Source organism: Mus musculus, chromosome 12, assembly GCF_000001635.26.
Source record: "Mus musculus strain C57BL/6J chromosome 12, GRCm38.p6 C57BL/6J".
NCBI classification, from domain to species: Eukaryota; Metazoa; Chordata; class Mammalia; order Rodentia; family Muridae; genus Mus; species Mus musculus.
This window is the reverse complement of record NC_000078.6, coordinates 116,193,451-116,337,629: the sequence shown is the minus strand read 5'-3', so window position 1 is coordinate 116,337,629 and position 144,179 is coordinate 116,193,451. Positions and strand designations below refer to the sequence as shown.

General features: G+C 41.6%; 2 protein-coding genes and 1 long non-coding RNA gene across 19 annotated transcripts in view; 1 reads left to right on the top strand and 2 right to left on the bottom strand.

The window, feature by feature from the left end:
- Esyt2 (extended synaptotagmin-like protein 2) overlaps nt 1–58,347 on the bottom strand; it is a 111,653-nt gene extending 53,306 nt beyond the window's left edge. For 12 of the 14 annotated variants that reach the window (XR_003950062.1, XR_003950063.1, XR_001780466.2 and 9 more), the window contains exons 1-7: nt 55,958–58,347; nt 19,759–19,800; nt 18,692–18,826; nt 16,427–16,503; nt 13,718–13,790; nt 13,420–13,509; nt 3,374–3,429 (exon numbers count right to left, since the gene is read on the bottom strand). Coding sequence is in view for 9 of the 14 variants with exons in the window: in XM_030246808.1 (XP_030102668.1) it covers nt 3,374–3,429; nt 13,420–13,509; nt 13,718–13,790; nt 16,427–16,503; nt 18,692–18,826; nt 19,759–19,800; nt 55,958–56,287 (803 nt within the window). In the remaining 5 variants the exon portion in view is untranslated. Of the gene's footprint in view, nt 1–3,373; nt 3,430–13,419; nt 13,510–13,717; nt 13,791–16,426; nt 16,504–18,268; nt 18,827–19,758; nt 19,801–55,957 lie in introns of those variants that run through there. The other 2 variants (NM_028731.5, XM_017315131.1) reach the window with 2 other exon arrangements.
- A 16,236-nt stretch (nt 58,348–74,583) lies between these two features.
- On the top strand, nt 74,584–131,369 carry Wdr60 (WD repeat domain 60). 4 transcript variants are annotated; one of them, XR_381520.4, is made up of 23 exons: nt 74,584–74,779; nt 74,942–75,043; nt 80,156–80,209; nt 81,379–81,799; nt 83,134–83,225; nt 89,327–89,635; nt 90,853–90,930; nt 91,409–91,625; nt 95,849–95,951; nt 104,184–104,313; nt 104,924–105,035; nt 105,853–105,941; nt 107,920–108,049; nt 111,493–111,654; nt 112,581–112,743; nt 118,736–118,849; nt 118,952–119,013; nt 119,475–119,526; nt 121,089–121,149; nt 123,849–123,948; nt 124,125–124,256; nt 125,682–125,905; nt 129,847–131,369. XR_381520.4 is itself a non-coding variant. In XM_006515780.4 (23 exons), the coding sequence occupies exons 1-23, from the start codon at nt 74,765–74,767 to the stop codon at nt 130,013–130,015; spliced, it is 3,102 nt and encodes a 1,033-aa protein (XP_006515843.1). In that variant the 5' UTR covers nt 74,587–74,764; the 3' UTR covers nt 130,016–131,369. The 4 variants fall into 4 exon arrangements, 3 of the variants coding, with proteins under 3 accessions (XP_006515843.1, NP_666151.3, XP_011242399.1); XM_006515780.4 differs by having other exon boundaries at nt 74,587–74,779; nt 111,493–111,665; NM_146039.3 differs by lacking the exon at nt 74,942–75,043 and having other exon boundaries at nt 74,605–74,779; nt 111,493–111,665; nt 129,847–130,580.
- Nucleotides 131,370–140,185: 8,816 nt separating this feature from the next.
- Gm46330 lies at nt 140,186–140,851 on the bottom strand. Its single transcript, XR_001780538.2, has 2 exons — nt 140,785–140,851; nt 140,186–140,516 (listed from the first exon to the last, which is right to left on the bottom strand). It is a non-coding gene; the product is annotated as a predicted gene, 46330 (long non-coding RNA).
- Nucleotides 140,852–144,179: the final 3,328 nt, after the last annotated feature.

The window sequence follows — 144,179 nt, the reverse complement described above, 5'->3', positions numbered from 1 at the left end:
TCCATATTTTAAAGGGATATTCCTATATATTTTAAAATAGATAGCTTACTTTTAACAATGGATGCATCTCTCTGTATGTGTTATATATTTAAGTATTTATGTTTGTGTGTATATAAATGCATGCATGCACACATGTGCACACATACACACACATAAAGATATGTGGGGAACAGAGGTCAATTTTTGATGTTGGTCTTCGGATGTCTTCCATCTTGTTTTCTAAAGTAAGGCCACTCACTGAGACCTAGAGCTTGAAGCTGTAGGCTAAGCTGGCTACTAAACCCCAGGGATTCACCTGCATCACAACCCTGTGCTAGGAAACAAAGTCCATGTGATTATGCCTGGTGACAGAAATCAAACTGAAGTCGTCAGGCACAGCAAGCACTTTATCAACTCAACTATCCCCAGGCCCTTTAAGTACGTGTTTTAATGATATAGTTCTCTATATAATATACTATAATATATACTTCATACTACACACATAAGATTTATACATTACTAATTAGAAGATATTACTTAAAGAATCTGCTTACAACAAATGGATAGAACTAAAAAACATTACCCTGAGTGAGATAACCCAGATTCAGAAAGATAAATATGGTAATGTACTAACTTAGAAGTATTAGTCACAATGTACAGGAAAGCCATGCTACAAACCACAGACCCAAAGAAGCTATGTAACAAGGAGGGCCCAAGGGGGAATGCTTGAATTTGACTGGAAGGGGAAATAGATTAGACATGGGGGGATATGGATTGAAAGAGAGAACTGGATGGGGGAGGGATGGAGATGGGAATAGGAGAGATGAGATGGGGAAAGGACAGAGGGAGAGAGTAATGGGAGAGAAAACTGGATGGGAGAGGGGAATCTCTGGGAGGAGCTAGAAACCTAGGACGATGGAAATTCCCAGGAATCTATGAGGATGACCCTAGCTAGGACTCCTAATGGGGATAAGGAGTCTAAACCAGCCATCTCCTGTAACCTGACATGACTTCCAATGGTGGACTAGGACATCAACCCAGCCAGAAAAACTTAACACCGTAATTTGTCTTGCCTATAAGGTGTGCACAGGTAAAAGATGGAGCAGATTTTGAAGTACTGACCAACCAATGACTAGCCATGAGAGGGAGCCCAGTCCTGACCCAATTAATGATATCCTATTGTGACAGGAGCCTAGCACATATGTCATCAGAGAAGCTTCTTCACCTAGAAACTTATGTAGAGACCCACACTCAAACATTAAGTGCAGCTTGTGGAATCCTGTGGAAAAGGGGGTAAAGGCTTATTAAAGGAGCTAGAGGGGTCAAGAACACAACAAGAAACCTACGGAATCAACTAACCTGGGCCCACAAAGTCTGAACTGCCAAGCAGAAAGCATGCCTGGGACAGCCTGGGCCCTTTGCATACACGTAACATGTGGACTCCTAAAGTGGGAGCAGGGGCTGTTTTGGACTACACTGCCTGCCCCTAAGAGGCCTTGTCTAGCCTCAATAGAAAAAGATGCACCTAATCTTACTTTATATGCAAAGCTGGTTGATATCCATGGGAGGCCTTCCCTTTTCTGAGGAGGAGGAAAGCAGGGGTGTATGGGGGAAGGTGAGGTGAAAGGGAAAGACTAGGAGGAGAGAGGGGAGAGGAAACTGCAAACAAGGTGTATGTTCCTGTAAATAAATAATTTAACCAATAATAAAATAGAAAAAGACTGGGCTTACATTATAAATCACTGAGTAAGATGAAACCAGCTAAGTGTGCAAATAGCATGTGCATATTCTCCTGAGTGTGTTCACAGTGATTGTGGTAAGGTCCTTAGTAAATAAAATGGTTTCTGATTGGCTGAACTCTTGTGAGGGTACAAGACACATCTTCTAAGCCACACTGACACGTACAGAACTCATGTCATTTACAATTACAGACAAGACAATCAATTAGCCTGCTTATTTCAGTCCACCTATAATGCTAAATAAAGACCAGTAAAAGCAGCTTCTATAGCAACCTTTGCATGTACCTGTTGCTCACCTCTGGCTAACAAAATCCAGCAAGCACTGCCACTTGCAGTGTAAGTTCTCCCTTTTTGGGGATCATTCACTGGAAGGGAGAGGGTTCAAGTAATAAATATTTCTTGGTTTCTCTGTAGAGCATATATAAAACTAAAACCTGACTTGAAAAAAAAAATCACAGGAACTTATCAAAGGCAGGTAGATACATAAAGTGACCCTGGAGTTTCTGTAAAACTAGCGGGAAAGACTGTGCCATTTGCAGAACAGCTGCAGCACACAGCAAGAATCCATCTGAAGACAAGCGTAAGAAGACCTGTAAGACTGCATGAACAGCCCATCTCATTTGGCATCAACATCTGCCTGAGCCCGACACCCCACAAAGAAGGTTCTATGAGCTGCAAAGCCAGTGCAGGTTAAGCTCTCTTGGAGAACCCGTGAGAATGCCATTCTCATCTATGTTCAAGTGAGAACAGTGGTTGGCTCAGAGCAGGTGTGAAATACCCATTTCTCTGCTGAGTGACAGCACTGAATTTTAAAGATGCTATTTCTACACAGAATATTAAAAATATTATTTAAAAATGAAAAAGTATCATTTGGGAATCTCAGTGGGTGGCTCAGAGATTACCTGTGTCAATTTAAGTCAGTATTTTGTTTCTAAACAAGATTCTAATGAACTAGAAATTCATCAACAAATCTTTTGAAGTTGTACTTTTCTGTTCACAGATTTTTTTTAAAGATAATAAAACTTCTCTCTCAACCTGATAAATCATAATATATTCTATTTGTGACTATGCCTGAGATTATTAAAGCTGCTGTCTTTTACTGATCATAGAGCAAAATCTTGTTTTAGCAGTCATTTCAGAGACATAAACAAGCACACAGAAATAGGAAGCAGTCTGAAATCAAAGATTTGGAATTAATTTGTAAGCTACTTAAGGGTAAAAATCTATAGGTCATAAAACATCCACTAGAAGCAAATGTACCTAGTAAGCTAATAAGCCATGCATGTTAGCCTTCAAACAGAATAATGTAAACATCAAAAGGTTTTGAAGACTCTAACTTCAGATTTTCCCGCTAAGTAGTAATGGAGAGACTGTACTCTGTGTTGGTCTACCATATCAGACATACGACAGTGACTCAGCTAACTCTTTCACAGGACAATATGCTGTTGGTGGCTCAAGTGCCTGTTAAGAGGAAACTTCCTTGTTTTGTATTCACTAAATGGTTACAGAATAGAGAAGAGCTTCCATTTCTGTGGTTAGAAACTTCATATCCAGGTTCCATGTTTACCTACTCTCTCAAGAATGAAGGTGACAGACAAAAGGCAGAAGCGGCTAGGAGAGACCGCAGCAGCAACTACACGCAGGTCAACACTTACTTCAGTCCAGGGATGTCCAGAAGGTTAGTCAGCCCTGTCCAGTTAATCTCTAAAAGCTGTTTTAAAAAGGAAAAAAAGTATTAAATATCAAAACAGTTTCCATACAACATAGCCAATCCAAACAGGCTTGTGTACGTGAAATAAGTATGATAAGAACTGCGACACCTTTCCCCAACGTGTATTCTATCAAAGACAGATGCTGTCACTGCATATGAAGACTGGCCCACTTCTTATTTTATGATAAGGCCATAGTTTTCTCTACTAAAAACATACTTCAATTTCTCCTTTATCACAGTTAACAATTCAGTGATTATCCTTTGTTTTATTATTTGTTTATATACTCTCAACTGGCCTGGAACTCATGAAAACCAGGCTGCCCTCAGACGCAGAGACTGCCTGTCTCTGACTCCCAAGTGCTGGGATTAAAGATGTATGTCATCATGTCCAGCATGAATATACATGTTTATATATACACATACAGCCTAACTTTCAAAAATGGGGGTATGAGTCAGCAAGATAACCCAGCAGGTAAAAGTGCTTGACACACTCACCTGATGATCTAGATTCAATCCCCAAGATCCATAGTACAAAAAGAAAACTCCACATGAATACCATCAAAAGCAAAAATTTTCAAGTGGAGCATGATGCTAAAGATTATATGTTCATTTTCAGTATCAGTACCTAGTGATCCCCCAAATCACTACTTAAAGTTCTGTTACTAACAAAAGTATTGGATAGAAACATTTCTTCTCCATGTTGTTACCAGAAAGAAATATTAAAACTCACCCTAGTTGGTAGTTGAACAACGGTACTTTACTTTGAATTTTTTACTTGCATATTCCTATGAATAGAACATGTTCTGTCTATTCATTGGATATTTATAGTCATCTCAGTAATTCTTACATAATTCTATTAAGTAGACATAGCAGTTAAAACTACTGGTTGTAAATACTGATTTTTCTCTACTAAAATGGATACTGTGCACATTAAAATACTCAGTGTTTATTACTTATCGAGGACATGTTAAGTGAAATTGTACAGTCTCAGTCTCCAAAGCACCCACCTCTCCAACTGAGATCTTATGGTTCCAAAAGAAGAAACCAATTTTAGAACACATCAAGCCGGGCGTGGTGGCACACGCTTTTAATCCCAGCACCTGGGAGGCAGAGGCAGGCAAATTTCTGAGTTCAAGGCCAGCCTGGTCTACAGAGTGAGTTCTAGGACAGCCAGGGCTACACAGAAAAACCCTGCCTCGAAAAACCAAATAAACAAACAAACACATCAATCAAACAAATCACAAATCACTAGTTTCATGATCAGGACTATAGAGCGGGGAAAGCCATGAATTCCAAAGCATCTGGCTCTGCATCAGTCACTCAAGTAACTGATAAGCACCGTGACTAACAGGCTCCGTTCTCTTTTCCCTTCTATCATTAGGTCAAATAATCCCTTTAGCACTTAAGACGGAGCAGGATTTCCTTATCTCAGCAAACTATTCTGATCTTACTAGAAAACCTAGATTGTGGAGCCTGGTGGCACATACTTTTGTCACAGCACTTGAAAACAAAGGCAGGTGGATCTCTGATTCGAGGTCAGCCTGGTCTTTAGAGTGAGTTCCAGAACAGTCAAGGCTACACAGAGAAACTAGGTCTCAAACAAAACAAAACAAAACAAAACAAAACAAACAAGCCAAAAAACCCAGACAAACAAACAAAACCCCAAAACACCTGGACACCCACAGGGCAAAAGATTTAAAAGGACATTATGTAGTTTCATTATGAAGGCAAGAGCTTATGGCTGAAAATATCACTTATTTACATCCTTGAACATGGAGAGTTCAAACTGGTGCCCAACTAGAAAAAGGTCCTGTAACGAGCCACAAGAGAAGACTAATCATCAGCCTCATCCAGCTACAAACCCTGACAGCTACAACAGCAACCAGCCTGCAAGATCTAGTGGTGCAATGTTGACAAAAAGCATCATGAAAGGAACCAACCACTTTTTGGTTGGATTTAGATCCACTCCCTGAAATATATAACCCACACCTGATACTGTTAAGGTAGCCGAGAACCTGAAACCTAGGGGAAAGCCTACCACTGCTATTTTGCCAAATGATCATAGCAATAAAATGACTCCTAATGACACACTGCTATAACCATGGGTAAGTGCATCACTCAACCTTCCTCAAAGACGCTTCCTACAGAAGCTGTTAATTAACACAGAACCCACAACTAGACAACATGCAGACAGTGAAGCGTTCAGTCTCAAACTGGATGTCTTTATCCAACCCCCTCCTCCCTCACAACTTAGGCACTAAGAGTAAGCTGAAAAGGTGTAAGAGCAGAGGTGTAGATGACTCCAAGAAAACAGCATCTTCCAGACACAAAAATGTTGATGCTCATATGAGCTCACAGAAACTACAACATGAAGAAGATCGGCAAAAGGTCAAGTCAGACAAAAATCTCAGTACAGTAAAAATGAAGTGAGCACAAAGTCCAGCCCTAATTAATGAAGAAGCTATTTGCAATTGATTCCTGCTGGGAGAGGGAAAATAAGTTTTCTTCAAAAAAATGACCCAAAACAGGCCTCATGTTTAAGATCAACACAAAAATGGACTTCATGGGGGGTTGTTTTGTGTTTGCTTTTGTTGCTGTTGTCATTGTTTGGCATTTTTGTCTTTTTAATTTTGTTTCATTGGTTTTCTTTCTTTTTCTTAAGAGACAGAGAAAACAAAGTTGAGTAGGAAGGTGTGGAGAGTCTGGAAAGACTTGGGGTAGGAGAAAGTATAAAACCAAAATATATGAAAAAAATTAAAATTTAATAAAAGATTAAAATATACCCGATAAAATAAAATTAAAGGGCATTCATGACACAATTTTATGATTTAGTTATAAAAGCCCTTTCTGTTGGTCACAAATCTACTTTAGGAAACAAAAACATACCAGTAATGTACTATAAAACGTGTGCTTTTAATTCAAGTTAAAATCTAAATGCTTTATATGTGTTCTTACCGGAGGCACCTATTTATGGTAGTACTGTACAGAGAGATATGGGTCAAAGAAGCCATACAGACTCTAAGAGAGGATTAGTTTATTGAGGGGACACATATAGAAGCTTCTAAATAAGACTAGGTGAGACCAGTATAATTAAGAGAACAATTTCTTAGAAAAATGAAACACTTTAGTTCCAAGTTTCCCAGGCATAGTTTATATGTCACTATCCTGTTTATGACAGTCTTTGGAGGAGAAGCATTAAATTTAATCATATGCATTTATTTTTTTAAGATTTATTCTTTAAAAATGTCATGCATATATATGCCCAATGTATCTTAAGCATATCCATCCCCAACTCCATCTCAGTATAGTCTTAGCAGTATTAAGTAGAAGAGTTCTAAACATTTTGAAAATTAACAATCCTTTTAATAGTATTTGTTTATGTTATCATTATTTAAGAATGTAATGATGCATACTTGAGATTTGCATTATAATGAGATTTTATTAGGGACCTAAGTAGCTATGAGACATTTTTGGATCTATTAAATACTTGGCTGAGACAAAGACAGACGTTCGAAAAGCCAGGATAAAACTAATTTTAGCTGGTGTTTTGGGACCTGTTAAAACAGGGACTAACTTTAGCTAAAAAGAACTTCAACTGCCACCAGAATTATGCTACAGACAAAATGGAAATGAAAACTTACAAAATAAAGACACAAAATACAGTAACAATAAATGTCACAAGCCACTTCCTGCCAATAAGGAAGATTCTGGCTATGGGTGTGTTTCAAGAACTAGGGCTAGGTGAGGATGGGAAAGTAAGAATGTAAGCATGTTTGTGCACAAGGATGAATATGGAGAAATAAATGTATGAGTTTATGCATAAAAAACAAATTAAGAGCAGCAGAGAGGAATGTTAGAAAGGAAAAGTGTGTATAAGAAAGAATGAGCTTGGGAGAAAAGTGAATGTGAAAAATGAGTAGGCAGAGAGAAGATCTAGCATGAAAACACAGCATGCCAGAGTGTGCATATATGAGCATTAATAGTGATTTTTAACTTGACAGATCTACAATTACCTAGGAGGCAAACATCTGGGAATGCCTCTGAAGGATTATCTCAATTATGTTAATAGAGGTGGGAAGACCTGCCCTAGATGTGATGGCATCATTCCATAAGCCAGAGTTCTAAACTGAATTAAAAAAAAAAAGCTATTTAAATACAACTATCTGTCTCTTGCTGTTTCCTGGTTGTGGAGGCAATGTAACCAGCCCCTTCACACTCCTGCTGCTAAGACTTCTCCATTCTGATGGAATGAACTTTCAAACTGGGAGCTGAAATCAACCTTTCCCCATAAATTGCTTTTGTCAGGGTTATGAACATAGTCAGAGGAAAAGTGACTAATGGAGAGTGTGAGGAAAAGAAAGGTTACACACTTGGGTGAGGGGAGTGTGTAAATGAGCACAACAAGGGTCTGTCTGTAGCTATGAGGATAAGCGTAAAGGAAAGTCAATGTTAGAAAACGAGTAGGTTTCTGAGCCGGGCAGTGGTGGCTCACACCTTTAGTCCCAGCACTTGGGAGGCAGGGGCAGAAAGTTTCTGAGTTTGAGGCCAGCCTGGTCTACAGAGTGAGTTCCAGGACAGCCAGGGCTATACAGAGAGACCCTGTCTCCAAAACAAAACAAAACAAAACAAAAAAGAAAGTGAGTAGGTTTCTTAATTACTTTTAGTTGCTGTGAGGAGAGACCCTGACCAAGGCAACTATTAAAAGAAACATTTAATGGGGAATCACAGTTCTAGAGGATCGGAGTCCACCGTCATCATGGTAACAATAGGGATACAGGCATGGAGCTGAGAGCTTACATCCCAACTGCAGAGAGAGCTAAATGGGAATGGTGTGAGTGTTTGAAACCTCAAAGCCCAGCATCAATGGACATACTTCCTAATCCTTATCATTGGTACAACCAAACAGTTCTACCAATTGGGGGAACCACTCAAATCCATGAGCCTATGAGGGTCATTCTCATTCAAACCAGCACACCCCATGAGAAAGATCAGCTGCCAAAGTGCAGGTGTTTGTGAACACAAGTATGTGAGAGCAAGATATAGAACAGTGCAAGTGAGCACGTGAGAGAGTGTATATGTGAGAAGGGGTGAGCTCATGAGGACACAAGGAAAGAAGAACAAGAGGAATGCAATCATAGCAGCTCTTTGAGAAGCATCCTTTGAAAGGCAAATCTCTGGTCCTTCCTGATCTCCCTAAAAACTCATGTCAGGACAATGAAAGCCAGGGCCTCTGGATGACTAAAGATCTCTAATCAATAAGCTAAGGCATATGTGAAATGTGTGTTCCCAAACACAGCAAGCTCATCTCTGAGCTGTGGCAGAATGAAGCACAATGCAGAATACTGTCCATGCTTATGAAAGAATGTCATGTTTTACCTGGAACAACAAAGTATGTGCACAAATTTCATGAAAACCACAGAGATGAGCCATTGAGATGCCAAGTCTGAGGACCTGGAACCTATGGTAGGAGAGAACTGAGCCCTATAACTTGCCGTCTGACTTTGACATGTGTACCACTGTGTGCACGCGCGCGCGCGCGCACACACACACACACACACACACACACACACACACACACACGTGTACACACACACACTAAATTAATGTTAAAAAAGAAACCAAGAGGTGTTCTTCTCTACTACTGTAAGACGGGACTGTCTGAGGGATGTAGTAAAGCTGATAGTGTTACAACAGCAACTGACCCTAATCAATTGGCAGTTCTCAGGCATGTCATTTGGGAAGTTCGTTACACAGGCAAGCTGATGGCTGGCTCCACAAGTCTTCAGTGGGGTTTTACTCCATGTTTTTATTAAGTAGCTTTAGGCTGACAGTAAAGCTAAAGAATATCTTCCTTATGTTTTAAAGCCTCATGACTTAGGCAAGAAAAAGAAAGAAAAACCTGCAAAGAGCACTACTCTGATGGCACAGGAAAGCTGAGTCGTTAGGGCCCAACCAAGTGACATGGTTTCTCTGAGGCAACTCTGAAGGAGACAGAAGCAGTCTGAATGAAGATTGAGCCCCACAGGAGCTGGTGAGACAATTCATGCTAGACTCCAAAGAAATGCTGAAGACCAAGAGTGAGTGAACCAGAGATCCACAGAACAGGGGCATGGAAACCAACGTAGGCCCTGTATCTATACATCGGCATTTCGTACACATCAGGCCAGAAAGAACACTTCCTGTAGGGCTGTGGCCAGGAAGGAGAGCAGCTGACAGTGTAGATGGGCACAAGGAAAGCCTTGCAGTAAGTTCCTTTGGGGACTGTGGCAGGGTACATTTCTAGGCTTAGTCTATCCTACAGAAGAACTACAGCATACACTCAGCATTGGTAAGGAAAGCAGCCAGGGAAAGTTCTACCTTGAAACTCAGGATGCTACAAGGCTATGGAAGGTGTGCAAAACTGTCCAAATAATGAATGACACCAAACTATAGGTTTCACAGGATCAGAGCAAACTCAGCATAAGAAATAACCTTGGACTACTTAAGGTGTGGTTTGAATCTATAGGTCTGTCTGCAGACTTGTCTGCAAGAATGGTAGAATGAGCCTCTGTACTACAACTCTCTCAATCCCAGACTTGGTCTATCCAGACGGGGGAGGGGGAGAGAGAGGGGAACACACAGATCACAGATATGGTCTGGAAAACTAAGGCTCTTCTTGGAGGGAGAGAAGGAAGCAAAAGCTATGGTCACTCAATCTGTCACACTACACTGCCTTTCCACTGGCTCCAAAAGTCAGTTAGCCATTACAGTGCACTGTCTTCCTCTAGTTGCAAAAAAATTCAAACTCCTGGTTCTAACTGGTTCTGAGAGTCAACTGTACAATAAACATAATTTCTACATTTAAGAAATTCCTCTCCTTCACTGCCTTTACTTAAAATACGTTAAGTTCTGGGATTCTAGCCCAGTAAGGTTCAAATTCTTATTATAACTCTAAAAGGAAGATAGTTCTACTTGACAAAGAAATCCCCTTCACTTGGCTGAAATCCGTCTCCAAAGAAAACCACATGGAGCAAGCCTCAGTTGCTCTGTGGAGGACTTCTGGAAAAGACCTGCTTTTATAACTTGTTCTTTTGGGGTTAACTGAAGACTCTGAAAACACCTTGTGAACAAAAGTTCCTGAAGAGGGGCTGGAGAGATGGCTCACCGGTTAAGAGCATTAACTGCTCTTTCAGAGGTCATGAGTTCAATTCCCAGCAACTACATGGTGGCTCACAACCATCTGTAATGGGGTCTGATGCCCTCTTCTGGTGTGTCTGAAGACAGCTACAGTGTACTTGTCATATATATAAAAAATAAATAAATAAAAATCTTTTAAAAAGAAAAAAAAAGTAAAGGTTTGCTATGTGCTTTTAAGAGCACAGACATTCAATTGTGAGTTACGGTATAGTGTCACTCTCTGTCACAGACAGGAGACTGGGACTTAGAGAAATGGCACAGAAAGACAAGGAGAAACCAGGCAGTGCAAAGCTGTCGCCGAGACCCCACACTGCAGTGCTCCCTGTCTCCAAACCCTACCTCCAATACTCCACTTGGGACTGTTCACTTGGCTTCAAACTTCATCATGTCAAGAATTTTCAAGGGTCACTCCACAAGTATCACATTATCAAAACTAATTAAACAAACTAGAAGGCAGAAAACAAGAAACTGTTTAATACAAGTCTCTGGCACTTGTTTCTGAATCATCTGGGCAGAAAAAACAAAAAACAAAAAAAACCAGTAAAACTAAAAAGCCCTTCTGGTTGTATTTTTCACCAGACTCAGGAAGAATTATTTGGCAGCTAACAGCAATAAGTTCTCATATTTTCCAGCTGAAAGTAACTGAAGAAAATTCCCTTCCCTCTAAAGCATGCTCAGTAGCTTTGTTCACCATATAAGGAAAAGGCTGGCTGAACATTTCAACTTCATCCCTTTCTTCTAGGCATTGCAACAGCAGTTGTGAGCTAATGCTGCAACTTATTTTACAAGTGCCTTCATCTGAGGAAGAACAAAACTATGAAAGAGCACAGTTAAGTCCTGAGGAAGACTTGAGGTCTTGATTTCGTTTTTGTAAGGGATAGGATTTTTATGTTAAGAATATTTCCAAAGACAAATAAAGTTTTTAGCAACTTATTAAAGAACATTTTAAATATGCACTAATGGAGTCAGTTTTTACATAAACTGCTTTCTGGAAAAAAAAAACTGGTAGGAGGAAAAAAAAGATGTATTTTAAATCTTTTATAGATTTATTTCTCAAAATTTTAATAAAGTAAAAGTTAATGTATTCCTTGAAAACATTTGGAAGTGTAATGTACACTATCTACTTGAACACATGAAAGTAGGAAAGAGAAGACGATACTGCTGAAGGCAGCTGTGCAATCTTCTGCACAAAGCACTGCCCACGCTGCACTTGGTCTGGCCTAGGCATACTGTCTTTTTAAAACCAAGTAACAATTTTCAGTGGGTCTTCTGAGCCAAATGACACATTTAAATTACACATGATGTTAGTAGCGCCTCCCCAGGAAACCTGCCAAGTTTCATAAGCAGTATCCCGCCAAAGAAGCAGCTCATCTACACCCCCTGGACTCTGGGAAGAGATGTGCCCTTCACTTTAGTACTTATGGCCTCTGCTGTACAACTTCCAAAACTACAGTGGGTACTTGTCCTGGAAGACAGAATCTTTCCAGAAATAAGTGACACAAAGTGGCTTAAGATAGAATTCTGGAGAAAAGGAAAAAAAGAAAACTGGAGGACACAGTTACTATTTTGCTTCCAAGGGCAGTGAGTCCCTGTGGTTGGAACTTGGGATGCACAGTTAGGCAGTGGAGAAATGTGGCCAGAATGAGAGCGCTTAGGTTTTGAGTGCAGCAGAGAGCTTGTCTACCTAGCATGCACAAAGCCCTGACTTCAAGTCTCAGCATTAAAAAAAAAAAAAAGGAAGAAAAAAGCAGGCACTGAAGGTAGCACTAATCATTGGCTGCAGGACTCAGGAAAGGGTAAGAAATAGCTTTACTTTCCTGTTTTCATTCTAATAATAATGCTTAACAAGCACAAGGCATTTACAACAATAATGAAAAGAAATACAATCTAAAAATATGAATTGACATCATGCTTAGCCAAGTATTAAAAGGTCAATAAAAATTACATTTAAAAGCACAACACGGCTGGTGAGATGGCTCAGTGGGTAAGAGCACCCGACTGCTCTTCCGAAGGTCCAAAGTTCAAATCCCAGCAACCACATGGTGGCTCACAACCATCCGCAACAAGATCTGACTCCCTCTTCTGGAGTGTCTGAAGACAGCTACAGTGTACTTACATATAATAAATAAATAAATCTTTAAAAAAAAAAAAAGCACAACACATAGAGCTGTACATGTAGCTCATCAAATACTGCCCCCAACCCTATCAAAGAAGGTATATGTATCTCAGGAGGCGAGTCAGAGGGAGACTTATAGACATGGCATTACCTTAAAGTGTTTAGGGATATAAAATCTGTACCAGACTAATCTGGTTCTATGCCAAAGCTCCAATACTTAATTGTTGTGTGGCTTACATGAATAGACCTCTTAATGTCAGCTCCAGGTCAGTACAAGGAAGCAATATTTAGCTTTAGAAGTATGAGGATTAAATAAGCAAATGGTATAAAATCATACTTAGCAACAGGCCAAATGTATCCTCAACTTACTTAGCTAAAAATGATTTTCCTAACTTCCACAAACATTTTTTTACTCAGGAAAGACCATTGTTTATCAAGAGATAAAACCCTCACTTGAGGCATACAGAAGTTAAAGACTCTGAGATAAATATACCTTCTTTGATGGTGTTGGGGGCAGTATTTGATGAGCTACATGTACAGCTCTATGTGTTGTGCTTTTAAATGTAATTTTTATTGACCATGCATCAGATAGGGAAGAGTGAAGGGCAGAATTTTGATCCTCCATTCTATCCTTCTGCATATCCATGTTACTGCCAAGAGAGGAAAGATAGACATGACATCATGAAATGTCTACTTACTGGTTTCCTAAGGAAGAAGATGGACAAAGCTCCAACTAAAGGCATGTCTCCAATCAGGGGCTCCAGTATCACCCGCATTGTCCCATGGATCTGAACTCAGACAGGAAACCACAAGTCAGAAAACATAGCTCTTCAAAGTCACTTGGTGACTTTTAAGCACATAGCTTTACACTTTATTCAACTACAACCACAAATAGAAAATTACTTCAAATACCTTCCTAGCTAATAAAAACTCCACAGCTTTTCTTTCTGAATACAGTCTAGAAAACTCTAAAATGAAAATTTGAAAAAAACTTACCTGAATACTTTTCACACCAGCTCTACAAAAATATCTTTTGATCTCCAAATCAATCTCACAATTTCCTACAAAACTAGCACAGAAAAATTCTGCATTACATAAAGTGAGTGGAATTAATCATCCTCTTAGCTATCTATTAAGATTAGGCATTGCAAAGTACATAATCAGACAAAATGATGGTAAAATAGACATACTCATACTGTAGGCAAAGCCGATTGAAAATGTAGCCAAAACAAACAAACAAAAATAAAATGGATGAGGAGAGAGCTCAGTTGGTAGACCAGCACAGAAGAGGCTCTGGGTTTAACACACAGTCTTCCACAAGTCAGGCATGAAGGATACCCTGGATTCTTAGCACTCAAAGGAATAACCAGGAGAATGGCATCATCCTTATCTACAGAGAGCTCAGATCCTAGCTCAAAAAACAAAAATTTTGAAAGCATGTAAACATGTACTTTCCAAGAAAAATATGAATAACAATGTGTTATTTATTTCTGAAGCATTCCTTAGATGGAAGGTGTTTTTATGTGTATAAAAAAACCTTTGTTTAAAACACAACAAAGGTTATTCTGGCAACAGTAGATCTCACCACCTTTTTCCTTAGTTACAAAAATCCTCACTAGGGATATGTTCTATTACCTGGGCTTCGTGTGGAAGAGGAAGTGCCTAGCCTCACAGAGAATTGAAGTGCCAGGGTTGGGGGAGATACCCAGAGGGGGCTTCCCACCCGTCCAGAGAAGGGGAGGAGGAGGGGTGACCGGGAGAAAGGCAGTAGTCAGGATATAAAGTAAATAAGTAAAATAAATAAATTAAATTAAAAGAAAAACTGTCATAATTTTTTAATTCCTTATAAACATAAAGACTAACACATGTTTTCTTTCTTTCCTAATTCTTACCTTCGTCTCTATCTTGCTGCCAGTGTAGTTGAGGTCTTTGACTAAAGCACACAACAGAGCAGAGTACTTGTGCTAGTTAAGCTGCTAACTTAACTGAGATCCATTAAAGAAGTTACTCAAATAGTGTACTCAATGCTACCACAACGAATGAACACAAGGTGTCTATCCCTACGGAGCTGGCAGGCCACCTCATGACAGGCCTTACACAGGTGACCACCGTGGAGCTCCTATCCAGGCCTGCTGACAAACCTTCCAGAGCACGGGTAACAGAAGATACACAAGTGGACCTGCTCTTTTATTCTGCTGACGACAATGATGTCAATGATTTACACAGCTATCAAATACCTTAAAAATGAAGACTTTCCCATAGTAAAGACACTCAACATTTCTTTCTAAAATAAGAGTAACTGGTAAAAAGTCTATACAATTATTAATATTAGTGTATTTTTGAAATTTACAAATGATAAAAAAATTATTCTTAGTCTAGCCTCAGAAAAGAGGATTGAACTTCTAGTAGCCATCTGCCTTGTTTACTCTGAAAGACTTTCACTGATGTCTAGGGCTCACTACTTTGGACTAGGCTGGCTGACCATATCATCGGAGATCCTCTCGTCTCTGCTTTCTCCATCCTGGGACTACTAATGCACCACCATGCTCATTTCCTTAGTGGGGGTGGGGACTGAACAAAGCAACCATTTTACCAATCACCTATCAATTTATTGTGTTACAAGTGAGATTGTCTTTACTTCCTTTCAGGTCTTTCCATTGTTGATGTACGGAAATGCAACTGATGTAACTGCGTTTTGCTACTTTGCTGAATTCATTTTAGTTTTAAGAGGTTTGTTTTAAAACACAGGTTCTTACTCTGTAGCCCTGGCTGGTTTGGAACTCAAATGTCGTCCAGTCACCTCTAAAGTGCTGGGATTAATGCCATCACACCTGGCTTTAAAACTTTCTGTAATTTTTTTTTTCCTGTAAGGTCTAATTATTTGTAAACACTGCTTTTCAATTAAGATTCCTAGGTTGAACTTATTTTTTTAAAAAACCATGTAAGAATACTGAACTTTGTTAAATGCACCTTCTGTATTAACAGAGAAATCCACAAAGGTGCCCTACTACTACAGCACTTTCTTCTTAAAATAAAATAGTGTATTTTACAGATTGGTTTTCATATCTGAGTCACATTTGTATTCTGAGAATAAATTCTACCTGATGATGGCATATAATCTATGCTACTTGATTCAACTTGCTAATATTTTGTTGAAGAGTTTTATATTAAGGTTCATAAGAATTATTTATTATAGTTTTCTTATAGAGTATATAATTTCCTTTAATCAATACATTTTTAGAAATTTATCTTATTTTATGTGTATGGGTGTTTGCCTGCACATATGTCTGTGTACCTGGCATGTGTCCATGGAGGCCAGAAAAGGGCACTGGATTCCCTGGGGCTGGGGTTACAGATCTTGTGAGCTGCTATGTGGGTGCCAGGAATCAAACCCAGTTGTCTGGAAGAGTAGTAGCAAGTGCTCTTAGCTGCTGAGACAGCTCTCCAGCCACATTACATCTAATGAATGATGGTATCCAGACTGTTAGCACTGAGACAGCTCTCCAGCCACATCACATCTAATGAATGATGGTATCCAGACTGTGAGCAACTCAAAGGTTGTTAAAATGTAGACCTGGAAGAATTTAGTTAAATTACAATGAAGAAAAGCCAAGACATTTATTTTATCCTTCGTCTTATACATATTGCTAAATGAACACTATGTGTCAGTAGCCATGGCAAAACATAACACAAATAAAAACTTACCTAATCTGAAGGTCCAGAATAATTTGTCTTTTGTCTACATTTTCAGTATAAACCTTAACACCATTGACTCTCAGGGGCTGAAACAGAAATAGCTTAATTTAAAACAGAAGAAGGCTTAGAAGCAAACAACCCTAACAATAAAGCAACAGACATGATAAGGACAAGTTAAGCACTAGATTATAATTCTGGTTTTATAACACAGTTTAAATTGACAATTTATTTAGCTTGTATTCTCAGTTTTCTATCTGTGAGATATAAATAATAGTAGCATCCATGTGAGGTGAGGACTCAGTAACATGGGTAGTGCTGTGTTAGTGGATGTAATGAATACATCTGCTTTTACTATGACGTCCCCTTTGCCTCATCTCTTCCGATTTAATCTGATCCTTTTCTTTTACTCTACCCTTATTAATACTTTCCATTATTTTAAATTTATGTTTTACAAGTTTTCTGTTTAAATTTTCCCAAAAATTGAACTTATTTATCTATTTAATGTGTGTGAGCACACTGTAGCTGTCTTCAGACATCCCAGAAGAGGGCATCAGATCCTATTACAGATGGTTGTGAGCTACCATGTGGTTGCTGGGAATTGAACTCAGGACCTCTGGAAGAACAGTCAGTGCTCTTAACTGCTGAGCCATCTCTCCAGCCAAAAAATTGGACTTCTGAGTACATAAAAAAGATAAGGTATAGTTGAGTGTGGTACTGCAAGCCTATAACCAGAACACTTATGCTGAAACATGGGATTGGCAGTTCAAGGCCAGTCTAGGCTAAAAAGTGAGACTCCTGTCTCAAAAGAATACTTAATATACGGTAAAGATAATTGAATATGCAACCACAAAAGACAGATCATAAAATATTTTTATTTTTAATTAAGACTTATTTTTCTTATGTGCATGCTGGGGCCATAAAAGAATGTCAGATCTTCTGAGTTGGATCTATAGGTGACAGTAAACTGGCTGTTATGAGTTCTAGGAATCAAACCTGGATCCTCTAGAAGGACTCTGAACCACTGAACTATCTCCCTAGTCTACAAGCTGTATTGGAAGACCAGTCTGTGCTTCATAGCAAGACTGTCTCAAGAGGCCAAAACATAGACACAGACACACAGAAAGAGAAGGAGAGGGAGCGAGAGGGGGAAACAGAGAGGGAAAGAGAGAGGGAGACGGAAAGGGAAAGAGACATAAAAGGAGGGAACTAGTTGGAAATAAAAAGTGCGTCAATAGTAAGGGGAAGAGGATAGAGATGGTCATGAAGGAATGAATATGGTACAATACATGCATGAAATATGGTACAAGCATGAAATGGTCAAAACGTTTAAAAAGTAATAGTACATATAAATAAAAAACCTCAATGTTGTCTTAAAATAATTATCATACGCTAGAATTTTTATTTAATCATAAAATTTTCTACAATAAATATGTATCAAGAAATAATTTCTCATCTAACTTTTAGAAAATACTCAAAAACAAAGAATATGGACAAAATCAAAGTCAATAATTTATATAAAAATATTTGTTTAAACATGTATACACACACACACAGAGAGCTTCTCTATACACTGATACACACAGAGATGTATGCATATATATATATATATATATACACACACACACACACACATATATACACACACACATATATATATATATACACACATACATTACATCACATACATACATACATACATACATACATACATACATACATACATACATTTGTTAAGGCTAATAAACTGTATTTAAAATTGTCACTATTTTTAAAAAGTCAAAACAGGGCTGGAAAATGGCTCAATGGTTAAGACCAATGTTGCTCTTCCAGAGGCTTGACTTTGGTTCTTACCGTCCACATTAGGCATTTGTAGAAATGCCTGTAACTCTATCTCCAGGGGCTCTGATTATCATCTTCTGGCCTCCATGAATACCTGCATGCATGTATAGCATATTCTCACACAGACACACATATACATACATAAAAATAAAAATTAATTTTAAAAAGTTAAAAAGAAACAACAAAATATAAAGAATAGCACAATGAGAGTGAGGCAACAAGCCCACATCCCAAAAAGCACAAAAAGTTGTTGGGAAGAAGAATCTAAGAAATCTGTTGACTTTCCAATTGGTCTCCTAAAGATCAATTTCCTTCAGAGCCTTAGAGTGGTTACATGCGTTCTCAGCAATCCTACTGTGTGCATGAGGAAGGGCAGAACTGAGCTGCTGACCCACATCCACTGCATAAGAAAGGGCACTGAAAGACAGAACTGACCTGCTGACCCACATCCACTTTTGTGAAGCTGAAGGTGCTGAGGTGAGCATTTGCTCCACGCACAGCTGGCTCTATGGTTTCTCGAAAGAGCTTCTCGATAAACTGACAAATAAAGGGCCACATGTGCTTTACAGTCTGGAAGGAAAGGATCTCATATTAGGTAAATGCTATGATATACGATACATAATGTAGTTGAGTCACTAAGAAAGATTAAAATCATACAGTCTATTAGAGTCTGGCTTTGAAAACTAAAACAAAAGGAGAAATGGTCTTGTTATTCAAAATCAGTCCTGCAAAATGTGTTTTAAACATTAAGCATTTACTTCAACAATAAACTACTGATTAGCCAATATGCTGCAGATATTAGCTCTTTTATTTTTATTTAGCTATTCTGTTTAAACATGTCTACACATCTAATAATCACTAAAAGACCCATGGTTTCAATTGACTGTAGAAAAACTTAAGCTTCAGATAGGTCTTAGGCTGTGGCTAACTTAAGTGTGGCTCACTGACTCACTTGCTTCTTGACAAATGAGACCCTCAGTTTGATCTCAATACCACAATAAAAATAAACTCAACCCAATAACCACATATTAACTTGTGCTATAGGGTGATTCTTGTCTAGCTAGGGTTATCATATTGCCTTAGAGATGCTCAAAATACAAGTTAAGAGAGATTCAACCTAAAGCTTACTGAAACAAAAACATTCTTTAAAAGCTACTACAGATTGGTAATTTCTTGGGAGTTATTTTTCTCCTCATAATAATGTTTCCAGGATGATTGCTTGGGATTTCTATAAAGCAGATGTGAGCAGCCTCTATTCAAGAAAGAAGACATAAGGCCAGATGGCAATGCCATGCAAGCACACACATGAATCTTCTGAGGTCGATGACACAGCTCTTCTTCTCCTTAAAGGGAAGCCACACACTGCTTGCAACAGTCCTCTGGGGAGTGGAAGCCTGCTCATTGCAATCTGAACTCAATAATACTAACACAAATTTCCAAATATGGGAAGATAGTCTCTGGCCCTCTAATTCCCACAGAATACTTGAATATGCTAATCTTACCTTATTTAGCCATTCTGCTCTTTCAGTGTCTGGAAAATGAACCTGAGAGAGAAAACACACACACATGACTCAATGACTTCTGACAATCATAAACATAATGACCAATAGGCTATATAAAACTTCCTTAGAACACTCTGCTCTAAGGCTTTGGCATAGCCTCAGAGAGGAGAAAGTGAAATGTGCGGTACCTGACTTGCCACACTCTGGAGGGAGAGGGTTGGAGGCCCACAAATACCACCAGAGCCTTCTCTGCCTCACACCACCAAAGTGGGTACTCCTTAGCATTTGAAACATCAGAGTATAGAAAAATGTCTTTTAAAAGAATATCATCGGGCTGGTGATATGGCTCGGTGGGTAAGAGCACCCGACTGTTCTTCCAAAGGTCCGAAGTTCAAATCCCAGCAACCACATGGTAGCTCACAACCATCCATAATGAGATCTGACTCCCTCTTCTGGAGTGTCTGAAGACAGCTACAGTGTACTTACATAAAATATAAATAAATAAATCTTTAAAAAAATCATCATTTCCATCGTTCTGCTAGAAATCCTAAAAATCTAGACTCAGACTTCAAAATCCATCTCTCGTTTTTTGTTTTCCTTTCTTAGCCCTAGCCAGATGACTTCTACGCAAGCAAGGGTCATCTCCACCAGTCTGCCCTCTCCCAAATGCATACTGTGATCATAGCTCTCCACAGGCAAGGCCTACATACTGGAAAAGTGACTGAAAATGCAAAAAGAAACCTACTTTAAAAATAGGTAAAGAATGTTTTCTCTGTTGTTGAAGTTAAAATAAAACATTTTTGCAAAGGAAGCAAGGGCTGTTTTTGGCCACAAGGGTGCTTTTAAAAAGAGTACGCAGGACACACATAGTTTGGATTTGGAGATACAGCAGATCACAAGAGACTTTGCACTGGAGAGTGAGAAGATATGATGAATACAACTTTCCTAAATTATAAAGAATCCAGTCCAGCTGGGCGTGGTGGCACACACCTTTAATCCCAGCACTCGGGAGGCAGAGGCAGGTGGATTTTTGAGTTCAAGGCCAGCCTGGTCTACAAAGTGAGTTCCAGGACAGCCAGGGCTACACACAGAGAAACCCTGTCTCGAAAAATCAAAAAAAAAAAAAAAAAAAAAAAAAGAATCCAGTCCAATAACACTGTCCTCTGACTAAAGAAAGTGGACCAGAACCGGGACACTATACTTATCAAATCTGATTATGAAAACAACAGAAAATGGAGTCTGGCCAATTCCTGGACATAGGGTAGGTCACTATCAAGCCATTAATCACCAACAGCTTATACTGGCTCTCATAAGTCCTGAGTGATTGACTGCTCCCCTGGGGTCTCAGCAAGAGGAAAATAAGCAGGGATAGTAAAATTGGTGATGTTATGGCTTTCCTTTGTGTCTACACACAAGCACAAGTAGGCTTTATTTCCCTTGAATCCCATAATATGAAGAATATCTGCTTGAACCACGAAACATGCTAGAGTGAGTAGAAACTGTTATTTCTAAATTAGATAAGCATAAATGCATTGGGGTGGGGTGGGGTACAAAAGCCTTCCAAAATTGAGACAATGACTTAGAAGTTGGGGAAGACAACATTCAATGAGCTAAAGGGTCAGTCGGCGGACTGTTGTACATGTTTGCTTAACTCTTGATGCTATGCTCTGTCATCAAAGGGGCAAATTTTAACCCAAGTCAACCATTTTCCCTAAGGGACAGGATGAAAGAAAGTTCATGGTTACAATGAGGTGAGCAGACAGTCTTGTTAGATTTATCAAATCAGCTCACAAAATTAATTCATTTGCTATCAGTACACTGTCATTTCTTTGTATTACTTTGAAGTAGTTTAGTAGTCAAATCAGGATTGGGACAGTGAGTGGCAGGCAGAGCATTAAAGCAGGTATTTAGATCCTTCTAATTTATTGTGAGGCTCTCTCCCAGTCTACATTTTCCCTCTAAATCAACCAACCACTGGAGGCAACAGATAGATCAAAAGGCAAGTATTGGGTATCTTCTGTTCACTGTCATGGAAACTTCTGCAGCGCAGATGTACCATACTTTCTGTAATTTCAGAGTGAATACCGCAGTGCCGTTTCTGTAGGGCCTAACTCCTGAATATTCTTGCCCTTTGATGTCTGATTGTTCTCACCTGCTTCCCCAAAAGGCCTCTCCTTGCCTGGCCTCCCAACTACTAAATTTAGCTAACAGAGCACTATTCTAGAAAACAGGAACTTCCTTTTCAAGTCACCTTACTGAAGACTTTGATGCCTGAGTGTTTATCAAATAATTTTAACTTCCTTAGCTTGAGCTTCAAAGGCAGTGCAGTCACATTTTCTCTGGGTCACAGCTCAAAGACCCACCTTTATATATCCTGTTGACTACAGCCAGAGCAGCCATGGCTGTGGACATGGAATGATGCTCTTCCCCACCTTCTTCTCCTGACAGCCCTTCCCTAAGAACCAGCTCACTTTAGCTTTGGTCAGCTTCACACAACACTTTACCACCTAAAGACCAACAGTCCTCCACTGAGGTGCTGCAACTCTCTGTAAGTCAACATTTGTCACAACATGACACACAGTACATTACACTACATCTTATTTGTAAATACCATCAAATGAACTTCCAGATTCCAATAATGTCTTCAAAAAGTTTAAGGAGGACTACGTCCTGTAATACAAGCTACAGTCAGATCTCCAACCAATAAAAAGGGGTTAATAGGGACCATGGAATCTTAAAATATTGTTTGCATAGACATATATGTGTTTATATTTGTGTCTCTGTACATATGTATAAATATGTAAATACATAAATATATGTAAATATATGCATAGAACACAAAAAATATGTACTGAACCAGGAACAAAAAAAAAAAAACCCGAATTTTGATTTTCTTTTCTGTTGTTACAGTTTAACTCTTTGTGACAACCAAAAAATTAATTTGCTAATCATTACTTTAAGATCAAGAAATATTGCAAGCTAGGTGTTGGCATACATCTACAATCCTAGCACTAAAGGAGGCAAGAAGGGATAAGCCTGGGTTACGAAGGAGATACTGTCTCAAATCAACAAGGGAAGAAAAAGAAAACAAAAGAAAATGTGGACACTTGTGAACCCTGACTTTCCCCAGTGTTTTTCCTGCCCACATGCTGAACCATGCTCTACCTTAAGAACTCATATATTCATCATTTAGAGACTTGTGTTAGAGAAGGAAGAGCACTGTTTAGGGATCTGATCTTACCTGGATGGTTCCCTAACATTCCACAACTAGACAGCATGTAGCTCCTAAAGCCCTTTGTAGACAAGGATACTAGTGAAACAGGATAGAAAGCAAAGAAAAAAATTAAAGGGACATGAGAATGAAAAGAGCCCTCACTTCAACCTGAATCATGTTTGAGTAATTAATTCATCTGTTTAGAGTCAAGAATTTACACAGAACCAATGAAACTACTGCTTGCAAGTCTGACTCTACCACAAGAAGCAATCTTATATTCAAAACATAACACAAACCTTTGTAACCTTTGACTTTCAAAATTTTAGAACTCCTTTTTCATCTGTAAACCTACTAAATAATATGCCTTGTAAACCACCTTAAAGCCGCTCTTGAAAGCAAAGAAAATTCTTTAGATAAGAGAAGTAAACGTAGCTTAAACTTAAATTTTAAACTTTATTTAATCTTTAAATTTGTTACAAAGCTATACATTCCAACCTTCTTACTGCTTATACTCTTGGGTGTATGAATTTGATGCCTGCACTCTAATGTGTACTCTCCTCTACTTAATGAACTCAACTTTACTTCAGACTGAATAATGCTGACTGAATCTGTAGTAGCAGGAAGTCAACATCCTGGCAGTGTCTGGGTGGGTAGAGGCTGCTGAAGGTAAGTCGAGGTGCACCACTGGTAAGGAGTTGTAACTAGGGAATCTTTTGTTTCATTTTTATTTTTTGACACAGTGGGTCCCTGGCTGATAGCTGCTCATTGTCAAGACCAACCTGTTCTTGAACTCACAGAGATATGCCTGTCTCTGCCTCCCATTTTACTGAGATAAAATGTACAGATTCTGTCCCCAGAACCTTTTGTTTTAAATTTGACCTTTGACCCCGGGTTTCACACTTAAAACTCCTAAATACTCTTGAATTTCCTGACAGACAGGTACATCCCTTCTTCCAATCAGGTGACTCTTGCTGGACTCATGGTTTCAGGATAGGGTTAGATGAAATAAGGGAAGAACTTCCCCCTTTACTCTACTGGGGGAAGTGGGTAGAGGTTGAGCCAATCACTAATGGAATATGATTTAATCAATTACAACTATTTAATGAAACATCCTTTTAAGCTATTTAACAAAACAAAAGGACAGGGTTGTAAAGATTCCAGGCTGCACAACATGTGGGTTTTCCTGGAGGGGACAGTGAAGTTCTGTGTTCCCTTCCAGACTGTCCCCTATGTTTCTCTTCATCTGATTGGTTATCTATATGCTTTGTAATAGCCCTGACAATAAAGCAGTAAACATATTTCTAAGTTCTATAAGACATCCTAACAAATTAATAGAATCAACATAGGAATTGTAGGAACCCATGACATACATTCACATCAAACACACATGACAAGTTACTACATGCAACTGGCTCCTAAATGGGGAAGAGAATTGTGGGATGTAGTTCTTAGTTTGTAACACCCAACACTAACTTCATGTAGACAATGTCAGAAACAAACTGAAGTATAGGATACCCAGACAGTGCCTGCTGGAGAACTTCTTGGCTATAGGAAACCTCTCTACCCACCTCATTTGGTGACCTGAGGTAAAGTATTCTACTGAATATGAGTGTAAGAAAAGGGTTCAAAAATTAAAATATTTGTTATATCAGACCAAACAGAGGGGAGAGGGAAGAAAGGAGAATAGATTAGAATGAGAATTCTAAGTCTCTGTGGCTGACCTGGAGAAGGAAGGAAGAGAATTTTTAAGTCGGGCGGTGGTGGCGCACGCCGTTAATCCCAGCACTTGGGAGGCAGAGGCAGGTGGATTTCTGAGTTCAAGACCAGCCTGGTCTACAGAGTGAGTTCCAGGACAGCCAGGGCTACACAGAGAAACCCTGTCTCGAAAAACCAAAGAGAGAGAGAGAGAGAGAGAGAGAGAGAGAGAGAGAGAGAGAGAGAGAGAGAGAGAGAGAGAGAGAGAGAGAGAGAGAGAGACATCTCATCTAACATCTACAGTTCTCTCCCCTGTGCTTTCCATGTGCAAAAGATACAAGAAGCCATGTGCATCTCTGTATGTCCTGTGGGCTGTACCAGACAGGAAAATGAACAGAGATCTAGGGCCTGGAGAAAAACAGCAAACACTCAAGTCGACAGAATGCCTATACATATAAAATAAACAAATAAAATTGTTTTTTTTTTAATCCACAAGGTTATAATTTTGTTAGTGGTTTGTGTCATAATAATGTAGACTTTGGTCATTATAAGCATGTAACCTGACACACTAAATACTTCTCAGGCTGCTTCCAAACCAGAACATTCAAAATTCTCTCCTAGGTGCTTAGCTACTTAGGAGAAATTTCCTTAAGGCATATGAAACTGCATTAGCCTCTCTCAGTTTTTTACCTGAGACCATAGGCGACCACAATCACTCTATTATATTCTCACAAAGTGGGGCTAACAGAGTTAAGGTAAAAATTTGACTTTCCTATGTTACTGCAAACTGCAAAGGTCTGACTCAAGGACTAGCTGCTTAAGAAGGCCAACAGGCTGAGCTTGGGAGGAGGTGTAGCTCTGACTCCTGATAGCTGAAGGAGGAACAGGAGGTAACAGAAGTGTCTGCTGTATACCAGTGTGTTCAAAGCCATATGTCTAAAAAGTATTCATCTTTGATAATTCACTATGTCTTTGTTATATGAACGACAGATGCCTATTTCAAGGAAACAATAGAATATAATTTTAAGCTAGGTGACTCCTAGTATAGTTTTACAAGATGTATAAAATATCTGAAAGCCAACTGTAGTCAGGGAGAAGGCTCTCACAATATAGCTCAGACTGACTCAAGCTTGTGATCCAATTGCTTTAGTTTCTAAGTGCTGGGTTTTAAGTTTGTCCCAATACGCTTGGCTGAAAACTAATTCTTATATTTCAGTAACAGATAGTACACTGAATTTCACATGTACATCTGGCATACATAATTCATAGAACTGCTTATTTTTAAGGCATTTTATGTTTCATCACATGTATGGCATGACAGCAAAATCTAAGCCAGGACTGATGATATTCAATAGTAGAATCAACACAGTGACAGCTTATAGCCAAGGGTCTCAACCATTTAATGATGTGCATAATGCTTCACATGTAAACACATGTCAAAGAGTCGCCTTTTTTTTTAAGTTAAAGCATATTTTAACAAAAATTTTAAAATCTTTAGACATCCTTTTGTCACTACTAACAGAAAGTCAAACAGTTATTTGATAATCTTGATTTAAACTGGGATTTTGGCATCGGCTACATCAATATCACATGTTAAAATGAGTTCCAAAAGAGGAAACCTGTCTTCAACACAGAAAATCTGGTTGGTTTTTAAAAATTCAAATCCAATACTGCTAGGCAACTGGACACACGTATGTTTTGACTAGAAGGAATCAGAAGATGGATATGCAATTGTAGCACCACACATTTTCTCTGCAATAAATTCAGCTTTGTCATATATACACACACACATATACACACACACCTGTGTGTGTGTGTGTGTGTGTGTGTGTGTGTGTGTGTGTGTGTGTATGATTATGAAAATGGGATTAAGATCTTTTAGAATTAAGATAAGCAACAAAAAAACATAACAGTGTTCCAATCAGAGGTCGCATCAAGGTTAAGTTCTATAGGAGCTAGAGTATGATAGCTCAGTGGTTAATAGCACTGGCTCATCTTCCAGAGAACTTGGGTTTGATTGCCAGCACCCACATAGAGTAGCTCAGTACTGTAACTCCAGTTCCAGGGAACTGATGGCCTTTCTGACCTCTACAGACATCCACATACATTGTGATGTACAGATTCAGATATACACATATGTGAATAAATAAAATAGATCTTAAAAAAGGGGAGATGGGTGTGGTGGCATATGCTTTTAATCTCAGCACCCAGGACAAAGAGGCAAGTGGATCTCTAGGAGTTCAAGGCCAGCCTGGTCTACACAGTGAGTCCCAGGACAGCCAGGATATAGAGAGATCCTGTCTCAAAAAGCAAAGACTAACAACAACAACAAAAGGAATGCTAAATATTGACCAAACTTCAACTTCAGGAAAAAAATAATAAAAGTTTGTGTATCTCTTGATCAATTTCTTAATTTGATTCAAGTCTATTCATTATGTATGCATAATTGCATGTAGAAATCAGGATTAGATCATAAGAGCATTGCAATAGAATTGAAAAATAGACAGTTGGCTTTTGTTGCTAGTCCCTGACAGCTCCTAAATCCCTTGGAATGTTCTGTGTGGTATTTCATAAACAGAAGCGTCTCCTGTTCTAATTGGGTGATATGGTAATCTAAATGAGAAGAGCCCCCATAGGCTCATATATTTAAACACTAGGTCATCAGAAGTGGTGATGGGACTGTTTGGGGAGGATTAAGAGGTACAGCTTTGCTGGAGGAGGTGTCAACTTTGAGATTTCAAAAATCCACCCCATTTTCAGTTAACTGTCCTATTCCTCCTCCCTCTCCTGAGCTCTCTTGAGCTCATTCTCTCTCTCTCTCTTTCTCTCTCTCTCTCTCTCTCTCTCTCTCTCTCTCTCTCTCTCTCTCTCTCTCATTCTCTCATTCTCTCATTCTCTCATTCTCTCATTCTCTCATTCTCTCTGTGTGTCTCCCTGCCTCATGGCTGTGGATCAGATGTGAGTTCGCAGCCTCTGTTCCAGCTCCATGCCTGCCTGCTGCCATGCTCCTTTGCCATCTCTTTCATGGACTAATCCTCTGAAAGTGTAAGCAAGCACCCAGTTAATTGCTTTCTTTTAAAAGTTGTCTTGATCACAGTGTTTTGATGTGGCAATAGAAAAATAACTAGGACAGCTGACTCTTGGTAGGTTTTCAAATAGCTCCAGAAACATTGGGCACTAGAATGACCAAACAGACCTAGAGAGTTGGGGCTTCCAGCTCCATTCCCAACCTCTGGAACTAGAGGGTTGGGGTCAAAATAATACCCAAAGGCCAGTGATGAAGTCAGTCCCGCCTATATACTAGTACCAGATGGGAAAAGCCATTTCTGGGTCCACAAAGCTTCTGGATGGTAAAACACACAGGGATGCTAAGAAGAGTGGTGTGCTTACTCCATGCCCCATCTCAGTAATGCATCTCTTCTGCCTGGCTATTCCCGCAACATATCCTCTATGAGAAACCAATGAAAGTAAATAAAATATACTTTTCTAAGTTCTATGAGCCATTTTAGAAAATTTTCAGACAGAAAGAGAGATTTGTTTGGGGTTTTTTTGTTTGCTTGTTCGTTTGCTTTGGTTTGTTTTTAAAAAAAGAACACTGAACATAAGAGCTGGCTGGAAAGTAATGTGAGTAGGCTGGGTACCCAATTGGTGAAGAGACACAGGGAGCCTACCTCTACACTTCCCTGCCTCGTGGGCTAGAGGAGTTAATGCTCCTTCCCTCCCCCCTTCATAGGCACCTCTGGCCTTTGGAGAAGGCCCACCCTGGCACTGCCTGAATATTGCAATTTCCCCTTTCCCCTTTCATGGTAGCATTCTCCTCCCTCTGAGGAGAACCCCTCCCCAGGGCAGATCCCCGCCTTGGGAACAGGCAGAAAGCACTATACCAAAGCATCAGCATCTCTGAGACCAACACCCCCTTTGATTGATAATCTGTGTTTCCCCAGTGCAGATGGCTCCTGCCCTTTAAGGAAGCAGAGACCGATATCCTTGAAATAATAGAAAGCCCACTCTTGGACTATGGGAGAAGGGCAATTAAGTCCCCAGACAGCGGTCACCAGGTTGTAAAAATACACTAGCTTCTGATAATGCAATAAGATACTTTTCCCAGGTCAGGAAGGTCCCTCTCCAACTGCATGGTTCAGATAGAACAATGAACAAATATTATCAGAGTTGAAGGATGGCACTCCCATTATCTCCTCCCCAGTCATGTAACCTCAAAATATGAGGATCTCAGCTTAATGCATATGCATGCATATATAGGTCTAGATATGGAAGTTGGTTAATCCCATGGAATGGGGTCTTGAACCTGTGAGGTCTGCCACTAACTCTGAGTAATACCACTGTAGAACTGATTTACAGGAAAGCAGGCCACTGCCTACAGAGAATTAGTTGTTGGGTGAAAAAAAAAATCTATACATCAGAAATGCTGTGCTTTAAGAACTCATAATAAGCCCTAAAGGTTTTTGTTTTAAAATAACTATAGAGGTTACAAAAGCAGTTCCCCAATGACTGTCACTACAAGAAAGGCAGGAAATCCAATACCCGCCCCCTTACCTATTCATCAAGTATAACTACCACCAAAAGCAAGGCACAGAACTTTCCAAATTCCATAAATGGTCCCCCTGGATGCTCCTTTACACATGCGCCACCTTCACTGTCCCCTACCATTGCTGGTAAACATGAATCTGTTCTTTATTTCTACAATATCACCACCTTGAGAACAACGTGTATTCAGAACCACACATTTGGTCCTTCTGAGACTGACCTGTGTAGCACAATGTCCTGAGGTCTGCCCTGTTAGTCAGAAGTCTTCTCCAGCACAGCCATAGTCACTGGAAATGGTGAAAGTCATGAAACCAGCACAGCTGTTTGACGCAATTCTACCACAGCTGAGTGGACTGCTACAATCAGTGTCCTTCATTCTCTACCTTTTGGGTTTTTAGTTTCTGTGTGTTACATTCTTGGGGACTTTCTGCATTATGATTCATTTTATGTCGTTCTTTGCCTGTTGCCCTCTCTCTCCCTGCCAAGTCCATTCCTTCACTGCCATTAGAGCCTACTTCTTTGAGATTCCTGTGTATGCTAAAGACCAACTGGAACACTCAGCCTCACAGATTGAACAACTTCTGAATTCTTGGACTTTCCATTGGTAAATGACATTGTTGTACTACCTATCACAGCCTGTAAGTCACTAATAAATCTTCCTACATCTATATAAAGATTCATTCTGTAAGTTTTATTCTTCTAGAAAATCCTTACTAATACACCTCCTAATCTTCACACCAGTTCCACTAACTGGTGATTAAACACTCAAATGTATGAGGACCATTCTCAGCCAAACCACAACAACATTATTTTTTATTTTGGTAGTGGAAAATAGTAATCTTTTTAAAAATTCTGTGGCAAAATATGTTTAACATAAATGATCATTTAATCCATTTTAACTAAATAACTGACATAAAACATACCTTATTTATTAACTCTCAAACCCTGAGACAAATGGCTGAAGTGTCTATTTAACATATCAAAATGGAACTGGTAGCCAGATTCTCCCTGCATCCCTAAGTCCCTACCTATTACAGGGTATGGCTAGCATACCCAGCCCCTTACCTTAAACTTCTCCAGCCCAGGAGCTGGGCTGCCCTTCCCTATATAATCTAACCATTTTGGTTTCCTGGTCTTTTTGTCTACCCTTTACATTCCTGGCCTCTTGGTCTGGGTCTCCCTCTCCTCACTCCCATCTCTTCACATGGCCTGGCTCAGTCTTGTCATGTTCATTCAGGGTTCTCCCAGATGCCTCTGCCGCTGGCTATGTTCCCCTTTTTACCTACAATAAATTTTAAATTTTCTCCTCCACTATACCTAGAACCAGTCACATCCTTTCAGTTTTTATTTCTTTTTTTCATTCATTCAGTGCCAAAACCTGGGATCAAAACAGGCGTTTTTTCATTCACTACTACTGTGCAACTCCTACCACAATCCAAAAGTCTTTTTCATCTTACCACTGTTTATTAATTTTAATCAGGTACTTTCTAAAACATACTAGAACCAAGTAAATATTGCTAGAGAACAAGAAATACATTATTAGTCTAATTCAGTACAAATCAAACATTTAATTATCTAATTGGTAAGAGATGAGTCTTACTGATGAGTTAGAAAGAGAACCCCACTACTATGAACCCCAAATTATCTTCCACATTGGTTATGTCACAACAAGAGTGTGAAGTGAAACAATAAAGATGAAATGTGCATGTGAACAGCTCAGGTGTCTCTCTCTGTCTCTGTCTCTGTCTCTGTCTCTGTCTCTCTCTCTCTCTCTCCCCCTCTCTCTCTCTCTCTCACACACACACACACACACACACCTAAAAACACTGTTAGGAGTTTTCTAAACAGGAAGAACTTGAGTGCTAACTCCAGAAAAGAGTCTGTTAGCATGGTGAGTGAGTATTCTGCATCTATTCTCCTAGAAGTATGGTTAAAAGGTTGAGAAAACCAAATAAATGAGGCTGAAAATGCTAAGCTAAGGGGGGGGGGGTGTCTCAATGACAAGGGGACAGGAACTTAAGTCTGGGACAGCTGGGCCCAAGAAAGAAAGCTACCTCTCTAATAAGGAACACAATAAATTCTTAAGCTCCCAAAGATAAGATTCTTCTAGTTCCCTAAAGAGCATATTAGAGCTTTTGCAAGGTTTTGTACTGAGAAAGCTCAAAACATATTCTGAGAATTTAATGATGGCTCAGTGACCTCTGGCAGCTGCAAACTGCGGCATGAGACAGAGAAAGCAGAGCTTGCCCTGCAGCAGCTGGTCAGGTCTGTGAGCTCATGTCAGTCCTGTGGGTCTGGAAGACACTGTTTTCTTGGAGTTTTTCATCACCTGGCTTTTATAATCTTTTTGCTTACTCTTTGAAGACCAAACCTACATATAATAGGAATAGAAGAATAAACCCAGTTTAAAGGCATAAAAATTATTTTTTAACAAAATCATAGATTTCTCAAATATATAAGGACAGAGACACCTAAATACAAGAAACATAGAACATCTAATAGAATCAGAAAAGAACCTCCCCACATTATATAATAATCACAGAAAAAAGAAAGAACATTGAAAGCTGCAAGAGAGAACATCCGCATCTCATATAAAAGGCAGGCGCATTCAACGGCCCCCAACTTTTCAATAGAGACGGGAAAAGCCAGAAGAGTCTAGAAATTCTGAGAGATTACAGAAGCAACTCGGAGTGTTACATTCAGCAAAACTGTCATTTGGGATTGAAGAAGAAACACTCTCCATAATTAAAACAAATTTAAGGAATCCATGACCACTAAGTAAGCTCTACAGAAGATGCTAGAAGGAAAACTTCAGTTTGAAAAGAAGATAAAAACACATCCAAGAATGAAAATAAACAGCTCCAGATCAGTTAAGAAAAATGAGACGTAAACATCACTATAACAAAATGACAGAAATTAATATACGTTGTTCAATAAAATCTATTAATATTAATGGTCTAAATCTCCCAATGAAGAAATGCAGAGTAACTGGAGTAAAAAAGGAAGAAAAGAAAAGAATCTTCGACAAGGGAGCTAAAACCATCCAGTGGAAAAAAGACAGCATTTTCAACAAATGGTGCTGGCACAACTGGTGGTTATCATGTAGAAGAATGCGAATTGATCCATTCCTATCTCCTTGTACTAAGGTCAAATCTAAGTGGATCAAGGAGCTCCACATAAAACCAGAGACACTGAAACTTATAGAGGAGAAAGTAGGGAAAAGCCTCGAAGATATGGGCACAGGGGGAAAATTCCTGAATAGAACAGCAACGGCTTGTGCTGAAGATCGAGAATCGACAAATGGGACCTCATGAAACTGCAAAGCTTCTGTAAGGCAAAAGACACCGTCAATAAGACAAAAAGACCACCAACAGATTGGGAAAGGATCTTTACCTACCCTAAATCAGATAGAGGACTAATATCCAATATATATAAAGAACTCAAGAAGGTGGACTCCAGGGTGGGAGGGTATGGGGGACTTTTGGGATAGCATTGGAAATGTAAATGAGGAAAATACCTAATAAAAAATATTTTAAAAAAAGTAAAAAAAAAAAAAAGAGAGAAGGTGGACTCCAGAAAATCAAATAACCCCATTAAAAAATGGGGCTCAGCAGAAGTGGATGATCACAGTCAGCTATTGGATGGGTCACACAGCCCCCAATGGAGGAGCTAGAGAAATTACCCAAGGAGCTAAAGGGAACTGCAACCCTATAGGTGGAACAACAATATGAGCTAACCAGTACCCGGGAGCTCTTGTCTTTAGCTGCATATGGATCAAAAGATGGCCTAGTTGGCCATCACTGCAAAGAGAGGCCCATTGGACTTGCAAACTTTATATGCCCCAGTACAGGGGAACACCAGGGCCAAAAAGGGAGAGTGGGTGGGTAGGGGGTTGGGGGGGTGGGTATGGGGGACCTTTGGGATAGCATTGAAAATGTAAACGAGGTAAATACCTAATTAAAAAAAATGGGGCTCAGAGCTAAACAAAGAATTCTCACCTGAGGAATACTGAATGGCTGAGAAACACCTGAAAAAATGTTCAGCATCCTTAATCATTAGGGAAATGCAAATCAAAACAATCCTGAGATTCCACCTCACACCAGTCAGAATGGCTAAGATCAAGAATTCAGGTGACAGCAGATGCTGGCGAGGATGTAGAGAAAGAGGAACACTCCTCCATTGTTGGTGGGATTGCAGGCTTGTGCAACCACTCTGGAAATCAGTCTGGCGGTTCCTCAGAAAACTGGACATGGTACTACCGGAGGATCCTGCAATACCTCTTCTGGGCATATATTCAGAAGATGTTCCAACTAGTAAGAAAGAAACATGCTCCACTATGTTCATAGCAGCCTTATTTATAATAGCCAGAAGCTGAAAAGAACCCAGATGCCCCTCAACAGAGGAATGGATACAAAAAATGTGGTACATTTACACAATGGAGTACTACTCAGCTATTAAAAAGAATGAATTTATGAAATTCCTAGGCAAATGGTTGGACCTGGAGGGCATTATCCTGAGTGAGGTAACCCAATCACAAAAGAACTCAAATGATATGTACTCACTGATAAGTGGATATTAGCCCAGAAACTTAGAATACCCAAGATATAAGTTACAATTTGCAAAACACATGAAACTCAAGAAGAACGAAGACCAAAGTGTGGACACTTTGCCCCTTCTTAGAATTGGGAACAAAATTCCCATGGAAGAAGTTACAGAGACAAAGTTTGGAGCTGAGACAAAAGGATGGACCATCTAGAGATTGCCATATCCAGGGATCCATCCCATAATCAGCCTCCAAACGCAGACACCATTGCATACACTAGCAAGATTTTGCTGAAAGGACCCTGATATAGCTGTCTCTTGTGAGACTAGGCCGGGGCCTAGCAAACACAGAAGTGGATGCTCACAGTCATCTACAGGGCCCCCAATGGAGGAGCTAGAGAAAATACCCAAGGAGCTGAAGGGATCTGCAACCCTATGGGTGGAACAACATTATGAACTAACCAGTACCCTGGAGCTCTTGACTCTAGCTGCATATGTATCAAAAGATGGCCCATTGGACTTGCAAACTTTATATGCCCCAGTACAGGGGAACGCCAGGGCCAAAAAGTGGGAGTGGGTAGGTAGGGGAGTGGGGGGGGAGGGTATGGGGGACTTTTGGGATAGCATTGGAAATGTAAATGAGGGAAATACCAAAGAGAAGAGAAGAGAAGAGAAGAGAAGAGAAGAGAAGAGAAGAGAAGAGAAGAGAAGAGAAGAGAAGAGAAGAGAAGAGAAGAGAAGAGAAGAGAAGAGAAGAGAAGAGGACTCATCCTTTTGTTGCTTCCAGGAAGTGCCCTTCATAATCAAAGAAACTCATCACCCTTCAGCTAAAAAGTGGGAGATCTATTCCAAGCAAATAGAACAGAGAAACAGGCAGGTATATCTATTCTAATTTCTGACAAAATAGACTTCAAATCAAAAATAGTCAGAATAGATAGGGAAGGATACCACATACTCATCAAAAGAAAAATCCACCAAAAGGATATTGCATTTTTTAACATCTATGTCCCAAACACAAAAGCACACGTTTATTTAAAAAAACAAAAACTACTACAGCTTAAATCATATATTGACCCTCACACACTGATTTTTTTTTAATTATTATATGTAAGTACACTGTAGCTGTCTTCAGACACTCCAGAAAAGGGAGTCAGATCTCGTTACAGATGGTTGTGAGCCACCATGTGGTTGCTGGGATTTGAACTCCGGACCTTTGGAAGAGCAGTCGGGTGCTCTTACCCACTGAGCCATCTCACCAGCCCCAATTTTTTTTTTTCCTCACACACTGATAATGTGAGACTTTAATACCCCACTATACTCCACTCTCATGAATAGCACAGATCATCCAGATTAAAAACAAAACAAAGAAATAATGGAACAGATGTCATAAACCAAATGAACCTAACAGATATTTGTGGAACATTTCTTCTTCACTGCACCTCATGAGATAGTCTCCAAAACTGACTACACACTCACACAGTGAGGCTCAATAGATACAAGAAAATCAAAATAACACCCTTGCATCTTATCTGACCACCACAGATTAAAGTCAGGCATCAACAACAGAAACAAGAGAAACCTTATAAACTTAGGGAAACTGAACAACTTTCTACTAAATGAATAAATGGATCAAGACAGAGATTAAGAAATGAAACACTTTCTAGAATTAGGTGAAATTAATACACAACAAATCCAAAAGTATGGGACTCAATGAAAGCAGTTCTAAGAGGCAAGTTCATAGCACTAACTGCCTACATTTAAAACCAACCAACCAACCAACCTGGGGAGAGCTCAAACTTGCAACTTAGCTGCACACCCGCTCTAGAAAAACAGAAGAAATCACACCCAAAAGGAGTAGATGGCAGGAAATAACCACTAAGTAATGTTTAAAAATAAATAAATAAATAAAACAAGAAAACAAAAAAATACAAACATTAATGAAACTAAGTTGATTTGAGAAAAAAAAATCAATAAAATTGACAAACCCTTATCCAAATTAACTAAAAGGTGGAGAAAGAAGATCCAAATTAACAAAATTAGAGATGAAGAGGGGGACATAACAACAGACACCATGGAAATCAACACCAAAAGCAATCAATCTACACATTTAGTTCAGTCCTTACCAAAATCCCAGGGTGATCCTTCAGAGAAATTGAAAATAATTTTAAATTTCATCTGGAAGCAAAAATAACCCAGGATAGACAACACAACCATGAATAATAAAAGAACTGCTGGAGGTGTTACCATCCTTGATTTTAAGTTAATCCTACAGATGGTGTACAGCAATAAAAATATCATGTTACTGGCTTAATCACTGACACATTGATCAATAGAACAGAATTAAGAACCTGGATATAAGTCCCCTAATTATTTTATAAAGAGGCAAAAACAAAACAAACAAACCCACATTGGAGGAAAGAGTTTATCTTCGACCCACGGTCATAGCTACATGCAGGAGAGTAAAACCAGATTCTCAACCCTCCCTGGCATAGACCTCAGGCACCAATACAAGACCTGATACCCTGAACTAGGTAGAGAAGAAAGCAGGGAATACACTTGAAATTATAGGCACAAGAAAAAACTTTCTGTAGAGTAGGCGTTAACAACTGATAAATAGGACCACATGAAATAAAAAGCTTCTTTGCAACAAAGAACTGTCTCATTCCAGGGAAGAGACAGTTAACGAAATGTGTGAGGATTTGGGGCAGACAACTTTATATTTGACAGAAGGTTAGTTTCTACACAAAAACTAAAAATCTAAACATGAAGGAAAAAACAGTCTAATTAAATGTTGGAGCAAGGAACTAAACAGAGCTTGGGAAAGATGAAAAACAAATAGATGAGAAACATTTTTTCAAACATGCAACTTCTATCTTGGTCAGGGTTTCTATTGTGAAGGAACACCATGACCAAAAGCAACTTGGGGAGGAAAGGGCTTATTTAGCTTTATAACTCCACATTGCTGTAATCACTCAAGGAGGATAACGCAGGAACTCAAACAGGACAGGAACTGGAGGCAGGAGCTGATACAGAGGCCATGGAGGAGTGCTGCTTACTGGCTTGCTCAGCCTGCTTTCTTATAGCACTCAGGACCACCAGCTCAAGGGTGGCAACACTTACAATGGACGGGACTCTCCCCAGTTAATCACTAATTAAGAAAATGTCCTACAGGCCCCCCTACAGCCCTATCTCATAAAGGCAATTTTTCAATTGAGGTTCCCTCTTGTCCAATGGACTCTAGCTTGTGTCAAGTTGACATAAAACTAGCTAGGACATCAGCCATCAGGGAAATGCAAATTAAAACTACTTTAAGATTTCATCTTACCCTGATCAGAATGGCTAAGATTAAATAAGTTTTTTAAAAAGTTAGAAAAGAAAACACTTATTCCTTGCTAGCATTAGTGCAAACTAGTTCAAACATGTAAATCAGCCTGAGAGTTACTCAAAAAGCTAGAAAGAGATCTATCACATGATTCTACTAAACTACTGTAGTAGTTTACTTTTTTGTTGCTGTGATAAAACACCACGACCAGAAGCAGTTTATAAAAGGAAGAAGTTTGCTTAAGATTATGGTTCCAAAGGGGTAAGAGTTCATCACTGAAAAGAGGCATAGTAGCAAGTGGCAGGAAACAAGGAAGGAGCGGGAACCTGAGAGCTTGTATCTTCAATACAACCACAAAGAAGAGAGGGACATTAGGTGAGTGTGGTGGTTTGAACAGGAATGGCCCCCACAGAATCATGTGTTTGAATACATGACTCATAGGGAGTGTGGCACTATTAAGAGGAGGTTAACTTGTTGGAGTAGTAGGTGTGGCTTTATTGGAAGAGGTATAGCACTAAGGGGTGGGCTTTGAGATCTTGGTAACTCAACCCAGTTTTGTGCCTGCTGGCTTTGGATCAAGCCATAGAACTCTCAGCTCCTTCTCCAGCACATCTGCTTGCACACTGCCATGACGATAATGGACTAAACTTCTGAACTATTTGACAGCCCCAATTAAACATTTTCCTTTATAAGAGTTGCTGAGATCATGGTATCTCTTTCACAGCAATAAAACCATAACTAAGACAGTGAAGCTATATAGTTTTAGTTCATCCAGCAAGGCTACATTTCCTGGATTTTCCCATTAGATTCCCACCACCAACTAGGGACCATATGTTCAATGCCTACAGTGATGGGAGACATTTCTCACTCAAGCCAACATAACTATTCTTGAGCAAACATTCAAAGGACTCTATCTTACTACAATGATACTTGTTCATCCAGCTTCATGGCTGCTCCTTAACAATAGCCAAGAAACAGACAATGAATGGATAGTGAAAATGTAGTACATTTACTAGATAGTGTGTTTCTCAACTGTTATGAAAATGATACCACATAACGCAATCACAAAACATGGAGAAAACAAGTTGGTATTCATCCTGAAGCTTTATCCTTTCTAGTTAGCTCTCATCGTGGTGGAAGGTCTTATGCATGCTACTGGAGAAGAAAAGGAATCATCAGTCTTACCCAGCTTTGAGCCCTGTGAGCTATAACAACTAGCTTGGTCAGGCAGGTCCACAGGTTCAATAGTGGCAAGAATGCTGTGGGAGAAACTGTTGTGGTTTGAATGAGAATGGTCTTCATTGATTCATATACTTGAATACTTGGCTCCTAGTTGGTAGAACTATTTGGGAAGGACTGGGGTATGGCCTTATAGGAGGAGGTGTGTCACTGGATGTGGGCTTTGAGATTTCAAAAAACTCATGCTATTTGTATTTAATTTTCTTCCTCTGCCTGCTGACTGTATCTCAAGACATAAGCTCTCAGCTACCTCTCCAGTGCCAGGCCTGCCTGCCTGCCTGCTGTCATGCTCTTTGCCAAAATGGTATGGCCTTCACTACCCCAGAAATCATGAGCCTCATATTAAATAATTACCTTTATAAGTTGCCATAGTCAAAGTATTTTGTCAGGACAATAGCAAAGTAACAAATAGAATTCCGCAGTGAGAGTAGAGTATTCCTCTGACAGACCTGACCATACCGTGTTCGTTCGTTCGTTCTTTCTTTCTTTCTTTCTTTCTTTCTTTCTTTCTTTCTTTCTTTCTTTCTTTCTTTCTTTCTTTCTTTCTTTCTTTCTTTCTTTCTTTCTTCCTTCCTTCCTTCCTTCCTTCCTTCCTTCCTTCCTTCCTTCCTTCCTTCCTTCCTTCCTTCCTTTCTTTTTTAGAAGTATAAAGACTTTAGAACTTTGAACTAGGAGATTGGTTGAATATTCTAAGTGAGGTTTGATGGACTATCCTAATAGGAGCATAGAAATTGTAATTGTTGAAAGCTATGTAGACCATGGAGGCCTCAGCTCAAGAAATTTCAGAGGAACAGCATTAGCACATGGGCTAAAGACCATTCTAGTGGTATTTTATCAAGAACAGTAGCTAGATTTTACTCTTGTCCTAAAAATCTGCCTAAGACTAAATTAAAACATTTTGGATTAATTTCTTTGACAGAAACAATTTCAAGTATTGACTATATCACACAGTTACTAATGATCACTCTTATGCAGACCTACAATGAAAAAAGAGCAAACAGCACAAGAGAAAATAAACATGTACAATTTAAAAGAGCACCAGGAAATTTCATGTTGGAGCCAAAACTTGTGTTGACAGAGATAAGGATAAATGTAATAAAAGGAGTGTGCCCTTGGGTCAGAACCCACCCAGGTAATCCTGCAATCTGTGGGGGGAGAAAAAAAAAAGCCTAAGGAATTATATGTTCCTAAAGAGCAACAACAAATCATAGCTTATGCAAATACAATCCGAGGAAGAGGACAGGTTTCATCCCAAGCAGGCCTCAGAACTTGACAGCATCATCCATGTGGTTCTGGTTTTACTCCATGATTGAAGAAAGCTACTGAGGCTAGGTGTGTACCAGGAGGATGGAGGCCCAGAGAGGACACTGCATCGAGCTGTGAAAGTTAGAAGTCTAGATTGCACTGGAGACTCCAAAATATTGGTGCCAGAGCTGAGGGATATCTACCTGAGAGATGTGGGAAATATTAAAAAATGGCACCATCCAGTACTATACTCAACTACTCCCTGCCCTGGCAGTCTCACCATTTCTAGGCCAGCCCCAGGTGTCAGTCTTCCCAGCTCCAGTTAACCTGCCTCAGAGCCTCGTTTCTTCTCAGCCATCTACCCACTGCAGCTAGTTGACACAAATCCCTTTAACCCAGTAAATCAAAACTCTAGAAGCTTATAATTAATCAATCAGATTTACATATCAATAAATTCTCGGGCTGGCAAGATGGCTCAGTGGTTAAGAGCACCAACTGTTCTTCCAAAGGTCCCAAGTTCAAATCCCAACAACCACATGGTGGCTCACAGCCATCCGTAACAAAATCTGATGCTCTCTTCTGGAGTGTCTGAAGACAGCTACCGTGCACTTACATATAATAAATAAATAAATCTTTAAAAATAAATAAATAAATAAATTCTCAATTCAGAAGATGCCCACACAATAATTTCAGAGCCAGTTAATAATGATACAAGCTGCCCAACTACATTAGACAAATTATCCCAATTATTCTATCCTTTTATGATATTCATAGCTACCTGTGGCTATTTAAAGCCACGTGGAATCTGGATCATCTTCCTCTTCCTTCATCTTCCTGTCCCTGTCTATCTCTTAAACTCTTAGCTCTGCTTCCCTTTTCCCTGTCCAATCACAGGCTTCTTGTTGTATTAATATTTAAGTTGGGGGAAAATTCTGCTACAGGGAGAGCTACATACAAGGAGTAGAACCAGCCCAAAAGAGAGAAGTATGTTCCAGTCAGCAAAGCTAGAAGAATGGAGCTATTTAATCCTTGGACATCAGACATGGAGTTACAGGATTTGGAATTACCTCTGTTGGAATTTGGTCATGCTTTGGTCCAGTATTTCCTCACTATGCCCATGTCACCAGTTTTGCAAGAGCAATATAAATTCTGTACCATTGTATATAATTTATATGTTGGAAGTATGTAATTTGCTTTTTGATTTTACAGGGTGTTATAATTAAGAGATTGCTCTTACCTCCAAAGAGATGATAGGCTCTTAAACAGTCTTGAGACTGAAAGACTACGGGGAGTTGTGAATTTGATTTAAATGTACTTTGTATTATCATATGGCTATAAGCCTACAGGAGCCAGGGGCTGGACTATGGTGGTTTGAATGCTTTGTTATGGCAATAGAAAAGTAACTAAGATGGTAATCAAGCATCTCCCTGTCCCAGACAGGGAGAGGGAAAGGGACAGGGAGAAGAACAGGGAAAGGGACAGGGAGAGAGAGATGCCTGATTTAAAGGCCTAACCCATGAAATGGAACCCATATCCCATACATTAGCAGGCCCAAGAACCTGTGGCTAGATAGTCATAGGCACTATTACTATTCTTCTAAATGGACATGGTATTAAAATGAATCTTATGACTTGTTGCTGTATCCATAGAATTATAAATCTCTCAGCCCACATCTGAAGTGTTTTTGCAGATGTCAATTAATGGGGGAGGGGGAGACAGACAGACAGACAGAGAGACTGACTCCCTTCCCTGTAAGCTCAGGGATCACTTCTGAAGAGGGAGTGGAAAGATTTGTTAGAGGTGGATGACCAAAATGAAAGTGTTTTCCACATAATTGGACAGCTGTACATATGAATTCACAACAGTTGTGGAAGCAAACAGAAAACACTAAAATTCCCAGCATGCAATGGGAGATAAGCATGAAATCCTATGCCTAGCTTAGGAGTTATTAGCAATTTCTAATTGTTGGAACAAGAGAAGTCGGTTTTCTTTAAGGGTGTGATTCCTGTTAGGTTAACTGTGTTCAGGGTAGCAACCCTCCCCCCAAAGAGTATTTGAGGAACACAAATTAATTTGATGAATCTAAAGAAAAAAAGAGGACATGAAGTTGCCTAAGTAGATTTAAAAGAAAGGAGGAGAGTAAAAAGATCAAAGTAAATCATATACAAGTTCTTAAAGAACCAATAAAATATTATTTTTAAATTTTTTAGATTTATTTATTTTTATTTTCTGTGTAAGAAATGTTTCACCTGTATGTATAGGTATGTGCACCATATGTATACCTCGTGCCCAAAGAAGACAAAGAGGCCACTGGATCCCTTGGAACTGGAGTTAGGGATGGCTGTGAACTACCATATGGGTGTTAAGACTCAAATTCTTGTCTTCTGCAAGAGCTGTAAGTGCTCTTATCTAGTGGTTCATCTCTCCAGCCTTAAAAATGTAATTAAAAAAAAAAAAAAGCATAAGCTGCGAGTGGTAGTACCATGCCTTTATAACTAATACTTGGGAAGCAGAGACAGGAAGATCTCTGAGTCTGAAACTAGCCTGATCTATACACTGTGTTCCATGACTAAAGAAATGCTGTCTCAAAAACAAACAACCAAATGGCTAAGGGCTGGTAAGATAGCTAAGTTGGGTAGCACTTGCTACCAAATTCAATTCCCAGAATCCACATGGTAGAACCAACTCCTGCATGATGTTCTTTAATTTCTAAGCATATGCCATGGCACATGTGTGTCTTCACATACACAAGACACATACACACAGAGACACACATATAATATTTTAATATACCACATAAATTAAACTAGACACAAAAAAATCACATTCTGTATAATCCTATTTTTATATGAACTACCCAGAGTAGATTCATGGCAGGCATTTTAAAAGTGATCCTATAACCTCCCATCCTGACCTCCAGTGACCTACTTTCAAATCATCTTTCTTGGCAGAGCCACCATTTCTACACCTGGAGCTGTCATCCACCCCCTTTCTATTTTCCCCTGCCAGCACCATTTCCATGAAACTTTGCCTCTTCTTCATCTTCAGACCATCTGGCTGTTACTGCCAAGCCTGTCTTTAAAAAAAAACAAAAACAAAAACAAAAACAAAAACAAAAACAAAAACAAAAAACACCACTCTAGTCCATATTTGATGTTTACCTAGGGTCTGGCATCTAAAGCTAAACTCTTCTACCATGTATTTCAGGGCCATGCTTTGCTGTTGAGATCTCTCAGTTCTCAGAGCTGCCTTTCTGCCAATTATGTGGACCTTTTTATTATACCTGGTTGGATGTATTCTATATTAAAACATTCAGTTCTTAGGTACTAGGGCTACAATGGAAAATGGAAATGACCTAGTGATAGAGTATTTGCTACCATGTACAAGGATCCTAGATTCAACCCCCAATAGTGTACAAACAAAAATTTGGTAGATAAATTATTTTCTTTTTTTCCCCGAGACAGGGTTTCTCTGTAGCCCTGGCTGTCCTGGAACTCACTCTGTAGACCAGGCAGGCCTCGAACTCAGAAATCCACCTGCCTCTGCCTCCCAAGTGCTGGGATTAAAGGTGTGCACATGCACCACCATGCCTGGCTGGTAGATAAATTCTTAGCAACAACATAAAATAGTCAAACTATGGTTTAAAAAAAAAAAAAAAACTTCAGGGCATCTAGGTCTACTTCAAGAACACATTTGCTTGCCTGTGCCTAGCATTTCACTGAACCTTGCCTTAACTCCAACCTCACAGGGTATAGTGAGGCTCATTTCAATTCTTTCTGTTGAAAACACCAGTTTATCCAAAAGCACAAAATTAAGAAAGGTGGATCTCACTGAGGTGTGACTCACAAGGACCAGATCCAGAGTCTGAGCTCTTGGTTTCTGCTGGCTGCTTCTCACAATTAGCAACACAAACTTACAGAAGGACAAGACAATCCAGCAAGTCTCAGAAATCCTAAAGCAACTATCATTTTATGGTTCTACATAAAACCACTATTTGAGATGAGAACATTCTTGTCAACAAATTTAATATCGCCCACACAGGAAGAACATTCTGGAGTTATGACTCATTGTGGATGGAATGTCTTTTGTAAAAGTCATTTTTTTTTTATAAAAAGAGCTGGGGATAAACCTACCATGTCATTTTTTTAAAAGGCAACTTTATTTCTTGTGTGTCTGAGTATTTTCCCTGCATGCAAGTCTGTGTACCAATTACACGTCTGATGCCTGTGGAGGCCAGAAAAGAGCTCAAATCCCTTGAAATTGGAGTTATAAACAGTTGTGAGCCTAGGAATCAAACCCAGGTCCTCCAAAAGAGCAGCCAGAACTTTTCACCTCTTGGCCATCTCTCGAGCCTCTCTATGGTGTCTGTCTTACCATTCAAAACAGAACATTGCTTTCCACCTAGACTTTTATTATAAAATTATTGTTATTCTAATGTGTTTAAAAATCGTTCATATAGCTTTTAAGCAACTCAAGTATTCTTTTGTAACTTGAAAAAAAAAAAAAAAACAGAAGAAATCACTCAGAATCTAGCTTTATCTTTTCTGACCACATAATACCTAACACTCTTGTTTTTCACATGTCTCTATTAAACAAATAAGCAATATTTCCATAAGACAGGCAATATTCCAAAAAGTCATAGTCATGTTTCTGAAGATTAAAAAGATAATGCCCTCAAAATAACGTCCAATAGAGAAAGGAAAATAAATAAAGTAAAATGTTGTTCTCTAAAAAACAAAACCACACTTGTGTAGCTTGATTAGCTAACTGTAACTTCCTGAATGTGGAGTACTGAACATCAAGGGCCTGAATTACTTACATCTATCGTTAGTCTCCTGAGAAGGTATTTATTACCTAACTCTGTATCTACCCAACAGCCTTCTGATTATAAAGCTGAATCTTTGGAATGTACTAACTTAGAGTACTAGCTTCCATCAATCCAAAAGTTTAAAATGTCATTAGACCGATCAGAAACCTGGAAAAGAACTACTTTACTTGGTTATAAACTGTTTACTAGAGGTCCCCATCAATGTATTTGGTATACACCAAGTTAAGACTGTATTTACTCTGAGGGTATAATAGCTCATGTAATCACTATGTAATGGGAAGGATGAGAATGCCCTAAGTCTCTGTTGGAATTGTAATCAATTTTCAATACATTGGATGAATGTCCTCATGCCAATTTCCGGTCTAGTCCTTTGTGAAATGAATCTCCAAGGTGGAATTTCTGATAGTTCTTCATTAGCAGGTATCAACAAATTTTTAACTTATAAAAGGCTTTTTTGTCTCCATAAGTGACAACTTAGGTTTGGAATTAATGCATAGACACAACAATCAATCAATTTTTCAAACTGGAAGCCCACAAACACCCTTCCCTCCATGTCCCAGATTTTTCTTCATTATCTGTCTGCATATGTTTTGGATAAATTCAGGAGAAATTTTAGGAATCTACAAGGAGCCTCTGTCCTTGCACTTTGAAGCCTTTTAAGAAGTCAGGCATGCCAAGCAGTGGTGGCGCACGCCTTTGAACCCAGACAGATTTCTGAGTTCAAGACCAGCCTAGTCTACAGAGTGAGTTCCAGGGCAGCCAGGATTGTACAGAGAAACCCTACCTTGAAAAAAAAAAAAAAAGTCAGGCGTGGTGGACCACACCTATAATCCTAGGTATTCCAGAGTCTGAAATAAAAGGATCCTCTCAGCCAGGAGCAGGGACTGGGAGAGACAACAAGGTGAAGCCTGTCAAAAGTGGAGGAAAGAAAGCCAGGGAGGGAAACAGCAGAGAAAAGGCAAGACAATGGAAACTACACAACGCTCTCCTAAGAGACATGTGTAGTTTTGAAATAAGCTATGAAAACATTGGGGTTTTTTTGTAGCTCTATATGTATATATATATATATATACATACATATACATATACATATATGTGTGTGTGTATATATATATATATATATATATATATATCTCACATCCAAACATATCAATACTAAGAAATGCTAGCCAAACAGAGTGATTCAATGTCAGCCTGAGCTACACAGTGAATTTAAGGTGAGCAACTTAGCTCAAGAAAAATACTAAAATTTAAAAAGAACTTGGCATGTACCTCAATAGTAGAGCACTTATTTAGTAATATGCAAGGCCCTGGGTTCAATGCCCGGCATTACTAAAAACTGTATAGCTAATCTGTAGATATATATTTCCTACCAAAGAGCCGGGTGTGGTGGCGCACGCCTTTAATCCCAGCACTTGGGAGGCAGAGGCAGGCGGATTTCTGAGTTCCAGGGCAGCCTGGTCTACAAAGCGAGTTCCAGGACAGCCAGAGCTATATAGAGAAACCCTGTCTCGAAAAACCAAAAAAAAAAAAAAGAGAGAGAGAGAGACGTTCCACTTTGCATTGTCACTTTCACATCTTGAACTAGATGCACAGAGGCATCCCAGAAAAGAGTGCCCATAAACCACCCATAAGCACCCACAAGAAAAAGCAATTAACAATCACACAGCACAAAAATCACACAGAACTACCTGCACAGGTGAATAACCACCAATACACCTAAGAAACCCACCTGCCTCTGCCTCATATTTTTAATTCTTATCGAGAAAATCTTTGCTGTCACTGAGCAAGCTTGGTGGGCAACACCTGTAATCCAAACACTTGGTAGACTTAGGTGAACAGTATGCTTTGAGTTCAGAAACAAATTGGGTCACACAGTGAGTTCCAGGCAGCCTGAGCTACAAAGTAAGGCCACCTCAAAAGGAAATGAAAACACTTTTTAAAATTAGATTGACTTAAAGATTATTGCTATTGCCTTAGTGAATGTACAAAATGTCCTAAAAGCATTTAGAAAGAACGAACAAATAAACAAATGAACTAAAGAATGAATGAAAGAAAGAAAATTATACACTTTATCAACTAGGACTTAATAAAAGGGCTACCTACTTTTAAAAAAATCAGTAGTTCAGAGCCCAGAAAAATTAAAGTTTTACACCAGATTTTTCCCAAATAAATGATCTTTAGTATTCTTAAATAGAGAAAAGTACACAGTAACCTCATTTAATTTATAATCTTCTGGCAACTATCATCAGGACATTTGAACATTATGGACTAATTTTTGTTATTAATATTTAAAACTCTATTCAATTTTTATGTGTTTTGTCTGAATATATGTATGTGAATTACTTGCATGCCTGGTGCCTAAGGAGGTCAGAAGGGGGCATAGTATTCTCTGGAACTGGAGTTCGAGTTAACGAGCTACCATGTGGGTGCCTGTGGTCAAACCCGGATTCTTTGGGAGAACAACAAGTGCTCTTAATCTCTGAACCATCTCTCCAGCCCCTGAGCTACATATTTAATATATTTTTCCTGAATAAAAAACTAACTGTTTGCCGGGCATGGTGGCGCCGCACGCCTTTAATCCCAGCACTTGGGAGGCAGAGGCAGGCAAATTTCTGAGTTTGAGGCCAGCCTGGTCTACAAAGTGAGTTCCAGGACAGCCAGGGCTACACAGAGAAACCCTCTCTTGAAAAACAAACAAACAAACAAACTAACTAACTAACTAACTAACTAACTGTTTTAGGGCTAGAGATATAACTCAGTTGGCAGAATGCTTGCCTAGGCTATACAAGGTCCTGGGCCTGAACCTCAGCCACACAAACCAGACATGGTGGTACCCACCTGTAATCCTGGCACTTAGGAGGAGGGGGCAGGAGGATCATCCTCAGCTACACAGTGATTTAATGCTAGCCTGGCATACATGAGACCCACTCTCAAATGAGGAAACAAAATAAAAGAATGGATCCTTAAATATTTTTAACTTTCACAAGACAAGAAAACCTGAAAACAGTAGAGGGGAAATATTAATCAAAGAATATAAAACTTCACTTAGGAGGAATCTACTAATCAGGATATCTACTGTATATCATAACTACATTAATATCAGTTTTATGAATTCTTGAAAAGTACTAAGAAATTTTTCTCACTATAAAGAAGTGACTTGGTGTACTGACTGGTTTTGTGTCAACTTGACACAAGCTGGAGTTATCACAGAGAAAGGAGCCTCCCTTGAGAAAATGCCTCCATGAGATCCGGCTGTAAGGCATTTTCTCAATTAGCGATCAAGGGCGGAGGGCTCCTTGTAGGTGGTACCATCCCTGGACTGGTAGTCTTGGGTTCTATAAGAAAAGCAAACCAAGCAAGCCAGGGAAAGCAAGCCAGTAACATCCCTCCATGGTCTCTGCATCAGCTCCTGCTTCCTGACCTTGAGTTCCAGTCCTGACTTCCTTTGGTGATAAACAGCAATGTGGAAAGTATTAAGCTGAATAAATCCTTTCCTCCCCAACTTGCTTCTTGGTCATGATGTTTGTGCAGGAATAGAAACCCTAACTAAGACACTTGGTAAAGATGAGAAGTAATACATGTATTAAGTAGTTCAATTTGGCAACTGATCAATGTATATGTATTTGATCAATGTACATATATTTAATAATGTATATGTATCAGAAAGAAGCATGTACATCGTAGATATATTCAGTTTTCATCAATTTAAAAGAAAAGAAAAGAAAACGGGCATGATGGTTGTAACTACAGCACTGTTAAGAGTCTGAGGAGGACCATGAGTCTGAAGCCATCCTGGGCTAAATAGTCTGTTTTTTTAAAAAAGAAAACAAACAAACAAACAAACTGGGGCTGGGAGAACAAAACTACCAATGCATAGTATGGCTTTTCAAAGATCTACATTGTTGTCAGGGAGTATTTCCTGAGTTTACAGGAAATACTCATTTTTATATCACTAGAACTTAACACACTTGGAGCACATAACATTTCTCATAAGGTTGGTGTGATGGTTTGAACAATAATGGCTAAGATATTTGAATGCTTGCTCCCCAGGTGGTAAAACTGTTTGGGAAGAATTAGAAGGTGTGGCAATGGGGAGGAAGTGTGTCACTAGGGGTGGGTTTTGAGGTTTAAAAAAAATCTATGCCATTCAGAGTTAGAATGCGCTCATTCGCTCTCTCTCTCTCTCTCTCTCTCTCTCTCTCTCTCTCACTCTCTCTCTCTCTTTCCCCCCTCCCCCTCTCTCTCCCCCTTTCTGCTTCCAATGTGTGGATCAGGCTACAAGCTCCCAGCCACAGCCCCAGTACCATGCCTACCTCTCCACTGCCATGTTCTCCACTATGATGGTCATGTACTCACCCTCTCAAACTATAAGCCCCCAATAAACTCTTTTTTCTGCAACCTGCCTTGGTCGTGGTGTTTTGTTCCAGCAGTCAAAAAGTAATTAAGACAGCTGGGTAAGTATGCTGGCTAGTTTTATGTCAACTTGACACGAGTCAGAGTTAACTGAAAAGAATTCTCAGTTGAGAAAATGATTCCATAAGATTCAGCTATAGGCATTTTCTTAGTGATTGACAGGAGAGAGCCCAGCTCACTGTGGGTAAGGCTATCCCTGAGATGTTGGTCCTGGGTTCTGTAAGAAAGCAGGCTGAGCATGTCAGGATAAACAGGTTAGTAAGCAGCTCCCCACCAAGGCCTCTGCACCAGCTCCTGCCTCCAGTTCCTGCCCTGCTTGAGTGCCCGCCCTCACTGCTTTTGATGATGAACTGTTATACAGAACACGGTGAGTGAAATAAACCCTTCTTCCCCAAGTTGCTTTTGGTTATGGTGTTTTATTACAGCAACAGAAACCCTAACTAAGATAGTTATAAATGAACCAATAAGCAACAGTTTTAAAACCCTATCCATGAACTGTACTAGTTCCTTCAAATACAATCTATTCTAGAAGAAAATTAACAAAAATAAATGTCCCAATTTTTAAAAAATTATGGGACTTAGTGCTGGACAAACACTAGTGTTGACAAATCTCAGTGGTTGAGAGCACTGGATGCTCTAGCACAGGACCTGGGTTTGGTTCCAGCACCCAAACAGCAGTTCACAAACATCTATAACTACAGTTCTTGTGTATCCAACACCCTCTTTTGGCATTCCATGGGCACTGCACACATGAATATACTTAAAAATACACAGGCAGCCGGGCGGTGGTGGCACACGCCTTTAATCCCAGCACTTGGGAGGCAGAGGTAGGCAGATTTCTGAGTTCAAGGCCAGCCTGGTCTACAAAGTGAGTTCCAGGACAGCCAGGGCTATACAGAGAAACCCTGTCTCAAAACAAAACAAAACAAAACAAAAACAAAAACAGGCACAAAAAAAAAACCCACTAACATATAAAAATAAATCCTTTTCCAGTTTCTTTAAAAATGAACTATGTAGATAAAAACCAAATGACAGAAAAACCAGGAGGAAATATCTATAAATAAAATGGTGGGGAATGATCTTGTGCAAAGACAACTACAGAGACATTAGCACTTTCTTAAGAACTATCTGCTCGGACTGGTAAGATGGCTCAGCAGTTAAGAGCACTGACTGTTCTTCCACACAACCTGGGCTTGATTCCCAGCACCTACATAGTGGCTAACAACCTTCTGTAAATACACAATTTCCACCTACACAAAATGTACGAGGCACAGCAACACAAGTACTATTTTCCCTGGATGTTTTCTAGATACTAAAGTGACACAAGAAGGAGTCGGAAATATGCTATGTTTCTTTTTCTCATTTCACAAACTTACATCTGAGCACATTACTGTTTCTCCTGCCTTGCCCAAGCTCAACATGTCTACAGAATCTGGGATATTTTTAATTAGGTACCTGCAGATTGTCAGAAATGTGTGGGAAATCCAAGAAAGGAATACCTTTCCTCTTCTTTCTTTAGAGCCTATGTAAAGTTCAGTGAGAGCATTCCTGTTTCTATTACTAAGAGTCTGGGCAGATCCACTGGGGCACTTCTGCTCCTCATACCTAACGGCCTGGGAGGGTCCAGTGGGGGCACCTGTATTCCTCAATCTTTACCATGTAATTAGGGTCAATGGGAGCACTACTGGTTGCCCTTGCTTGGTGTGTTGTTCTACTTTCTTTTTTTCTTTAAGACTTTGACTATATATTTATTTACTTTTGTTCTTTTCAAAACAGGGTTTCTCTGTGTAGCTCTGGCTGTCCAGGAACTCTTCCTATAAACCAGGCTTCCTTGGAACTCAAAAGACCCACCTGTCTCTGCCTCCCAAAGGCTGAGATTAAAGGCACATCCCACCACTGTCCTACTGTTTCACTTTCTATCACCTGAAGAACTTGTAACAGATCCCTCCGGAGAAGGTGGTTCAGAAGAACAACTTCTAACTATTCTCCATTGCTGTGCTCCTGGACTCTGAGGCTTCTGTCTCACAGAACATTCCATCATTGTCATTGTTCACATCAAATCTGGGAGCACTTTTTCAAATTCAATTAACCATCTTATTTGTTTACATTTCAAATGTTATCCTCCTTCCCAGTCTCCCCACCACAAACGTCCCACTTCATTCCCCTCCTCTTTGCCTCTAACACGGTGCCCCACCCACCCACCCACCCACCCACTCCTGCCTCTCACCCCTCTAGCATCCCACTTCTCTAGGACATTAAGCCTCCACAGGACCAAGTGCCTTCCCTCCCACTGATGCCAGATGAGGCCATCCTCTGCTACATATGCAGCTGAAATCATGGACCAGCCCATGTATACTCTTTGTTTGGTGGTTTGGTTTAGCCTCTGGGAGCTCTGAGGGGTTCGGTAAGTTGATAATGTTGTTCTTCCATGGGTTTGCAATCCCATTCAGCTCCTTAAGCCCTTCCCTAAGTCTTCCATTGGTCCCTGGGCTCAGTCCAATGGTTGGCTGTATCTGCATCTGTCTTAGTTGAGTGCTGGCAGAGCTCACAGAGGACAGCCATACCAGGCTCCTGTCTGTAAGCACATCTTGGCATCAGCAATAGAGTTGGGGTTTTGTGTCTGCAGGAATGGAATGGATTGCACGGTGGGGCAGTCTCTGGATGGCCTTTCCTTCAGCCTCTGCTCCATTTTGTCCCTGCATTTCCTTTTTTGTTTGTTTGTTTGTTTGTTTTTCGAGACAGGGTTTCTCTGTGTAGCTCTGGCTGTCCTGGAACTCACTCTGTAGACCAGGCTGTCCTCGAACTCCCTCTGCCTCCCAAGTGCTGGGATTAAAAGCATGTACCACCACTACCCAGCTGCATTTCTTTTTGATAGGGACAATTCTGGGTTATAAACTTTTAGATGGGTGGGTGGCCCCATCCCTCCACTGGAAGCCATGTCTATCTACTGGAGGTGGTCTCTTTGGGTTCTATCTCCCTGGTATTGGGAATTTCTGCTAATGTCATCCCCAGTGGGTCCTGACACTCATTTTTATACATACTCCCCTTACCAAAAAACCCTCCCTGATCCTTTCTTCAAATTATATGTGTTGGAACCTGGTCAAAAGAATGATGAATGGTAAGCCGGGCAGTGGTGGCACACGCCTTTAATCCCAGCACTTGGGTGGCAGAGGCAGGCAGATTTCTGAGTTCGAGGACAGCCTGGTCCACAGAGTAAGTTCCAGAACAGCCAGGGCTACGCAGAGAAACTCTGTCTCGAAAAACAAAACAAAAAACAAAAAACAAAAAACAAAAAAGATGAATGGTGGACAATGCCTCAGATGCCTTTTGTTCCCTGGATTGTTCTTGAATGTGATTTTGTATCTCCTGTGACAAACATTACATTCAATTTATAAGGTATTTTTATTCTTTCTTATTGAATGCCAGAATATAGCTATAGAATCTAATCTGGTGAAAGGACATACCAAGTGCTAGTCTCAGTGTACCCTGAATCTGGACATGGCCTTCTACCTTGTTTTCATGCTTTCCCAGTTATAACCTATATTACCTATACTACATGCCAGGGAATTGTGTTTAAATTGGTCTGTCCTAAAAAAGTTATGAGAAAGGGCTGCTCTGTTAATATTCCGTACGTGCTTACTGGGGTTTAGTTACTGTTTTTCTGATCATGTTTTTCTGAACTCAACCTTCCTTGGATCATTACTTTCGTTGTTACATGAAAGTAATCCATGCATAAAAGTACACTGAAACTGAAGTAAGATGGTCTGCAGCATCCGGCTGTAGTCTGTCCATTCTTTCAGGCCCTTTATCCCAGGTCCAGCTGACATGATGGGTTGAAAGTTAACAATATGCTACCTGAGGCTATCACCGGTCTACCTACTAGATTGTCAGTTACACCTACCTGGAAAGAATATAAATGTGAAGATAGGATGACTTTTTATATTTCATCAAAAAGGTATGATTAAGTTCCTGTTTGTCATGGAAATTAAAAAGGATGATTTGATAAACTGTTAACAAAATACAAAAGACCACACACAGTGCATTGTAAAATTATAGGCACACAAACCAATCTACACACTAGATTTATAGCTTTACTTCATATCTGTAAAATACTCATATTTGATCTAAGTCCCATCTTTAAAATTAAAATGAGAATAATACAACTAAAGCCTCAACATACAGGCTGATAAGTACTTATATGGGAAATTTAAATTTAGTGTAGTTTAAACAACAACCCGGGAATTTACTGATTATTTTTAGAAACCTCAGGAACTATGTTCTAAGTTACTGGAACACTTACATTTGGCAATGCAATCTAATTGGCACAGCCTGTACTAGCTGGGCATAACCAGGTGTGAATGCAGAGAAGAAACTCAGCAGCACCTCCATCTCATCCTCAGAGTGCTAGGAAGTACTCAGATTAAAATGATTGTTTATACCAAGTGACTCAAGTCTCATACATCATTCTGAAAGTATCAAAAAAGCCAACTGTTTACTCTTTCTTTTCAAGACACTACCATGCATTCTTTTATTTACTTTGTTCTTAAATTATAGATATTATATGTTGGCTAAAGCTACATTCTCCTAAACTTTCACAAAAACAACAACAACAACAACAACAACAAAACACTGGGAAGAAAGTTATCCCTCTAAAGGTGTACACAATAAGAGAACATATCCAAAGAAACTGGATTGTTTTGGTTCTTAGTAATCCACACAATGAGTAAAAAAAATAACAACTTTCACCAAGCTAAGCAACAATGTACACAAGAGGTTGATGTTTCTATGCCATATGCCTACAGCCATAACATCAGTATACACTGGCAGTAGTAAAAACAGAAAAGAATCACACTTTATTCTACCAAGTTCTGAGTTTTCAAATGAAAATAAAAGTGCAGCATTGTCCCTATCCTCATGTCCACCTTAAATTTTCATTTTGCTAAATAAAATGAAAAAACTGTGGGTGAATTTATCTAACGGTGGAAATTGAAAGTTGGTACCATACTAGCTCATATCTTCTCATGTTTCTACTCCACAATGAGTCACAGTCATCAATGTACATTACAGTCTTTGGCATGTACATCACTTTCAAGACAACCTATCAAATCAACATCCAGAAACCCCAGGAACTAGATAAGCATGTTAGCACATATCTGTAGTCCCACCACTGTAGCTGAGGAAACCTTGTCTCCAAACAACCAACCCAAACAAACAAAACTCTGCACGGGGTTGTTAATGTAGTTCAGTGGTAGACCACTTTACTATTGCTATGGAAGCCTTAGGTCTGACCCTAATACTAAAAAACAAAAAACAATTAGAAACAAAAATAAAAACAAGAAAACTGACCAATTATCTTTTTATTCCATTAAAATTTTGGCTCATTATGGCAGCAACTGTATTTTATTTCCTTTGTGAAAACATTTGCACTTTGCAAACAGTGTTTTAAAAGCTAGTTTATATCAGTTGCTCAATAATTAAGTATTTTTGGAAGTCAGCACCACCCTGCTCCTGAAGACTTCAGTCTTACTTATGTTGTTTATTGGTCATTTAACTACTAGTTTTTAACCAGCTTTCTGGCAGCATTTAATTTAGTGTGGCAGAAACACAAGACACCACTACTGCATTCTACAGTATACCACTGTTTCTTGTTTGTTCTCACCTTAGCTACTCTAACTTCCTGTTTTTTTATATTCCTTTACTGCTAGCTAAATGGTATCTCATATCAGTTACTTTCATTTTCCAAAACACTCCTGTCCTATACATTCACTATGTATCTGCAGGTCTTTTAAGTTTCAAAAGTGCTTCACCATTACAGTTCTAACTTCAGTTGTTAACTGTCATCACGAAGCGCTACCTATTATGTTCCTCTTGGTTTAGGGAACTCTTCCTCTTTAATTCTTGTTTTTTGATACTTGTTCCACATAGTCCATGCCATATTTCACAGGTGTTTCCTAGCTGGAAAGGAGGAACATTCTCCAAGTTCTTTCTCCATTTAAATTCCTTCTTTCTACCTTTCAAAACTTACCACTACCTACTTCCACAGACATTTACATCAAGCCTAACATTGTGCAACATTTATCTTAAAATATGCACTATTTCCTTCTATCTGAAACTATGACACTAACTCTTTGCTAAGAAAGACAGTGAAGAGAAAAAGATGATAATGCCTTCTCCAATAGGTTCAAATACTCAATAAGTAAAAAGCAATTTTAGGAAAAAATAATCAATACCATAACTTATCATTACTGTTAACACTTTCAAAATCTCCCTCTATATATGTTAGATCCTGGATATTAAATGATCATATCAAAGTGCCTAGTCTTCCCTCTGGTATTTTAAACAATGAAACAAACATTTCAATTCTTCTAACATAAGCTTTTCAGGAACACTTCAATCGTGTTAGACACAACTAAGAAATGAATGAGTCTTCCTGATTTTTTTAATTAACTTCTCCCCATATTGGCTGTCACTACTTTTTAAATCAGAAAGGAGAATCTGGACGGTTCCAGGCCTGCAGCGCCATGCTTGCAAAAGGTTTACAGAATCGCTCTGGACAACTGAGATCTCATCGCCCACCAAGTGTGCTTCTGGGCGGTAGTCACTGCCAGCATGAGAGGAGGAAGAGGCCCAGCAACTAACAATGACCAGTTCTGCCAAGTTAGGAAGTATTCACTACCTGCGCACTTTGCTAGCGATGGGCGAGGAGGACTGAAAGCCAGGAAGAGGACTGAGAGCGGACACTCTCGGAGCAGATAATGACCAGGACACCTCGCCCAGGATGAGGGTGGGGACAGCAATAAGGACACCTGACTTAGGTGGGGGAGGCGGTGCGCTGACACAAGTGAGACTCGGACGCAGACCGTCGCTCAGAGCCGGGGTGGGCCACAGTGGCCAGAACTCCCGAGGAAAGCAGGTGGGCAGAGTGCTGACAGCAGACAGCAGTTTACAGCAGGAGAGGCAGACAGCAGTAAGGTCGCACACCTGACTCGGTCCGGGATCCTGGTTGTGCGGATCCCGGATCGGACGGAGATTCGGAACAAGCGGTGGCTGACACTTCACTCGGGCTGGGGCTTGAGTTCCCCACCCGTCACTGAGAAGGGGAGAAGGGTGGTGCGGACCTGACTCCGCTCAGGTCTGGGGGGGCAACACTCACCCAGGCGGGCAGGTCGCAGGCGCGCACTCCCAGGCGCACAGCTTGCTCCTCGTCCTCCAACAGCGCCAGCGCGCGGCACAGGCGGCTGGCCTTGAGGCCGCGGCTCCGGCGGCACCAGGCGAGCAGCCCGAGCGCCAGCAGCACCCAACTGAAGCTCAGCCCCAGGTAGCCCAGGGCGTACACCGGCAGCAGCAGCGCGAAGCTGCGCGCCAGCTGCCCCAGCAGCCCCGGCAAGTCCACACTCAGAGCGCTGCCCGGGGCCTCGGGCTCGGAGCGGCCCCCAGCCCGGCCAGGACCGGCCTCCGGCCCCTCGCCCCCCGCGCTACTCATCTCCAGCCGCGCTGAGCACTCCTCCCTGCCGAGGCGGGCGCGGCTCTCCCACGGACCGCAGGTCGCTCTAGCCCGCGCGCCAGCGCCCCACTGAGGGGGACCGCGGGCTCCACCGCTCCACTCCTCAAACGGGCGGGACTTGCCGTCATCACAGTGCGCAGGGCCCTCCCCCACCGAGGCCTCTCCCAGAGAGGGGCTTGCTCGGGCTGAGTGCGTGGTTTGGTGACGCAATCAGCATGCGCCCGACTCTTCCTCACTGGGATCCACTGTTCAGAGACAGCCGACCCTGAAAGAATCTAGGGCGGGGCGACGTGTCAGTCGCCAACCGGATCCCGCTCCCTCGTCCGCGCCCTCAGGAAAGATCCCCCGGCGGCGAATGGTCTGTGCCTGGTGTCATCGCGCGGTCGGACCCGCCTCTGCGCTGGGGTTGCTGTGCTGCTACTCTCCGGTCGTTACACCAAGAAGGGGCTGCAGGCGAAGCCATCACGCCAGGCAGGCCCCGCCCCTAACCTGTGAGGGCGGTTCGGTCTGCGCCCTCGGAGGGTGGGCGCCGCGCCAGGGGGACACACCCGGACTTGGCTCGCAGGGACGGCCGGAGAGGGAGGTGTGGCTTCCGCGGGTGTTGGAAGGGAGCAATGGCCCTGACTAGTGGGAAGGCTAGCGGGCTGAGTCCTTTCCAGCTTAGCGGAGAGCTCGGCGTTCGTCAGCCAACCTCTTGCCTGTCCTAGCTCCCTGGCGGAGAACTTGAACTTGCAGGTTCCTAGGGTGAGAGGATGGCTCCTGGGCCTGCCTCTGTGGAATGAGAACTTTGCGCCTGCTGCAGTAAAATTTACCTTGAGGCCTTACTGTGTGGTGGCGCCTCTGGGTCTAGTACTCCTTCAGGTCTGACTTCCCAAACAAAATGGCCCCAGTGAGCTTAGGAAAGCACAGTTGTCATGAAGATTTAAAAAAAAAAAAAAAAAAAAAAAAGGCAGCCAGGGTCCACCACCCCCTACCCCCGTCAAGGCCAAACTCTTAGGGGACATCTGAGGGGACATATGTGAAGCTTGCAAAAAAGAAAAAGGAAAAAAGGGAAGTAAGGAAAGGGAAGAGAAGAGAAAAAAAGACATCTGCTTTAAAGTTTGCTAAAGAGGAGCTGGAGAGATGGCCCAGCACCTGAGAACCCAATTCCTGAGTCAATTCCCAAAATCCACATCTGGCTGTTCACATGCACCTGTATCTAAAGCTCCATGGGATCTAATACCTCTGGTCTTCACAATCGCCTGTACACACACACACACACACACACACACACACAGAGGCATAATTTTTAAGAAAATTTTCCAGGAGGATAATTCCACGACTATGATTGTGGAATGTTGCAGATTCAGAGCCAAGTTATCCTGGGTCATACTTTGTTCCATTAGTAGCCATTCATTGCCCATCTCTTGTGTCTGATTTTATGCCACAATCCTTGTGATTCAAATATTAACCCACCACTACCTTGCACCAACACAAAGCTACCAGTGTCATCAGTATCTGAAACCTACAGAAAACAAAGTTCCCACTTTTCTGCAACCTGATGTTTTTGATTCACCAATGTATTTGAAAAAATAAATGCCTTGGTTTATGTAGTAAGTTCTGAATGAACAAATAAATGCAAATAAATAAATAAATGCAAAGTCACCTGTGGAAGATTTTCCCGTGAGTATGTGTGAATATGTATTACAGCATTTCAGAGACATGCCATGTTTGAAAGAGAGCAGTAGTCTGCTCGACAAAGGGCAATAAACCAAGCAAAGTGTCATAGAGTGCTATTGCTGTGGGGAGACTCCATGACCATGGCAACTTATAAAAGGAAACATTTAATTGGGGCTGGCCTACAGTTTCAGAGATTGAGTACATTATCATCATGGTAGGAAGCTCGGTGGCATGCAGGCAAATATGGCACTGTAGAAGCAGCTGTGAGATCCACATCCAGATCTGCCCACAGCAGGAAGAGAGAAGCCCTGGGCTCCTAATGGGTTTTTTGAAACCTCAATATCCACCCCCAGTGACACACTTCCTCCAGCAAGGCCAACCTCCCAGTCTTTCAAATAGTGCCCTTCCCTGGTGACCCAGGATTCAAATCTCTGATCCTACAGCGGGCATTCTTATTCAAACCACCTCACAAGAAGGGTATGTCCTTTTTTTCTTTCACTTTATTTTGTGTACTTCCACATGAAATTACATCATATAAACCATAAAAAAGCAAAAGAGCAAATGGCAACCCATTTTTCCCACATCAGAAGTTAACGCTCTGAATGCTGCTAAGTTCTAATAATGTCTAAATAAGGGATCCCAGGATGGAGAGATGTCTCAGTGATTAAGAGTGCTTGCTGACCTTCCAGAGGAACAGAGTTTGGTTCCCAGCAGCCACATTAGACAGCATACAAGAGGAATCCTAAGGAACACCCCTCCTTCTAAACCAGAACCCTGAAACAGGATCAAAGCTAGGAAGTCTAATGACGCTCACCTCTCACACACCCTGGAGCCCAGAGGCTACAAAAATAGACAAGCTGACTTATCTCCTGACTCACAGTTTTGGAAAACTGTCCAAAAAAACAGTTTCTGGGACAGGAGAAGCCATGCTCTTACCCCTCCCTACTCTTGATTGCAAAACCCCTCCCAGACTGAACTGTGCATTCTCTTACACCCTGGCCACTAGGTCTTGAGATCCAAACTCTCAGAGCAATAAAAGTCTGCTCTTGCCATTGAGGCTCCAGTCCATAGTTGTCTTAGGGTTTTACAGCTGTGAACAGACACTATGACCAAGGCAAGCCTTATAAAGAACAACATTCAATTGGTTCAGAGGTTCAATCCAGTATCATCACGGCAGGAATAAGGCAGCATCTAGGCAGGCATGGTGCAGGAGGAGCTGAGAGTTCTACATCTTCCATCTGAAGGATGTTAGCAGAATACTGTCCTCCAGGCAGCTAGAATGAGGGTCTTAAAGCCCACACCCACAGTGACACACCTACTCCACCAAAGCCATACCTCCAAATAGTGCACTCCCTGGACCAAGCATTTTCAAACCATGACACTATACATTAATTTAGGTGATGGAAAGACTAGTTTCTTATGCTTGTGTGGCAGCTGAGGTCTCTGTTTTGTTGCTGGTTGTCACCTTTATGTTCTTCCATGTTGCCACCTCCACAAGTCTTCTACAGTGTTGTGTTTTCCCCCTTATTTTTCAGGTATCTTTCTGACCTTTTAACATGTTAACTTCTTTTAAAGGCAGGCCCATGCAAAGATATTATTTTCTCTCATTCTCCAACCATTCAGTTAACGTGTGTGTGTGTGTGTGTGTGTGTGTGTGTGTGTGTGTGTGTGTGTGTGTGTGTGTGAACTCACAAACTTAAAACCCATGATGAGCCGGGTGTGGTGGCACACACCTTTAATCCCAGCACTCAGGAGGGAGAGGCAGGCTGATTTCTGAGTTCGAGGCCAGCCTGGTCTACAGAGTGAGTTCCAGGACAGCCAGGGCTATACAGAGAAACCCTGTCTTGAAAAACCAAAAAAAAAAAAAAAAAAAGATGATTCTCCTGCTGCAATGTCTAAAGTGCTGCTCATCATATTCACCTACTCTGCCTACACTCATGGGAAGGGAAGCAAAAAGAAGATGGTGAAGAGAGTAGCGCTTCACCTACTAGCCTCTTCATTGGTACAGAAAAAAAGAAGAGTGTCAGCTGGCTTACTGAAACTAAGAAAGTGTTTAATCATGGTTTACTATCAATGAAAAATGACATAAATTTATAAAGAGAGCCACAATTTTGGCATCTCCAATTTTCTTCTTCCCTAACTGTCGTAATTCCAATAATAACATAAAATAACAATAATGTAATGATATTCATATCATTTATTTTGTGTCTTGTTTGTGCCAGGAATTATACTTTATACTTTACATAATGTACTGGGAATGATGGTTACAAGCTTAAAGTGTGGGACCATGGTACTTACAAAGTGAAAACATGTAAAAAGAGTTAGTGAACAGAATGTTCTTCAGAGATAGAGATGCAACAGGCAAATTTTCAGAGAATTGATCTTGAAAAGGGATGGGATTTTTTTTTTTGTAACAGATGAAGGAAGTTACTTGGTTTTATCTAGTGCTCCGGTTTGTGTGGCATTCATATCTGTAGAGCCAAGCAGGCTTCTCATTATCTTGTCAAGCAGTACACGTTACAGTATCAGTTGTCATTCTTTAGACTGGTCATCTGGGATGAGGTGCCATGCCTCATTAGGAACTAGGCTCCAAATGTTTACATGAGATGTCAGGAATCCCTGGGACCCAGTGATGTAAAACAATTGACATCTCATGCTCAAAGTGTGTAGTTTTTTGCTTTTTGTCTCTTCTCCCCTACAAATGAACATAAGTCATTAACAGAGGATGGAAGTATTGTCTTTATTCTGTAGCTACATTAAAGCTGAGTGGGCCCTTATTGACATGGGTGATCTGTTGCAAAATTGATGACCATAACACATGAAAGGGTTAAATGGCATTTTGGAGAGTGGAGAGAGTGGTTATTGTGAGAGCCTGAGAGCCAGATTGTGGCATCTTATGAAGATCAAGAGGTTCTTGGTGGTAGAAGGAGGGGGCTGATGTTGAAGTTATGGTTTCGATTATGGAGACAGTACTATTTGGAACTTAATGATTTCTATAATCTGAAAAATACAACTCATCCTACAATATTAAGTAATTGTATTAGCTGCTTTTCAATTGATGTGACGCATCATTGCCAAGGAAACTTCTAAAATAAATCATCTATTTGGGCTTATGGTTTCAGAAAATTAGATTTCATGATGGCAGAGGAAAGGCATGGCAATACGAACAGCTGAGAGCTTGCCTCTTGATCAACAAGCAGGGGGCAGAGAGAAGAGCCTGACCAGGTTTTCTGAAACCTAAAAGCCTGTCCTCAGTTCTCTCTCTCTCTCTCTCTCTCTCTCTCTCTCTCTCTCTCTCTCTCTCTCTCTCTCTCTCGTTCTCATCCCCATTGACCGTCTGTCTGTCTGTAGATTTTTGAATGTGGTAACAGGCATGTAAGTTACCAGTGTGTAGAGCTTGTTTGGTGAATCCGCATCCTCATTACGTTTTCTGGACAAACATACTCAGATGCAATATGGAACATTCCTTATTCCCTTGACCTCAGCCTGGTATCAATGCGCTCTTCTGGTGTCCCCATTTCCTTCATAGCAAACTTCCAATATTCAGAGTGCCCGAGGAGCACGCCTCTTGAAGCCCACTCCATGGATGTGCTTGTAAATATTGATGGTGTATTCTCAGGTCATCACCTTGTTGATGGCAGAATGACCCTTCTTCTCACTACCCTTCTTTGTGGAAGCCATCCCTATGTACAACTTCCGGGTCACAGGGAGGCGGGGAAGGAAGAGGTGTGGCCGGCATATCTCCTTTAATAAAGGCATATCTAATCCTAACCAAACAGTAGTTTCTATCAACTGGGAAAGCACATGAGCCTATTGAGGGCAGTCTTCATTCAAATCTGTTTATCTAACTTCCTGGCTCCCTTAGTCTTGTGGCCATATCATAGTGTAAACTGTACTTAATCCAAATTCAAAAGTCTCCATAGTCATCCAACCTCAACACTGGTTAAAGTCCACAAATCAATTCTGAGACTCAAAGTATGCAGGCTAGTTTTATGTCAATTCGGTACACAAAGAGTCATTCAAGTAGAGGGAGACTCAATTGTGAGAATGCCTCCATAAGATTGGATTATAGTGCATTTTCTCTCTCTCTCTCTCTCTCTCTCTCTCTCTCTCTCTCTCTCTCTCTCTCTCTCTCTCTCTCTCTCTCTCTCTCTCTCTCTCTCTCTCTCTCTCTCTCTCTCTCTCTCTCTCTCTCTCTCTCTCTCTCTCTCTCTCTCCCTCCCTCCCTCTTTCTTTCTTTCTTTCTTTCTTTCTTTCTTTCTTTCTTTCTTTCTTTCTTTCTTTCTTTCTTTCTTTCTTTCTTTCTTTCTTAAGACATGGTTTCTCTGTATAGCCCTGGCTGTCCTGGAACTCATTCTGTAGACCAGGCTGTCCTTGAACTCAGAAATCCATATGCCTCGGATATGCCTCCCAAGTGCTGGAATTAAAGGCAGCGTCACCACTGCCCAGCTATAGTGCATTTTCTTAATTAGTGTTTGATGGGAGAGGGCCCTTGAGCAGTCATCTGGGTTCTATAAGAAAGCAGGCTGAATAAGCCACAAGGAGTAAGCCAGTAAGCAGCATTCTACCATGCCTTCTGGATCAATTTCTACCTCCAGGTTTCTGCCTTGATTTTCTTTGATGATGAACAGTAATGTGGAAGTGTAAGCCAAATAGACCCTTTGCTCCCCAAATTGACTTTGGTCATGGTGTTTCATCAGTAAAGTAGTAACCCTTTCTAGGGTTGATACCAGGGACTGGAACATTGCAATGACAGGCCTGACCATGTTATTTGCTGAAGGAATATGGAAGACTTTGAGACTTTGGACTAGAAAGGGGGTTGAATACTTAATATGGGGCTCAATGGACTCTCATAATGATTTCATAGAAGACAGTGCTGTGAGTGATTTGAACTATAGGCACTCAGACCAAGAAGTTTCACAAAGGAAAAACATTAATTAATGGCCTAGAGACCATTCTTGTCATATTTTGGCAACGAATGTGTCTCCGTTTTGCCCTTGTCCTAAAAATATGCCTGAAGCTAAACTGAAGAGTTTGGATTAATGATGTTTGCAGATAAGATTTCAAGACAGCTTAGTGTTGACTATATCATGTTGTTATTCGGTAATCACTCTTATACATATCTATAATAATAAATGAGAAAGCCAGACACAGAGAAATGCAAAATGTACTGTTTGAGAAAAGAGGTGCTCCAGGTGGAAGAGGTGAGCCCAGTGTTCAAGGAGATAAAAAGTTTAAAGGAAAACATGATGCTACAAGGAATAAAGAGAGTGGTGACCTCAGGGCACGACACAAACACAAACACACACACACACACACACATACACATACTCCACACACACACACATACACATACTCACACACACACACATACACACACATACACACAATGCCCAGTTAGGCTTCCAACTTGTGAACGAGAACTAAAAGCAGCTTAAGTAGTGAAGGAGCCATCAACAACAGAAAGATGATGCAGATGTAACTAAAAGAGGAGAGCAAGGTCACATCACACAGCAGAATTTGGCAGCTTCTACCACTTGCTTCTGACTTTAAAGTCAAGAATTCAAGTAAGAATACAATATAAGAATCTTCCTGTGAATCCAAGGAAAGCTACTGAGTCTGGGAATGTGTCAGGAGAGGCTCTGTATGGAGGTCTGAAGAGGCCATTGTATGAAGCTGTTAAATGAAGCACAGATCGCCTTGGATACCCTAAGATGTTGGAGTTGGCAGAATTGTGGGATGCCTGCCAAGGAAAGCTGCAAAGAAGGTATGGAACTAGCCCAAGAGAGAAGTGTATTTCAGTCAACAAAGTTGGAAGGAGTTGGAGATCTGAAGAGCTCTTTGACATCTGTCTTAGGGTTTCTATTCCTGCACAAACCTCATGACCAAGAAGCAAGTTGGGGAGGAAAAGATTTATTTAGCTTACACTTCCACATTGCTGTTTATCACCAAAGGAAGTCAGGACTGTAACTCAAGCAGGTCAGGAAACAGGAGCTGATGCAGAGGCCACGGAGGGATGTTTCTTACTGGCTTACTTCTCCTGGCTTGCTCAGCTTCCCTTCTTATGGATCCCGAGACTACCAGCCCAGGGATGGCACCACCCACAATGCGCCCTCTCCCCTTGATCACTAATTGAGAAAATGCCTTACAGCTGGATCTCATGGAGGCATTTTCTCAAGGGAAGCTCCTTTCTCTGTGATAACTCCAGCTTGTGTCAAGTTGACACACAGCACCAGTCAGTGCATCAGACATGGAGATGCAGTTTGGAGTTTGCCCTGCTGAGGTTCAGATGTGGTTTGGTTCCGTATTCCCTCGGTATGTCCCCTTTCCCTCGGTATGTCCCCTTTCCCCTCTCTTCAGAATGGTAATGTATCTTCTATGCCATTGTGAGTATGTGATCTGCGTTTTGGGTTTGATTTTACAGGGGGTTAACAGTTAAGAGATTACCATGAGTTTCAGAGGTTTTGAACTTTGGATATCTAATTATTGTTGAGACTGTGATACACTAAAGGGACATTTGACGGCAGGGACTTTCATGTGGTTCTCACTAGAAAAAAAAAAAAAAAAAGACAGAACTTCAAGAGCCTTCCAGGAATAGGCTATTTGAGTTTCTAGAGGTAGAACAGTCTCTGGTCATGAACCTTTAAGGGTAGGCCTTTTGTTTGACTTCAGTTGGAAACATGAGTAGAACTTGAAGGTATGGTCCTGTCTTAGTTAGGGTTTTACTGCTGTGAACAGACACCATGACCAAGGCATCTCTTATAAGGGCAACATTCAACTGTGGCTGGCTTACAGGTTCAGAGGTTCATTTCATCATCATCAAGGCAAGAATAAGGCAGCATCCAGGCAGTCACGGTGCAGGAGGAGCTGAGAGTTCTACATCTTCACCTGAAGGCTGCTAGCAGAATACTGACTTCCAAGCAGCTAAGCTGAGGATCTTAAAGCCCACACCCACAGTGACACGAGTACTCCAACAAGGCCACACCTCCTAATAGTGCCACTCCCTGGCCCAAGCAAATACAATCAATCACCAGCCCCAATAGCTTCAAATGGTGTTTTATTCCTTGAGTGACTTTTTAAATAGATCCAGTCCCAAGTTTTTGAGGTGACATCAAAATTGTGAGATTACGTTTGGGATTGTGCTTGTCCTGGATGTCAGTAATGGCTTTGATATCCTGTCCCAGTGATATGATATACTGATATAGGTAATGATGCGCTCATTCTAGCAAGAGGATTGCCAAAAGAAAAGATTTCAGAAAGGCTAAGATGAGTGGTAGACTCAGGAGCATTCAGGATCTAAAAATAAAGTTGGGAGAAAAATAGATGTATGTTCTTTATAAGTTAGATCAGCCCCTTTAATTTTTTCAAAAGATTGAAGATGTCAGGTAGCCAGGCGTGGTTGTGCACACCTTTAATCCCAGCACTCAAGAGGCAGAGGCAGGCGGATTTCTGAGTTCGAGGCCATGCTGGTCTACAAAGTGAGTTCCAGGACAGCCAGGGCTATACAAAGAAACCCTGTCTCGAAAAACCAAAAAAAAAAAAAAAAAAAAAAAGTCAGATAGTATTGAAATATTTAATTTTAAGAGCTTTTTTTAATTTTCTAGGTAATATTGGAAAATGAAAGCCTGGGAATAATATGTTCTATAAGACAGTGATTACCTCTGAGGCTCTTTCCATTTTGCTGGTGAATTATCTTAGTCACCCAATGAAAATCATCTACTAAGATTAGCAAATATCTGAGTCCCTTTACATAGGGATATGGAGTGAAATCTATTTGTTAATCTTCCTTAAGTATAGCTGTTCTATGCTGGAAGGATTATGGAAGGGGATTATGGAAGGGAAGTGGGTTTGAGGGACACCTCAGGATTGGCCTGATAATGGGTATGATATGGCTTGGAAATGAATTACAAAGTCTGAAGGATTTCTGTGCTCAGGAAAGGAGACTCTATATAGTTGGGAGGGCTTTGGTGCCCAGATGTGCAGCTTGACAAAAACTAATAAGTATTTCCCATTTAAAGGATCTATGGAACAACAAACAGGTAGTGTCTTAGTTAGGGTTTTACTGCTGTGAACAGACACCATGACCACGGCAAGTCTTATAAAAAACAACATTTAACTAGGGCTGGCTTACAGGTTCAGAGATTCAGTCCATTACCGTCAAGGTGGGAGCATGGCAGCATCCAGGCAGGCATGGCTCAGGCAGAGCTGAGAGTTCTATGTCTTCATCCAAAGGCTGCTAATGGAAGGCTGACTTTCAGGCAATAGGGTGAGGATCTTAAGCCCACACCCACAGTAACACACCTATTCCAACAAGGCCATACCTCCTAATAGTGCCACTCCCTGGCCCAAGAATATACAAACCATCACAGGTAGGTTTCTAGACTTTGGAACTATTCCTCTGGGGCTCTTAGGCCTCATCTGAATGCTATTGAGCTTCCTGGGAGTATATTGTGAACATAAGTAGGGAACTGAGAAGTGAGCCTGGAGTGGAAGCTAAGCTGCCTGTTGGCCTGGCCTTTGAATGATGCCAGAATGGTATTTGGTAGGCTGTGCAATGTGTAACGGCTTACCGGTGTGGAATCCAGGTAGCTTCTAATAGAGTCTCAGAAGTATATTTAGTCAGAATATTATGGCCAGTAAGGAGGTCCTTGTATTTCCATATGGCTACACAGGTTTAAGTTATGTGATAAACATAGACTGAATCTGTGCAGATATTAAGTTTCATTCCTGCCTCCAGCTGGAAAGCCCTATTGAGTGCACTTATTTCTGCTTTGGCTGCTGACATGGAATTATCCAGAAAAGCCCAGATTCTATGACCTCTGTAAAGCTTACTAATGCATACCCTAAAAGGCTATGTCCTGCCTCCATAAGACTACCACCATCTGTGAACTAGCTAGCCTCTGGTTGAGCAAGTGTGGAATCTTGTAGGTCTGGTCGAATACTGCAGGTCAGACTGTCTCCACACAGGAATGCTGTAGAAAGGCCACAGAGCTAGGATCTGGCAGTAAGATAGCAGAATTTGAAGTCTGGCCAGGCTCTATAGTCTATTTTTTTTTGTCATAGTTAATTCAGATACCTCCCTAACCAACAGAACCACAACTCTCTGTTCCTTGAGTCAAGAGTGCCAATCCTGTACCACCAGGTCTAAGATCTTGGATGGATAATACCTAGTTCTGGGAGAGTCCCATATATTTGAGTTCAGACTCTCAGGACTAATCACTGCTACTGGTGTAGACGAAAAGAGTTTAGGAAGATCAGTGAAATTCGGTGCTGGTGCAGAAGTCCAGCACCTTTATTCATTTAAGGGTCTAATTTCAGAGCTCTTCTAATTCTCTTAATGATAGAGCAGGCTAGCTATGAGGCTTAACAGCAAAAATACTGTCAAGTCCAGGAAGTCCCTGAACTGTGGCTAGGGTTTCTACAGTTACATCGATATCCTTGTGGTTACTAGAAAGGGACCTTATGTCCGGGATTAGAATAAGTCTCATGTCCTCAACACACTGATGACAATCAGTGAAGACACCAAGACAGTCCTGTTAGGCTTCTGAGTAACCTCAGTGGAGTGAGGTCTTGTAATTTACAGGCAACAGGAGCTGAGAGTTTAGATAGATAAGAATCAAAGGAAACCATTCTTAAAGTCTAATCCCAGGAGCCAGGAAGACATCTCCACGGTACAGGATCCACCTATGATGGTTAATCTTGGTTGTCAACTTGTTGATTTTGAATCACCATGGAAATAAATGTCTGAACCGGTCTGTGAGGAATTTATCCAGATTAGATCAATGGAGTTTGGAAGGCCCACCCCAGAAGTGGATGGTTGGGATTCTGGACTGGAAAGAAGGCAAGCTGAGTGCAAGCACTCATCTCACTCTGGGAGACACAAGGTGACCAACTGCTTCAAACTTGTGCTGCCATGACTCTTCTGCCCCATGGGCTCCACTGTCACCCTGTGAGTCAACATAACCTTCCGCCCCATGGGCTGCACCGTCACACTGTGAGTCAGCAGTGTGGCTCTTCCTCAAGAGCTTTCGTCAGGTGTTTTTCATAGCAACAGGAAAAATAACTGTTATAACACGTGGCTTCTTTATTGCCAAGATAGGGCTGTTGTGTAGAGAGTCACATTCATGTGGTACACTAGTAGCCAGGAAGTTATTAATGAGAGGCAGGGAAATATTTGTTTCCTGATTTAAATGGATATTACCGCCTTTGAGGAAAGTTGTTAAAGCCCTTAAGGGCAACTGTGACAGGAGTGAGCTTCCAGGAATGTAGATATCCCACACTATAGGAAAGAACTTGGGCTTGTAAACAACCCCGTGGAAGGACACTGAGGCTCCAAACATTCCTAGGTTATTACAGGGCAGGGAACATATTGTCAATATGCTATACGACTCTCTGGAATTTCAAAAAAAAAAAACCCCATAAATGAATCTAAACCTTTAGACAAGATGTCCCTACCTAGAAGGGGAATTAAGCAGTAGGAACAGCAAGGAGTGTGTGGTAGCTCATACTTTTGAATGCTTGCTCTACAGGGAGTGGAAATGTTTGAAAGAATTGAAAGGATTTGTAGTTAGAGGATGTAGGTCACTGGAGGTAGGGTGTGAATTTACAAAAACTCATCCCAGGCTCTGCATTGTTTTCTCTGTGCCTGCAGATCAGGATGTAGTTTTCAGCTCCTTCTCCAGCACCACGGCTGCTTGCCACCATGCTCCCTCCTGACTATGATGAGCATGGACTAAACCTCTGAAACTATAAGCCAGCCTCAATTAAATGCTTGCTTTTATAAGAGTTCCGTAGTCATGGTGTCTCTTCACAGTGAAAGAACAGAATGAGTGAAAATATGTTTTTCTATCACACAGGTTAAGAGAAGTGTAACGGGGCTGGAGAGATGGCTCAGTGGTTAAGAGCACTGGCTGCTCTTCCAGAGGTCCTGAGTTCAATTCCCAGCAACCACATGGTGGCTTACAACCATCTGTAATAGGAACTGATGCCCTCTTCTGGTGTGTCTGAAGACAGCTACAGTGTACTCATATAAATAAAATAAATGAATATTTTAAAAAATGTTTAAAAAAATAAAGAGAGGTGTAACATGGGTTAGTCAGAGCTTGCCATTAGTTCTAGAGAGGAGGCTGAAGCAGAGAACCAGAGACTGTGCTTGGGATGGGGATAGTTGATTCAGGGTTGATAAGGGATATTCTTTTTGTCCCTTTCACGTGGAGGGCAAATGTGAGAGCCTGCATGGTCTCATGGTTCTGTTAGTTCTCAGAGGGACTTCTTTTTGTTGAGCAACTAACTCATGGTCTAGGAGCAGAGCTGGGGCAGATGCCCACTTTCAGGTTTAATTTGACCCAGCTCCTTAGCTATGATTGGCCTTTTTTTCTTTCTTCCTTCCTTCCTTTTCTTTCTTTCTTTTTTGTTTTTGTTTTTGTTCGTTTGTTTTTGAGGCAGGGTTTCTCTGTGTAGCCCTGTCTGTCCTGGAAGTCATTTTGTAGACTAGGCTGGCCTTGAACTCAGAAATCTGCCTGCCTCTGCCTCCCAAGTCCTGGGAATAAAGGCGTGTGCCACCACTGCCCAGTGAGATTGGCTCTTCTTTTGTCTTTTCCTTCCTTCCTTCCTTCCTTCCTTCCTTCCTTCCTTCCTTCCTTCCTTCCTTCCTTCCTTCCTTTCTTTTTCTTCCTTCCTTCCTTTCTTTCTCTTTCTTTTTTAGATTTATTTATTTATTTATTTTATAGTACACTGTTGCTGTCTTCAGACACACTAGAAGAGGGCATCTCAGATTCCATTACATAAGGTTGTGAGCTACCATGTGATTGCTGGGAATTGAACTCAGGACCTGTGGCAAAGCAGCCAATACTCTTAACCGCTGAGCCATCTCTCCAGCCCGAGATTGGCCTTTCTTCATGAGGTAGAGAGACGAATTGTTGTTTTTAGTACGTGCCCACTTTACAGATTGAGCGTGGCCCTAGCAGAGGCATATATAGCCTGATAGCTTTTCAAATTCTTGACTGACCTGTCCTGGTTTACCACAATAATAGCAGGAATCACTCATCCCAAAACTAGGTTAGTTTCCTTAGACTGAACCAGATGGCTGCCACACGAAATCCTAGGAGTTCCTGAGTTAGGAAGAGAATAACTTTGTGTTAAGCTTTCAGCTTTATCTTTTTACTTGTGCAATGCGGCCCTTCTGGCTTTTGAGGTCTCCTCTGGGTTATTAAAGGCTTTCAGGGCCATGTTAAATAAGGGTGAAAAGGATTCTTATGGTCTCTGATATATTTTTCAAGTTTAAGTCTAATGTCTGGAGTGGGTTGGTCTATATGACAGATAGTATGGCTTGGCCTTCCTGACACTCAGAATCTATTCAATTATACTCATTTGTGTTTTTCAAGTAGCCTAGGTTGAAATACAGCAGGATTCGTGGAAGTTCCCTGTGTTATTTCCCACAATTTGTTTTGTTACTAGGTTAATACTGACCTTTTTGAGACTCTCTAATAGGCTAATAACCAGGAAGTTCCAAAGTATCCTTTCATAATGTCCTATGTCAGTGGCATTTATGAGCAGTGAAGCTCTGTATCAAGAGACCTTGGCCTGTTTGTAACTGAATTGTGAGCATGAGTCTCATCAGCTCAGATATATGCTAAAGACTGAGTATGAGATTGAAATGACCTCACAGGTAAAGCAGATCGGGCCAGTTATACTCACAAATGAGTATAATTGTGGTATAAGTACCACAATTTGTCACAAAGGAAAACACTTTTTTTTTAAGTGAGAAAGTAAGGATAACATTTAGACTGATCGATTTCTGAAAGCATATCTAGGAGTGAGTCAGAAGCAATAGAAAGAATGAGACTTTTCATGTGTCGCATCCCCCAGATGCTCTTTGAAGGCAACAGAGGCCCCTGTTGTCAAGGATGAGACCTGCTCTGAACTGGTGTGACTCTTAAGAATTAGAGATCCTCTCAATTTGAGAAGGGGAGCCTGGTTTCAGTTCAGAGCCAAATATACCTTGTTGATCAGGCTGGATTGACCTTGAAGGAAAAATACAAACTGAAACTATGAATTAAGTAATGAGGAACTGGCCACAGGCTGGGGCAATCATACCATGCCAGAGAAAGAAAAATCCTAGATACCCCTCAGACCAGTCTAGCTGGAGGGAGAAACAACATTCCTAAATAGTGTGAACCACTAGGTTTTCTCCTCGCTGCCCCAGAGTGGTAGCAAATGCTAGGACAGGGAAAATGAATGAGAGAGGAGAAGATAGAGTTCTTAAAAGTATTTGTTGATTCATCCTGAGTGAGCTACTGTTTGCAGCCATGCATATTGACAGTGAAAGAGATCCCAGAAAGAAAGTCAGAGTGGCCTTTTACCCTTAGGGACTAACAGTGGTCATTCTATTTATTTATTTATTTATTTATTTATTTATTTATTTATTTATTTATTTTCTACTGCCTTTAGGTTTCAATAAAGAGTGATTTTAGCCAAGATCTTTCCATTGCAATTTTTCTAAGAATCTCACAGCAAATACCATTGACAGGGAAAACACATGCTCTAAATCCCGGTGCAGCTATAGTGGCTCCTGCTTTCTTTCACCTTACTAGATTATACTCCCAATCAAGACATCTTCAGAGCTACCCCATTTATTTCACACACCAAATGAGAAAGGGGACATTTTCCTATACCCTTTTAGTATAATCTGAGAGTCCCTGAAATGATGTATATGGATAATGCCGAGACAGTTATTTGCTCAGTCTCCCTTGAGGAGCCTCTCCCGCACTTGCGTGTGTCTTACTTTCTTCTGAGTGCCTCTCTTCACCTTGACCCTTGTGCTTAAGCCTATATTAAAATCTCTGCTTTACTATGTTGGCTATTCCTGAAACTATTTTCATCACTGAAGCCATGAATTTCAATTTAGCCTGAGTTGGGGATCTCTAAAAGTCTGGAACACCTAGGCTGCTGAGGTGGCAGTGTGGAGCTATGAGACTGATGACAGTGTTTGGCAACAGGTATTTGGGCTCCACAGTCAACCTAACTTACTGCTTGAGAGTTTTTTTTTTTTTTTGTTCAGTTTTGATAGGGATCATGCACAAGTAAAGTGCAGCTACATTGCTGTTAACAGTTCTGGGCTTTGAGTGTTAGAGACTCAGCTTGTAGTGTCAGCACTCTCCAAAGCAGATAAGGGTTAGCACCTCTCTCAACAGCTTCTCAGAGAACTTGGAAGCGCTCTGTTCTCTTACTGTTCTCAAGAGATAGCAGCCCTTTTTGTTACTGACTCTCAATATAATTCTCTCAGCCTGCTCTAGACATTTAAGTAAGAAAAGTAAAACTGTGGGAAAGCAGCTTTATTAAGATTTATGCTGCAGCACAGTACAATATACTACGCTGCTGAGAGTAGCAAGTGTGATGGAGGCTTGTCTGGACTGACCTGAGGAGAGTGAGTGAGAACAGAGCTGCCTGTGCAGACAATAAGGGAAGACATGGGCATACATGCAGTCTCCTTTCTGCTGCTGAAGGAGTCTCTAGCAGAGGGTTGCCCATCTTCCTAGGCATGCTGGGCCTGATGCTTGTTCTGTCTGAGTATCAGAGTGGAACATTCAGAGTGGCTGTAGAGGTAGGGGAGTGATATCAATTCAGGAAAGTTTCAGGGCACCCGAAGCTGCTGTAGCCATCGTAAAGACTCCTGAACTGAACTAGTCACAGGGCATCAGATATAGCCAAGGTCTTGAGTAGTCCTCTGGAATAGCTCTTGAGGCATATCTGGCAGCCTGGCTATGCTCCAGTGTGGCAGCTATCTCCAGTAGCTAAGCCTAGAGAAAGGGTGACTCAGTCCAGCCTTTCCACTAGCCTAAGTAGTTCCAACTATCAAAGGTGGAAAGAAGAAAAGGAAGTGTACACCCTGGGGAAGGGTAGGATACTGATGCTGTTCTGTCTCATTGCCGCTTTGTATAAATACCTAGCTTATGTTAACAATATAGGTAGTCTTTATGGAACACCAATATACAAAGACATCCTGCCAATGCCACATGTGACTTTAAAGCCTAGAGAGATGTGAGAGAAAGGTACTGAGTTTTGTAACAAAGTTGGTTTTCACTGTGAAATAAAAAGGCTTTGTTTGTATCCATAATAATGTGAAATTATAAATTAGTGTATAATCTAATTAGGGACATGGAAATTAAAAATGAAGACTATACACAAAAGAGAACGGAGGATAGCAACAAGTACATAAGTTATAAACTTTGAATTAAATCTGTAGGAAAGTGGTGCTGGACCAACACAGGAATGTTTGGGAAGAGTGAATGGACAGGGTGAAGGATCCATCTCCCAGGCAGGCCATGCATCTGAACAGTGTGTGAATATTTAGGCGACTGCAGTGAGCAGAGAGTGGTGTTCCTTACTCGATCCTTCCCCTTCATTACCTGACTTTATTCTTTCCCCATGAACCTATCCCAACATCCAACTATAGCACCTGTCTCCCATTTGAATGCTTTGTAGCTTCACATTAAGAAGTTTTGTGTCATGACATTCAATACCCTTCACAAATTTGCACACACCTCCCTTTTCATCTCTAGCCATCTCTCCAGTCATGAAATCCAGACCCTTTGTTACAGGTGTGCTCTGCTCATTAAAGAAGCTTCTAATCACATGTGGGCTTTGGGTACTTGGGAGGTGGCTAGTCTTGACATATTCTGTAAGTAAAGAATTTTGAAGACACTACAAGTTTTTAAAAATACGTTAATACTTCAAATATATACTGCACGTTAAAGTGATAACAGTTTATGCCTGTCTCTGGTAAAATATACTATTAAATTTAACCTTTTTCAACTTTTGAAAATGTAGCTCCTGGGGTTGGGGAGATAGCTCCGTAGATAAAGCATTTGTCATGCAAGCACGCAGACCAGGGTCTGGATCACCATCACCCACGTAAAAGTCAGATGGGGCAGCCTGCTTCTAACCTCAGTGCTCATGAGGCAGAAATGGCCATAGGCAAGAACCAGTAAAATTCTGTAAGAACTGGACCAAAATAAACCACAGCCAACACCAAGATTACCTTCCCTCTAAGAAATGTACTGGATTAGTAGAAACAAAGATAATAGACCTTAAGCAAAGATGAAAGACTTAATGTATGTTAGTACCTTTTGTATGACAAGGATTTGGCTTAGTGACCTTTGTGTGGTGTTAAGTGAGTGGAAAGTCAAATTCTAACGTGGGTTACAGTAATATGTAACTTAGAAAAGTGTGCGAATAGTAAACTTCTCATCTGCAGAAAAAGCTCAGAATGCTAACATACGATCTAGATACTTCCTAAGTATCGCTAGGCAGACAGCCTAGTCTTGAACTCACAAAGATCCTTCTGCCTTGTCTCCATTGTAATAGAATTAACTAAAGGTGTGCGCTGCCGCAGTTGGCCACAAATGATTTTCATGAAAAGACAGTCTATAGGGTGTGAGTTGAGGAGGCAAAGCCTTGTTCAAGTATAAAGCTCAATCACCGTTTCCTTCCCATCTCTCGTTGTCAACTGTGAGGGTCAAAGAAGGATCAGACAAAGAAACTCAAGACATAAGAAAAGGCTCCTGCGTGTTTGCAGAAAACACGGGCGCGCAGGCGCGCGTGCTGGGGACGGCCGCGGGGCATGCTGGGCCAGCGCCTTCGGCCCGTTGCTAGGAGGCGGGGACGCCGGCCCTCCTGGGACCCAAGTCGCAGCAGGCCTGGCTGGCTGGTAGAGCTGAGCGACGGCGGGTTTATCTTCCTCCGGTGGCCCGCGCCTGCTGGGCCGAGGACACGCGGCTGTCCCGGCCTCGAGGAGCGATGGAGCCTGGGAAGGTCGGTGCGCCGCGGGGCCCAGCCTGGTCCGGCCCGCGCCCCCATTACCCCCCTCTTTCTTGGCAATGGAGATCGGGTTCCTCCTGGGCCTGCACTTAGGAGAGAGCTGGAGGCGGAGTTTGGGTCGAGGTCTCAGCTCTGCTGTTGCCTCTCACTTCTTAGCTCCAGGTGCGGTTTGTGGAGGAGTTTCTGGACTCATCCAGAGGCGAGGCTGAGTGTCAACTTCAGGAAGGCACAGGACTCCTGAAAAAAAAGTGCCGCAAGGTGAAACATGAGTCTCGTTAAGGTAGAAGGTTGTTGACTTTAACTTTGGTAGGTCGTTTATATCAAAAATCCATCTCTTAGGTTTTCCGGTTTGGTGCAATACAGGTTTTTAAAGTATGTCCTTATGGCCCTATTAACAACTCATGATAAATCCTATGAATTACCTTAGCGTCTATTATAAAGGACCCTTGTCTGCTTTAATTAATTTAGGTCTTCTCTTTCCATCTTTTAGTTTACTGGGTAAAAGTTTGCCCATTTTGTTGATCTTTCTGAAAGAGTCAGCTCTTTAGTTTCATTGATTCTTCGTACTGGTTTGTGTTGTTACAGTTTCTTTGATTTCAGTCCTGAGTTTGATTTTTTTTTTTTTGTGCCATCTACTCTTTTGGGGTTATTATTTCTTCTTGTTTTTCTAGGGCTTTCAGGTGCATCATGAAATTACCAATATAAAACCTCTCTAGTTTTTTGGTGGAGACACTTGGTGCTATGAACTTTCGTCTTACAAACTGTGTTCATTGTGCCCTGTAGGTTTGGCTATGTTGAATTTTTATTCAGTTTTAAAAAGTTTATTTTCCTCTGTGATTTTTGTTTTGACTCAATTTTCATTCAGTAGTAAGTTGTTCAGTGTCCATGAGTTTGTTTGGTATTGTTGATATTCAGCTTTACTCCATGGTGGTCAGATAGGATTCAGGGTGCTATTTCAGTTTTCTTATATGTATTGAGGCTTGCCTTGTGTTCTAATATGTGATCATGAGCTTTGGAAAAGAAAGAATATTCTTTAGAGTTTGGGTGGGATATTTGTGTGTGTGTTTGTCTGTCAATTTGACTTACGATATTTTTTGTTTGTTTTGTTTTTTCATTTGCTTTTTTAAACTCCAGCAACTTCTCTGTTTAGTTTTTTTTTTTTGGATGACCTGTCTGGATGGAAGTCAGGTATTGAAGCCATGCACTACCACTGTGGTTTTTATCTGTAGTAGTGTTTCTTTTATGAACATAGGCACTCTTGTGTCTGGTGCATAAATGTTTAGAACTGCCATTGTTGTGTTTTATAAAAAAGAAAAAGAAGCCAGGGATATGTTTGGTAGGGGTGCGGTGTGGTGTGGGGGAAGAGTGTCCCTCTGCAGGCCCATGCTGAGGCATCCCTTCCCCCTGAGGTAAAGGTATAGTATAGAATAGAGTTTACTTAGGGCATGGTGAGGGGAGTTAGGAAAGAGAGGGAGAGGGGGGAGAGGGGGAGGGGGAGAGGGAGAGAGCAGCCATTAACAGGTGGCAAGAGAGGAAGGAAGGGAATGGGGAGAGAAGGGACAGAGGATAAGCAGTTAAGAGGGCAAGAGGAGAGAAGAGAGTGAGGAGGGGTAAGCCGCCTCTTTTACAGTGAGTCAGGCACACCTGGCTGTTGCCAGGTAACTATGGGGTACAACCTAGAAGAAATGCTAACGCAATATTATTTTTTTCCTTTTGATAGATTTTTTCCCCCTTGAGGAGTATATAATGTCCTTTTCTATCTCTTCTGGTTAGTTTTGGCTTGAACTCTCCTTTGCCACATACTAATATGGCGACACCTGCTTTTTTCGTGGGCCGATTTGCTTGGAATACCTTTTCTAGCCTTTTTAAATCCCTAAGGTAATGTCTGTCATTCATGGTGAGGTTTGTTTCTTGGATGCAGCAGAAAGATGGGCCCTGTTTTCTAATCCAGTCTACTAGTCTATGTCTCTTTATTGGGTAATTGAGACTACTGATGTTGAGAGTTCTTAATGAGCAGTATTTATAATTCCTGTTACTTTGTTTCTGTGGGATGATCTACTCTAATGGGATTGTTTAATCCTTAAATCCTCTGGTGTGTCCTCTGGTGTATGCATAGTCAACCTTCTCCTCAGTATGTAGTTTTCTTTTAGTGCTTTCTGAAGAGCTGCATTAGTGGACAGCCATTTTTTTTTTTTGTATCATGTTTTTTTTTCTGAATGGATTGTGATTGATAGTTTTGCTGGGTAGAGTAGTCTAGGCTGTCATCTGTGGTCTCTCAGACCTTGTAGAATATCTGTCTATGTCCTTCTGGCTTTTAGAATCTCTATTGTAAAGTCAAGATGTTACTCTAGTGGGCCTGCCTTTACATGTGACTTCGTCTTTTTCCCTGGCCTTATTTATATTCTTCCTTTGTTCTATACATTTAGTGTTTTGATTATTATGTGTTGTAGGGAATTTCTTTCTGGTTTGGTATTCTGCATACCTGTTATAACTTGATAGAGCATGTCTTTCTTTAGGTTGGGAAATGTTACTTCCGTGATTTTATTAAAAATATTTACTGTGCCTTCAATGTGGGTCTCCTCTCCTTCTCTACATGGATTATTCAGAGGTTTGATTTATTTCATAGTGTTCTGTTTCCTGGGTGTTCTGCGCTCCAATTTTATTTTAGGTTTAACATGTTCTTTGACTGAGCTATCCATTTCTTCTACCTTGTATACAGACCTGGAATTCTCTTTTGTGTCCTAACCCACTGGGGGGGGGGGGGCTTACCTTGAGGTTTTTGTTTGAGATCCTGAGTCTTTGGATTCCAGATTTATTTCAGTTTGGGTTTTCTCTAGTGATTCAATTTCTTCATGTTTTGAATTGTTTTCGTTATTTATTTGAACTGTCTGGTTGTGTGTGTGCACGAATGTATGTATACGTGTGTTCACAGTCTTCATTAAAGCTTTTATTCACATTCCTCTTTAAGGACCTTGAACATATTTGCAATTCCTCTTTTGAAACCCCTGTCTTGTGCTTCAGCTAAGTTGCTTTTCTCCTTGTCTGTGACAGAGGGTTGCTGGCTTCTGGAGAAGGCGTATTGTCTTGTGGTTCATGTTTATGTTTTTATACTGGGACCTAGGCATCTGGAATTCAGATATTTGAAGTGTTTCTTGGTGTAGATATCTGCTCTAGCTTTTATATTGTGGGTGTTCTGTATGGTTGCAGTTGCACACCCTGGGTCCTAGCCAATATTGGTGGCTGTGGAGTTCCTGGTTGACAGTGGTTCTAGTTCCCAGCCAAACAAAGTAGTCATGGAGTCCTTGGTAGAGAGATATCCTGTGGGTCAGTGGGGAGTCACAGAGGGGTGGAAATGGGGTAGAAGGAAAGGGTGAGAGGGCATCAAGAAGGAACTAGGGGGACCCTTATTCTGTCCCAACAGGCCAAGTGCCTAGTGGATAGAGGTGGACTGGAAGGAGGGCCTCCTGTGGGCAGGCTGGAGCAGAACTAATAAATCTGTACACGATGGAATTGATGACAGGAAGGGAGAAAGGGCTATACATATGGGTCTCTCGGACCTGAGCCCCATCCTAGTGCAGTCGTTGTGGGGTCCCCAGTAGAAAGTGAGTCTGCTGGTTGGTGGGGTCACAAAGGAGAGGGATAGGCTAGCAGAAAAGGCTAAATGGGGCCACAGGGAAGATCACGGGGGATACTGGGTCTGTGGCAGAAGGCTGAAGCCCTAGGGGATGGAGGGCCTTTAAACATGAGTTCTAAGAACATGGGCTTAGTTCCTCACAGTTTTTTGTTTTTGTTTTTTTTGTTTGTTTTTTGTTTTTTAAGACAGGGGTTGTCTTTGTATTTCTGGCTGTCCTGGAACTCTGTACACCACACTGACTTCAATTCAGAGATTCACCTGCCTCACATGTGCCCTCATTTCACCGGCTCCTCACACTTTTGAGGCAAGCCCTTTACTGCTGAGCTGCTTCTCCAGTCCCCATTACTTTTCTTGACAGGTTTATGAGATCAAATAGTGTATTTGACTCAGTATAGCATCTGATGTACGTTAGATGCTAAATGAAATGTGTCTTACTTCCTGGTTTCTATTTTATATGAAAAAAAATCATCTTAAATTTAATTGTTAGAACATCATTGATCTTTTTATTTTGCTCATGTATTCTGTGGACTGGGAATTGGAGAACACATATCCCTCAGGCTGCTTAATTCTGCTCCTCTGACATCCGGAGTTTCAACTAGGCAGATGTGGGTTTGGGTCTTGCACATGGTGACTCATTGGGTGGACTGCCACACATTCTGGCCACTGAGCTGGCCCTGCGGGGCCTCTGCTCTGCTTAGCTGGAACATCTGCATGTGGCCTTTCTCCCACAATGCAATTTTCCTTCTTTACATCTGAGCTCCTGTACTAGGTAACCCAAGGAAGGCCAAGTGGGAGACACATTCTTTGGTAGTCACACAGCATTCTTTTTGGCCTGGGATGGGCTAACCACAGCAGAAGCAGCAGAAACCCCAGACTCAGACCTGTGCTCAGTGTTTGGGAGGACATAGTTTACTATGGCCTATATAAAAAATGCTTTCCGGCAGTTTGTTTGTTTAAATAAAAAAATTATGTGTATGGGTGTTTTGCCTGTATGTGTGTTGTCTGTGTACCGCATACTTGCCTTTTTTCTGAGGAGGCCAGATACTGAAGTGAGAGCCCTTGGAACTGGAGTTATACAGTTGTAAGCTGCTGTGTAGGTGATGGGACTTGGACTTGAGCACAGGTTGGTTGGTTTTAGAAAGAAGCCACTGCTCTTAAAAGCTGAGCTATCTTTCTAGTCCACATCTGACATGTGGTCACAGAATGCTTGCCCTTGCTCTGGTACTTATCTGCCATTGTAACTTTGCTTTTTTTTTAAATTTGGTAATAGTAGCTTTTGAAATAGCCAAATGAATGGGCCCTGTAATAATTATGGATTACTTTAGTGAGTAATTTAAACAAATCTTTATTTGTATCTTTCCTGTTTTCTTTTGAGACAGAGTATCCCTCTGCTTCTAAGGATGCCTTCAAACTCTGTATTCTCCAGCTTTGTCTACCCAAGTGCTGGGGTTACCAGTTTGGGCTCCATTCTTGGCCTGTGTTTGGATCAGCTTTCATTTCAATAGGAAGCAAAACTAGAAAATAAAAAGCATTTTCTAGTTTATTATTTTTGATATAAATAGTATAATGAGAATGCAAAATTTGTTATTTAAAAGATTTCCCCCTAGGACCTCCTTATATTGCCCAAGCTGGCTTGGAATTTAGAGTCTTCCTGCCTAAGCTTTCAAAGTGCTAGGATATGGGTGTGTGCTGCCATGCCTGACTTGATAATTCTATCTTTGTACTTTGCTATTTAGAGAAGAACCAAAGATGATACTTGGAAAGCAGATGACCTCAGAAAGCACCTGAAGGTAATATATTTTAAAGACTTGGCGTGGGAGTCACATGAAAGTCCGTGGGCTTTTGGACAGTGACCAGGTTCACAGCCCTACATAGCTTTGCTTACAAGTTCATTTCAGAGGCAATTTTGACTCAAAGAGGAAGGTAGGTAGTTACTACTTCTGGAAAATTTTAGGGTACAGTCCTGCACGGGAACTGAGGTGTCCTCTGTGTAACCCAGTCTGGTAGTCCCATCAGTTTGAATTTTGTGATTGAGATTTAGTCCTCCTGAAGATTTTATAATAAAGATCTTGATTAACTAATTAGTTCATTATCTTTTTAAAGGATTTATTTATTATTATTCATAACTACACTGTAGCTGTCTTCAGACACGCCAGAAGAGGGTGTCAGATCTCATTATGGGTGGTTGTGAGCCACCATGTGGTTGCTGGGATTTGAACTCAGGACCTTCGGAAGAGCAGTCAGTGCTCTTACCCGCTGAGCTGTCTCGCCAGCCCTAGTTAATTAATTTTACAACAGGGTCTCCCTCTGTAGTCCAGGCTGGCCTTGAGTTGAAGTGTCTGATTCTCCTGTCCCATTCTTCTGAGGGCTGGGGTTATTCTTGACACTCATGCTTGGCTGTATTGTTGTTGACATAGGGTCTCACTGTGTAGCCCTAGCTAGCCTGGAACTTATACAAACCAGATGGTCTCAAACTCACAGAGATCCACCTGCCTCTGCTCCTTGAGTGCTAGAATTAAAGGCATGAGCCACCATGCCCAGATAGCTCTATTCTCTATGTAGTAACCAAGTGGTTCTTGCCTCAGCAACTTTAAGCTACATCTTCATTACATCCTTCTATTATAGGTTATATTTTACTGTTTCACTTTTTTGCAGTACTAAGTTTGAACTCATGTTTGTGAGCTAGGCAAGACTGCTGCTGCATCCTGCCTCCCATGTTACACTTCAGGTTGATTTGCCAATCAGCTCGTACATGGGTTTGTAGTTACCATTTGTAGAAATGTTATGTAGAGCTGCAGTTAGTATGCTAAGAATCTACCTTCCATCTTGCTGGACTGAGAGGGCCGTTGCAGCCAGTGATTTTTAAAGTGCTGTAGCTGAGCCTTTCTGCCCAGACAGTGACAGTAAATGCATGTGTGTGTGCTTTCATAGTGACAGAGGGTCTTCTGTGCTGTTCTAGGTGCAGTCAGGCAGTCCCAAGGAGGAGAAGAAACTCAGAGAAAAGAAGGCGCACAAGGACTCAGAGTCGGCCGCTCCTGAATACAGAGAACACAAGAGCAGGGACCCAGACCGAGAGGCCCGGCACAAGGAGAAGACAGCTGAGAGAGACCTGTACACCTCCACAGAACATCCTCGTGGGGAGAGAGACCGGGAGAGGCACAAGGAAAGGAGGAAAGATGCAAAAGACCGTGAGAAAGACAAGCTAAAAGAGAGACATCGAGACCAAGAAGCAGAGAAGGCTCATAGTCGAGGCAAGGACAGAGAGAGAGAGAAAGACAGACGGGCCAGGAAAGAAGAGATCAGGCAGTCCATGGCCTACCATGACCTCTTGAGTCGAGATATGCGTGGCCGGCAGATGGCAGAGAAAGTGGAAAAGAAAGGTGTGTCTCTGCATCATGGACTTTATCTATAGTGTAACCCAAGCTGCTTGTTAGTTTGCTAGCTCTGTTTCCTTTGTTGTTGACTGATTGCTCAGTTGATTGACTAATGTGCGTGCGTGTGTGTGTGTGTGTGTGTGTGTGTGTGTGCGCGCTCCTGTGTGAATGTCTGTGCATGTGTGTCTGTGTGTCTGCTCCTGTGTGAATGTGTGTTCATGTGTGAGTGTGTGTGTTTGTGCGCATGTGTGTACATGTTTGTGCCACACTCTGGAGATTAGAGGATAACTTTCAGGAGTTGGTTCTTGCCTTCCCCACTGAGATGGGGTCTCTTTCTACCACATTATGCCCTTTAGGCTAGCTGGCTGATTCTCCTCTCCTTACCCCACCCCCCCTCCTGCTGTAGGAATTCTGGGATTATAAATGTGTGCAGCTGCATCCAGCTTACATGGGTTCTGGGCTTGTCAAGCTTGACTGGCTGATGCTTTTATGCGCTGAGCCATTTTCTTGGCTGTATTTTGTTTAAAAGTTCTCACTGTTTGAAGCATTTTCCCTTGTAGCTCATCATTTATTTTCTGAGGTTTTCGTGGATACTTTACCTTTGGATTTAGGAAACAGAAAGCTACAGTTTCCTATTATCCACACTTGTTACTATGAACTTTAAAAAAAAATTCAGTCAACAAAGGAAACTAGTATTTATTAGTGTTTTTAACTTTTGAAATTCTTTTTAAAAAATTTCTCAGTAGATGTTAAGTCCCTGTGAATAAACAAAAATAAAGCACTTTAATAAAAGTATTCTACCAAAGTATTAGTTTTATTGCAGTATTGGGGATTTGGGGATAAACTCAGTGCTGTTGTACATGGTGGGCAAAGACTACCTCTGAGTGAGAGCCCTGCCCTTGGGGTTCCTTAAGTGTGAGCTAATGAGGTGTCAGTGGAAGCTGGTGTGTCTGTACTCGGCAGTCCTTTGGATGTGACTCACCCTCTCAGCAGCCACTGCATAATCGGCTTCCGTTTCCTCTCAGACGTTATCTGTGAGGCCCATCTCTACTTCCAGGGGTACATAGACATTTACCCGCTCGTCTCAGTAACAAACAGGGAGAGGGGAAGAACCGTATCTGGTTCTGAGCCTGCCGTATTCCCCTTCTACTTTAAGTTTAGATCCTGACACTTGTTGCCCTTGAGTTTTGAGAATGTGTTTTAGTTGAAGAAGGTTTTACGATACAAATTAATGAACATACGTGCAATAACAGTAAAGCCTGCAGCAAGTTATTAGGTGGTCCTCTTGGTAAGATATAATTTGTGAATATTAAAAATATGCTGTTGTGCTTTTTTTTTAGCAAGTAAAATACGAACTGAGGAAAGAGAAAGGAGAGATGAAGACTCTGAAAGAATAGATGAAGATAGAGAAAGAAGATACCGAGAAAGAAAGGTAAGGCTTGCAGGCCCAATTCAGCAGAGCACTTGGGAACTGAAGAAGGAAATGAAGCGTCTGGATAGTTTCTTTTTTTTTTTTTTTAAATTCATTTTTAACTTATTATTGACATGTAATAATTATACATACTTCTAGGGCACAGTGTGACACTTCAGTGTATACATCTAGTGTTTAACCTCCACAATAGGATGATTGGTGTGTGTATCATTTTGTCTTAGGTGGGGTCACTATTGCTGTGACAAAACCCCATGACCAAAAAACAATCTGGGGAGGAAAGGGTTTATTTGGCTTACATTTCCACATTGTAGTCCATCATCTAAAGGAGTCAGGAGGAAACTCAAGCAGGGCAGGAACCTGGAGGCAGGAGCTGAGGCAGAAGCCATGGAGAGGTGCTGCTTACTGGCTTGCTCAGCCAATGGGCTGGGCCCTTCCCCATCAATCACTAAGAAAATACCCTACAGCTGGATCTTTGTTTTTTTTTCTTTTTTCTTTTTTTAAGGCATTTTTTAATTGGATATTTTTTTCATTTACATTTCAAATGCTACTCTCAAAGCCCCCTATACCCTCCCCCCGCCCTGCTCCCCAACCCATTCACTCCTGCTTCCTGGCCCTGGCATTCCCCTGTACTGGGGCATATGATCTTCGCAATACCAAGGCCTCTCCTCCCACTGATGGCCGACTAGGCCATCCTCTGCTACATATGCAGCTAGAGACACAGTTCTGGGGGGTACTGGTTAGTTCATATTGTTGTTCCTCCTAGAGGGTTGCAGACCCCTTTAGCTCCTTGGGTCCTTTCTCTAGCTCCTCCATTGGGGGCCTCCTACAGCTGGATCTTATTGAGGCATTTAATCAATTGAGATTCCCTCCTTTTAGGTGACTCCACCTTGTGTCAAGTTGACACAGACTAGCCAGGACACCATCCTGGGCTAAAGAACATTAGAATGGATTCTTCCTGTACCCTATGTGGGTGTTTACTTCTTCTTCTTCGTCTTTTTTTTTTTTTTTTTTTTTGGTTTTTTTGAGGCAGGGTTTCTCTGTATAGCCCTTGCTGTCCTGAAACTCACTCTGTAGACCAGGCTGGCCTCAAATTCAGAATTCCGCCTGCCTCTGCCTCCCAAATGCTGGGTTTAAAGGCGTGCGCCACCATGCCCGGTGCATGGGTGTTTACTTATGGAAATTAACCACTGTTCACTAATTACTACTTGTGTAACACTTACCTTCTAGTGGCTAGTCTTCAGTTTACTTTAAAAAATTAACTCCTTGTCAGGCATTTATGTTGCTTTTTTTTAATTTGAGGAGTCTTTTATTTTTATAAGTAAAGGGCAAATAATGACATAGATTAAGTCTGTCCTTTGGTGCACAGAATGCTTAACAAGCCCTCTTTCTACTTCATGTAATAGTTGTGATGTAATAGTTGTTTGGGCTTTGTTATGGGTCTTTAAAGGAAAGGTCCTTTAGCCTTAGCTTTTAAATTCTCATAGTTTATTTGGCAAGTGACTTTAGGTAGTGATCTGCCTATAAAACTGAGGACCTCAGTTAAACATATTTCTCCAGAAATAAAGGAAACCAGTTACAAAGTCTCTGCAGCAGGGACTACAGGGACTACGGGGACAAATTAAATTGAGGGGACAAATTAAGAATGTGGTGGAGAAACAAAGAAGTCAAATGCTGTTTGTTTTGCTGTGTGTATTAGATTTCTGTCACTATAATAGAATATCCAAGGAATTCAATATATATATAAAAAAAGGTTGACTTTGATTCACAGAATTGGAACCTTCAGCCCATGACTGGTCGGCCCTGTTGTAGAGAGGTAGCACGTTGTAGGGATGCACAGAGGAGCAAAGCTACTCACACCCCATTCAGGGACTAGAAAGCAGAGGGAGGAATAGGAAAACAAAGCCCAGAGTCCCCTCAGCCTTTCACATGGCTGCACTTCCTGCAGGTAGGTTCACAGTACCTCCCACAGTGACACCCTGGAGACCAAGCCTTAACCCAGGACCATCCAGACCCTCATCCAGAGGAATTTAGACAATTTTTAAGTCAGATAGAGGACATCTAGGTTTAGATGATCTTGCTTTGTAGTGCTTGGTGTTGGTGTGAATGAGGATTATTCTTCTTCTGGATCAAGGATTTTAGGGAGACAGAGGTGTACCCACTGTGATTTTCTTTCACTGTAATATACCTCGATAGCATCATGCCAGTGTAATATACAGAAGCAGCACATGTCACTATAATACACACAGGCAGCACGTGTCACTGTATACACACAGGCAGCTCATGTCACTGTAATACACACAAGCAGCACATGTCACTATAATGCACACAGGCAGCACATGTCACTGTAATGCACACAGGCAGCACATGTCACTGTAATACAGGCAGCACGTGTCACTGTATTACACAAGCAGCACATGTCATTGTAAACACACAGGCAGTACATGTCACTGTATTACACACAAGCAGCACATGTCACTATAATGCACACAGGCAGCACATGTCACTGTATTACACACAGGCAGCACATGTCACTGTAATACACACAAGCAGCACATGTCACTATAATGCACACAGGCAGCACATGTCACTGTAATGCACACAGGCAGCACATGTCACTGTAATACAGGCAGCACGTGTCACTGTATTACACAAGCAGCACATGTCATTGTAAACACACAGGCAGTACATGTCACTGTATTACACAGAGGCAGCACATGTCACTGTAATACACACAGGCAGCACATGTCACTCTAATACACACAGGCAGCACATGTCACTGTAATACACAATGGCAGCACATGTCACTGTAATACACACAAGCAGCACGTGTCACTGTATTACACACAGGCAGCACATGTCACTGTAATACACACAGGCAGCACATGTCACTATAATGCACACAGGCAGCACATGTCACTGTATTACACACAGGCAGCACATGTCACTGTAATACACACAAGCAGCACATGTCACTATAATGCACACAGGCAGCACATGTCACTGTAATGCACACAGGCAGCACATGTCACTGTAATACAGGCAGCACGTGTCACTGTATTACACAAGCAGCACATGTCATTGTAAACACACAGGCAGTACATGTCACTGTATTACACACAAGCAGCACATGTCACTATAATGCACACAGGCAGCACATGTCACTGTATTACACACAGGCAGCACATGTCACTGTAATACACACAGGCAACACATGTCACTGTATTATACACAAGGAGCACATGTCACTATAATGCACACAGGCAGCACATGTCACTGTAATGCACACAGGCAGCACATGTCACTGTAATACAGGCAGCACGTGTCACTGTATTACACAAGCAGCACATGTCATTGTAAACACACAGGCAGTACATGTCACTGTATTACACACAGAGGCAGCTCATGTCACTATAATGCACACAGGCAGCACATGTCACTGTAATACACAATGGCAGCACATGTCACTGTAATACACACAAGCAGCACATGTCACTGTATTACACACAGGCAGCACATGTCACTGTAATACACACAGGCAGCACATGTCACTATAATGCACACAGGCAGCACATGTCACTGTATTACACACAGGCAGCACATGTCACTGTAATACACACAAGCAGCACATGTCACTATAATGCACACAGGCAGCACATGTCACTGTAATGCACACAGGCAGCACATGTCACTGTAATACAGGCAGCACGTGTCACTGTATTACACAAGCAGCACATGTCATTGTAAACACACAGGCAGTACATGTCACTGTATTACACACAAGCAGCACATGTCACTATAATGCACACAGGCAGCACATGTCACTGTATTACACACAGGCAGCACATGTCACTGTAATACACACAGGCAACACATGTCACTGTATTATACACAAGGAGCACATGTCACTATAATGCACACAGGCAGCACATGTCACTGTATTACACACAGGCAGCACATGTCACTGTAATACACACAAGCAGCACATGTCACTATAATGCACACAGGCAGCACATGTCACTGTAATGCACACAGGCAGCACATGTCACTGTAATACAGGCAGCACGTGTCACTGTATTACACAAGCAGCACATGTCATTGTAAACACACAGGCAGTACATGTCACTGTATTACACAGAGGCAGCTCATGTCACTATAATGCACACAGGCAGCACATGTCACTGTAATACACAATGGCAGCACATGTCACTGTAATACACACAAGCAGCACATGTCACTGTATTACACATAGGCAGCACATGTCACTGTAATACACACAGGCAGCACATGTCACTATAATGCACACAGGCAGCACATGTCACTGTATTACACACAGGCAGCACATGTCACTGTAATACACACAAGCAGCAGCACATGTCACTATAATGCACACAGGCAGCACATGTCACTGTAATGCACACAGGCAGCACATGTCACTGTAATACAGGCAGCACGTGTCACTGTATTACACAAGCAGCACATGTCATTGTAAACACACAGGCAGTACATGTCACTGTATTACACACAAGCAGCACATGTCACTATAATGCACACAGGCAGCACATGTCACTGTATTACACACAGGCAGCACATGTCACTGTAATACACACAGGCAGCACATGTCACTGTATTATACACAAGCAGCACATGTCACTATAATGCACACAGGCAGCACATGTCACTGTATTACACACAGGCAGCACATGTCACTGTAATACACACAAGCAGCACATGTCACTATAATGCACACAGGCAGCACATGTCACTGTAATGCACACAGGCAGCACATGTCACTGTAATACAGGCAGCACGTGTCACTGTATTACACAAGCAGCACATGTCATTGTAAACACACAGGCAGTACATGTCACTATAATGCACACAAGCAGCACATGTCACTATAATGCACACAGGCAGCACATGTCACTGTATTACACACAGGCAGCACATGTCACTGTAATACACACAGGCAGCACATGTCACTGTAATACACACAGGCAGCACATGTCACTATAATGCACACAGGCAGCACATGTCACTGTATTACACACAGGCAGCACATGTCACTGTAATACACACAAGCAGCACATGTCACTATAATGCACACAGGCAGCACATGTCACTGTAATGCACACAGGCAGCACATGTCACTGTAATACAGGCAGCACGTGTCACTGTATTACACAAGCAGCACATGTCATTGTAAACACACAGGCAGTACATGTCACTGTATTACACACAAGCAGCACATGTCACTATAATGCACACAGGCAGCACATGTCACTGTATTACACACAGGCAGCACATGTCACTGTAATACACACAGGCAGCACATGTCACTGTATTATACACAAGCAGCACATGTCACTATAATGCACACAGGCAGCACATGTCACTGTATTACACACAGGCAGCACATGTCACTGTAATACACACAAGCAGCACATGTCACTATAATGCACACAGGCAGCACATGTCACTGTAATGCACACAGGCAGCACATGTCACTGTAATACAGGCAGCACGTGTCACGTGTCACTGTATTACACAAGCAGTACATGTCATTGTAAACACACAGGCAGTACATGTCACTGTATTACACAGAGGCAGCTCATGTCACTATAATGCACACAGGCAGCACATGTCACTCTAATACACACAGGCAGCACATGTCACTGTAATACACAATGGCAGCACATGTCACTGTAATACACAATGGCAGCACGTGTCACTGTAATACACATAGGCAGCACGTGTCACTTTAATACACACAGGCAGCACATGTCACTGTAATACACACATGCAGCACATGTCACTGTAATACACACAGGCAGCACATGTCACTGTATTACACAAGCAGCACATGTCATTGTAAACACACAGGCAGTACATGTCACTGTATTACACAGAGGCAGCTCATGTCACTATAATGCACACAGGCAGTGCATGTCACTGTAATACACACAGGCAGCACATGTCACTGTAATACACACAGGCAGCACATGTCACTGTAATACACACAGGCAGCACATGTCACTGTATTGCACGCAGGCAGCAGCGTGTGTTGTGACCCTCAGCTCACGTAGCTTTCTTGTTGGTTAAAGCTGCAGTATGGAGACAGTAAGGAGCACCCCCTCAGCTACTGGCTGTACAAGGAGGACGGCGAGAAGAAGCACAGGAAAGCCAAAGACGCAGATCGGGAGAAGAGGCTGAGAGAGAAGAGCAGCATGAGGGAGAAAAGGGAGAGGCACGCAAGGGAGAAGGGGAGCTCGCTCTCCGACAGGGAAGTGGAGGACAGACACAGAGAGAAGCGGCACAAAGAAGGACTGCACTATGATGACGAGAGGCGCCGAAGTCATGCAGATAAAAAAGAGAGATCTTCGAAAGAAGAGCACAAGAAAAGGGAATTGAAGGTATTGCTCCACGGGATTGTCTTTATGCTCAGCCTGAAGTCAACAGGTAGCGCTTGTGTTGCTCAGAGTAGCCAGTAATGCTCAGTCTTACTCTCTGCTACCCTGAGCGCTTTTGGTTGCCATGACGAAGCATCAGCCTTAAGTCAAGGGAGGAAGGACTTATTTGGCCCATGTTCTCAGAGGTTTCAGTTCATTATGTCAGGGAGGGAGAGCACAGGCCTGTGCTGCAGGCTTCTGAGGCCCTAGCACATGCCACTGTGCTGCCCTCATTTAGGGCTGCCTCTCCCCTAGTTGACCTCCACTCTTTGGACACATCTTCATGATCGTCTGATGTGCTTTATAAATATTGTCAATGCTTCTCCGTCTAATGAAGTTAACATTAACCATCACAATGAGGGTGGCATATGAAAAGATGACCTAAATCAATATTTTGTAACTAATAGAGGGAGAGTAGTAATTGTAGTCATGTGGTTCATGTACTGCCCCTCCCCTCTTTGAGATGAGGTCTAACTATGCTGTGCAGGCTGATCTATAGCTTTGGCTTCCAGTGACCCTGCTACCTCCATCTTCCAATCAGCCTAGATTACTGGTGCTTGCTATCACACCCAGCTGTTAAAATATATTTAACAGAAAATTGAAAATCTTTTATTAAAATTTGAAATTTAACATTAAAAAGGTAGGTGCTACTTTGAAAGGAGAAATTAAGTGATCCAATTACAAAGTAGTTTGAATCAGAATTGGTAAAGAGGTTTAGAAAAAATGAAAAAAAATGTACAGCTACTTATTGCCAAGGTTTTATTTTCTTCCTGTGTATACTTGACTTCATCAGTCCAGTTGCTTAATGTTTTCAGAGACCACTGTGGTGACTTTTGTTCTCATACATGCACTTTGAACTGCTGCTTTTATAGAACCTGAAACAGTTGTCCTGTATCAGTCACATGTATATTGTATAATGTTTGTTATAGAGTAAACACCTCTCAAACATTTATCATTGTTTATGGTGAAAGCTTAAAGACTTTTTAGCTTTTTGAAAGTGTAGTGTGTTCTTACAAGGGCATCTCTTAAAATAATCCTAAATTTTTATGTTTTACAAATAATTTTAAATCAGCATCACATGAATCCTAGAAAACACATATTTCCAACTTCTCTGCAATATTTATGATTGACTTTTTTTGTTTGTTTGTTTGTTTTGTTTCATGTTCAACTTTTGTTTCTAGGAACTTGAAAAAGAAGACAACGATTTAGAGGCTACTGGGCCTGATGAATATCTGCCCAACTTAGAAGATGATTTTGTGGTATGTATAAAATTTAAATTTTTCTCAGTTTAACGATTTGGTCTTAAAAATTAGTGCAGATGTAGTAATTATTTTCTCTCTTGTTCGTGTCTGGTAAGATTTGATATAGATCTGGTAGTTACCTGTGCAAAGTTTGCTATATTCCCACCAGGGTTACAGTTTAACCCCATTTTAAGTGCACTGTATTCAAACATTTATATGTGTGTAACTATAAGTACATATAACACTTCACAATCTTAGCACAAAGTTTGTACATTAATACTTATGAGTATACATGGTTCTATATCCTGCGGTTCATTTTCAGAAAAACAAAGGTAGCAGTATATTATAGATTTACAGTCCAGCAACATTAAAATCATTGAATTATAATTAGCTATAAGAGTTTTGCTGATTTTACATTATAAATTGTAATGTTTTGTTGTATATGAGCATCAACTCACTTGCCTTAAGCCACCCCACACCTTCCTATTGCTTGTAGGATTATGAAGATGACTTTGAGGTTTGCGATGGAGACGATGACAGCAATAATGAGCATGAAGCTAGAGAAAAGGCCGAAGAACTTCCTCTGGCCCAGAAAAGGGAAATACAGGAAATTCAAAAGGCGATCAGTGCAGAGAATGAAAGGGTTGGCGAGTTATCTTTGAAAATGTTTCAGAAGCAAGGTTGGACGGAGTATACAAAGGAGCCCTGGACAGGTATGCATGGGGACACTTGTAACTGGGAACGTGTTCTGTGAGCTCTGGTAACAGTGGTTACGAGCTGACACGAGCTATCCTCCATGTACAACCATGCATATTGTTTTGCACTGCTACCAGCCTCTTGTACAGCCTGTAGGCATGTGTTCTTGTTCCCTTTGGTAATGTCCTCGAATTTTCACCAAGTAAGAATTTTAATTTCATAAAGGAAATCCCTTGAGAAAGGGTTCAATAGCCAGTATGCTTCCCAACATGCTGTGAGTGCCATCTCAGGCCTATTGGCCACCTCACAGGGCTGCTCTCTGTTTTGTACAGTGCCTTGGGCTTCTGTGGAGCTAGCAAGGCCTATCACCTGCCCTGTGGAACAGGTCTGCTCACACATAGCCCAAACCTCCTGCCAGTAAGATCTTGTAGTCCACAATGAATCAAGTTAATAGCAGTTACTTACTAGTGCAGTGTAATAATGCACCTGGAAGTCTGGAAGAGTAATCGGCAGTCACGCTGTGTGCTGCTGCAGAAGTAGCCAGCTATTGGGCGGTATGGATCGTTGGTGTTCTATAAGTTGATAGCTAGAAGTACTCGTTTGATGCCTGGGCTAATGGACCTGGCAGAAGGAAGGACCCAGTCTTTTTACTGTGTGGATTGTACTATGTGGTACTGTACCATGGTACCCAGGTACTGGTACTATGGCCTCAGAGTGGCAAGGCAGTGTATTTATCTTAGGTCTGTATAATATATCCATGAACAACCTTTTCATTTCCTTCATTTATGTTTGGCATGATATCTTCCTTTACTCAGTTGGCAAGATGAATTGGCCACTCCCACGCACATTGCTCCCTAGAAAGGAAGAACTATGATTTTGGCCCCTCAGTATTAAGCTATTGCAGGGGGACATGAGAGAAGGGTGTGTACAGAGACAAAGTCATGTTCTCTACTGTCGGTAGTACCTCAGAAGTTGTTTAATGGTGCTCATGGAGTTTTAGATCTCAACTTTTAGCATTGGCTAGCAGTGTGACCTTTCTGTTGCTGTGATAAAATAGTGAGACTATAATATAAGTGCCTTAGGGCAGGAGATAATTTATTTGCTGTACATTAACAGGCTACAGTCCATCACAGACCATACAAGTCAAGGCAGGAACAAGCAGGAGATTGGAGCAGAAACCCTGGCAGAATGCTGCTTGCCAGCTTGCTGTCTGACTCATCACCAGGCCCATGCTTAACTAGCTTCCTTAGCTAGCCCAGGACTACTAGCTTGGGAATGATGCCATCTGTAGTGGGCTGAGCTCTTCTACATCAGTTAAGATAGTCAAGCCACGCCTTCACAGACATGTCCACCAATAAACCTGATACACACAATTATTCAGTTGTGACTTTTTAAAGGTGATTATAGGCTGTGTCAAGGATACACACAATTATTCAGTTGTGACTTTTTAAAGGTGATTATAAGGATGTGTCAAGTTGACAGTAAATGCTAACTAGGATAGATAGTTACTTAACCTTTCTACTTTTCTGCTTCTGTAAGGGTAAGACCTCCCTGGATTGTTAATTACATAAGTTAATATGTATAATGAACCCACAAGCATGAGTGCTAGGCGGTGTTGGCCATGACCACTGTTTAATCACCACATTTGTAGCGAACTGTATCCTGCTTGGCTAACCAGGGCTGTCATAGAATACTCTGCTGCATCCTGGGGTCTATTTGATAATAAGCTGGTCATTTTACCCTTTTCTGCGACTATAGGAAACTGATAAATACCTTTTGCAATGCGTCAGAGTCATCCGTAGTGCTTGAAAAAGTTTTTACAACTCCAGAAGGCATATCTCCATCTGTTGGTGAGTTAGTGCCAAATGATGACCAGAGGTGTCAGCTGTGCCCCAGTATCTATATCTGTGACTGTAAAGACCAAGATGGGTTTGCTCATTTTAAAATCTGAGTAATTCTCTCAAGGTCTGTTTGGAGCTTTGTAGTTGGCATACTGATGTCCATGGCATGGATTCTTAGTAGTGCCAGAACTTAAACTTTGGTCTGGACATGGTCTCCTCCAAAATCATATTCTCTCCATCACTGGTCTTCTGCTTTGAGGGTCAGTGCAGTTATGTGCACAGGCCTCTGAAGGTTTAGAAGAATCACAGATGGCAGGTCTGTGTCTTAGACTCTTGTTAAACTCAAACACATGTCCAACAGTATTGAGGAGGCAGATTAATACATAATTAAATGTGTTGACAAGTAAAACCAGGAAGCTTACAGGAACTTTTAGAGGAACGTGGTGGATCGAGGGATGATTGTTTCCACCAAGAAGGATAGCCTAAGATGCTGTTTTTCTCCCAGCCCAATAATAAGGCCAGCATATCTTTGGAAATCTTGGTATTCTGATGAGACACATACCTACACATTGATTTGTTTGTTCCTCTTTTACATTTTAAGTGGTTCATCTCATCTTCATTTATAGTCATTTCTGCCTTTTAACTATTTTGTATTTATGCACTACTTTTCTTATTCTAGTGTATCATTCTTGTCTGTGGTCACACACCACCTACCTCGTTTCCCCCAAAACACTGGACTCCTGTAGGTGTAGGTAATACTCAGCCCAGTAGATAAACTATAATTTCTCTCCTATTTGCATCCTTAAGATTAAGTTTAGCTTGTAAGTCCGGCACAGGGAGAGGGTAGTGGAGAACAATCACAGCAGTCGGTTGTAACCAAAGCTGGCTGGGCGGGGACTTGGCTCAGTTAAAATAGTTTACGGTCCTCTGATTATGCATCCTGTGTTGAAGAGAGATGATGGAGTGATGATCTAAACTGAGATGAGTGACATGGGCACTGGGATATACTAGACTACTCCTGCATCTTCATGGCCTTGTGAATGGAGCTTCTACCTGGAATCTTTCAGAAGAGTCCGACTTCATTGCAGTTGAAGATTTGCTTCAGGTGTTGCCCTTCCTCCGTAGTGAGCTTCTTCCCCTGCTCAAGCCTGCGTGGCCTAAGTGTTATCTGAACAGTTAATTTTTATTTTATGTCCATGAGTATCCTGCGTATATACTTAAGTACCATAAGTACCATATGTGTACTTGGTACTTTCAGAGGTCAGAAGAGGTCATCAGATTCCCTGGAGTTACAGACAGTTGTGAGCTGCCACATGAGTGTTGGGAACCAAACCAGGTCCTCTGCATGATCTCTTCTAGTCCCAGAAGTGCTTTCTGATGCAACACTGTGCAGTCAGTTTGAGCACATTTTCTGTTCTTGTCCCCCACACAAGCATAGTGCCTTCTCCCATCATGCAACAGTGCGGAAACTTTTGCAGGTTATGATGCTGCAGCAAATGTAGCATGAATTTCTTATTTTTACCATTGGTCTTAGCAGCCTCAGGATTTTTTCTTTACTTAAATTGAGGACATTCACCTTTTTATTTCAAGGAAACTCCTTTAAATTTTTATTGTGTATATATGTGTGCATGTATGTATGTATGTATGTATGTATGTGTGTGCACATGTGTGAGGGAGTGTGTGCTTGTAATGGTGTTCATGTTAGGGTCAAAGGGCAACCTTCTGAAGTTGCTTCTTTCTTTCCATCTTGTGGGTTCTAGGAATCAATCAGGTTGTCCGGCTTGTAGGCAAGTTTCTTATTTGCTCTGCCATCTGGTGGTCCTAGAAGAAGGTACTAAGGGTTCCTCTTTGGCACATTCATATTGTTTTCCTGTCCTTTTAGGGCTAATTAAGGGTTTCTTGAGTACTAGCAGTGTGACACCAAGAAAGCTGATATGACAATGTGTCTGTAGGGGCGAGTGACTGAATTGGTGGCAGGGAGCACATACAGCCTGCCTATACCAAACTATGGGATGGTTCATGTTCTAGACAAAACGTTGTGAGATTTTCAAGCTACTCAGAACAGAATGTACTTCAATTCTTATCAACTGTTGACTTTGACTTTGGAATTACTCATTAATAACTTTGAGGTCACAATAGACTTTAGGTAAATGGAGTCTTAGAAATGAGACCACAGGTGAGGTTTTGCTTTTTCCCCCCCCCAGAGTAAGTAGGATAATGATAGGAACCTATATTTTATGCATATATTCATAAATATGTCTAAAGTTCTTACTGGTGTGATTTATCAATTTCAATAAAAATTGTCCAGTGTGATTGTTATCTATGTCTACAATTGTGGGTTTTTTTCCTTGAAGGAATTATTTAATTGTCACAAAATGGCTTTTATTTTTCTTATGCAGATGCAAATGATTCCCCTTCTAGAACCCCTGTTTGTGGAATTTTTGTGGATTTTGCAACAGCCTCACATCGTCAGAAGAGTCGGAGTCAGGCCCTCAAGCAAAAGTAGGTATATAAAGAATTTGTCACAGGGTTGTATGTGTGTGTTTGTGGATGAAACTCAGGGCCTTGTGTACTGTAGGCAAATGTTCTCCCATTTAGCCAATCTTAGTTGTAGCTTTGTGTAAATGCATATTAATGTACTCTTCATCAACATAATCTTAAAACTAGAGTTTTGTATTTTCATTGTTGATGGTTTAGGGATTGAACCCAATATTTTGAGTATTAGGCAAGCAATCTCCTGCTGAGCTGTATTCCTATCCTGGTCAATTCCTTTACTACTACTACAGTTCTTTCTGGTCATTGGTTAGTCTGATTAGTTCACACCCTTTTGTGTACAAGGTGCTTGCTAGCTAATGACTACAGTACGTTCATGGCTGACCATTTTGGACTAAGCCGTGGAGCCCTCGGTCTGTTTTGACTGCGGCAGAATCATAACCATACATTTAGATGTCTGGTGGCCAGAATCTTGCTAGCACTGTCGCTCTGTGGTACTGATCTCTTAAAATATAGGTAGAAGCGTCCATAACCCAACAATTCTTGTATTATGTACACCTGCAAAACTATCATCATGTAAGTGATAACCAAGGTTTGCTACCTGCTCAAGCGTTAATTAGACTCCTTTGGTCTGCCACCTGCTCAGACATTAATTAGGCTCCCTTGAACTCCTTTCAACTATGGCTCTAGCCATGAGTTCCTGCCCTGAGTGCCTGGATGGCTGAGTGTGGGGAAATGCTAATGCGGGCAGCCCTATGTAGTGGAGAACCCTGGAGCACTCACCTCATAGCAGGCTTTCAAATGATTAAAGTGGATTCTGCAGTGGCTGGGGGCCATAACTTTTAAATTCGTCCTCCCACAAAGGCTGTGACCAGGGATGCTTAACCGTAGTGGCTGGAGCCACAGAGAAATGTTACAAGCAGGGTAACGAGAGAGGCAAGGAAGAAGAGGGCTTTTTGTCTTGCTTTCTTTCCCTTGAGAAATGACTCGGAATGACCAGTGATTCAATAGGAAAAAAAAGTTATGCTGTCAGTACAAAGATGAAATGTATTTTGTTACTAAGTCAGAAGCATGCATTCACACGCAAAGGCCAATACTTCCCTTATTGAACAGATGAAATGCTAAAACAACTACAGTGTTCCAGGGTCCATTGAGAGCATTAACATAACATCTTGCTTTTATCAACTTGACAGGCAGAGGCAGCTTTCTATGATGTGTCAAATACAGCTACCCAATGACAGACACTATTGAGCAGCATATAATTATCAGAGCAACATTCTTTTTTGACTAGTGAGTTTCAAAGGATTGGGACAGAACTTCGACCATTTTCTATGATGAACAGTTTGTATTGAAGAAACAAACAAACAAAAAAAAACCAAAAAACCAAAAGCTCTTCAGCTAAAAACAACTAGGAAAGCTGAATCTAAAGCAACAGTAGTAACCACAAATCCTGAGATGGCTGCACAAAAAACTAGTAGCTTAGACCACCAGGACGCAAAGGGTCAAGCTCCACAAGAGAAGTGTAGTGTGCCAATCCTGTGTTGCCTCTATTTTCCTATTCTAGGGACTCTTTGGGTTTGTTTCTCAAGGTGGCCAGGTCAGGCAGAAAGCAAGAGTAGGGAACTGGGACATTCATCTACGGTGGGGCGATGGAAAATGAAGTTTAGGACTTTGAAGTAGGAGAATCCTTGGTAAACACCCCTGACTTTGGTTGAAGTTCCTAAGGCCTATGTGCTAGGAAGAAAGGCAGGTTTGAAAGAATCTAACATCACAGAACATGACACTGAGCCTCTCATCATCCCAGTAGGACCTGTTGAGTGTGCCCTATTTGGATTCTGATTGCCAGGAAGAAACTAAAAAGAAAATACCCAAAATTTCTACAAAATTTTCTATACAATGTCTAATATACAGTAAATTACTAGACATATCAGGAATTGGAATCATATAACTCAAACCAAGAGTGTAGCACATTCATGTATGATCCTGAGAGCAAATCATTAGTTCTGGATTTTAGAAATAAGATCTTAATAGCATGTGATTAATGTGTGTTTAAGCAAATTAACAAGCAATGAATTTGATCAGAACAAGAAATTTTAGGACTCTACTGCAAAATATAATAATTGAAATTAAAACTGAATAGATGAGTTAGTTCAATAACAAATTATCAGAGGTGGTAGGATCAGTGAGTTGGAGAGAAGACAGTGGGAACTTCACAATTTAATGTGAAGATAAGGACGTGGGGGCAGATTTGAAAGTGACCCAGACACAGAGTGAGGACCTTCTGCTCTGCTCTGTATAAAGGAATCGTACCCTCCCAGAAGGAAAGGGAGAGGAGAAAGGACCAGGGCAGATTTTCAAAAACTGATGAATGTAAATAATTTAAAGCCTTACAAGGTTCAAGAAGCATAAATGTAGATAAAAGGACAAAACCAGGTGTGGTGGTGCATGCATTTAATCTCAGCACTCGAGAGGCAGAGGCAGAGGCAGGTGGATTTCTGAGTTTGAGGCCAACGTGGTCTACAAAGTGAGTTTCAGGACAGCCAGGGCTACACAGAGAAACCCTGTCTCGAAAAACTAAAAAAAAAAAAAAAAAAGTAAATAAGGACAAACAAAAGTACAGTGAGAGAGCACCAGACAGCAGGGCTCTTAAAAACAGCTAGAGAGGTGGGAGCCTGCAGTTTGAAAGTTGGAGCAGACGACAGCTAAGTGGGAGGGATTCAAAGGAAAATATAGGCCACAGTGACAGAGTGCTCCAAGTGCTGAAACTAAATAATGTCTTTAAAAATTAAAGTAAAAGATGCACATTTTCAGACCTACAAAACCATGAGAATTCTCTGCTTACAGACCTATAATAAAACAAACAGGAAATTTTCAGGCAGAAACAATTGATGCCAGATAAAAACATGGACTCCTAAAGGAGAGAATGACTAAAAAATAAAGTAAGTTTATGAACCAATAGAAATCAGTACTGACTGATTAAATGACTGCAGTATCTTATGGAATTAGACATTAGATAGAATAAATATCTTCTTTACTACTTAGCCCAAGACTTGGAGAAGTAAATGGCACAATAAGTCATTGTCAGGTCCTTGCAGCTAGATAAGAGGTTATATTATAGTAGATAAGAGGTTATAGTATAGTAGATAAGAGGTTATATTATAGTAGGGCAAGGGTCTATGTTGAAATGTTTAGGGTGCCCATTCAAAGATAATTGAAAGAGTATTATAAGTGAATAAATAGGATCATTAAAACACAAGATCAATCCAATGTTAGGCAAGAAGAGAAAAAACAAAAGAATAGAGGATGTAAAAAAAATGAAAAACAGATGGTAAAGCAACCCAGAGTATGTCAGTAATGTCTCTAAATGCTTGTAGCCTTTAAATTCTATTTAAGACACAGATTTTACAACTGGAAAAATAAGTATATTTTAGGAAAGAAACTTTTCATGCCAGACACAGAAAGGTTGAAAATACATGGGTGGGGGAAGCTGTGTCAAGTAAACATACCTTTACCAAAACAATACCTATGTCAGACAAACGTAGAATGAGAAGGCTATGTCATGTTATGTCGTAGTGATAAGAGGGCAAGCTTAACCGAGCCTGACACTTCTCACCTGTGTATCCAACAGGAGTGCGACATGGTTTGCAAGCATCACAGATCAAGCCGAACCCAAAGCAAAAATACTGTCCACAAATGCAATAAAAGATGTGATAAGATAATCTTCTTAGATTAATGTATTTTGTTTTTTATGTGTGTTAGTGTATTGCTCATATATATATACATACATATATATATATATATACACACACACACACACACACACACACATATATATATATATATATATATATATATGATGTGGATGTGTGTATATATATATATGCTCCTCATGCATGCCTGGCATCCATGGAAGTCAGAAGAGGGCGTTTGTGTTATGGATAGTTGTAAACTACCATGTTGGTACTGGGAATTGAATCTGGGTCTGGGTCCTTTGCAAGAAAAACAAATTTTCATAATCACTGAGCCATCTCTCCAGCCCACAGTCAGAGATTTTTTTTTCTTTTTTGTTTTTTTGTTTTTTTTTTTTTTGAGACAGGGTTTCTCTGTGTTGCCCTGGCTGTCCTGGAACTCACTCTGTAGACCAGGCTGGCCTCGAACTCAGAAATCCACCTGCCTCTGCCTCCCAAGTGCTGGGATTAAAGGCGTGCACCACCACTGCCCAGCTGATTTTTTTTTTTTTAACACACTTATTTTTTGGTGATAGAAATTTAGTACAGACAAAAATGTAGTAGACTTTTATAACATTTAAACAGTCTTTTATCAATGGGCCAAAGTGAAGTAGACTATCTTTAACCATAATGGAATTAAGCTCCAAATCAAGAAAAGGTCAATTAGAAAATTGCCAGAAGTTGCGAAATTAAACATTATACTTCTTGGTGAACCATAAGAAAAAAGAAGAAATTAGGAGAGAATCAACGTCTACAATCTCTGTCTCTCTCTTTTTCTCTCTCTCCCCTTCTCTCCCTTCTTCCCCCTCTTTCTTTAGAGATTTATTTATTTTATGTATATGAGGGTTCTATCTGCATTATGCCTACATGCTAGAAGAGGGCATCAGATCCCAGTCTAGATGGTTGTGAGCCACTATGTAGCCGCTGGGAATTGACCTTGGGTCCTCTGCAAGAACTGGATAGTTCTCTTAACTGCTGAGGTATCTCTCCAGCTTGAGAATTTAAATTTTTCATCTTGGGTGCTGCTAGTTGGACTCAGGGCCCTGAGTGTACTAGGCCTGCATGCTGAGCCACACCCAGGCCCACGTGTTGCTTTTAATAGCAACAGTGAAAGGCAGCATTTGCAGACCTTCTTCAGTGTGGTGTGCTGGATCTACAACAGCAGAAACACATTGGGAAAGTGAAAGGCTGTATCTCAGAGGTCCAAGTAGGCGCCAGGAGCCTTGGAGAGGCAGAAACTAATTAGAAATTATAAAGGAATGAAATAAAAGGCAAGAACAAAACTGTGTAAAATTGAAAATATTTCCAATAAATTCAACAAAGCCAAAATTATTCTTGGAACAAATTTATAAACTCTATGGTAGGTCTTGGTCAAGTACAATGAAGAAAACAAAGACACAGTAAAAATGGAAAAGAGCATTGCTGCAGAGCTAACAAACTTTAAATGAGACTCTGTGAATAATTGCCAATAAAGATCTAGGTGAGATGAGCAAACCTTAGAAAGGCACAGCTCAGCACAGCAGATGCAAATCCCAGAAGTTTTAGGCTGTTAAAACTTCTTTGTTAAGTTTGTTTAGTATGTAAATTACTTTTTCTCTCAAGTTAACATACAGACATAGTTGGTCTGTACTCGAGGAAATATCTCCTGTTTTCACAGATTCCAGAGAACAGAAAAATGGGTCCCATTTTCAACTTGTGTTTTTTTTTTCCCCTGAGGTTTAGCCAGACTTTGACTCAAAATTTTATGACTATGAAAATGAAAAGTTGTGTGCACGTGTGTGTGTGTGTGTATGAATGTATGAATGTGTGTATGTATGTATGTATGTATACAGAGTGGCAGGTAGGGACATAATTTATTAGGGGGTTTGTCTCACTTCATTGCATGGGTCAAGAAGTACCTTAAAGGCTATCCAAATTAATAAAAAACAAAACAAAAACAAAAACAAAAACAGAAAAATCCATAGTATGGCTCCATTTAGGTCCGAAAGCCTGATATCAAAGGAAATGGGTGGTGTAATTCTGTTTTTTTTTTTGTTGTTGTTGTTGTTGTTTTGTTTTTTTCTTTTTTCTTTTTGTTTGTTTTTCGAGACAGGGTTTCTCTATATAGTCTTGGTTGTCCTGGAACTTAACTTTGTAGACCAGGCTGGCCTCGAACTCAGAAATCCACCTGCCTCTGTCTCCCGAGTGCTGGGATTAAAGGCATGCGCCACCACGCCCAGCTGGGTGGTGTAATTCTTACACCAGATACAGTGTGAGAGCTGGTGGACTCTTGACCCTTAGATCTGGGGTCCAAATGCTCTAGAGTCTGGAGTTCTGATGTTCAAAGGCAGAAGAGGATGCTGACTCCTGAATGGAAAGTAAGAATCCAGACTTTGTATGCCCTTTGTCTTACCTGAACCACCAGTCTTTTGGGTTATACTGCCTCACTGTGGGCAGAAAGACTGCAGTCATCTCAGTAACAAAGGTGTCAGTGCTCCAGACATCATCACAGACACTGCCGGGCAGCCCAGACAGCCCAATGAAATGATAAGTTGTTTGGATGTCTAGCTCAGCAGAGACGCAGACTCATGTTTCCTGACATGTCAAGAATGACAAGGCTGCATTGGCTACCTTAGTATTCCTATATATAGTCATCCATTACACAATGACACCCAAAATGGGTAACACCTAAGAATTAGGGATACAAGGCTGGGTTAACATTAATTTATGCCATCCATCACCTTACCAGAACAACAAAGACATATAACAACAATAACATAGTTAACACTTAGTGTAGTAAATCTTAGCAAATTAGAACTGAGTGGAATTTCACCTAGTAAGAATATTTTTATAAAAAATTCAACAAGTAGTTTCATATGTTCTGGTGAAGCTTTTCAGCTCTAAAGGTGGGTGTGGAATCTACCACCTTTACTTCAGTCTAATTAGATGAAAATGAATAAATAAAATTATATGTATTGGAAAAAATATTTTACTAGCTACATGATTATATAGATAGAATTTTAAAATCTACATGTAAAACTAAGATATATTAAGAGTGTGAATAATGAATGCATTTAGCAAAGATGTTGCATAAAAACTTATGGCAGTCAGTTGTTTTTCTCTGTACTAGCCATTAAATTTTCACCTATTAATAGGCGCCAGATAAACATGATTGCATTAGGCCTCCACAGAGAAATGTAGAACATATTATTGAGTCTTAGGAAACAAAAAAAGTGCCTTTCTATTATAAATCCCATAAGGGTATGTGTGAATTCATACCTTTCAGAAAGCTGATTCTGAAAATTACATAGAAATACTAAGATTCAAAAGTAGTGGAGACATTATTGAAGGAGAGAAAAAATTAGAGGCTTTCTAACCCAGATGCCAAAGTTAGTTAAGGAACCCAGTTATCATGCTGTATTCTTAGCACAAGAACTCAAGCTGACTAAGTACAGGGTGGGGAACATCGGCCTTGACACACTGACACTGGCTGTGTTGTAGTTGTTGTGCGGTAGGGAAAGGATGATTTTCTGTGGCTAATGCTGGAGCAGCTGGAGAAAGGTGTGGAAACCGAAAGCTGAGCCCTGTCCTGAGCCACCTACACAGGGAGACGATGTGCACAGCCAGGAAGTGTGGAATGTTCTTCTGTGGCAGGAAATCTCGAGGCTGGATTGTAGGGAGTGAGGAGAAAGTTGTAGGATGGTGGCCAGAGAATCAGATGATGTAAGAGTGACAGTGGTTGTGAGGCCTCTGAGTGAGTGGAGGAGGACAGGAGATGAGCCATGTGAGAACAAGTGACTTGTTAACACTGTGATTCTGGGAAGATCTTTCACCCATCCATATGTACTGAACACCAGCCATGTGGGAGTACTGGTAAGTGGAAGAAATAAAGAACACTTTTCTTGCTCAGCTTGCATTAGACTCAGGGGAGGTGACTGGGATACTTACATTGAATCCAGTGCCATCGCCTTTAGGGTGAAACCATTATAAATAGTTGGGAAAGAAGACTGTGAGGCAAGAGGACACCTAGGGTCTGGGGTTACTGGTGTCTGTCAGGAGCTTGTTTCCTGTGGGAATAGGCCGATGTAGCTAGGAGAATGTAGGCAGAAAACCTGGTTGTCATAGTAGCTGATAGTACAAAAATGTCATCCTGACATTCATCCTATAGCCAACATGAAAACAGTGCTGGCCATGGAAATTCTAGTATACATGTATTGTAACTGTCAGCCTCAGTGTACTGCAGTGGGCCAGTCACACACTGGCTCATGATATACTCCCACCACTACTTGCTGACTGTTTTTATTTGTGCTTGCTTTTTCCTTTTCTCCTAGGCCTCTAATGTGGGGTCCTGTGTAAGTTAAGAAAGCATTTGGCCACTGAGTTACATCCTCAACTCCTGTTTAATTATTTAAAATAATTTTTGAATACTTTAGACTCACTCTTAATTACTTACATGTGACCCTAAAATATACCCTCCTGCAAGTCCCTGAGTTTTGTTATTCAATTGAATTTTTGTTTCCAATCTGTTTTAAAGGACACGAAGTTCAAAACTGCTCCGGCTTATTGACTTAGACTTTTCGTTCACATTTTCTCTCCTGGATCTACCACCAGTAAATGAGTATGACATGTACATTAGGAACTTTGGGAAAAAAAATACCAAGCAGGTTAGTGCTACCTAACTGATAAAATGAAAGTACAGTATAAATGCATGTGCCTTGTGTCTACTCTGCAATATTAGAATTGGAAATGGCCTCTGAAGGCAGTAGTCAGGAGAAAGCGTGTGCTTCACAACTTGGTACTCATAAACTCAAAGAATGCAAAGTCTAACATAGCCTCTTGGGGCATGATAAATAATTGGTACAGATGACAGGTCCTTAGTTTCTTTTATGTTGAATTTTTGCTCACAAGCCCGTCTTAGCAGGCAAATCTTAGCAGCAGGAGCCTGATAGAAGTAGTAGTCATGCTACATCCGCAGTCAGAAGAGCAGAGTAATAGCTGCGTGCATAGTCATACTAAGTTCATTTTCTCCAATTTCTATACAGTTCAGGACCCAAGCCCAGGGATTGTGTCAGCTGCTTTTAGGCAGGATTTCCCACATCAATTAATATTTGAAAGTCCCCCACAGGCTAACCTTATCCCAACCCCAAGTATACTTTACTTTTTAAAAAAAGTGTATTAGGTCTTTTAAAAATGTCGTTACTTTTATTTTAAGTAATGGCAAATTGATCTGAAATTGAAACTAGATGTTAATTCTAAGCTACTTTTGCCTCTAAGGCGTATGTTCAGTACAATGAAGATAATGTTGAGAGAGACATTCAGACTGAAGATATAGAAACCAGGGAAGTATGGACCCAACACCCAGGAGAAGGCACGGCTGTATCTGGAGGTAACTGGTTGGATGTCTACTCTCTTCACAGTATGTTTTGATTTGTTTTGTTTTTATGTAACTCCTTTTATCCCAGTGTTGTTTTTGATGAGGTTTTAAGTATATGACTGTGGAAGTAACCTTTTAATATTCCTTTGAAAAAACAAATTAGCTCATGAATGAGATCAGAGCTGTTGAATCACAGGGAATCATTAAATTGGCCTGAACCCTAGTCTGATCCCTGAGAGGATTTGTAGTGCCATGGGGAAGATACTGTCCTCCAAATACTCACGATATAACTTCACCCCACACCTGCAGGACAGACTCTGCTCTGAGAACAACACAGTTTATTCTCATCAGTGTGTTGTCATTTTGAAGTGCAGTTTCAAGATGTGTTCCATCAGTGCAGTTTAGCAGTCTCTAAGATACAGGCATCTGCAGCTGTTCACATAGAATTTACTTTACTCATTGACCTTTTTTTTAAAAAAAAAATTTTTTTAAAAGGAATTTTCTATATGGCTTCACCATAAGAAAGCTCCAGGGTTGGTTTCTCTTACTGCCGGTGCCCTGCACCCTAGGTGTTGCAGATTTCTCATCTTTAGATGCTTGATCTGTAACCTAAAACTCACACCAAACACACTGGTTCTTTTTAGTGCATTCCTCGTGGCCGTTGACGAGGATTCAGTCTCTGAACTTCCTGTAAAGCAGTGTGAAGTTGGGAGACAGTGTTGACTTTTCTCCAGGTTCTCCGTATCTGTGGCACTGCTTCAATACTGTGATTTGAAAAGCTTCACTGTTTTGGAGTCAACTTTATTGACTTAAAAAACCTGTATTTTAGGTAGCGAAGAAAAAGACTTCTCTGATGTCACAGTTGTACCGAAGATCGACACTCCGAGGTTGGCTAACTTTCTCCGGGCAGCGTGCCAGGTACTTTCTGTGCTGCGTGTCCTCTTCTGGGAATTAGCGCTCAGGGTTCACTGTGTTGTCCTTGTGGCTTAAAATCAGTTCTTTGTCCTCAAGTATTATTTTCTTACAGATTATCAGTAAAACATTCATATAAGTCCATGCACAACAACACTAGGTAAATATAGGTCACTGAAAATTCTGTTAGTTTTGGGTTCTATACTATAATTTCCTACAGTTGAAAATAACAACAAACTCTTAAGCCAAGTATGTTAAACTGGTAAAGCAAGTATAAACCTGCACAGTATTTGTAAATAATAAACAACTGGCCATGGGAAGCTTTCAAGTACATAACCATGTACCACAGCAGACCTCCCTCATCTGACTTGTTATTCACTCTCCTTTTCATTATTTACCTGGTTATTTTGCAACTGACTCTAATCATCATATTTCAGTATAAATTTCTAAAAGAAAAAGATCTTTTGTTGATGTAAAAAGGCACAGTGTCTCAAAGGGAATATGAAAGTTTACGTTGCAGCCAAATACCAGAGATATAGGTTACCCTAAATACCATGTTTCAACATGGTGAACATTTCCGCTAAGTTTCTAGTTACAGATCAAGAGTGAATCTTAAACCAAAGCACTTTTCAGATATGTTGTAAGAACAATGGGTAGGAGGGATACAACAGCATGAGGAAGTCTGTGCTGGAGGCCCCAGACACTGTCTGATGACAGTCTTAGTCATAAAGACAAGCATAAAGGTGGGCAATGCAAGGCTCTCAGGAGGCCTAAAGATAGATAGCATAAGAGGATTTGTTTGTGACTTGTAATATTACAGCTCTCCACAATCACAAAGTTCTTTAACACAGGTGTGACCTACTAACATTGGTAATTTCTAATATATTAAGATACGAAGTTGATGTTCTAATCTCTATGTTGTCTCAAACTTTTTATATAAACTTAGAATTTAAATGTGGAGCAGACATAAACAGCCTAATAATGTTAAGCCTGGACAGGCTGATTTGGAATAAGCCTGTTTATCAGACTGTTATGTTAGAAATAGGATTAGGCTTGACATATTTGTTATTATTATTAGATTCTGTTTTAGTATAAAGTTCTTGCAACTATAAGAAGAGAGTCCTCAGTGCAGCGCAGTGAAGAGGGAGAGGAGCTGTAACTAGGCAGTGACAGGGATGGGTACAGGAGCCTGCTGCAGCCCTGCTTGCTTGGCTTCTACGGCAGTGACAGGTTAGGGAGCCTGCTCCCATGGTGTCTGTGCTCCCATGGTATCTGTGCATGGCACATCTCTGTCCAACCTACATGCAATCCTGCCAGTCCTTGAGTCATGTCTTTTGCTTCCTTTCCCCATTTCTGCTAATTCTTAAGTCTTTTCACGTTCTAGAGATGACCTAGTTGGAGCCACTGCAGGCATTTAATGCTGACTTAGAGTCAGTGAGTGATGGTTGCCTGTGCTTCTCCTTAGCACTTTGTTTGCTTGAGGGTGTTAGATGTCCAGGCTGCCTCCTCCTCTGAAGTTTTAATTATATTTAATGAAGGAAACAACATGTAATATGAAATAATGGCATACTGTGACATTATATTAGTTTGCTGTTATTATTATACAAAAAGATACTTTTATTTTTAAAGTTATAGTATGGTGGAGCCAAACATTTATTTGTAGAAATGAAATCTACAAAAGGTAATTTTTAACCAAAGGATAGCATGCTGTTAGTGTTTTAAGAAGTATGGCTTACCTTGGGGGTGGTTTTTCTTTTTAAAAATATATTTTTTATTTTATGTGTATGGATATTGCCTGCTTATACATCTGTGAACCATATGTGTGCATTCTGGTCTTGCAGAGGCCAGAGGAGACCCTGGATTGGGGTTACAGCCAGTTGTGTGCTACCATGTAGGAGCTGGGAATTGAACCCAGGTCTCCTGGAAGGGAGTGCTCTTCAGTACTGAACCATCTCTCCAGGCTCTGCTTACTTGTCTTTCAAAGGTGGTTGCTGTATTGCTTGAAGAGGACCGTTTGGCAGCTGGACCCAGCTGGATTCCCCGGGCTCAAGACAAAGCTCTCAACATCAGTGACAGCTCATCTCAACTGAACACAAGCCTACCGTTTCTTCAGAGTAAGAGGTTTTTTTTCTGATATTGGTTTATAGCTAAACACAAACATTTTTATTAGAACACTGATCATTAATGTAATGTTATATAGTTTAAATGTGATGGGATTTATTTTCTATAAAATAGAAACACTCAATGCCTGCAGAATTGCAAATACATGGGGTGTATTCTTTTCTTAAATATGTTTATGATTTATGATTTTCTTAACTAGAAGAGACCTGACAGCAATTTAGATTAGTGAACTTATTTAGTAAGTGGAAACTGAGATTGTCCATGTTTGTTTTAAGTCCTATAATTTCTCTCAGGTAGTCACTCAGGTAATGCCCAGCTATGGAAATGGTAAACAAAGAAAGCCTGGAGTCAGAGTATTTAAATTAGTTTAAACAAACTTCATTTGCAGAGTCAAATTTGAATTTTTATCTCATTTATCTATCTATCTATCTATCTATCTATCTATCTATCTATCTATCTATCTATCTATCTATCTATCTATTTATGGTTTTTCAAGACACACTCTCTCAGTATAGCACTGACTATCCTGGTACTAGCTCCATAGACCCATGCTGGCCTCAAATGTGTGGAGATCTGCTGGTCTCTTGTCTTTCAAGTGCTAGGATCAAAGGCTTGTGCCACCACAGCCTGACTGTTTTGAGTCACTGTGTCAGTTGTTAGGCTGGCTGTGAACTCTTGAGCATCCTGCCTTGGTCTCCCCAGAGATGTATGCTCACATACCTATGTCCATTTAATAAATCTTTATCTAAGGGCAACTTTGTCTTTAAAGAATGTGACCAGTGAGGTAGCTGAGCTGTCATGGTTCTGGCTGTGAAGACTTGGCAGGAGTGAGTGGTGCCCAGCAGTGATGCTTCCTTCAGGAGACAGAGTGAAAACATACTTTGGTACCTGTAAAGCCAGAGAGTTGCTGTCTGCCTCTTGCTCTACACATTTCTTTTGCTTGCCTGCTGTTTTGAGGTTGATTTAAGTACTTTTCTGTCTTTTAAGCATTAAATACATTGTTATGTTTTTCACATTCTTCAGAGTCTTTTTGTTCATCCTTTAGAAAACCGTAAATCCAATGGGCCTCTCTTTCCAGTGATGGCCGAGTAGGCCATCTTTTGATATATATGCAGCTAGCGTCAAGAGCTCCGGGGTACTGGTTAGTTCATAAAAAAAAAAAAAAAAAAAGAAAACCGTAAATTATTGTACTTGCATCGTTCATTGTAAACACTCAGGAGGCAGAAGGAAAGAACTGGTTGTCTCAGGAGCTGGTGCACTGGGAATGGTGGCAGAATGGAATAATGTGAATTATGCATGTACCTAGAGGCTTTCGCTATCTAATGCATATCTGTTCTTGGAAGATTTGTGCATGTAAAAAGAGAGGAGGTGTTTTGTTCACTTCCTGCTGTGCCTCAGTAAGATGAATATTGAGATAAAAGAAGGAGAGTGAGTCTGAGAAAGAGAGATTCAACATAGGAGGCAGATAGCCTCACAGTGCACAGTTAGAATTTCATTTGTAATATGTCCCAATCTCTGGTCAGATACAGTGATACTTTCATCCTTCATGGGATGTGCCCACTGCTATTGTCACTGTTGAAATGTGCTGAGATGAGATGCCAGCATCGGCCTGTTTATTCATTCATTTGTGATATCTGTAGTATGCTGGCAGTCATTGGAGGAGTTGGGATTGAGCAAGTAGGTAAGACAGAAATCCTTCACTTTGGGAACTTCTTAGAATCCCAATAGACTACAAACTAGCTAAGCATGGAAACATGGGCTGTAGTAGAAAGGGTTACATTCCAAGTAACAGTTAAAGACAGAAGGCATCTCATCATGAGTGTGATCATGAGGAGACAGATGAAAAAGTGACCAAGGAAACATTGGGAAGTTTCCTATGAAAGTACCAGCCCTAGGTATATCTTGAACCTCACAGAGTCAAGGTGACCAAGGGGGACAAAGTTGGGTAGTAATGATGGTCAGATCTCCTGTTGACCATGAGTTTCTAAAAATTACTACTTTCAAAATGGGATCAGAATACAGCAGTTACAAACTTTTGTCAGTACCAGGCTGGTGAGATGCCTCATTTGGTAAAGGTAGTGTCTGCCAAGACTGGCTACCCAAATTCAACCCTGGAACATACCTGGGGGAAGGAGAGAACTGACTCCTGCATCTTGTCCCCTGACACCTACAAATGGCACATGAGCACATGCACACAGACACAGGTCCAAAGAACACAAAGGGAGGGACAGAGGGAGGGACAGGGGGAGGGAGGAGGAAAATAAGCATTGAGGAGAGGTTGGGGGGCGGAGAGAGAGAGAGAGAGAGAGAGAGAGAGAGAGAGAGAGAGAGAGAGAGAGAGAGAGAGAGAGAGAGAGAGAGAGAGAAGAGAGAGGAACCTTATTGGTGTTACTGAAAACTAGAAACCAGGCCTATGAGGTGACTTAGTGGGCCATCACTTTGATATGTATGACTGGTAATCTGAGTTCAATTCATGTAAAGACTGGAAGAAAAGAGCCAACTCCATAAGGTTGTCCTCTGACTTGGACATATGTGCTTGCTTCTTCTTAGCATGAACACAAGCATACACACACAGTCACAGCAGAAACCCAGTAACACTGGTGTCAGAGTTTTGCCCATGAGCGGTGAAGGAGCACATCTAACTATGTCATTGCTTTTCTGGAGGAGCACTGCAGGCTGTTAGAGGAGGCAGTGAGGGTGTGGCTGTGAGTGGGTGGGGCGATGCGGAAGGACAACTCTGATCCGCAGGAACTAGTCAGCAGATGTAGTTTTACTTCCCAGCCATATTAACCCTGTCTTTGTTGACTACAAAATTCTCACCAGACCATGAGCTGCCATATACTGTTTCTTCAGTTTCTCAACAGTTCTGCTAATGAGAACCGTATGGAAAGCAGCTCTGCCAAAGAAGTCTTACTCATTCTTAGAATGCTACACCTGGCTTTGGATTAGTTTTCTGCATGAAGTTCTGAGGGCCATTGTAAAGAGAACTAAGGTTCCTAAGAATAGTGTCCTAGTAGCATGTCATGTCAAGAAGGCCCCTCCAGTCATTTCTGACTCTCACACACATGGTGTGCGGAGCTGCTAGATGAGAGGAAGTGTGCTGTCCTGGCCTAGACTGCCCCATAGTCAAAGGATTTCCCTTTGTTCAAGCCACATGGTCTCCGTGGACACAGAATTTAGGTTTAGGCTGTAGGCGTGGAGGAAGACTGGCGTTTGGGGATTGAGGACCTAGCTCATTGGGTATAATGCTTTCCTAGCGTGCATAACACCTGGGATAAAGTCCTTAGTACTGAATAACTTGTTTCAGAATGGTTCAGGTCTGATATCTGCTCAGCTTTGAACAACCCATGTGCTCTTCCTCATTGAGTTAGATTTTATGTGGGTATTGTGAAGTATTTTAAATGCTAAAGCGAAATATGTTTTCTCCTATCTCCAGGTCGGAAAGTATCCTGCTTGCATGCATCTCGAGTTCAGAGGCAGACCGTGGTCTCTGTTCATGACCTACCTGAAAAGGCTTTTGCCCCATCGCTGGATAGCAGGCACCTCCTCTGTGTGTGGGATATTTGGCAGCCTTCAGGGCCCCAGAAGGTTCTGATATGTGAGTCAAAGGTACACTGAGGAGGAGTCTGTGCTTGCTTCTAGGAGGGTCCCACAAGGAGGGGCAGAGATAACAGATTGAGAGTATGAGTAGGGCCCTGTTTCTAGTGCCGTGTCTCTAGACAAAACCCATTTGTTCTGATCTAGAAATTCTAGAAATTAACAGGTTATTTCAGCCCGAAAAACCCAGGATTATCATGCAGGAGGCTCTCTATCACCTGTAAACTAGCAAATGAACATAGCTATAGGCTTAATAAAAGCATGGTCAGGATGGCCATAAGGCCAGGATATTTGAATCATGCTATTTAGGGCTTGATACTTTGAGATGTCTTAATATTCTTGTGATTTCTTCTTCTTCTTTTCCTCTTCCTTTTTTTTTTCCCCCTCTGACAGGAAGCATGTAACCCAGCCTGGCCTTGAATTCTCTATGCAGTTGAGGATGGCCTTGAACTTCGGCTCTCCTGCCTCTACCTTACCTCTCGAGTGCAGGGCTTACAGAAGTGCCCCCCACCATGCCTTTTACAATATCTTAAAATGGCTTGTAGTGAGTGCCTTTGTCACTTACTCAGATTCTTCTGCCTTCCATGTGACTCTGGTCCTGTTACTGTCTGGGCCACTGGCATCTTCCCTTTCATATCACTTCATTTTTGGTTGGAGGGACTATGCCTTGATGGTGTGTACCTGTGTACATGGATAGTAGATGCCTTAACATGATCATATTCCTACAGAATGGATTTTCTTATTCTACTGTCTGTGTGAAGAAACTCACACTTGGGCAGTTGACATTTATTTATATGTACAAGTCTGTGTTCTACTTAATTGTATCCTGTGAGTACCTTCAGGTGTCAGTCCATACTTTAGTCAGTTATTCTGTGAATGTGCCTACTATAGAATGTAGACATTAACTTCCTGTGATTGATTTTTCAGGTCACATGCTGCTGCTTTAGCCCTTTAAAAGCATTTTTGCTGTTTGCGGGAACAGTACATGGCTCTGTGGTTGTATGGGACTTAAGAGAAGACTCCAGGATCCACCATTATGTGAGACTGAGCAATTGTTTCTGGGCTTTCAGGACCCCGACATTCTCCACTGGTTAGTGTTGTCTATCTGCCCTCTAGAAAAGCCTTGACAGACTGAAGGTTTATCTTTATCAGCATTTATTCATTCAGATTATCCAGAGGAAGAGATCAGACTCTGGACAAAAGAGGCATTTGTAGTACACACCTGTGATCTAATGGGATCAGAAAGGCTCACTGGCTAGCTAGTAGGTTGTGACCACTTTGGGGATTGACTAACTCTTTCACAGGGGTCACATATCAGAGAGCCTACATATCAGATATTTACAGTATGAGTCATAACAGTATCAAAATTCCACTTATGAAGTAGCAACAAAAATAAATTTACGATCAGAGGTCACTACAACATGAGGAGCTGTATTAAAGGGCCACAGCATTAGGAAGGTTGAGAACCACTGCTCTAGGCCCAGCAAGAGACCTTGTCTCAAAAAACAAGAGAAAAGAAAATAAACCCAAACAAACAAACCAACAGCAGCAAAACAAAACAAAACACAACACGGAGAATGATCAAGGAAGACACCTGATGTCTGCCTCTGGTTTCCATAAGTACATTCCTGCATGTGTATGTGTATGCATGTACAAACACATGAACACACACATACACATACACAAAGAGCAAGCATTTCACACCCGTACAACTTCTTCTAAGTGTTTTATATCCATGACTGTCATACTAGCCTATTCCTGATGCTGAGAAAGGTGAACTGTTTGTCTAAGCCACGCTGACTGCACGGGTAGGCCCTGTACTCAGAGCCGTCTGCCTATAGCAAGGCCTTGGTGCCATGGTCTTCATTGACTGGCCTTTTCCTTTAGGAGCTGAAGTCCCGCTGGCTGAGAGATCAGGCATGGACCTTGTCTGACACTCTTTCCCCAGTCTTGTCCCTGTCCTGTTCAACCTGAAGAGCTCACACCACCACTCTGGCAGCAATCTGTTTTCTGTCATTATTCTGTCCCCAGTCTGCTCTGTCCAGATTCGGGAAGATGAGAATCACACATGTCATTTGGGGCTTTTCACTGCTGAGAGTTGCAGAATGCACTCCCTCAGCGGCTTGCTGTTCTATTGCACACTGTGCCAACTGTTGCTCTGTACCTCACCAGCACTGAGCCGGCAGGTGTTGTTAACCAGCCATTTCAGTAAGCATTTGGTTTTAATTTTGTGGTTTCAACTTGTACTCAGAAGAACTAATGATCCCAAGATTATCTTCATGTGCTTATTTATAAACTAAATATTCTTGTTGATTATGCCTGTTTAAATGTTTGCCCGTTTTTAAAAAAAAAAGATTTACTTATTTACTTATGGATGTGTTGTATGTGTGTCCACTGCCACTCTTCTCAGTCATACAAGAAGAGGGCACTGGATCATTACAGATGATTGTGAGCTACCATGTGGTTGCTGGGAATTGAACTCTGAAAGAGCATTCAGTGCTCTTAACCACTGAGCCATCTCTCCAGCCCATATTTGCTCATTTTTTATTGGATTGTTTTAAGTTTGTTTGGGAGAGAAGGTCTAATTATGGACTCTGGCTGTCTTAAGCTTATAGCAGTGCTCTGACCTCAGCCTCTCAAGTGGTGAAATTACAGGCATGCTTTGTGCCTGGCCAAGTTTATTTTATTTTATTGTCATGGTGCTAGGGATTGGATCCAGGGGTTTGCATTTGCCAGGCCTGCGCATTACACACTGAGATACATCTCCAGCCCCTTAGGTTTTGACGTTTTATATACTCTGGGTATACTTTACATTTTTATTTTAAAAAATCAGACTCTGTATTCCTTTTTGTAAAATTCCTCTTCAATGAGAGAAAGTTTTAAATCAGATGGAATTTGATTTATCAATATTTTCTCTTATGATCATGCTTTTGATGTCATGGTGAACAGTTTTTATTCAACTAAAAGTCACAGAGGTTGGGCTGCTTCTTGTGTTTTCCTGACCTGTTGTTATTTTAGGGTTTACTTTTTTTTTCTTTTTAGATTTATTTATTATTTCTTAAGTACACTGTAGCTGACTTCAGACACTCCATAAGAGGGCATCAGATCTCGTTATGGATGGTTGTGAGCCACCATGTGGTTGCTGGGAATTGAACTCTGGACCGTGAGAGGAACAGTCAGTGCTCTTAACTGCTGAGCCATCTCGCCAGCTAGGGTTTACTTTTAGGTCAGTGTACATAATAAGAGGCCTTAGTCCACAGGTTTAATTTTTATATGTAAATGCCCCATTGAAATTCACACATAAGTGTGCTTGGGATGGGTCTCAGCATGCACCTGGTTTCTGTCCTCCTTACTTCTGACCATCACTGAACTTTCCATTGTCCCTGTAGTTTGTATCTTTTTTAGAAAGTTCTGTATTTGGAATAAAGTGGAATAAGCCTTTTCAGATTGGGTAAGGAAAAATGTTTATGTTTTCATCATGGTTTTTAGTGGCCTAACAGCCAAATAATTTTTTCTTTTAAATTCTTAAAATAAAAAATATATAAAAAATAAAAACAAATGTTATGGATAAACTTATCAGTTTTCTTCTTCTTCTTCTTCTTCTTCTTCTTCTTCTTCTTCTTCTTCTTCTTCTTCTTCTTCTTCTCCTTCTCCTTCTCCTTCTCCTTCTCCTTCTCCTTCTCCTTCTCCTTCTCCTTCTCCTTCTCCTTCTCCTTCTCCTTCTCCTTCTCCTTCTCCTTCTCCTTCTCCTTCTCCTTCTCCTTCTCCTTCTCCTTCTCCTTCTCCTTCTCCTTCTCCTCCTTCTCCTCCTCCTCCTCCTCCTCCTCTTCCTCCTCCTCCTCCTCCTCCTCCTCCTCCTCCTCCTCCTCCTCCTCCTTCTTTTTCAAGACAGGGTTTCTCTGTATAGCCCTGGCTGTCTGGGAACTCACTCTGTAGACCAGGCTGGCCTTGAACTCAGAAATGTGCCTGCCTCTGCTTCCTGAGTCCTGGGATTAAGGCATGCACCATCACTGCCCAGTTTATCAGTTTACTTCTTGAATGAGTAATTTTATAATTTGTGTATAGGTTTTTGTATGAACTTGTTTTTATCTCCTCTGGGTAAATAGCAAATATAATGGCTAATACTGATTTTGAACTTGACAGGATCTAGAATTACTTCTGAGATAATCCTGGATGCATGCTAAATGGGGATTACCAGATTAGGTTAGCCTCTGGGCCTGTCTGTGAGAGATTGTCTTGTTGGTTGAGATGGGAAGACTGTAGATGGTATCATCTGTTGTATTGTGTATATGAGAGAACAGTGCTCTCTCTCTGCACCCTGACTGCACATGTAATCCAATAGCCATCACAGGCCCCATGTGCAGGAACCCATGCTGCCTGCCACCGCTTCCTGAAGCCATGATGTGATGGACTCACATCAGGGAATGTGTGCCAAACTAGCCCTTTCTTTCTTAGGTTACATTTATCAGTTATTTTGTTAGAACAAAATGCAAAGCCACTAAGTCAACTAAAGTACCAGATTCCTGGATTGCTCAGTGAAAAATTGTGGACTGTTTTAGAAAATGGCCGCACCATCTGCATTCCTACCGTCAGTCAGTGGCCGCACCATCTGCATTCCTACCGTCAGTCAGTGGCCGCACCATCTGCATTCCTACCGTCAGTCAGTGGCACCTGCTGCTACTCAGTATCCTCAGCAGCCTTCAGCATGACCAGTGATGTAGGGCTGGGTCATTGTAGTTGGTTGAAGTGGCTCCTTATGGTGACACTGGAGCAGGCTTGTCTTTCTGTATGCTCAGATGCCATTTGTGTGTCTTCTTTGGTAAAGCACCTGTTAAGGTCTTTGTCCCATCTTAAAATTCTTGTTTTCTGGTAGCTGAGTTATTGATATGAGGTAAGGGTTTGTGAGTGTTTCTCCTATCCTGTGTTCTTTTCTTTTAACTAAGTGTTTTTAAAAGTACCTCTCCAAGCACTTTTACCATCACAGACATGTTTCTTCTCTCTGTACTATATTTATATCTGTGCTTTACACATTAAAAAGAGCAAGTCACTTTTTATTTCTGTACTAACCAATTTTTGCCCTTTTGGGGAGATACTGCTGCTATGGAGAGTATTTGCAATGGCAGGTACCATATGGATTTTGATGCTATTATAAAAGCTATCTTCTTTCAAACAGAGAAAAGAACATATAAAATTTGTTAAATGACTTGGGCTCTAAGTTTTCTTTACTCTTGCTGTAGTAAAATGCCCCAAGAAATACATATTAAAGAAGAAAGTTCTTATTTGGCTCACAATCCAGGTTTTAGGTCACCGTAGCAGGGAAGCTATAGTGGCCAGAACTGGTTACACAATGTCTACAGTCAGAAGAGAGCAACAGATGCATGCCGCAACTCAGCCCTATCTCGCCTAAAGTGTAGGGCTCATCCCAGCAAATGGCACCTACTTTCTTCAGGCTGGGTGTTCAGGCTGGTGATCATGACAGTCCCCCACAGGCCAGCCTGACCTAGGTCATCCTCATTGAGCCTCTCCAGTGATTGTAGATTGTGTTGACAGTTAACACTAACCATCACATGGCCCAGAGGATACCTTTTAAAACATGGCATTTTCCAACTGCTAATTCACATGAATCTAGCATTGTTTTCAAAGCTCTAAATTCCTAAGCCATACATGATTTTGGCAGGAGACTGGTGTGGCCTCCTCTCACTTCTTTCCTATAAAGTGATACAGCACTTGCTGTAGCTCAGGTGTGTTCTCTTTGTAGTTGACATCATTTCTAGAAGACTGCGTATGACGTGTGAGTAGCTAGTGTGCTGCCCTTGACATAACTCAGGCATGCTGCTTTTGTAGGTGATGTCCTCTCTAGATGACTGCGTATGACGTGTGAGTAGCTGTTATGCTCAGGGTTGAGGGAACAACAGGAAAAGTCTGTTCATGCGTAGCACAGGACAGTTGTTCTTTCCCATATTTCTAGTCATGGCTGTTGGATCCACCAATGAGTACAGGGGGCTGACTGAGTGTACATAAAGTGCTCTATGAAAATACTCCCCGTGTTCCCTTTTGCTATCTAAATATCACGAGCAGAACGCAGGAGTGTGAAACTGTGAAGCCTCTGCAAGGAGAGGGGGACTGACTCTACATGTGGATCCTTCATGTCCCGAGGGGAATCCCCTTGAGGAGCTCTGTAACGTCTCTCCATTGTGTGTTCATTCGCTTTTTCCTAAGTTCAATACAACTCTTTTTTTTTTTTTTTTCAATTTCTATGTGGGGTTTGATTTCAGGTATTTTTCGTTTGTTGTTTAAGTACATTTCTAAAAGTGGTCTAAAAGAGATTTCATCCTATTGGACCACTGTCTTGTGCTTTGTGCTTTTCTCGGGGATGGGGTTGGGCAGTGGGAGAATAGTCACACCTGAGAGTGCTTTGGTTTCTTTAATTTCTTCTGGCTACAGCTGTATATGGGATTTGAATCTCCAACTCCAAGACATTCTGTAGGCAGCTCTTTCTATCCATCTGTGGGCGGCAGTACTTCTGATAGTGGCTGTCCTGTTGAAGAGAGCTTGGTCTCATGATCTGGCTGGCACTGTTGTGTTCCCAGGCCTTGCTATTCTTTACCCTTATCAGTTGCCCGTGAGCAGCACTTTCCGAAGTCCCTCTTGTATGCCCCTTTTCCAAGCCTTTTTGGAGGATTCTGGCCCCAGAATCATGTCCTCTCTTTCTGGAGTGCCTGCTTAAGTTTCTCATTGTCACTGTCCTTGGTCATGGAATATTTTGACTTTCTTCCTAACCCTGTACATGTATTTCCTCAGTGATGCAATAGTTTTGTAATGACACAAGCCTTGGTATTCATTTCTTGTTTTTCCTCTTACAAGTGTTTTGAGGTTGTAGTCTCTGTTTGCTAGAGATGCTGAAAATCACGGTCATGGATCTAGATATGTGGTCTACATTAGTCTCGTGACTTAAGGAGAGAGGTATATAGAGAGTCAGGTCTTTAGACCTGGAAGCATCCCTATATCTTTCTAGGTATAATGCTGATTTCATTGCTAAGATGTGAGACTTACAGTAGGTGCTGTGGATCTTTCTTCCCTAGATGGAATCCTCACATCAGTGAACCACCGAAGCCCTCTTCAAGCCATAGAGCCAGTTGCTACTTCTGCCTACAAAAAACAGAGCTTCGTGCTTTCACCCTTTTCTACTCAAGAAGGTACGAGATCCCTCACACCCATAAAATCCCTTCTGCATTAGTGATGCAAAGCACTGTACTTATTAAAGCCACTGTTCTTCACTTTGTTTCTGCTTTCGTTAGAAATGGCAGGCTTGTCATTTCATATTGCTTCCCTGGACGAGACTGGGGTTCTCAATGTGTGGGTAAGTAGGAAGTGCACAGCCATCCATACAGCCATCCATACAGCAGAGTGAACCCACGGGGGAGGAGAATGCACCTGCCCTGGGGAATGGGTCAGAGACAGAACACAATCACAAGGCAGTAAGCCTAAGCCCTCTGTTCTGAGAAGAGGTATGAAGTTCCCTGGCCTTTGGCCTTTGGGAATTTGTAAGGAAGATTATAACAAGACATCAGTGCTAGATGATATGTTAGGACTTGTACAGACAGCTACCAATGAGGTTACTGAGAGGGGAGAATGCTAAGATAAAAGAATGAATACATTTGTCACTAGTTCTAAAGCAGATGATTAGTCTTTTTTTATGAAGCAGTTATATTTTTTAGGATCTAATATAGCATGTTATTTTATTAAAGCTATGCCTTGTGTAGATTGTTTCATGGTGATAAAATGTATCAGTATTCATTTTTTTCAATATTCTGTTTTTAGGTGGTTGTTGAATTACCAAAAGCAGATATCTCAGGTTCAATGAGTGATTTAGGTAACTATTGAAGTAAAAATTAATATTGATTATTGTTTGCTAAAATGAATAGAGATTAAAGATATAAACACCTGCTTTGAAAAATAATTAATTGACAACCTGAAAAAAAATGGAAGTCAGAGTTGTATATTGTATAATTTATCAGCTATTGGATAAACATCTCATTAGCTGGAGCAGTTGAATGATATCTAACTCCATGTTCCTTTCTGTAGGTGTCATAAGCTCTGCTCATAGCTGGCATTACTTCTGCCGTGTGTCATACCTCAAGGCGACTGTCTTCTTTCTTTTCCAGTATACTTTAGGTTTCCATGGCAGAAGTCCTCCTGCATTTGGAGCTTTCGTCTGTGGCTTTGGATTTACTCAGTGCACATGAGTGCGCTAAGTGTGGCTGTCCTCAGGCCACAACAGTGGGAATGGGAATGGGGATGCTCCCATGTAGAGCAAGAGAGATGTGGAAACATACTAGGGTCTCCCGTGGTTTTCTGTTTTCAGACCACTTAATATGGCTTTCAGTTCTAAGAGGCCTCAGACGATTCAGTCCCATTAGATCCTATGGTCTAGTTTGTCTGCATTTTAAAGTCAGCTTTCTTACTCTGAATTCCTAATCCTTACTCTAATTCTCTAATGGCAAAGTATCCTCTTTCTTATTCATGTCCCCAAGATTTACACGGCCTTGCTCCAGGTCTCCAGATTCAGAAGAAGGCTCCTCACCAAGCAAATGCTGGTCACTTCTTACTGAAGTTCCATTCAAACCAGGTTTACTGTGTCCGTGGTTGAGACCATGCTAGCCTGATCTGTAGATGTGTCACCTCTGTGATAGCATCAGTACTGTGTGACAGTTATAAGACACAGGTCTTGCAGTACGTTTGAAGCTGCCCTTTCTTTGTAGCAGTGAGTTGAATATATTCCTACATGCTTTTAATTCAACTGCACTCAAGGTTCTGGATAGTATCTTGCCTAGGATTTGGGTTTCAACATATATAAATCCCTAATTCTTCCCTCTGTAGTAATATATCAAAGGGAGAATAGCATTAGGACAGACATTTAGCCCGGAATTTGAGAAGAGCAAGGGAAGGGATGGGAAGTAAAGCCAGGCCTGGGAGCTGGAGTGCTATGATGTTGGAGCAGAAGTTAGAGAAGCTGATGAAGACAAACTGAGACTGGAGGAGTTTGGGACACTAGTGGCCATTCAGCAAAACCTGGAATGTTTCCAAGGATGGCTTTGAATGACAGGTGCCTTGGGTATCTACAGCACTGGATTTGGCATTTTAACTTATTATTCAGTACATATGTTACCTGCTGTCCTCACCAGTCTGAAAATGTGGGGGTATCTGGATCATGCCCCGACGGACTTCTGATAATAACCTACAAATTCTTGACACTCTTCTTTAGCCAAGTCACCTCAACTAGACTTACAGGGAGTTCTGCTTGTCATTTATATTTTGGCATTCCTTCTGGTTATAGATACTTAAATAAAGAAGAATGAATCCAGACAACTGTGGATAGGTTTTGATTTAGCTTACATTGAGAGATGTGCATGTTTCTGGTTTGTCTGATTCTAGGTCTGATACCTGGAGGAAGGATCAAGTTGGTACACAGTACTGTAATCCAGTTGGGTAACAGGTGAGACTCCCACTGGGGTTAAACACCTCTCTCATCCCAGAGGGACTTTACTTCCTGTTAAATGCATGTTCTGTTTTTGCAATGAGGACCCACTTTCTTTCTTTCGTTCTTTTTTTGTTTTGTTTTTTTTCAAGACAGGGTTTCTCTGTATAGTCCTGGCTGTCCTGGAACTCACTCTGTAGACCAGGCTGGCCTCGAACTCAGAAATCCACCTGTCTCTGCCTCCCAAGTGCTGGGATTAAAGGTGTGTGCCACCACTGCCTGGCTCTTTTTTTTTTTTTATTAGATATTTTCTTTATTTACATTTTAAATGTTACCCCTTTCCTAGTTTCCCCTCTGAAAATTCCCTATCCCCTCCCCTCTCCCTCTGCTCTTCAACCCACTCACTCCCATTTCTGGTCCTGGCATTCCCCTATATTGGTGCATAGAGCCTTCACACGAACAAGGGACTCTCCTCCCATTGATGACCAACTAGGCCATCCTTATCTACATATACAGCTAGTTGCTGCTATTCTAATGCCTTCATGTGTGTCACACATCTGCTGGGCTTCTGTAAGACTCTTCTCTCTACTGTAGACTTCTCTCTTCATATCATGCATTGTATTTATTTTTTAATTGTAATTTCCTCCAGGAATTAACAGTATACTCTTGCAGGACTTATATACTCTTCAAAGTGAAATAGCTAATGTATTTGATGCCATGTTTTCTCTCAAAACTCATAGCTGTGTTTGTGCAAGATCTGTGGGAAAGGAGTAGAGGCAGACTGGATTATAAGAAGAGTCCTAACTTAGTAGCCTCCCCTCTCTGGGGTAAATAGGGGTGGTAGCCCAGACTGACATACCAGGTCTTTGTCTTCTCTTCTGCCAGTTGTGGACTATGGATGTCCTGGGCAGTAGCCATTTTGTCCTCAGTGATCCCAGCAAGCATGCCAGTGAAGAAGAACATCCCTTCTGTGTGTAGTGATGAGAATGATGTGTTGGTAGTATGGCCATACACATGTGGGAGCCTGAAGAAGGGGATTAGTTGGGTCTAGAATGAAATGGGAACTTTTTTGAGAAAGTGATATGTGGTAGATGGAATAAGAATAGCTCCTTCATAGGCTCATTTACTTGAATGTGTAGTCACTATGGTTGGGCTCTGACATTATAGAAGCCCATGCCAGGCCCAGTTGTCTTTCTCTCTACCTTGCTGTCTATGAATCAGGATGTAAAGATCTGAGTTACTGCTTCACCATCATGTCTGTCTGCTTCCTTCCATGATGATCATGCACTAATATTTTAAAACTGTAAGTGAGCCTCCAATTAAAAGCTCCCTTTAATAAGAGTTGCCATGGTCATGATTTCTCCTTACAGCAATAGAACATTGACTAAGACGTAATAACTGGGCTTGGTCCTTAAAAGGTTAAAGCTTGGTCTTGGTAAAGTAGTCATGGTTCTAAGGCAAAATGTGCTTATATTTTGAGATACCTGCCAGTGTGATGTTGAGAAAAATGGGAGTTGGGGCTGGTCTTGCCATGTCTGCTTCTGTGATGACAGTCTAGACAATGGCTTGGAGGGGGCAGGGTCTTACTCTGGAGAAGTGGAATGTTATTTTTGTGATAATAGGATTATCAACCTGGAGAAATGTGAGTTTGGAATACAGTAAGGGAGATTGGAGTCAAGGAAATCAATTTAGAGACCACTGTAGCAGCCTGTATGAAAAACAGCATGGGTATGGAGAATCAGATGTGAATTGAAGCGTAGAAGTGGAAACTTGGTGTTGAGCCAGATTATGAGGCCTTTACAGTAACCTGTGGCTCAAGGCCTGTACAATCTTAGATGCATTGAGCTTGCCCCAGTTGTAGACCTAAAACTGAGACCCCTGAACAGGACTCTAGAATTCACTGCCCCTTTGTGTGAGGAAAATTTAGAAAGTTTCACCCCTAGTTGAAGGAAAATGGATACTTGGAAGAACTTGAAACCTCAAGCTAGATGTGGGCTCAGGAACCTACAAGTTTGGGATGTGAACATCAGAGTCCCAGGGACCTTGAGACATAAGAGCAACTGCCTGGTGGGAAGCTGGGGGTTATGGAATTTCAACAAGACATCTGCAAAAGATGAGTTCACATGCTCACCTGCCAGCAGCATGGGGAAATGGTGCACCTTGTAAGAACTGTCATCCCAGTGGAACTCACTGGTCAATACAGACTCACCTTGTCTCAGTATCAGACCTGTTGGCAATTGCACAATCTAAAAAACATGTTTAGAAGCAATATTGTAATTTTGTAATTTCCAAAATTTCTACCAATGAGTGGTTAGATAATAGATTCAACATGGTTGATAGAAGAATCAGTAACAAAATGGTGGATCTGCAGAACCGATCAAGTATGTGATACCAGAGAAAGGAATAGGAAGCAGAATAGCTGAAACCATGGAGGCAGCCTGATAGGAGTGGCTCCTTATTGGCGGCAGCCTGATAGGAGCGGCTCCTCATTGGAGGCAGCCTGATAGGAGCGGCTCCTCATTGGAGGCAGCCTGATAGGAGCGGCTCCTCATTGGAGGCAGCCTGATAGGAGCGGCTCCTCATTGGAGGCAGCCTGATAGGAGCGGCTCCTCATTGGAGGGAGCCTGATAGGAGCGGCTCCTCATTGGAGGGAGCTGATAGGAGTGGCTTGTCACTTTGTAAAGGCCATGTGTTCATCTCTGCTATTTATTTTTCAGTCTTTCTCATAAAGATAGTGAACTGTGGGGGTCGACACAAACACTGAGTGTCAAATTCCTGCCTTCAGATCCTAATCACTTTGTTGTCGGCACCGACATGGTTAGTAGTAGCTTACATTTCATCCTTTCTACCTAGAGTTACCTGATAAATAACTTTATATCAGATTAATTTACTGTTTGCTTTTGTTATAATATCTGAAACGTATTTCTTGAATATTGTGTTGTCCAGTCTTGTGTCTAATCTTTGGCTATTTTTGGTGTTCTTGTAATAATTAGGGACTTATAAGCCACAGTACCAGGCAAGATTGGAGAGTATCTCCCAGGGTGTTCAAACCTGAGCAACACGGTGTCAGACCCATAAAAGTTAATGTGATTGACTTTTCACCATTTGAAGAAACAGTATTCTTGGTAAGAAAATCACTTTTTGGTTAAATTATTTACCTTTTGGGGCAATATAACATTGTAATTCAGTAGAAAATTTAGAAAGTTATGGTCTCTTAGTAGTCTACAAACTAATCATTAGTTGGACCTCAGTGATGTAAAAATGAGACACAGGGTATTATTAACAAAAAAAAAAACTAAATTAAATTGACTCAGAAATTGAACTCTCTTTAGAAATACTTTGTTTAGTTGCAGGATACTTGGGATTTGAAAGGAAGATAACCCATGGTCAACTGGCTCTCATGGCAACTAACCCAGTCCACAAAACAATCACCATTCCTTCCTGAGACCACAAGCCCCTGACCTAATTACCTTTCACTTGATTCACCCCTTAAATGTCACACTGCCTCTCAACACTGTTATGTTGAGGACTAAGTCTCTAGCACATGAGTCAGTGGGGACAAACTCGATTCAGACCATAGCCATGGTTTACCAGTTCCTAAGTGTGCAATCTCAGCATGTATAGAGCTTTAGCCCCTTGTGCAGATGCAGAGAAGCCAGTTTTCAGTATCCAAGACGCTTTTTGTGTCTGAGTTAATTGCACACCCAGACATTGTGTTCAGAGATTATTCAGCTCCACTCTTGCTTCACTCCAGTATGATTTTGTTATTTATATGAAATTAGCGTTTAAAATGTGTCTCTGTTGGTATTTTGCTTTAGAATTTGATTCTAGTTGAATATATATTATTTATTGTTTATTATTTATTGTATCTTTTTTGAGTATGGAAGGGATTAAAGAGCGAGGAAGAATTAATCTTCTCTTTCTATGTTAATAATTTGATCTTTCACTAAACCGCCTAAGTTTTGTTTTATGACATGCTGTCGCTAGAGATACAACTGTTTAAGAAGGTGACACTGCACCTGTGGAGCCAGCCTTGCACCTGTGCAGCAGTCAGTGGCACTCAACTCTTAAACATGTGTTTACAGTTTCCATTGGGTGCACTGACGGCTGCTGTCTGGTCCACGGTGGTGATTGCTCATGGTCGCTCACCTCACTGTTTGTGAGGACAAGGGGGCTGGTGTCTGTTTCTAGGGTGAGCAAGCACTCTCTGTGAGGAGGATAGGTTTTTAAAAATTAAAAAAAAATTTTTTTTTTACTTACTCACTTTACATCCCGTTCACTGTCTCTCTCCTATTCATCCTCTTCTACCATCCTTCCCCCATCCTCTCTCCCCTTCTCCTCTTAGCTGGTGGGGGTATCCTGGGTAGCTCCCCACCCTGGCATTTCAAGTGTGAGGATAGGTTTAATGATATGTCTTTATGTTCAGAAAACAAGAGCAAGCCAAAATGTTATTGTACAAACAAGGAAAGCTAGTGCTCTGAAAACTTCTCCTGGGTGTTAGGATGGAAATGAAAAGAAAGAACAATAGGGTTTCTACATCCCAACTGCAGGCTGGCTGTTCAGATGGAAGCATCAGGCTGCACCAGCTGACGTCTGAGAGGCCCATCATGCAGTGGGACAACAGCACCAGTGGCCATGCTGTTACTAGTCTGCAGTGGTCCCCAACAAGGCCTGCAGTGTTCCTGGTCCAGGACGATGCGTCTAGGATCTATGTCTGGGATCTTCTTGAGAATGACCTGGGTCCTGTGGCCCAGCAGCCCATCTCTCCAGATAAGTGAGTACAGGCCAGTCACCCTCATCCTTGCTCTTCTTAAATTACAGGTTCAAATGTACATTTAACACCACATTTGTGTGTACTATATAGTCAAAAATGTTTCTAACAGTAGTTTTAGTTTGTAGTCAAATCAAACATACACAGAGGTCCTATATGTACTTGGACCCCCTCCCCCCAGTTGTGCAACCCCCTTGCTGCCAAGATCTCCATCCATGTGTGCTCTGCTGCAGTTGTCCCATACTGACATGTCATGCACATTCTATTCCATTTTACATTGGCTTCATCCTTGCTGATCATTAAGCAATACCGTGAAAACCACTTTAAAATTCAGTCGTTTTAGATCTAGCATCAGATGACACAGTAGATAGGAGAGTAGTAGTCTTCATCACTATTATTCTGGTAGAAACAATTTCTGTGATGACTCACAGATTCAACATGAGCGATCTATAGCGTATTCCTTCAGGTTTCTCAAAGATAGCAGGACATGTGAGGCATAAGCCATGGAGTCACCAGTCCCCACGTACCCTTCCCACTGTGTACGAATGAAACCTGCTATGCAAAGTTCAAAGCATGTAAATTGCCATTGATCCTTGATTAAAAGCTTAACATTTATTTATTTATTTATGTGTGTGCACAATTGTATGTGCTGTGGTGCCCATGTGGAGGTGAGATGACAGCCTGTGGGATTCCATTCTCTGCTTTCCATGGACTAGAACTTGTGTCATCAGTTTTGATAGCAAGTGCTGTTACTGGCTGAACCATCTTGCTGGCCTGTTGCAAATACTTTGAAATAATTCTTTGCCTTTATTCTTTTATTTATAAAAGATTTCATTTGGAAGGGTTCTCAAGAGAGAACCATATATATAGTCACCTATATTTTGTTCTTGGTATTTTATAACCATATTAGGTGGATATGTGTGCCAGGGACTTGGGGTCTTTTTTTTAAATTAAAAATAGTTTTTTTACAATCTATTCTGATTACAGCCCCCCCCCCAATTTCTCCCTGACTCGATCTACCTCCTGATCCATCTGAATCCACACCCATTAAAATACAAACAGGAAATAATAATAATAATAATAATAATAATAATAATAGTAATATAAAAAGAAACAAACCAGAATAAGACAAAAACAAACAAATGGAAAGAGCCAAAGAAAAGACAAAAGAAACATACAGATACTGAAACACATATTCTCACACACAGAAAACACATAAGACATAATAGGTGGACAAAAGATCTGTAAGGGTAAAAAAAAAAAAAAAAGAGTGAAGCCCTGATAAAGTATTGTGAAACCAAAACAAAAGACAAAAAAAAAAACAAAACAGTCCATTGGGTTTGTTGTGTGTCTTCCATATCTGCTTCTGGGCATGGGGCTGACTTTAAGTGTGGTTTATGTACCTTGTAGGACTTTGTTGGAGAAAACTAATTCCTCCTGTGGATGGATATGAACTGGAGATAGCTTCTGGCTGTGTGGTTTTGTGTCTGCTTCCTCTCCTAGACCTAGAACCTCTTCTGGCTTAGACTGTGCAGTCGTGTGGGTGCTGTCACAGTCTCTGAGTTCACACATGCGTCAGGCCTGTTGTGCCCAAAAGGCTGTGTGTGTTTCTTTGGTATCCTCCATCCCCTCTGGCTCTTAGAACTTTTCTTTTTCTGCCTCCTCTTCCACAGGCTTCCCTGAGCCCTGAGGGGAGGGATTTGATGGAGACATCTCACTTAGGACTGAGTGTTCCAGTGTCTTTAAATCTCTGCACATTGTGTTGTGGGTCTCTGTATTTGTTCCAACCTACTGCAGGAGGGAGCTTCTCTGATGATGGCTGAGCAAGACACTGATCTATCGGTATAACAGAATGACATTAGGAAGTTTTTTTCTTGCTATGTTCCTTTGGAAGAATGGTAGGTAGTATGTGGGTTTTCCATGGATTTCTAGCCTATCTAGTTTCAGGTCTTGGTTACCTAGGCAGTGTCAGGGACAGGCTCCAATCATAGAGTGAGTCCTAATTGCAGTTGTAATGTGGTTACTCCAACAACATTTATGCCACTATTACATCAGTATATCTTGCAGCTAGGTCTCCATTATGGATTGCAAGGTTTATAGCGAGGCTAGTGTTTATATTTCCCTTCTCATAGAGTTCAAAGTACCTTCCAATACTGTGAACACTGAGTCAATAGGGGTGAAGTCTCTAGATGGCACCAGCTTGACTTCTACAAGTTTAGTGAGTTATATAGGTGTTGTCTTCAGCAATAGGGCCTTGCCATCAGCTTGTGGAGAGCAACTAAAAGCTTTGACAAAAGTCTGGATTGTTTGGGGGTTTCTATGGAGCCCCTTTGGCCAACAACTTGATTAGATGTAACCCATCCCTGGTACTAGAGGTTTTATTTGGTGTCAAGACATGTCTAGTTGAGCTTTGTCTCCCTTTTTATTTGATGACTACAGTTCATATTTCTTTTACATATGTACATGTTTTTTTTTTTAAAGTTTTCACTATATTAGGTTTCCACATGATTTCTCAAATGGACCTTAGCTTTCACTATCTCCCATATCCCCGCCTTTATACCTTCTTCTCTCCTTGGTTGATCAGTTCAAATGAAGTTTAAGAAGAAATGTTTGATAGATTGTAAAGGTTATATTAAGATCTGAAATAAATAAGGATAACATTTATTTAGTTCTAGTGGTAGGTAAATTGGTATTATTCTAACTAAATATCCATCAATAGAACTGTCTATGGTGGCATGTATGTAATCCTAGCACTTGAGAATCTGAGACAGGGGGATTACAACTTTGAGGCCAGCTTGGGCTTATAGGGGATTCCTGATCAACTTGGGCTACAAAACCAGACCTCATCACAAAAGAAAAGGAAACAAAAACTATATCAACATCTGAGCATGGCGGCTCATGCCCATCACCCCAGTACATGGGAGACTGAAGCGGGAGGAGGATCAGGCAGCCCTCCTCTAGTCAGCCAGGGATTACAGAGCAGTCTGTGCAGCATAGGAACTCTGAAAAGCCAGCCACTCACTCACTCTAGCTGCTGGTCACATATGAACACATTTTACATGTGGAAAGTCTCTCAAGAGTCCTGGGGAGGCCATGGCAGAAGGGTCAGACACTTCCTGATGGTCTGGGAAGGATCTGAGAGGGGGCAAGCTTCCCTTCGGATTGTATTTCTGAGACTTGTTACTGGAGGAGGCAAGGGTGGAGTTGGTGACACTGCTCAGCTTGGTAGGGCAATGGCATGCAGAGGGCACACAGGGGTCAGCACATGGTGGGATGGGCTGCTCACAGGACGGTAATGCTGTGGAGGGCCTGGAGCTCAGGGCAGACCTCAGCTGGAGAGTGGACTTGTGGGCTTTGGCATTTATTCATCTGTGGTTGAGATTGGTGGCCTGAGATACTGGGAAACCCTCACACTAGGGATCCTCCCACTGCCTGTGTGGCTGGGAGGCGTGCTGAGCAGTTTGAAGGTCCCATTGTTGGAGGTATTGATTCCCATGGGCAGGGAGGAGCATCAGATAGGAATGTCACACTTGTGTGAAGTGGTGGAAGTTGTCATCTGGAGCTACACAGTTTGTGAGCTGCTGCCTTTCATGGATCTGCCCAGACCCTGAGATGTAGAAAATTGTGTTCAACAGACTTTCATATACTTTTTTTTTTTTTTTTTTTTTTTTTTGGTTTTTTTGAGACAGGGTTTCTCTGTGTAGCCCTGGCTGTCCTGGAACTCACTCTGTACACCAGGCTGGCCTTGAACTCAGAAATCTGCCTGCCCCTGCCACCCAAGTGCTGGGATTAAAGGCGTGCGCCACCACTGCCCAGCTTGTTTTAACTTTTTTTAGCCACCTCTTCTTTTTCATATGTCTCTTGAATATAGATATTTACTCTGGTAATGGAAAGTCACACACTTGTATACTGCCTTCCCAGTTCATGTTCTCTCTTGCCTACAGGCTTGTGGCTATGACTATCGTGGGGGAACCGGAGAAGACCAGTGGTAGTTTTGTGGCCCTGGTGTTGGCCAGGACCTCTGGCACAGTCGACGTCCAGAACCTGAAGAGGCGGTGGACCACCCCAGCAGTAGACGAGCATAGCCAGCTGCGCCTGCTTCTTCAGAAATGAAGACTTGGTGTCGGGAGAATGATGGGTACATGAGACTTGATTACAGATGGATCCCTTAACTCTGTGTTCATGTGATTCTGTGTACATAGAATATGTATATTCTGTACATAATTTGTTTTAGAAGAACATTACTTTGGTATTCCTAGGAAATAAATCACTATTTTTAATGGAAACAGTGAACATTTTAGTGTATACTAAAACTTCAAAGGGAATATCAAGTGATGTCCAGAAAGCTCTTCCAAGAGTGTTTCCAGTTATTTTTGGAACTATTTAAAAATACTGTCACATTTATTACTGAATTTTAAACAGTCCACCATGAAAAAGCACTTTAATGGACTATTTTTTAAGCCATGCATAAAATGATGTACATATATCTGAAGTAAGAGAAATTGCTCACTTTGGAGGTGGCCTCCATCAGCCTTCTGTTTTTACGGTTTTCTTGAACAGCTTTTGGTATGCTTTCAATGACACTCATAGAATTGAGTCAGACACATTCACTGTGTGACTTAGTGTGAAAACCATCTTCATGTAGAAATAATACAAGTAAATACATTTTTTGAGAATGGAATAATAGGGGCTTACTAATTGATTTATGCTGTTGTAACAGTTTGCAAGCACTGGTTCACAATTTTCATTTTGTTTACACAGTTTTGTTTCTTACAGCTGGAGACACTAGAAGTTCAAGGCTGGGACTCTAGGGCTATGAGTCGAGGGCTAGGAGTACAGGGCTAGGACTCCAAGGCTGGGACTCCAGGGCTAGGAGTTGAGGGCTAGGAGTACAGGGCTAGGACTCCAAGGCTGGGACTCCAGGGCTAGGAGTCGAGGGCTAGGAGTCCAAGGTTCTGCTTAGGCTACTGTCAGCCTCCAAGATGGCACTGCAGCCATGTCCTTACTTGGCAAAGGTGAAGGACAGACAGAGGGTGCTAGTGTGCTCCCTCACCCTCTCTAACCAATCTGCTCGTGATGGCTCAGCACCTCCTAATACCATTGCCTTGTGGCTCAAGGGCCAGTTTGCGAATTAGAAGGCCACACACATCAAGCCACACAGGAGGGTCTGAGGGTGAGCTCGTGGGAAAACTGCCTGGGTCCTGCCAGGAGATCAGTAGGGAACACAAGCAGTGTATTTAAAGCTCTTTCTGCCCTTTCCCAGCGAGAACTGCAATCTCTTGGGCCTGGATAGTGCCTGGAAAACTCTGCTGTCTGCCTCTGATCCATGGGGACATATCCTTATTTCCCAAAGACTATATGCCTGACATTCTCTTTTAGTTCTTGTGTAACTACCCCCTAGCATCTCATCCTTGTGTAACTACCCCTCCAGCAACTCATCCTGTATAAAACTACCCCCGGCATCTCATCCGTCTTTGCTTCTTTTTTCATCGTGTTGCCTCAGAGCTCATTCATTTATCATGAAAATGACAGAATAGTTCAGAGTGGCCTGTCTCAGTGTGTACATGTGTACATGACACATGAGCACACGCACAGGACATACATACAGGCATGTGCAGATACATGGAACATCCAGATGCTGATTCAGTCAGGTACTGCTGTAGTTGGCTGCTTTCTCTCCATAAGGCGGCACTGTCTTTGTTCACTGTCATACTGGCCACTGAGTCACAAGGAGCAGTGGGCAGCTGCAGAGACAGAACACAGTGGTGTAGCACTGCTTGGCAGAAAGGGAGGGCTGTAAGAATGTGTCGACAGAGGGCATGTTTATGTGACTGGCACATAGCCACTGAGTAAGTGGATGTTTAGCCAACCCGTGCTAAACAAAGGACTGGAATCTCCTCTCTGCACCTTCATAAACTCATGAGTCAGTTACAGATGTGGGAGTTGGATGAGGCACTGGGCTCAGTGATGGGGACAGATGGATGCTGTGTACAGGTTTCCTTCTCAAGTTAGAATCGGTATTCCTTTTTTTCTTTTCTCAATTTTTTATTAGATATTTTCTTCATTTACATTTCAAATGCTATCCCGAAAGTCCCCTGTACCCTCCCCCGACCCTGCTCCCCTACCCATCCATTCCCACTTCTTGGCCCTGGCGTTCCTCTGTACTGGGGCATATAAAGTTTGCAAGACCAAGGGGCCTCTCTTCCCAATGATGGCCGACTAGGCTATCTTCTGATACATATGCAGCTAGAGACACGAGCTCTGGGGGGTGGGGGTACTTGTTAGTTCATATTGTTGTTCCACCTATAGGGTTGCAGACCCATTCAGCTCCTTGGGTGCTTTCTCTAGCTCCTCCATTGGGGGCCCTGTGATCCATCCAATAGATGACTGTGAGCATCCACTTCTGTAATTGCCGGCACTGGCATTGCCTCACAAGAGAGGCTCAGGGTCTTTATATCAGGGTCCTTATGTCTTTGGATTTCCTCTGTGTCTCGGTGTCTGTGATTCTTAGACAGTTGCCGCTGTTGGCAGCCTCCTCCATCTGACTCTTTGCTGGCTCTGAATTGCTTCCAGGTTGTGTGGCACTTTTGAGTTGCATGACCTGGGTGTAGCACTGTGTGAGAATCATTTTTAATGCAATGCCATGTGGATAGGTGAAGATCAAAAACCTTCAGTTGGTTTCTTCCTTTGTTCATTCATTTGTCCTCCAGTGCTGCTTAGGCTGACTGGTATGACAGGAGGAGGGATGATAGACAGAAAAGACATAGCAAGAGGGAAGGCCAGCACTTTGTGGCTGTGTGGCCCTCTAGAAGGCTGTGTATATTTGATATGGCACATTATCTGTGACCCAGAGCCATGTGCTGAGTGTACACAGGGTTGAGAGACTGTTCTTTTCTCAGTATTTGCAGCCTCCACTCCCACAGTGTTAGAAAGTTTCCTTCTCAGGCTCTATAGCTGAGTGTCCTGTGATTTACACAGGAAGTGCCAAGATTTTATAGAGGAAGGAAAAGGGGCCTCTCTTCTCTAGGGATGACAACCCAATGTATTATCCCCTCTACACTTCATTGAAATGGGCTCTCTTGGCCTCTAGTAATGGCCACCCTCTCTCCTGAGTGTTGGCAACACCTGTGCAGAATGAAGCCAAAGTGTGATTGCCCTGCCCACTGCAGCCTCTCACCACCAGTGACAGCAAAAAACCCAAATAGCATCCCATAACAGCTCAGGGAAACAAGTGGAAAACCAGGTCTGCTTCCTGTTGCAGCTTTTCCTGGCCAGCATGTGTATATCCCAGGGAGGTGGGATGCTCCTCTCGATTATGGAATAATCCAACCCAGTGATCATTTATCATCATTTATAACTTGACACTCCAAATTATAAATTTCTCAGAGGAATCCTGGGGACATGAAGGTTGGAAGAGCTGCATTAGTAGTACCATATATGGAAAATACATTTTCTTTCTTTGAATACTCTGTTTAGAACATTTGGGACAGTGAAGGACAGAAGATAACCATAGTAGCCTGCAGTTTGTATATCAGAAAATCTCCCACTAGCTGGGAGTATACAGCATTCTTAGTGTTTTAGTTTGAGGGAAGGGCAAAGCCAAGCATGAGGTGGATTCGACATGGGAGTGTTTTGCCATGTTTGATCCTTAATGTGATCTTGGCTGGATAGAGAGTCATCTAGGAAATGGAGGAACACCTCCGGCTATGTTTATGAGTATAGTTCAGAAAAGATTTCACCGCGGAGAAGACCCACTCTGGAATATGGGCCACATTATTTCTAGGGCTGAGGCCCTAGAACCAGATGAGGGCAGCATTGCCCTCTCTCTGCTTCCTGGCCCTCCGTGATGTGAACTGCTCTACCACACCACACCACAGTACTACACCACACACACAGACACACAACACAAACACACATGAACACGCACAAGCACACACACAGACACACACACACACACACACACGCCACTACCACCGCAATGGATTGAGCCCCCTCAAGCGATGAAAGAATAAAGTTCTCCTCTCCTTAAGCTGTTCCTCCCCTGGTTTCTGTGTAGTATTGGTCATTGCTAATAAAACAAATGAACATAAATATCCTGTGAGGATGCTGGAGTAGCATGGCATGACACCGTGAGGAGAGGGTTCAGCTGCTGGAAGAAAGGCTGGGATCCCTGAGGAGCCTGATGCAACTCAATGCTATGGGTGGGAGGGAAGGAATAAGAATAAAAGGGCTTTCCAGAATTATTGCTGTATTTTAGTTTCCCTTTTTTTTTTGCCTTGAGTACATTGAGTGAGTGTTTATAGTGATTCCACTTGGTGTGTCATGTTGATGTATCAGTTACAGCTCTTAGTGGTTTCCTGGGGTTTATAGCATCACATTTCTCTTGCTTAAGTCATTACCCTTCCTCCTGGCAGTCATGCCTTTCCTCCTCCTGAGCTTTAGGGTTAGCATTAGGGTAGGCTGGGGTTAGGGCTAGGGAGAGGGGTCTTGTCAGGTCTGGGACTTGCGGGTTCACGGCGTAGGTTTGTGAGATCTTTGCCTTTCAACGTTCTGCTTAGCACCGTGGTGAGCCCTGCCTCACAGAACAAGACTTGTGCGAAACACAGGCCTGTTGGTGGGGCTGAGGGTGTCCGAGATGTGCAGTTTCTAGGTCCCTGCCCTTTCCAGAATCTGTTCTCCCCACTCCACCAACTGCAAGGTGTCCTGAGGAGACGGAGTGAAGGTCCTGGTAGAGTTCTTCCTCTCCCAGCAGCTCCTGTTGTCACCAGCTTCTGATTACTGAAGGTATCTGTCCCGGTTCTCAGCGAGCTTATCCTGAGGAAACCTGACCGATAGCTCCACACCAAGTGGTTCTTTATCCCCTCACAACCGAGAAGACAAAAGTGCATTTGTAAAAGCATCATGCAGTACGGCATGCCAGGCACAAGGGGGCAGCAGCAGCCACCTGAGCTCTGGCCAGCCTACTTGTCCACACTTTATGCCTGAATGCTTGATTCCAAACACAAGAAGCAGTAGGCTTAAACACTCTCACAGTAATACAACCCTTCTATTTATATCCAAGGAGAGGATTCTCCACGTTGATCAAACAGGGGAAACATTTTATTTTTTTTAAAAGATTTTCTTTATATGCATCAAAGCCAAATAGCTGAAATGCCTGCCTACCTCATAGCATAACCTTCTTTCCAGGGAGACTGTGTTAGTGCTGGGTATCTGAGGGCAGCTTAGGTTCACTGAGTCACAGAGAGCACCCACTGGACAAAGAGACGCACCACAAGTGGTCATGAGCCAAATGGGGCTTTAAGAAAGCCTCCAGCTAAATCCATTTTTGTGGTCCTGATGTGAGGCTTAGTCACACACACACACACACACACACACACACACACACACACACACGATAACACTAAGCAGTCCTGGTTACAGTGTGGTTTCACCCATCGCTGACCCACCATTGCCTCAGCCCCTGTATCTCCTGCAAGTGGTGGTCAGAACTTTGTGAAATCTCTTTCTGGGAGGCAAGGTCCTCCTCTGGCTGGCATCAGGCTTCATTCTTTTCCATTTCCCAGCATGAGATGCCAGTTAGAGGATCATTGTCCCAGTGGTCTTGACAGCTAAAGGAGGAGCACAAGTGGGTCTTCAGTCCTTACTCATCCACAAATGGGACATCTGTGTTACACCTCCTCCCCAAGGCTCAGGAAACATCACAGAAGGGGGGCAGAAAGACTGTAAGAGCCAGAGCTTGGAGAGGACGTGGTGAGACACTATCTTCTGGACATGACAAGACCACTGCACTCATGAACATCCAGAGGCTCTGGTCACCTCCACGAGACCCTCACAATAGCAAGCCATACAATATTTAGAGAGACCCACAAGCCCCTACTATCTGAACTACTCACAGCTGGTGGCTGCTAGGGGAAGGACTGTCAGTTTTCTTTAAGAATATGGTACCTGGTAGGTTCATCATATACCAGTGGATGGCCCCATACTCCTGTCTGTATGAATGGCGCCAATTAGATGCTTCTGTGAGGACATGAAAACTGCCCGCAAGTACTCAACACATTTCTCACCCTCAGAACTGAGAAATAAATCTCTTTTTACAACTAAAACTATTTTTGCATTTATTTATGTATATGGTGCGTATGAGTGTACCCAAATATGTGCAAGTGTGTGTGCCCTAGCATGTGTATGAAAGGCAGAAGACAGTTAAGAGAATCAATTTTCTATCGAATGGCCATCAAACTTGCATGTGGGTAGCAAATGCCTTTACTCACTGAGTCATCTTGCTGGCCCCATTTTTCTTTTTCTTTTTTGTTTTGTTTCTTTTGGTTTTTGGTTTTTGGTTTTTTGGGGTTTTTTTTGTTTTTTTTTTTTTTTGTTTTGTTTTTTGGCAACAGTTTTTGTTTACATTCTCAAGCTGTGTCCTTACAATACAGCGCTGCTGTGCAGGTCAGGAAAATGTCTCTACTGAAGGACCAGGAGGAAGCCAAAGGACTTTGCAGGGTCCTTACCCGCCTCTCATCTCCCTCTGATGTGAAGGATGCACACCATAACCACCAGCTCAGCATAACCAGCAGCCAGCTGGGCACACATAGATGGTCATTTGGGGATAATGGCTAATGAAGCTGGCATGCATATGAAAAGTGGGGCTAGCTATTGAACTGGACATCAGGAAGGTGTCCTGGGCATTGACAGCAGTAGCTCAAGAGCAGCTTGCTGTTGCTGCCGAGAGATGTGGAGAATACATACTCTGCTCTTGGAGGCTACCCTGAGAGTCTAGGCCTTTTCTCTTCAGCTCTTTCTAAAAGTGCACCCACACCCAGACCCTGTGGGAAAACTTGAGGGAGACCATGAGCAAGTTCAAGGTCAGTATAGCAAACAATCTGTTTAGAAGGCTTCCCACACTTGACAAGTGTCACCAGGGACCAAGCCTTTTCTGACCACACATGTATTTTCACTGTTACATATATGATTAGAATTTGGTTTTTAACCCCAGGCTATAAAATAAAGTACTGGTGCTATATTGGGCAGTGGTGGCACATACTTTTAATACCAGCACTTATAGAGGCAGATCTCTAAGTTCAAGGCCAATCTGGTCTACAGAGTGAGTTCCCAGACAGCCAGGGTTACACAGAGAAACCACAGCTCAACAAAAACAAAACAAAAGTACTGATGTTATCTTTTAAGATGCCGCGGCAGGGTCACCTGCAGTGCTTCATCAGTTCTTATAGCTACGACTGGCTTCTGTTTTCAAAGTGTCATAGTGGTTCGAAGTTGTAGCCAGGGCAAAGAGCTGCAGGCTCTGTTTTTAATCTGTCTGTGTGTGTCTGTCCTCTAATACCATCTAACTACTACCATCTGTTAATCATCATAGTGATCACCATGTAGCCTTTTATTTGTCTGCATATCTATTTACCTATCATAGTAGTAACTGCTTGTCATGTCAATGACCTATATCATACGTCTATCATTTAGTTATATGTCTGTTAATGTGTCATATATATCTATTCTTACCTACTTGAGCTTCAGAAAGTGGGGTAGCTCATGGCAGGGTAACCTCAGCCTTAGCCTGGTTCAGCATGTGAGCAGCCTGTATTCAGGGTGTGTTTCTAAAGTGTGAAAAGGTCCTGCTTTTTTGATCACAGTTCTGCTTTGGTAAGATTTTTTTTTTTAAGTGTTTGACTTGACTTTCTAAATGTCTTTTTTTTTTTTTTTTACTGAACTGAATTACTTGGACACAATTTAGTTTCTATATGTAACCACTTGAAATTTTCTATTAAGAAATTTTTTTTTGTTGCATTTAACAGACATTTGAGGAAAAATGACAAAACAGCACAAAATAATTACGTTGTGACACTAGGATGTTATGCTACTGCAACACCCAGCCTGGGACACAGCCTTGAGACTGGCCACAAGGTGGGACTTTTAGGCCTCTGGAACCCCCTCTGTGGAACAGCATGGGCAGCATTTTCAACAGGCAGGAAAGATGGAATGTAGTGCCCCTGTGACAGTTTCCTTCGTCCAGTCAGGATTTACCCATCTTTCTGCCTGGACTGCGTGGTATTGTCTGGTTCCATTCCATTTAAATCTCATCAGTTGTCTGCTCATCTCCCTTTCCCATCAGCTTTTGCATTCTTTGTGAGTAGAAGTCATTTAATTGCTACCCCGCCTAACCACTGTGTACATTTAAGTCCCATTTGTGGACTGTTTTCATAAGGCAATCAGTTATGTTTCAAAAGCTATCCATTCACCGCCATGCCATCTAGAAAACAGAATTATACAGGATCTCTGCCTCTAAGCATAGCACTTCCCCAAGTTTTGAGGTCCTGCAAATTGAAAGTTGGAAATGTACCTTTGGAATCTTTATCTTGATCACATTCAAATTCACGATGTTCTTGGAAGAATGATGTGTCAGTGGTTGCTTAAGTGCACTATGTCTCGTCCCTGGACGTTATTTTCAGGGAGGGAGCGTTGACACACTGTGCTATAATGGCTGTCAAATGCCTCAGGAAAATCACCTGTCTGCATTTCCAGGGCACTGATGACCTAGAAAGACCAGGGTCACTGCTGTCCACTCATGGCGCCCATGGTGTCAGATGTATGTGTATGAGGCAGAGCCTGTGGATGGTAAAATGTATTGAGTAGAGCATTCATAAAAAAGTCCAGATGTTTCTTCCGGGCCTTTTTATAACTCATTCCAGTTGCCACAGGGACAGCTGGTGTCAACAGGAAAGCACAGACAGGAGAGCAGCAGCCGGTGGCACTGAAACTGGGTCAAATGAGGTCCAGGTGGGCTTGTTCCTCGCCCGTGCTACCCACGGATGAGCATCACTTCTATCTGTTGCTTTTAGTGATCAGGGCCTGGTCTACACCTGGGAAACAAGACTCTCAGAACCACTGAGACATGCAGAAGACTTTCACAGAACCAGTCAAATCTCTGTCCTAACATTATTTTTGATATTTTGAAGAAACCCCCATAGTTTTCGATGCTGGATATGTGAATGCACACGGCTTTCAGCTTATATTCTGCTTCCTTTCTCACTGCCTTCGTGCTTTTGATAGAGGTCATCCTAACTGGATTGGAGTGACATCTCCTTGTGGTTTTGATTTCATTTCCCTGATGACTAGTGAAGTTTTTTTTTTTAATTGTTTGTTTAAAGTTTTTTTTATTATTGTTTGTTTGTTTTTAAATGTATCTGTTTCTTTTTGAGAAATGTTTAAGTCTATTGCCTGGCTTTAATAGGGTCATCACTAACTATCACCTTTATACTGCTGTTGTGTGAGTCTCATATATATGCTTGAAGTTATTCCTTGATGGGTGATGAGTTTACAACAGTTTCTTCCCACTCTCTAGGATGCCTCTTCACTCTGTTGATTGTTTCTTTTGCAGTAAAGAAGCTTTTGTGGCTTGATGTAATCCTGTGTCTATTTTTGCTGGTTTCCCGGGCTCTTATCCAGAAAATCTGTGCCCACTCCGTCGACCTGAACCATTTCCCCAGTGTCCCTTCCTGGTAGCTTCATAGTTTCGGATCTTACATTTCAGTCTTTTAATCCACATAACTTGACTTTTCTGAGATGCCTTAAATTTTTTCCCACGGGGATGTGGGTGGGGTTTTAAAATCGCTAGCACAGGGCTTGTAAATCCTGAGCCTTATTCTGAAGAAGCAGTTTCCACCTTTATAATGCCAAGTGTTGGTGCCCTTTGAGGAGGATTCTCCTTCCTGCCAGCAGGGTCTTCCTCAGCAGCCTTTGAACCAGGAGCACATTCCGGCCCTTATCCCTCTAGCTCCCATCTCAGGACTTCCAAGGCTTTGAGTCCAGGCCCTGAGCCCATTGCCTTCAGTGATTCTAGCACTACTGAATCCCTCAGGGTCCTCCTTCGTCAGGTGAGATGTGGGACATACACTTGGGGCAATGAGTAACACTTGCTGTGCCTGACCTTGCCTGGTTCAGTCCTCAGGAAAGGCTTCACTGAACTGATTTGAACTGACACACCTCTGCTTATCTGAACTACTTTCTCATGGTAATTAGACTAAGCATTTCTTTTCAATGCATTATCTAAAACTATAAAATAATAAAAATGCTCACATTCTTACTTGAATGAAAGTATAAACCCTTACACATTAAAATCAGGTCGCTACATTATTCTTTTAAGTTACGGTTATTTTTTAAATTGTAAGCATAATAGTAGCACAATGGAGATAAGTGGATAATTTCTTACCCTGCCAATAATATAGAAAATTTTAAATTCAAAAATGAGAAGAAAAGTACAGTATTGACACCCAAGGATAAGTGTGCTTCATATTATTACATTTTAGTCTCTTTTAAATGTATAAACATACATACATCTATAAAAATAAAATCAGTATAGCATATCTGTGTAGGAAATCTGTTGATGCAGGGTTGTTCAGTTTGCTATTGTTAAGACAGTCTAGTCTTCTTGGTGACACTGCTCCTCTTTCTTACTTGGTCTGAAGAGAGCTCCGCCCACACCTGCATCATATTTTCTGAAAGGCGTCTCCTTCCTCACAGGACACTGGGTGTTCTGAGCTGCAGTTGCCAAGGTCTTCATTCTAAAGGGATGGTACATGATGGACTGGCTGATACTTGAGGGGTGATCCTTGAAGACAGGACAAGAACAGAGAATTAGTCTTGTTTAGAGTATACATTTTTGAAACAGTGGTTTAGACTGTCTTCTTTTTAATTTTCATAGGAAAGAGATCATTACATAATACCAGGGACCTCATTGCTTAGAACCCGATGAAGCACTTTTCCTTAAACTCCCTGGCACAATGGTCTAGACCATGTCCCAGATACTCGGTCTTTCTTGAAGCAGTGGACCTTCCAGTGTCTCTTCAGAAGAAATGAGTTCATGTGGGTCTACTTACCCTGTCTTAGCCTCACTGTCCAGCCTGGCTAGTGCTTCAGGTCATACCCACATCCAGTTGAGTTAGTCAGCTCTGACATCATAGGCTGTTCACTGGCTGCTTGCAAGAATAAGCATTGTACTCTCAGCTGTGGGATAATATCCATTTCTTCCTCTGCCCTGTCTGCTAAACATTTTTCTTGAATCTGCTATGAGCAGGTGCTGAGCTGAGAGTTGGGGAACCAAAGACGGGTAAGAAATTGTCCTGGCCTCTTGGTGTGGGTGGGTAAGCCAACTCTAGCATAAATCAGAAGACCTGCCTGCAGAACTATTTTGTTTGACCTTTGCAATGTTTTATAAACGTTTGAATAGTTTCCATGGGACACAGCCTTGAGTTCCCCACAGGTCTCCCATACCCTCCCCAGTTCCCCCTGGAGCCGATGACCTATGAAGTCCGCTGTGATTGCAGTCTAAACACTATCCCCTGAGACGCCACCAGCAGAGGGCTGGCTCTGTGGAGGTTGAAGGTTAGACATGGAAATAAACATGCTTGGTAGGTCCTAAGTCTGGTGTCGCCTAGGGGACTTGGAGGCTTCAGCAGGCATGGTGAGCGTTGTGCCCAAAGCTTCTTGGGAATGTTTCGGTAAAATTGGAATAGACCACACTCACACTTAGCTTGTCAAATTTGGTCTCTGCCATGGGATTCTCAAATGATTCTATGTCAATGGTTCTTGATGGTTGGTGAGACTTTGTATATACAGTGTCTGCTTTCCCACTCTTTCTTTCTTTCTTTCTTTCTTTCTTTCTTTCTTTCTTTCTTTCTTTCTTTCTTTCTTTCTTTCTTTCTTTCTTTCTCTCTCTCTCTCTCTCTCTCTTTCTTTCTTTCTTCCTTTCTTCCTTCCTTTCTTTCTTTCTTTCTTTCTTTCTTTCTTTCTTTCTTTCTTTCTTTCTTTCTTTCTTTCTTCTCTGTCTCTGTCTCTCTCTGTCTCTCTGTCTCTCTCTCTGTCTCTCTGTCTCTCTCTCTGTCTGTCTCTCTCTCTCTCTCTCTCTCTCTCTCTCTCTCTCTCTCTCTCTCTCTCTTTTCCAAGACAAGGTTTCTCTGTATAGCCTGGAACTCACTTTGTAGACCAGGCTGGCCTAGAACTCAGAAATCCGCCTTCCTCTGCCTCCCAAGTGCTGGGATTAAAGGCGTGTGCCAGTACCACCTGGCTTTCCCACTGTTTCAAGAAGTATTAGCATGTCCTACATTCTGAGATAAATACTGGACATATGCAACTTTATTTGTTGTTTTATTCTCATGTATTAGGAATATAGAACTTTCATTTATTGAAGATTAACAAAATCTTCCAAGTAATCCCTAAACAAAGCATGAAAATCAGAAACAGCTACAGCGGCTGTTCTCAACCCCTTTGGGGGTCAAATGACCCTTTTGCAGGGGTCACACATCTTCTATTAGCACCTTGCCCTGTACTGTCAGAAGTGAAGGTTGCAGTTTTTTCCCCTCCATTTCCCCAAACCTAATATCCACAGCCAACCCAGACTAGGGCTCAGCATTCCTTTCAGAAAGATCTAGTCCTGTCCTTGGAGGGATTGTGAGTTCTTGTTTCCAGGAACATTCTTCTTTTGTCTCAGTGCCTTCTGGAGTTTGTAAAGAGCAGCAGAGCAAGCATCAGCAACACCCAGAGCCACTGGTGTAGCTCCTTACAAGTTTCTGTAGTTCCTAGGGAATGAAGTCTCTTGGATAGCCATTCACTCTCAGCTGTTCAGTGGCAAAGAGATGCTCCTCACATTAACTTGCCATACATCCCTTTCATCCTAAAAAAAAAATGTGAATTTTTGGGGGGAGAAATTGAGAAAGATCTGGTTTCTGTAGTTGTACTGTGTACCTTAGAGAGTCACTTGCATAAAAGAAACCTTTTAATTTTAGTGCTTCAGGATGCTTTCAGACTGTTCAACAACAATACTTTCCTGTGTGGCAGGCCAAATGTAGAGGACTCAAGCTGTGCTCAGCAGAAGGCCTATCCCAAGCTTGCTTTGTCCCATCTGCCTGTTAGTGAATACCACACCTCTGAATGATTTCTGTGTGCTGATCCCAAGATGTACCTTGATTCCAGAAATGTCAAAACATCAGAACCAGGGCAGAGAAGCAGCCAAGGTGCTATATTACTTCATGCTGTCTTATCTGGAGTCTTGGATCTCAGCTGACTCAGTGCAGAGTGTTGTTGTTTCTGATATTCTGCTGATTCCTGGTTTGAATTCTTTTCTGTGCATCCCTGTCTGCTGGCTTTGGAGCACTGGGCCTGGAGTGTGGCATATCTCTTGCCATCCAGGGGTCTGTTTCTGGTGTGTGCTATGTTCTGCTTTCGTCTGCATCTAAACTTCACACTCTAGATCGCTCAAGTGCTTGGAGTTTTTTTAATACACCGAACTCTCCAACTGTGTAGGAATTAAGTGGGAGAGGCTCCTACCTCCTCAGAATTTTGTGTAAACATTCATGAACAAAATTCCTGAAAATGCTTTCAGAATTCATCTTGCCAACAAGGGCAGGCTCATTCCCTTCGTTCTTGCAATCAGCATATGTGGTGAGAACTTGTGCAGGGAGGCCACTAGCATATGTCTGGTTTGTGCAACGTGACATATAGCTCTCCTGTCTCCCAGCAGTGAACTGTCAAGGACAAAGCAAGCCCAGGAGCATGCACAAGCCCTGCAGCCTGCTCACCACATAAGACGGAGAGCATTGAATGCCGATGAAAACAACTAGGGCGTGAAGTTTCTTTGTCTTTTCTCCTGGCCTCAGAATGGCAACAACTACTTTCCAGTGATGTATGGAACCCCACAAGGCCCCTGCTGTATCTTTACACTGTTGTAAGAAGTGGCCTTTTCCTCCTCGTTATAAAGAAAACAGATGTTGACTCATGAGCCCCCTAGCCACTCATCTTAGGTAGGGTTATGATTGCTGTGATGAAACACCACGATCAAAAGCAAGTTGGGGAAGAAAGGCTTCATCTCACTCACAGTTCCATGTATCAACTCCTCAAAGGCAGTGAGGGCAGGAACTCATGCAGGGCACCTGGAGGCAGGGGCTGATGCGGAAGCCATGAAGGGGTGATGCTTACTGGCTTGCTCTCCATGGCTTATCCTGACTGCTCTCATATAGAACCGAGGACCACCAGTGAAGGGATCGATAGCACCAACAATGGTCTGGCCCTCCCCCATTGATCACTAAGTAAGAAAATTTCTTACAGCTGGATCTTATGGAGGCATTTCCTTAATTAAGGTTCTCTCCCTTCAGATAGCTCTAGCCTTTGAGAGGTTGACATAAAACTAGCCAGGACTCCACTGCTGGGCACAATAAGCTCACTGTTCCTCTCAGACTTCCCTACTCCCATCTAAATAAGTGAAAAGACAAACAAACCC

Bases quoted from the DNA above. Each gene is read 5' to 3' on its own strand.
- Wdr60 (XM_006515780.4), top strand. The intron at 81,800-83,133 runs GTGTGTCTCTGC...CTTTTTTTTTAG, and splicing joins AGAGAAAGTGGAAAAGAAAG to CAAGTAAAATACGAACTGAG. The intron at 91,626-95,848 runs GTATGCATGGGG...TTTCTTATGCAG, and splicing joins TACAAAGGAGCCCTGGACAG to ATGCAAATGATTCCCCTTCT.